The sequence below is a fragment of the Mustela putorius genome, unplaced genomic scaffold (genome assembly GCF_011764305.1).
Source record: "Mustela putorius furo isolate JIRA1106 unplaced genomic scaffold, ASM1176430v1.1 tig00537227_pilon_pilon_pilon, whole genome shotgun sequence".
NCBI classification, from domain to species: Eukaryota; Metazoa; Chordata; class Mammalia; order Carnivora; family Mustelidae; genus Mustela; species Mustela putorius.
The window spans coordinates 27,709,430-27,853,608 of record NW_025422368.1 but is presented as its reverse complement, the minus strand read 5'-3'; the positions used below and the strand labels follow the sequence as shown (position 1 = coordinate 27,853,608).

At 42.7% G+C, this 144,179-nt stretch overlaps 1 protein-coding gene and 1 pseudogene across 2 annotated transcripts; both read right to left on the bottom strand.

Moving 5' to 3' along the window:
• Positions 1–54,889: 54,889 nt before the first annotated feature.
• On the bottom strand, positions 54,890–77,810 carry LOC101687902 (cationic amino acid transporter 3-like). 2 transcript variants are annotated; one of them, XM_045073154.1, is made up of 2 exons: positions 76,547–77,810; positions 54,890–57,183 (listed from the first exon to the last, which is right to left on the bottom strand). In XM_045073154.1, the coding sequence occupies exon 2, from the start codon at positions 57,025–57,027 to the stop codon at positions 55,150–55,152; it is 1,878 nt and encodes a 625-aa protein (XP_044929089.1). In that variant the 5' UTR covers positions 57,028–57,183; positions 76,547–77,810; the 3' UTR covers positions 54,890–55,149. The 2 variants fall into 2 exon arrangements, with proteins under 2 accessions (XP_044929089.1, XP_044929090.1); XM_045073155.1 differs by lacking the exon at positions 76,547–77,810 and adding an exon at positions 57,317–57,355.
• A 25,486-nt stretch (positions 77,811–103,296) lies between these two features.
• Positions 103,297–126,260, bottom strand: LOC106006122 (annotated as a pseudogene).
• Positions 126,261–144,179: the final 17,919 nt, after the last annotated feature.

Genomic DNA, 144,179 nt, shown 5'->3' with positions numbered 1-144,179 from the left:
AACTCTCCAATAATGGAACTGTGTGCAAATAAGTCCACATCTTATATACCTTTTGAAATAGAAAGATCGGATTCCCTTAAAGGAAAGCATGAGCCTGATGGAGAAAATGGACAAGTTTAGGACACTGAAACACTACACTGAATGCCAGATCAGTGGTTCTCAGGTCCCAGATCTGATACAAAGTACAAGAGAGATACCCTAATGAAAGATGAAATGACCAATCCCATACTGCCTCCCAAAGAAGAGAGAGGTGAAGGGGTATTATTATTGATTTTGAATGACTGAAATTCCTGGAAACCATTCTGAAAGACTTGGGCTGCATTCCCCTCCTGGTCTTGACCACCAGGCCCCAGTAGCTCACCCTACCACTCCCTGTTAAGCAGTGACACTCAAGGACTAGACCATAGCCTGTGGGAAATTTCAAAGGGCACTCCTTTTTTGTTGTTGTCGTTTGTTTTATTGTGTTATGTTAGTCACTTTAAAATACGTCATTAGTTTTTGATGCAGTGTTCCAAGGTTCATTGTTTATGTACAACACCCAGTACTCCCTGCAATACATGCCCTCCTTAATACCCGGCACCAGGCTCACCCATCCCCCTCCCAAAACCCTCCACAGTCCATGGTCTTTCACGATTCACCTCTCCCTCCAGTTTCTCCCAATTCACTTTTTCTTTCCTTCTTCTAATGTCCTCCATGTTATTCCTTATGCTCCACAAGTAAGTGAAACCATATGATAATTGACTTTCTCTGCTTGACTTACTCCACTCAGCATAATCTCCTTCAGTCCCATCCATGTTGATACAAAAGTTGGATATTCATCCTTTCTGATGGTTGAGTAATATTATATTGTATATATGGTCCACATCTTCTTTATCCAGTCTTCTGTTGAAGGGCATCTTGGCTCTTTCCACAGTTTGGCTATTGTGGACATTGATGCTGTGAACATTGGGATACACATTGGGATACACTGCTTCTGGGGGTAAATATTTTTGGAAAGATGAGAAGAGATACACATGAGTTCTTTGCCAAGGCTGTAATCTGAAGACTTTAACTCTAGAAATCATCTCTAAGAGAACACCAAGAAATATATGTCTCCACCAGTAGTGCAAAATTCAGACTCCTAAAAATGTGGGAAAGACTCAGAGTAATCTTTTCCATGACTCTGGGGGAAAAACTTCTCATTACATCATTTTCTTTTGCAACCTATCACCTCTTCTTCCCAGTTCACCCCCAGCTACTTTGCCCTCTAGTTCCTTTATAATCCCCCCATGCCCTAAAAAGCACACACACCTGCAATATATATTATAAATATAAATTATAAAATGTAAATTATAAATTACTCATCACCCCTCCTCCAGCATTGCTAGTCTCACTTAACGTACATGTCAGCAATCTGGGGATCCTGTTAAAAATGCAGATTCTGACTCAATAGGCCTGGGATAGAGTCTGAGATTCTGAATTTTTAACAAGCTCTGGAGTGAGGCTAATGCCCCAGAACCCAGATCATGCTGTGTGTGTCAAGGACTTAAAACAGAATATATGAACCCAGAATGGATTTTACCTCCTTCCCTGAGGTGGCTTAACCACCAGTCTGAGAGGGAATCGAAACACAGGATAAGAGTAACCAGGCAGAATACTACAGAGATTGGAAAGGGGAGCTGTATAATAGAGCCTGGGACATCCTAGGACATCAGGGAAGTTGCTTAAAACTGGAGAATTATGAACAGAATATGAAGGTATGGACTAGCAGGAAGACTCAGGGCCAACACGTGCAAAAGTTCAGGTAGGAAAGAAGGACATTCACACAAGGGCTTTAGCCCAGATTTGCCTCTCAGAGCAAAATTCTGGGCCAAGAAATGATAGGAACTCATTGGATGCCAGTGGAGAAGGGTCTTGAAATTCAGTCTGAGCTGCTGGGATTTCACAGAAGAAATAAAACCTGTGTGGTCAGAATGGTACTTTAATAAACTAAGTAAAATTATAGTAAAGGTATGCCAGGGCTGGGGGCAACAGGGGAATGGGCAATTATGGTTTAATAGGGACAGAGTTTCAATTTAGGAAGATGAAAAAGTTCTGGAGATGGAGGGTGGTGACAGCTGCAAAACAATGTGAATGTACTTAGTGCCGCTGAACTGCACACCTGAAAATGGTTAAAATGCTCAATTTTATGTATGTATATTATACCACAATAAAAAGTCATAGTGGAGGCAGAGACCATAAGAAGTTGGTGCCACTATTTAAATATGACTAAGATCTAAGCCCACTCGAGGCTGAGGAGCTGCCAAAATATGGACCTCCTGACGTCAAAATAAAATTTGGAACCACCTTTCAGCCCCACCCCTCCTCCCATTTCACTATTACCATAAGACTGGTCACTTGTGTTCTTAAGGGCTTAAAAGAAAAACAACAGATGGGTTTCTGTTGTGCCTTTGAGCTCAGCCACTCAGCTTGGTTGAGTAGGAGCTGCTCTACGGGTTCCATGCATGGATCCCCTTGCTCTGCAGCCAGTAGATAAAGAACCAGGCTAACGATGTAAGATAGGTCCAGGCTCAGAGTCCTGGGAGACACCCAGCTGTTTTCTAATTCCACAAAGGAATGGGGAGGGGGAAAGAGATGAACTGAACTGATAGAAAATGAAAACAAACTATGAAAAGAACCCACACATCATTAAAATTGGAAATGTTCCCAAGAAGAAAATAGTAGTGGTTACCAGAAGAGGCCAGAGAAGCAAAGAAACTGTTCTGCCTAAAGTCAGAGGCATAAAAGACACAGATCACAAGGAGTTGGGGGCAGTAGGGGGGTAGGAGTTCGGAAGTGCAGTTTTGGCTAGAGAAGGGACTACACAACAGAACTGCAGTGCAATGTGCAAATGTTTCTACCAGGCACAGGCTGTGAAGTAGGCTTGCCTATAAATAAATGAAGAGCCTCAAGCTAGATAACTGGGAAATTCCCGACAGGATTATGCAGTGGGCGAAGGGTGTGTGTGTGGGGGGGGTGTTGTTGAGAAGGGAGATTGGAAAACCAAAAACATTTCTTTGGGTCAGTCTAGATGCAGATAGAAGAGAAAGGAAAAGTTGCAGAAGTCAGGGAGCTGCCTGAAACTGACATTACTGGTGTAACATGTTACACCAGAGTGATACACCATTGCAACCTCTCCATAAGAATAAGCCCACTCAGCAAGTGCTTCAAGGAGTGAGAAGAGGCTGGTTTCCCATACTTGGGTCCAGGGAAGTTCTTGGCCCCTGATCAGCTTCTGCCCCTGCTCTCTGCCTCCACCCTCTGTAGATAATGGTGAATCCAGCAAGCTGGATTTTAAATCAGTAATAGGAGTAGAGCTTGATGATATTTACTGATTCAGGGAAGCCTAAACAGACTCTTAATTTCTTTTTGGAAATCCAACATCTGGGATCAAGTGTCATAGCACTCATGTATTCCTCGGGCTCCTCACCAGCCATCATAGCAATCCCCTGGTGTCCAATGTAATGCAAGGAACTGCGTTTGACTGGGGAGGATTTCTCTTATTATTTATGTCCTCAAACTTAAGTGGTTAAGGGCTTCTTTCTGAAGTCGGCCCTCAATGCCTATTACTACATTAAAGAACGTTTGTTTTCTTCAAGGAAATTTTTTTAAAGAGACATGGATCCACATGAAGGTAAATTAAAATGGACCTAAATGTGAGAAAAGAATCCATCAAAATCAAGCATCAGATCATCAAATCAAAAATCATCAAATCACATCAAATCATCAAAACACAGCAGCAAGCTCTTTGACCTCAGCCACAACAACTTCTTGCAAGACATGTCTCTAAAGGCAAGGGAATCAAAAGCAAAAATGAACTTTTGGGGGAGGAGGAGTCAAGATGGCAGAGAAGTAGCAGGCTGAGACTACATCAGGTAGCAGGAGATCAGCTAGATAGCTTATCAAACCATTGCAAACACTTATAGATCCAACGAAGATCCACTTATAGATCGAAGAGAAGAAGGACAGCAATTCTAGAAACAGAAAATTGACCACTTTCTGAAAGGTAGGACCGGTGAAGATATGAATCCAGAGTGATGGGAAGATAGACCATGGGGGGAGGGGCCGGCTCCCAGCAAGCGGTGAAAAAACGGAGCACAAAATCAAGACTTTTAAAAGTCTGCTCCACTGAGGGACATCGCTCCAGAGGCTAAACTGGAGTGAAGCCCACGTGGGATCAGCGTGGCCCCAGGTCCTGCAGGGTCACAGAAGGATCAGGGGTGTCTGAGTATTGCAGAGCTCACAGGTATTAGAGTGGGGAAGCCAGCTACAGAGACAGAGCTGAGGAGTGAGCTCTCAGCTCAGGGTTACCTTGAACCAGTCGCAGGCTCCGTGAGCTTGGAGCGCAGCCAGAGGCCAGGGACATGGGAGTGATTGAACGCTTTTCTCTGAGGGCACACTGAGGAGTGGGTCCCCAAGCTCTTGGCTCCTTTGGGCTGGAGATTGGGAGGCCGCCATTTTCACTCCCGTCCTCCGGAACTCTATGGAAAGTGTTCAGGGAACAAAAGCTCCCAAAAGCGAAGCTGAGCGGATTACTTAGCTGGGCCCCTGGTAAGGGCGGTGCAACTCCGTTTCTGGCAAAGACACTTGAGAATCACTACAACAGGCCCCTCCCACAGAAGATCAACTAAATCCAGCCAAGACCAAGTTCACTTACCAAGGAGAACAGCAGAATCCCAGAGGAAGAGAAAGCAAAGCATGGAACTCATGGCTTTCTCCCCATGATTCTTTAGTCTTGCAGCTTAAATTTTTCTTAATTTAATTTTTTTTCTTCTGCTAATTTTTTTTAACTTTTACCCTTTCCTTTTTAAACCTTTTTTAACTAGTTTATCTTAACAATACCTTTCATAAAAAGTAATAACCTTTTTGGAACCTTTGTTATTATAGTCATATTTTATCCTTCATTGTATCTAACTTTATTTTTTGTATACATACAGGGATTTTTCTTCTAAAAAATTTGGGGTACAACTTCTTCTAATAGATCAAAATATACCCTAAATCTAACTCCAGGCTTGTTCTAGTCTCCAGCCTGAGCAAATTCTCTCCACTTTCTTTCTCTCTCTCTTTTTTTTTTAAAGATTTTATTTATCTATTTGACAGAAAGAGATCACAAGTAGGCAGAGACAGGCAGAGAGAGAGGAAGGGAAGCAGGCTCCCTGCTGAGCAGAGAGCCCGATGCAGGGATCCATCCCAGGACTCTGGGATCATGACCCGTGCTGAAGGCAGAGGCTTTAACCCACTGAGCCACCCAGGTGCCCCTCCACTTTCTTTTTCTTTATTCTTTATTCTCCCAACCAACTTACTTTACCAACTCAATTTTTAGAAATTAAATTTTCTTTTCATCTTTATAGACATATTCTATCCCTTCACTGTGTTTACCCTTGTATATGTTTTTCATTCTTTAAAATTTTGGGGGGTAGTTTCTTCTAAGAGACCAAAATACTCCCAAAATTAAGTGGGTGACGTGTTTCTAGTCACCAGTCTAATACATATATACATATGTATATGTATATATAAAATATATACATATATTATTATATACATATATATTTTTGTATATGTATATGTATATATATATTTATATATATGTATATGTATATATATGTATAGGTATATGTATATATATGTATATGTATATATATTTTTTCTTTTTTATATTTTTTCTTTATTTGGTTGTTTTTTGTTATTTATTTATTTATTTATTTCTGAACTTCTTTTTATCCCCTTTCTCCCCCCCATAATTTGGGGTCTCTTCTGATTTGGTTAAAACGCATTTTCCTGGGGTCTTTGCCACCCTTTAAGTATTTTATTTGCTCCTTCATATATTCTTATCTGGACAAAATGACAAGGAGGAAAAACTCACCCAAAAATAAGAACAAGAGGCAGTACCAAAGGCTAGGGCCCTAATCAATACAGACATTGGTAATATGTCAGATCTAGAGTTCAGAATGACGATTCTCAAGGTTCTAGCCGGGTTTGAAAAAGGCATGGAAGATATTAGAGAAACTCTCTCTGGAGTTATAAAAGCCCTTTCTGGAGAAATAAAAGAACTAAAATCTAACTAAGTTGAAATGTAAAAAAAGCTATTAATGAGGTGCAATAAAAAATGGAGGCTCTTACTGCTAGGATAAATGAGGGAGAAGAAAGAATTAGTGATATAGAAGACCAAATGACAGAGAATAAAGCAGCTGAGCAAAAGAGAGACAAACAGCTACTAGACCACGAGGGGAGAATTTGAGAGATAAGTGACACCATAAGACAAAACAACATTAGAATAATTGGGATTCCAGAAGAAGAAGAGAGAGGGGAGCAGAAGGTATGTTGGAGATAATTATTGCAGAGAATTTCCCTAATATGGCAATGGGAACAAAAGTCAAAGTCCAGGAGGTGCAGAGAACCCCCCTCAAAATCAACAAGAATAGGTCCACACCCCATCACCTAATAGTAAAATTTACAAGTCTTAGTGACAAAGAGAAAATCCTGAAAGTGAAAGGGTCCATGACAAAAGGACGAGACCGATACAAAGCGAAAGTTAAGCAGGGCTTTATTTCGCGCCAAGCATCAAAAACCAGAACCTAACGTTTGGGGTCACCTTTTACAAAGGAAAGTGATGGCCTTCTATTCTCATAGGCCAGTTTTTATAGAGCAAAAGCCACATAGTTGAGCCTGGCCAATGAGAATGTAGCGCACAGAAAATGCCACACAGTAATGCTAGGTTACGTGCGGGCAGCCAATTAGATTACACTTTACCCCATGATATTCACTTAACTCAGCCTATGACCTTGGCTAGAATCGGCGCCTTTGTCTGGTGTCCAAAAGGCGGGGGCGCACACTCCCTGGCAGGTAATACATGCACTTTTACTTGATTGGACAACTCCACCTGGCTGAACACGTCCTTGACGGGTAGGTAGGTAATATGTGCGCTTTCCCTTGATTGGACGTTTCCATCTGGCCGGACACGTCCCTGTATCTGGACTCCTTTATCTGTGGTCAGCCTGACATGTCCTGGTATCTGTGCTCCCTTATTGGGGCTATTTGGCCGTAATTCACCAGCCAGCTGTATTTCATTGGTTCTGTTTCTAAGCACTTTCTCCCTGGAGGAAGGGGCAGGTTTAATCTAAGTTCACTACCTATATATCAGGGATGGCTATTATATGGGGATGAAGCCAGTACTGACCAAGTAGGCCCTTACAAAAGTAGCCCGGGAAAAGAAGTCTGTAACATACAATGGTAAAAATATTAGATTGGCAGCAGATTTATCCACAGAGACCTGGAAGGCCAGGAAGAACTGGCATGATATATTCAGAGCTCTAAACGAGAAAAACATGCGGCCAAGAACAATATCCAGCTAGGCTATCATTGAAAATAGAAGGAGAGATAAAAAGCTTCCAGGACAAACAAAAAATGAAAGAATTTGCAAAAACCAAACCAGCTTTACAGGAAATGTTGAAAGGGTCCTCTAAGCAAAGAGAGAGCCTAAAAGTAGTAGATCAGAAAGGAACAGAGACCATATACAGTAACAGTCACCTTACAGGCAATACAATGGCACTAAATTCATATCTTTCAGTAGTTACCCTGAATGTTAATGGGCTAAATGCCCCAATCAAAAGACACAGGGTATCAGAATGGATAAAAAACCAAAACCCATCTATATGTTGCCTCCAAGAAACTCATTTTAGACCCAAGACACCTCCAGATTTAAAGTGAGGGATGGAAAATAATTCACCATGCTAACGGGCATCAGAAGAAAGCTGGGGTGGCAATCCTTATATCAGATCAATTAGATTTTAAGCCAAAGACTATAAGAGATGAGGAAGGACACTATATCATACTCAAAGGGTCTGTCCAATAAGAAGATCTAATAATTTTAAAAATCTATGCTCCTAATGTGGGAGCAGCCAACTATATAAACTAATTAATAACAAAATCAAAGAAACACATCAACAATAATACAATATTATTAGGGGACTTTAATACTCCCCTCACTGAAATGGACAGATCATCCAAGCAAAAGATCAACAAGGAAATAAAGGCCTTAAATGACACACTGGACCAGATGGACATCACAGATATATTCAGAACACTTCATCCCAAAGCAACAGAATACACATTCTTCTCTAGAGCACATGGAACATTCTCCAGAATAGATTACATCCTGGGTCCTAAATCAGGTCTCAACTGGTATCAAAAGATTGGGATCATCCCCTGCATATTTTCAGACCACAATGCTCTGAAGCTAGAACTCAATCACAAGAGGAAATTTGGAAAGAAGCCAAATACATGGAGACTAAACAGCATCCTTCTAACGAATGAATGGGTCAACCAGGAAATTAAAGAAGAATTGAAAAAATTCATGGAAACAAAAGATAATGAAAACACAATGGTTCAAAATCTGTGGGACACAGCAAAGGCAATCCTAAGAGGAAAATATATAGTGGTACAAGCCTTTCTCAAGAAACAAGAAAGGTCTCAAATACACAACCTAACCCTACACCTAAAGGAGCTGGAGAAAGAACAACAAAGAAAGCCTAAACCCAGCAGGAGAAGAGAAATCATAAAGATCAGAGCAGAAATCAATGAAATAGAAACCAAAAAACAAACAAACAAACAAACAACAACAACAATAGAACAAATCAACGAAACTAGGAGCTGGTTCTTTGAACGAATTAGTAAGATTGACAAACCCCTGGCCAGACTTATCAAAAAGAAAAGAGAAAGGACCCAAATAAATAAAATCATGAATGAAAGTGGAGAGATCACAACCAACACCAAAGAAATACAACAATTATAAGAACATACTATGAGCAACTCTATGCAAACAAATTTGACAATCTGGAAGAAATGGATGCATTCCTAGAAGCATATAAACTACCACAACTGAACCAGGAAGAAATAAAAAACCTGAACAGACCCATAAACAGTAAAGAGATCAAAACAGTCTTCAAAAATCTCCAAACAATAAAAGCCCAGGGCCAGATGGATTCCCAGGGGGAATTCTACCAAACATTTAAAGAAGAATTAATTCCTATTCTCCTGAATCTGTTCCAAAAAAAATAGAAATGGAAGGAAAACTTCCAAACTCGTTTTATGAAGCCAGCATCACCTTGATCCCAAAAACAGACAAGAATCCCATCAAAAGAGAGAATTACCAATATCCTTGATGAACACAAATGCAAAAATTCTCACCAAAATACTAGCCAATATGATTCAACAGTACATTAAAAGGATTATTCACCACAACCAAGTGGGATTTATTCCAGGGTTGCAAGTTTGGTTCAACATCTGCAAGTCAATCATTGTGATACAATACATTAATAAAAGAAAGAACAAGAACCATATGATACTCCCAATAGATGCTGAAAAAGCATTTGACAAAGTACAGCATCCCTTCCTGATCAAAACTCTTCAAAGTGTAGGGATAGAGGGGACATACCTCAATATTATCAAAGCCATCTATGAAAAACCCACCACAGATATCATTCTCAATGGAGAAAAACTGAAAGCTTTTCTGCTAAGGTCAGGAACACAGCAGGGATGCCCATTATCACCACTGCTATTCAACTTAGTACTAGAAGTCCTAGCCTCAGCAATCAGGCAACAAAAAGAAATTAAAGGCATCCAAAATGGCAAAGAGGAAGTCAAACTATCAGTCTTTGCAGATGATATGATACTATATATGGAAAACCCAAAAGACTCCACTCCAAAACTGCTAAAACTTGTACAGGAATTCAGTAAAGTGTCAGGATATAAAATCAATTGCACAGAAATTAGCTGCATTTCTTTACACCAAGAACAAGACAGAAGAAAGAGAAATTAAGGAATCAATCCCATTTACAATTGCACCCCAAACCATAAGATACCTAGGAATAAACCTAACCAAAGAGGCAAAGAATCTATACTCAGAAAACTATAAAGTACTCATGAAAGAAACTGAGGAAGACACAAAGAAATGGAAAAATATTCCATGCTCCTGGATTGGAGGGACAAATACTGTGAAAATGTCTATGCTACCTAAAGCAATCTACACATTTAATGAAATTCCACCCATTTTTTTTCAAGGAAATACAACAAATTATACTAAAATTTATATGGAACCAGAAAAGACCTTGAATAGCCAAAGGAATATTGAAAAAGAAAGCCAAAGTTGGTGGCATCACAATTCCGAACTTCAAGCTCTATTACAAAGCTGTCATCATCAAGACAGTATGGTACTGGCACAAAAACAGATACATTGATCAATGGAACGGAATAGAGAGCCCAGAAATAGACTCTCAACTCTATGGTCAACTAATCTTTGACAAAGCAGGGAAGAATGTCCAATGGAAAAAAGACAGACTCTTCAATAAATGGTGTTGGGAAAATTGGACAGCCACATGCAAAAAAAAAAAAAAGAAAAGAAATTGGACCAGTACCTTACACCACACAAATAGACTTACACCACACTTCACAGCACTCAAATTGGATGAAGGACCTCAGTGTGAGAAAAGAATCCACCAAAACCCTTGAAGAGAACACAGGCAGCAACCTTTTCAACCTCAGCCGCAGCAACTTCTTCCTAGGAACATCGCCAAAGGCAAGGGAAGCAAGGGCAAAGATGAACTACTGGGATTTCATCAAGATCAAAAGTTTTGCACAGCAAAGGAAACAGTTAACAAAACCAAAAGACAACTGACAGAATGGGAGAAGATATTTGCAGACGACATATCAGATAAAGGGCTAGTGTCCAAAATCTATAAAGAGCTTAGCAAACTCAACACCCAAAGAACAAATAATCCAATCAAGAAATGGGTAGAGGACATGAACAGACATTTCTGCAAAGAGATCCAGATGGCCAACAGACACATGAAAAAATGCTCCACATCACTCGGCATCAGGGAAATATAAATCAAGACCACAGTGAGATACCACCTCACACCAGTCAGAATGGCTAAAATTAACAAGTCAGGAAATGACAGATGCTGGCGAGGATGCGGGGAAAGGGGAACCCTCCTACACTGTTGGTGGGAATGCAAGCTGGTGCAACCACTCTGGAAAACAGCATGAAGGTTCCTCAAAAAGTTGAAAATAGAGCTAACCTATGACCCAGCAATTGCACTACTGGGTATTTACCATAAAGATACAAATGTAGTGATTCGAAGGGGCATGTGAACTCGAATGTTTATAGCAGCAATGTCCACAATAGCCAAACTATGGAAAAAACCTAGATGTCCATCAACAGATGAATGGATAAGGAAGAGGTGGTATATATACACAATGGAATACTATGCAGCCATCAAAAGAAATGAAATCTTGCCATTTGCGACAACGTGGATGAAACTAGAGGGTATTATGCTTAGTGAAATAAGTAAATGAGAGAAAATAACTATCATATGATCTCCCTGATATGAGGAAGTGGAGATGCAACATGAGGGATTTGGGGGTAGGAAAAGAATAAATGAAATAAGATGGGATCAGGAGGGAGATGAACCATAAGTTTGTCTTAATCTCACAGAACAAACTGAGGGTTGCTGGGGAAGGGGGGTTGGGAGAGGAGAGTGGGGTTATGGACATTTGGGAGGGTATGTGCTATGGTGAGTGCTGTGAAGTGTGTAGACCTGGCGATTCACAGACCTGTAACCCTGGGGATAAAAATATATTATATGTTAAAAAAAAAAAAAAGACTTCCTATTCACACACACACACACACACACACACAAAAGAACTTTTGGGACTTCATCAAGATAAAAACTCCTGCACAGCAAAGGAAACAGTCAACAAAGCTAAAAGGCAACCTATGGAATGGATATTTGCAAATGACATATCAGATAAAGGGCTAATATCCCAAATCTATAAAGAACAACTCAAGCTCAATACCTGAAAATAAATAATCCAGTCCAGAAATGGGCAGAAGACATGAACAGATATTTCTCCAAAGAAGACATACAAATGGCCAAGAGACACATAAAAAAATGCTCAACATCACTTGTCATAAGGGAAAATAAAACTATAATGAGCAGCCCCTGGGTGGCTCAATCAGTTGGGCATCTGCCTTGGCTCAGGTCCTGATCTCAGGGTCCTGGAATTGAGCTCCACCCTGGACTCTCTGCTCATTGGGGAGTCTGCTTCTTCCTGTCACTTTCCCTCTGTGCTTACTCCCTCCCACTCCCTCTCTCAAATAAATAAAATCCTTAAAAAAACAAACACACACAATGAGATACCACCTTACCCCACTTAGAATGGCTAAAATTAACAAGATGGGAAACAAAAAATGTTGGCAAGGATGTGGAGAAAGGGAACCCTCTTACACTAATGGTGGGAATGCAAACTGGTACAGCCACTCTGAAAAATGGTATGGAAGTTCCTGAAGAAGTTAAAAATAGATCTATCCTATGATCCAGCAATTGAAGTACTGGGTATTTAACCCAAAGATACAGATGTAGTGAAATGAAGTGCCACCTGCTCTCCAGTGTTCATACCAGCAAAGTCCACAGTGGGCAAACTGTGGAAGGAGCCAAAATGTCCTTTACCAGATGAATGAATAAAGAAGATATAGTTTATGTATACAATGGAGTATTACTAAGCCACCAGTAAAAATGAATATCTACCATTTACATTGCTATGGATGGAACAGAAGGGTATTGTGCTAAGTGAAATAAATCAAGCAGAGAAAGACAAATATATGGTGTCACTCATATGTAGAATATAAGGAATAGTGCAGAGGACAATAGAAGAAGGGAGGAAAATTTAATGGAAAGAAATCAGAGATGGAAACAAACCATGAAAGACTTTTTAAAAAATTGTATTTATTTATTTTTTTTATTTATATGATAGAGAAAGAGCTCACAAGCAGGCCAGGCAGCAGGTAGAGAGAGGGGGGGAAGCAGGCTACACGCAAGGCAGAAAGACTGATGCAGGACTCCATCTGAGACCCTGAGAAACAGAGGGTTTAGCTCAAAGGGAAGAATCAGTGGATCCTAGAAAAAGAGGGTTTAGTTCAGGGGGAAGAAGTCTGTAATGCAAGTTCTGGGGAAAGAATGTGCTCCCTGGATCCTCACCCTCTACCTTATACCCCTCTTCCCACTGCCCAACCAGGTCACTGGGGAGGTCCCTGGTCAGAATCAGAACAACAGGAGAAACTTCCTAAGAGCCTGAGACTTCCAGGGGGCCATTCCACACTCATAAATTATAACCTTCACCCTCATCCTGATCTTTCTTCTTCTGAGCCATTGGTGATTCATGATCATCCCCAAACTTAAGTCATTATCTCTCAGCTTAAACGTTAGAGCTTCAGCCTCAGGCTGTAATTCCACAATGCCCTCTTTGCTTTAAGCAAAGCGAACTGTTTTATTCTCTGCCTTCAAACCTTCACACTGACTTCTGTCTGCCACATACTCTCTCTTTTATACCTAGGTCTGTCCCTTCCTTTCATTCAAAACTTGCTCAGTGTTCTTTTCCACAAGGAAGGCCTCTCTAAGTAAGTGAAATGTCCAATTTCAAGCTTTTTTTTTTTTTTAACTCTATGTACTATTAGTATGTGACCGCTAAGTCAGATGACCCTCTAAGTCATTTTAGAGATAACCCTCTAAGTCAGGAGCTAAGTTAGGTACTAAGGGTACGATGTCTAAGAAAAACTGAGTATAGGACAGACAGCAGGAGACAGATGTTTTTTCAGCAAATATCCTGTAGCAAAAACAAAGTAAATCAACCAGAGAGGGACACTTACCATATATGATCACTCTGATATAAGGAATTTGAGAAGCAAGACAGAGGATCATAGGGGAAGGGAGGAAAAAAATGACACAAGGCAAACCAGAGAGGGAGAGGAATCCTAATAGACTCTTAAACTCAGGAAACCAACTGAGGGCTGATGGGGGGGGGTGGCGGTGGGAGGGATGGGATGGCCCAGTGATGGACACCAGGGAGGGTCTGTGCTATGGCGAGTGCTGTGAATTGTGTAAGACTGATGATTCAGAGACCTGTACCCCTGAAGCAAATAACACAATATATGTTCATTAAAAAAAAATAAAAACTAATAAAAATAATCCTGTAGCAAATCTCCATGGATGAAGGAGCCAGCTCGGACAGCTGCCTGACCCTGAAGTCCCTAGACAAGTCAGGCAGGTGGAAGGAATTCAGGGAGCACACAGAAGCTGCCACGCCTGGGACATGACCTCATTATGGTGGGGACCTGGACACCCACACTTCAGCTCGGAACTGAGTATAAAGGGGGTATGATGGGAGCAAATTTGCCACTTCCTGATGGCACAGTAAAGAAGAATGAGGCACAATAAAGTTACTGCAGGAGAAAGGGAGGGGAGGGGGAGTGGGGTGAGGGGGTGGTGAGGGGGAGAGGAGGTCGACCACTGAAAGGACTGACACCTCAAACAACTCCTCAGTCCCTTATTTATTAGATACAAGACAACAATCACTGAAGGAGTTGCAGGAGCTCATAGATAAGCAAGAAGAAAAACAAGATTTGCCTGATCATGCAGTATTGGTTCTGTGGTGGAGTAACACATTTGAAGGGATCATTTAATTAAATACAGGGGATCTCCCCGAGAGGGGGAGTTAACAGAAAAAGGAGTAGGCGGGTTCCACCCTGAGCAGTCTGGGCAGTTCCCAGCTGCTAGGCTTCCAGGACTGTATCATCCTCTCTCCCAGAGGCCTGTTGCTAGGGCATGTGTGAGCATGTTTGGTGACTAGTATAATCAAGCAGTACATTATTCTGAGGGACGGTTCCACAAAAGTCATAGTCTTCTGGGACAGAAAGCAAGTTTGAATCCTTGATATGCCAGGAATATCTTACTTTTTGTACTTTGGGTAAGTCACTCAAGTTCTCTGACAGTACCAGGGAAAGTGAACAAAATTGAACATCCGGGAGTTTTACAATATCCAGGTCTTATGCATGTGAATCGAACCAAGGCAGCAACAGCTTCTTCAATGGCCTTTCCCGCCCACCCACTGCCCTCAACCCCTTCTCCTGTGATCCAGTGCCGAGTGCCTGACATCATCCCGACTGTGTTGAGGCTCCTTGAAGAACTGAAGAGACTGAGAAATAGGTTCCTACTGCTGTGAGAGCAATTTCAGGAAGGATCATTGGACTATAGCTACCCAAACTTGGTTGTTGGTTTCAGAAGAGAGGCCCAACTGGCCGTACTCAGGTCAGAATGGCACTGCCTGAAGGACTCCCTGAAGCCCCAGACCGCTCCACTGGCAAGAACAGTCTCTGGTTTCTGCTGAATCTTTCCATCCACAGACTTGGTAAATGTAACTAGAGATACCAGAGGCGATAACTCAGTCATGGAACTAGAGTCTCTACCCCCAGCAAAGATTCCCCGACCTCACCAATCTTCCTGGTCTACCCCGGAGCTTGATTCTTTTGAGGATGTGAGAAAGTAGTAGTTTTCCCTTATGGCTTCTCCCGACCTGCTGCAGAAATCAGAACAGAAATGAAGATTTTTGGCCATCAGCATGGAAACTGGCTGTCTCTCCAGCTCTTCCTCACACTCTCCCCATCACTTCCTTAGCTCCCACCATTAAGCCACATCAGCTCATAGCATTTCTTTATGATCAATACACCAATTCATTAGGAAAGAACAGAGGAATTGCTCTTTAGCGGGGGAGGGGGGAGTCTTTCTAACCACTCACCTCAGCTGAGGTAACCTTCCCTTATCATCACCCCGCTTCTCCTCCTAACCCCTACCATCCAACCTCACCATCCCTCCAACCCCTTCTCCCCAGTTCCACACAGTACTGCCCATCCAGAACTCCTGTTCTACTGGTCCCCAGTTACAGATCCTTCCGTTTCATAAGCCCCCAGTGAAGACTTGCTCACCCTATGATGGACAGTCTCTGAGGCCAGATACCTTCACCCCTATCTAGACCCATTCTTCATACCACTCCTATGCGTAGTACCTGTTTTCATGTCCCAGAGTCCCCATTCTTGATGTCCTCCAATTCAGATCCTCATCACTTATCCTGCCCCCAAGTTCTCAAACACTGCCTCATAAAAAGGATTTTTGCAAAATGTCAGGATTTCCTATCGCTCATTCTCCTCTTCCCTCTCAGTCTTAGTTCAATCACCAAGCTGGATACTTGAACACCAGGGCCCCTCAAGTGAAGAAAGGGAGAAGATAAACCCTCAGTGCTCCCTTTTTCTAACCTTGGGGCTGCCCTGGTCCAGCCCTGATCCCCAGTGAGGTCTGTGAGTCTCAATTAGCCTTTCCAGATTGCCCTGAGATTCTTCAGAGAGGCACCAGAGACTATTCTGAGCTGTTAGGAATTTTGCCGTCATCTTTTATGGCTTCAGTTGTTCTGCAGTTCCTCCCGCTCAGACTTCTTTTCTGAGTCTCTTCAGTAATAAAGCCACTTCAGAGGGACAAGCTGAAACCAAACTACATACAACACAAACTACACAACGCTGGTCACCCCACACTTTCAGGTCCATTCCCATGCCATTATCCTGCTTCAGTCTTGTAGCATTTCTCATCAGACTTCCACACTAGCATCCTAACTGGTCTCTCTGCCACTGCTCTCTTTTCCAAGCTTACTTCCCACTGCCTCAAGAAAAATCTCATTTCAACCTCTTTGCATGTCAGTTCATCCCCTCCACTACAGCCCACAGTTCTAGTCATATCTCTTAAAATAGCCGCACATGAATGCTCCATGCCAGATAAACAGGTCATTCACTCACTCACTTATTCAACAAATATGGACCTAACATCTGGCTACTGTATTTTTGGCATGTTGAGAAAGCAAATGTGAGTAAACACCACCTTTGACCTTAAGAAGCTCAGAGAAATCTCCGTTTAGTATCCCCAGAATATAGTTTTTGCTTTCCCACTCCCTTAACTTTGTCCCATGGCATTCATGTGGAATGCTCTGTCTAGTCCTAACCTTTTCCTTAAAATTCTACCACTCCCATGAAGCTTTCCCTATCACAATTCTCCCTCCTTTCTCAGAATTGTAGTAGGCTTTAATTATCTGTATCTGGGCACATTCTTTCTGCCTTGAGGCATAGTTTGCCAATGCTATACTTAAATGCACTCTATATTATATATTACATGTAATATATACCACTCAATTCTACCTGTATCATATACATGATATATATTCAAATCTCCTACTCAACTTATACAGCTCGATTATATATATTATATATGATATATATTTATTCTCCCCAAATGACTTCAAGCACTGGAGGGTAGGGGCTCTGCCTTTTTATGTCACCCCAAGGTATTTAGCACGGTGCCTTATACACATGATTGTGTGTATATTTAGAGACACGACACCATAACAGCCAACTGAAGAATCAAATTTCCAGAATTAAAATGCACTGTGGTGTCCTAGAAAAAGCAAAGTTTCTGAAGTTACAAGTGGTGGGAAACAAACTGAGAGTTTAAGAGGGAAGGGAGGTGGTGTGGGGAATGGAGCAGCCAGGTGGTGGCTATTGAGGAAGGCACAAGTTGTGGGGAGCACGGGGCGTTATATGAAACTAATGAATTATTTTTTTTTTAAAGATTTTATTTATTTATTTGTCAGAGAGAGAGCGAGTGAGAGCAAGCACAGGCAGACAGAGTGGCAGGCAGAGTCAGAGGGAGAAGCAGGCTCTCTGCGGAACAAGGAGCCCGATGTGGGACTCGATCCCATGACGCTGGGATCATGACCTGAGCTGAAGGCAGCTGCTTAACCAACTGAGCCACCCAGGCGTCCCGAAACTAATGAATTATTGAACACTACATCAAAACTAATGACATACTACTATATGGTGGCTAACTGAACATAGTAAAAAAAAAAAAAAGATAAATAAAAAAGAAGTGACTTTGTTTCCCAGCTCTGCCAGTCATCAGCGGAGACCTTAACTTCTGAACCAGCTATGCAGGGTTTTATGAGTATTTAACTTCATGAGAAAATATAGGGAAAGAGCAGATCAGTGCCTAGCAACTATAAAGAAATACTCAGTAAATATTTGTTTCTTCATTTATTTCAGTATGGCTCTGGCAAGATGGCAGGTTGTGTGGAATAACCTCCTTGGGTCTTCCAGCTTTAGCCTGTGCAGGTCCTAGGAGCACAACTGAGAAAGAAGTACTAAGCCACTCAATCACTGATGGCTTTCTCTCCATAATTGATGTGATTTATAACTGCACTTGTTATATCCCAACCCTCATTCTCTAGGAAGCTTCTCACTCGACTTTTACCCAGGATTCCCCAAGCTACAAAATTAGTCCCAGGACTCCAGATCTGCAGAACTGATTTTCTCCATCCTCCCATTTCCTGGGCCTGACATTATCAATCCAACTCTTCTGAAAATGCATAAGCCTTCTAGGGCATAGGGTGTCAGCTTCCCGTCAAGGAGCCCATTCTCCCCGTGAAGCTCAACCATCACCTTTGCCAACATCTCACAGATATTGTGAGAAATCGTAGGACAGTGACCTGAGCAGTGATGTGGCCAAAGCCCAGTACCTCTCTGTATAGCTGGAAAGTCAAGGGTCATCCACCCAAAAGGAGGGGAATTGACTAAAAGTTTATTTCAGTTTTTTTTAGATTCAGGTAAGAATTAAAGCAAAGCAAAATAAACAAACCAACAAACAAAAAAGACAAAAAACTCCAAAGGGAAAACCCAGGAATCCCGGACTAGCAGAAGCAGAACCAGAGGCCTCCTTCTTATCAGCCACCTTAATCAGCCACAGCTGATTTCACAGGTGCCAGGAAATCTCCTCCAATGGGGAGACAGGAAAGGGAGGGATGAGTCAGCAGAGGTTAGAAAAAGAGGGTTTAGTTCAGGGGGAAGAAGTCTGTGATGCAAGCTCTGGGGAAAGAATGTGCTCCCTGGATCCTCACCCTCTACCTTATACCACCTCTTCCCACAGCCCAGCCAGGTCACTGGGGAGGTCCCTGATCAGAATCAGAACAACAGGAGAAACTTCCTAAGAGCCTGAAGCTTCCAGGGGCCCATTCCACACTCATCAAGGATCACCTTCACCCTCATCCTGATCCTTATTCTTCTGAAGGGCCATTGGTGGTTCATGATCATCCCCAAACTTAAGTCATTATCTCTCAGCTTAAACATTAGAGCTTCAGCCTCAGGCTGTAATTCCACAATGCCCTCTTTGCTTTAAGCAAATCAAGCTGTTTTATTCTCTGCCTTCAAGCCCTCACACTGACTTCTGTCTGCCACATACTTTCCTCTTTTATACCCTTCCTTTCTTTCAAAACATGCTCAGTGTTCTTTTCCACAAGGAAGGCCTCTCTAAGTAAGTGAAATGTCCAATTTCAAGCTTTTTTTTTTTATTTTTAACACTCTGTACTATTAGTATGTGACCACTAAGTCATATGACCCTCTAAGTCATTTTAGAGATAACCCTCTAAGTCAGGAGCTAAGTTAGGTACTAAGGGTATGATATCTAAGAAGAACTTAGTACAGGACAGACAAGCAGAAGACAGATGTTTTTCAGCAAATATCCTGTAGCAAAACCAAAGTAAATCAACCAGAGAAGGACACTTACCATATATGATCTCTCTGATATGAGGAATTTGAAAAGCAAGAGAGAGGATCATAGGGGAAGGGAGGGAAAAAATGACACAAGCCAAAACCAGAGAGGGAGAGGAATCCTAAGAGACTCAGGAAACCAGCTGAGGGTTGATGGAGAGGGAGGTGGTGGGAGGGATAGGGTGGCCCGGTGATGGACACCAGGGAGGGTCTGTGCTATGGCGAGTGCTATGAATTGTGTAAGACTGATGATTCACAGACCTGTACCCCTGAAGCAAATACCACAATATATGTTCCTTTAAAAAACTAATAAAAATAATCCTGTAGCAAATCTCCATGGATGAAGGAGTCAGCTTGGACAGCTGCTCGACCCTGAAGTCCCTAGACAAGTCAGGCAGGTGGAAGGAATCCAGGGAGCACACAGAAGGTGCTACGCCTGAGACATGATCTCGTTTTGCTGGGGACCTGGGCACCCACTTCAGCTCAGAACTGAGTATAAAGGGGGTATGATGGGAACAAATGTGCCACTTCCTGATGGCACTGGGGAGAAGAATGAGGCACCAACAAGTCAGCTGCAGGAGAAAGGGAGGGAAGGGGGAGTGGGGTAGGGTGGGCAGTTCAGGGGATGGGGGGTCAACCACTGAAAAGACTGACGCCTGGAACAACTCCTCAGTCCCCTATTTATTATATACAAGATAACAATCACTGAAGGAGTGGCAGGAGCTTATAGATAGGCAAGAAGAAAAACAAGATTTGCCTGATCAAGCAGTATTGGTTCCGTGGTGGAGTAAACACATTTAAAGGGTTCAGCTAATTAACTACAGGGGATCTCCAGGAGAAGGGGAGTTAACAGAAAAGAGAAGTAGGTGGGTTCCACCCTGAGCAGTCTGGGCAATTCCCAGCTGCTAGGCTTCCAGGACTATATCATCCTCTCCCCCAGAGGCCTGTTGCTAGGGCATGTTTAAGCATGTTTGGTGGCCAGTATAGTCAAGCAGTACAATATTCTGAGGGATGGTTCCACAAAAGTCATGGTCTTCTGGGACAGGAATGTCACGGCCGGCGTGACAAGAGGGAACAGGGTTGAAGGATAGAAGAATGAAGAAAGGGTATGTGGGGAACAGGAGGGACACAGGTGAACGTGTCAAGCAAGTGCCAAAGTTTATTTTGCAGAGTTCTGATTTATACCACACAGTAAGAGAATCGCCTTCTGTACATCTAGTTTCTATTTTGACCTGACAGTAGCTGGCCATGCAGAGATATCAGACAGCCTTGACCTTCGTGGTTTGGACACTTAGGCATAACTCAATATTCTCAAAACACAGGAGACTTATTAACTTAGTCTTGAGACTGCAGCTGCAATGGCAACAAGCCAAACCTTACACTGTTCTCATAACAATCACCAGGGAAACACGGTGGCACTCTAGCTCACCACCTGTGAAGGTCCTCGGTTGAAGAGGTTCCCAAGAACTGTTGCTCTATTGGGTTAACCCCTTTGAGGCACGAGGCTCCCAACATTTCCCCCTTTTTGTTTTATATGTAGAAAATATATTTGTGCCTGTGTCAAAGCAGCCGACCTCTTACACCTATTACACATATAACACCGTATGATTGCAATTAGTACAATTAAAATGATCAATACACCGAATAGCCAAAAGGAATGTTGCAAAATGTTCCCAGGGTTAAACCCCCTGAGGGTTTTCAGGAATTGTTTAGCAATATTAGAAGGGTCTATATTGTTCAAGTGTGATTGTCCGATGGTGTTAATCTGTGATTGTAGCTCATCCAGGTCCAGGCTCAAATTGGTATGATGCCAGATGCCACACAAATGTCTCTGAACATTTTCCCAGGAGTGGTTATCCACAGGTAGGGTCGTAACACATATGTGTTGATATCCTCCATGACATATTAATGACATTTGAGTTCGGAGCAAAGATAATTGATTTCTCAAATATTTTACTGCTTCTTCAAGGCCATCTATTCTACTCAATATCTTTCTATTGATGGTGTCCTGAGTGGATAAAGCACAAGATATATTTCGAGACAGAGTATTAACATGTTCTGCAGTGTGAAGGCTCTGAGATAATGCCAAAGAAGAGATAGTGGCTGTGGCTATTAGGGAAACTAAAGCTGCAATACCTGTTATAAGTAATCCAACCAATCGATGTGTTTGCGTTAACTGTTTTTCTAATTCCAAGGCGAACTGATATCCATAGTTAGCATACCAAGGTCCTGTAACTTCTACAGGCAATAACATATATGGAGGTTGCATAGTTACAAACACTATCATGGGACCTGTGCCTGATGAAGGCAGGGAGACAGGTAGACAATTTGTTAACACACAATGATCACAATGGATATTATACAATAGATGTTCTTGTTGAAAAGAGGTGAGAATTATTGATCCCAATCCCACTACCAGTAAAAACGGTCTAGGAATACAGGTCCACAAAGTCAGACTGAAGTCTTTTGTGGCAGCATGACCATTTCTGGCTATTTGCACTCCTATTGGTCCCAGGGCAGCAACCAGTTTCCAGAGTTCTGCATGAAACATCTGTAAGGGGGGAGGCGTCTTTTTCTCCTCCGCTGATTTCTCTGACTCAGGGTCAGTGTTGCAATTTGTTGTCGCAGGGGTGAGGGGTCCGCACCATCTCTCTGGCCTCCAGCGTGGGGTGTCCTCATCCTGTGGAAAAACACAAACAAAACCGCGTCCTCTGCGGAGGACAGGGTTAGGACCCTTCCAAGTGCCCGTCAGGGAGTCTTTCCACCTAGCATAAGGAAGAGGAGAAAAGTCTGGATGCCAAAAGCGTTCAGCTGCTTTGCGACCTATATCATTGACATTCAAAATTTTTAAACATAAAGAGTTAAAACTAAATGCGTATGAGGAGAGTATTTCACTGTTCCCTGTAGTATCTCCCCCCTCTTTTAATTTTTTTGAGATATGATTTAAGGGTACCATTAGCTTTTTTGACAATGGCTTGTCCTTGTGAATTATAGGGGATGTTTATTGAATGTTTTGATTTGTTTGTAAATAAATATTTTTATATTTTGTAAGTTATAGACATCTTAAGAAAAAAATATTTTTAGTCTGGAAGAGCAAACATTAGAGAACCAATAATGTTTAAAATAAGACAAAATATTAAAAGATATAACATTATACTTTTTTAGTTCATTTAGTTCCATGTTACTAAAACTGGTGAATGCAGTTTTAGTTTGTTCTGGAAATTTTTATCCATTTCAGTTTTAGGATTTTCAAGTATATCAAATATTTGTGTTTGTCTTGAAAGTCTCCCATATGAATTTTCTCTAAGACAGAATTTATCTTAAAAGAGAATTAAAACAATTACAAATGACAAAACTCAGAATAGATATGGTTAAATTACCAGGTAATGACCTTATCAAAATATTAAAACTTTAAGAAATGTATAGACTCTTAGAGTAGTTACAGCACTTACCCAAATGTAACCCAAGGTTTATTATTGGTTTAGTAGTACTTACTGAGTATTTTAGTATATCAAGGAAAAGACTTATGAGTCAAAGAGATCTTATTTATAACTTAAAGCTTGTTGGCAATTGTTAAAACCTTAGAAATTTTAAAGTACATGCCTAAATATAATTAGGGATGTTAAACATCTGATAAAACAAAACATAGAAACTGGGTTTTCTGGGCAGGCAAAGAGAAAACCAGAGCAGATCAGTTAACCTAAGAAAACTTTGTCCTTTTAAACAGAGAGAAAACCAGCTTTTCATATCAGTATCTTTTCTTAATTATTATTATTATTATTATTAAGCATGTAGTCTTAAGATAGTGGGTTTATTGGGTTTCCCTCCCATCATGAATGATGTCGCAGACAAAGGGAGGGGGATCTTTCAGATGCTGTCCTGCTCGCGTCCCTCGCGGGAACTTAGGAGCGTCTTTGCTAAGGTCTGTTGGTATAAACCCCGGACCAGGCTACTCTGTGGAATAGATGACCGTTATGCCATATGATGCCCTATGAGACTCAGGGTGCAGCCCTCTCAGACTCCATAGCCGAAGCAGTGGAGGCACACAGACAAATTCACATAGTCAGGCACTCTTTAGATTCAGACAGGTTGTACACCCCCACTCTGGGTATCCCTGGCTAATGGGAGGTGATCAGGCTTACAGTTAGTAGAATTTTGTACTCTTAGAAACACCTTAATCTCTAGTGAAGACTAAGTATTAACCAATTGTCAACTGTTACAACAGAATGCTTCAGATGGCAAATTTATCAATCAGTTAAGTATAAAACATGTTTACCAACAGATTTAAATATTCTTTTTTTTTTTTGCTGTAATTAGTTAGAAGCATAAACGTATATTCGATACTCAATGCTTTAGCACTTTATCCTATCTAGAAAAGACCTAGATGTCCAACAAATTTAATTCCATTTGTCATCCAAGCAAAACTTTTAAGTTTTAGGTTACCAAAGACTTTGAAAGCTACTTTAATAATCACCCATTAAAACTTTGAGACAGACAATTAATCATCAATTTAGTCATCTCTTTGCTAACAGATTTTAACAGATTTTAACAAATAACATGAGCTTATTTGACCTGTAGTAAAAATTCTGAAGTTTTACATTTACTACTGTTAACTCAAAGGACATGTTTATCTTAATTAACCCAACAAACTTAACTTAGTTCAAATACTGATTTTCATTCCATCTGGGCCCATTCTACTTTGAATGTTTACCTGAGACATGGGTGGGAAGATCTGGAGTGGGGGGGCATTAGGTCCAGGGGGTGCTCTTTTTGTTTCCTGACAGTGAAGAATTAACACGGGAAATGAGTGAGGGAGAAGCCCCCACGTCTATTAGGAGGAACAGAGAGAGATAAAGTCAGAGTCCCCTTCGCTAGGGATGGCCCAGCAACCTGGGTATACTAGAAGAAGGCTTATTTACGTAATTATCTGCAAGGCCCTTTTAGAGACCTTGGACCCTTTTTGCTATGCCTGATATAAAGCGCGCTGTAACGGTGTTACTCCCGATACAGAAAAGGACCGTGCGCTTTGTTGCGCAGCCATTACAGGAAAAGCAGCATGTTTAGGTCTTACTTTCACTTTATGACTTGGCGCCTGCCATCCAGTATCCGGGATTTCACAGGCTGATTCTATCTTAGACTCACCCCCTAAGGAGGGAGTAGTATTAACCCCAACATGAGTACACTGTGGCATTGAAGAATTATTTGGTACCAGCTGTTTACATGGTATATCTAAAAAGGAGTGCAATGGAGCTGGAGAAGAGGAAGCATGATAGACATTACCATCATCAAAATAAACATCAGCCTTTTTAATTTCATCACCCCCTGAAGTTATCAATACCGAGGGCGGTAAAGGAACCGCACAGGGAAGACTCTCAGATATATGACTTTTACTGAATAATTTCTTCAAAGAGGAGAGAGACAGCACCAACACCATCATGCAATCTTTGCCCTGAGAAGGCCTTAAACTGCACCTTAGAAAATCGTCACCTTCTTCTCCCACTGAATGAGATTGTAAAGACAATAATTTAATAGAATGCTCAGAGTCCAAAACGTCTCGAATCTGGGAAGAGATGTTCATTGTATCTTCTGGAACTACTGCAGCGCCGTGAGCAAAAATCTGATTCTTAATTTCTTGACCCACATGGCGCCAGTGATTAAGATTTACACTCCCTTCCTTGGGATACCAGGGGCATAAATCACTAACAACTTTAAAGAATCCCTGAAGAGTCTTGCGAGAGACTCTTGACCCTCTCTCCTTTAGAAGAGCTTACAGGGCCTGCAAAAAATAACCCTCTTGGGTTGACTGAACTGTCCCCATATTTTACTCCTGTCGTTCCAGACCACCTGGATTCTCCTACCTGATACAGAGTCCTTAATTGAGATGCCACTTGTCTTCAGGTCCCTGTTCAGGTGCAAACTGTCCCGGCCAGCGCGACAAGAGGGAACAGGGTTGAAGGATAGGAGAATGAAGAAAGGGTATGTGGGGAACAGGAGGGACACAGGCAAACATGTCAAGCAAGTGCCAAAGTTTATTTTGCAGAGCTCTGATTTATACCACACAGTAAGAGAATCGCCTTCTGTACATCTAGTTTCTATTTTGACCTGACAGTAGCTGGCCATGCAGAGATATCAGACAGCCTTGACCTTCGTGGTTTGGACACTTAGGCCATAACTCAATATTCTCAAAACACAGGAGACTTATTAACTTAGTCTTGAGACTGCAGCTGCAATGGCAACAAGCCAAACCTTACACTGTTCTCATAACAATCACCAGGGAAACACGGTGGCACTCTAGCTCACCACCTGTGAAGGTCCTCGGTTGAAGAGGTTCCCAAGAACTGTTGCTCTATTGGGTTAATCCCTTCTAGGCACGAGGCTCCCCACACAGAAAGCAAGTTTGAATCCTTCATATGCCAGGAATATCTTACTTTTTGTACTTTGGGTAAGTCACTCAAGTTCTCTGACCGTCCCAGGGAAAGTGAACAAAATTGAACATCCAGGAGTTTTACAATATCCAGGTCTTATGCATGTGAATCGAACCATGGCAGCAACAGCTTCTTCAATGGCCTTTCTCGCCCACCCACTGCCCTCAACCTCTTCTCCCGTGAGCCAATGCCCAGTGCCTGACATCATCCCGACTGTGTTGAGGCTCCTTGAAGAGCTGAAGAGACTGAGAAATAGGTTCCTACTGCTGTGAGAGCAATTTCAGGAAGGATCATTGGACTATAGCTACCCAAACTTGGTTGTTGGTTTCAGAAGAGAGGCCCAACTGGCCGTACTCAGGTCAGAATGGCACTGCCTGAAGGACTCCCTGAAGCCCCAGACCGCTCCACTGGCAAGAACAGTCTCTGGTTTCTGCTGAATCTTTCCATCCACAGACTTGGTAAATGTAACTAGAGATACCAGAGGCGATAACTCAGTCATGGAACTAGAGTCTCTACCCCCAGCAAAGATTCCCCAATTTCACCAGCCTTCCTGGACTACCCCGGAGCTTGATTCTTTTGAGGATGTGAGAAAGTAGTAGTTCTCCCTTATGGCTTCTCCCGACTTGCTGCAGAAATCAGAACAGAAATGAAGAATTTTGGCCATCAGCATGGAGACTGGCTGTCTCTCCAGCTCTTCCTCACACTCTCCCCATCACTTCCTTAGCTCCCACCATTAAGCCACAACAACTCATAGCATTTCTTTATGACCAATACACCAATTCATTTGGAAAGAACAGAGGAATTGCTTCTTTGGGCCGGGGGGCGGTGAGTCTTTCTAACCACTCACCTCAGCTGAGGTAACCTTCCCTTATCATCACCCCGCTTCTCCTCCTAACCCCTACCATCCAACCTCACCATCCCTCCAACCCCTTCTCCCCAGTTCCACACAGTACTGCCCATCCAGAACTCCTGTTCTACTGGTCCCCAGTTACAGATCCTTCCGTTTCATAAGCCCCCAGTGAAGACTTGCTCACCCTATGATGGACAGTCTCTGGGGCCAGATACCTTCACCCCTATCTAGACCCATTCTTCATACCACTCCTATGCGTAGTACCTGTTTTCATGTCCCAGAGTCCCCATTCTTGATGTCCTCCAATTCAGATTCCTCATCACTAATCCTACCCCCAGGTTCTCAAACACTGCCTCATGAAAAGGATTCTTACAAAATCTCAGGATTTCCTATCGTCCATTCTTCTCTTCCCTCTCAGTCTTAATTCAGTCTCCAAACTGGATGCTTGAACACCAGGGCCCCTCAAGTGAAGAAAGGGAGAAGATAAACCCTCAGTGCTCCCTTTTTCTAACCTTGGGGCTGCCCTGGTCCAGCCCTGATCCCCAGTGAGGTCTGTGAGTCTCAATTAGCCTTTCCAGATTGCCCTGAGATTCTTCAGAGAGCCACCAAAGACTATTCTGAGCTGTTAGGAATTTTGATGGCATCTTTTATGGCTTCATTTGTTCTGCAGTTCCTCCCGCTCAGACTTCTTTTCTGAGTCTCTTCAGTAATAAAGCCACTTCAGAAGGACAAGCTGAAACCAAACTACACACAACACAAATTACACAATGCTGGTCACCCCACACTTTCAGGTCCATTCCCATGCCATTATCCTGCTTCAGTCTTGTAGCATTTCTCATCTAGCCTTCCACACTGGCATCCTAACTGGTCTCTCTGCCACTGCTCTCTTTTCCAAGCTTACTTCCCACTGCCTCAAGAAAAATCTCATTTCAACCTCTTTGCATGTCAGTTCATCCCCTCCACTATAGCCCACAGTTCTAGTCATATCTCTTAGAAGAGCCACCCATGAATGCTCCATGCCAGATAAACAGGTCATTCACTCACTCACTTATTCAACAAATATGGACCTAACATCTGGCTACTGTATTTTTGGCATGTTGAGAAAGCAAATGTGAGTAAACACCACCTTTGACCTTAAGAAGCTCAGAGAAATCTCCGTTTAGTATCCCCAGAATATAGTTTTTGCTTTCCCACTCCCTTAACTTTGTGCCATGTCATTCATGTGGAATGCTCCTGTCTAGTCTTAACCTTTTCCTTAAAATTCTATCACTTCAGTGAAGCTTTCTTTATCCCAATTCTCCCTCCTTTCTCAGAATTTTAGTAGGCTTTAATTATCTGAATCTGGGCATTGTCTTACTGACTTGAGGCATAGTTTGCCAATGCTATACTTCAATGCACTCTGTATTATATATTGCATGTAATATATAATATTTATACCACTCAATTCTACCTGTATCATATACATGATATATATTCATATCTCCTACTCAATTTATACAGCTCAATTATACATTTATATATGATATATATTAAATCTCCCCCAATGACTTCAAGCACTGAAGGGTAGGGGCTCTGCATTTTTATGTCACCCCAAGGCATTTAGCACGGAGCCTTATACACATGATTGTGCGTATAATTAGAGGCATGACACACTACCAGCCAACTGAAGAATCGGATTTCCAGAATGAGAATGCACTGTGGTGTCCTAGAAAAAGCAATGTTTCTGAAGTTACAAGTGGTGGGAAACAAACTGAGAGTTTAAGAGGGAACGGGGGTGGTGTGGGGAATGGAGTAGCCAAGTGGTGGCTATTGAGGAGGGCACGCATTGTGGTAAGCACGGGGCGTTATATGAAACTAATGAATCATTGAAGACTACATCAAAAACTAGTGATATGCTACTATATGGTGGCTAACTGAACATAATTTAAAAATAAATAAGATAAATAACAAAGAAGTGACTTTGTTTCCCAGCTCCACCAGTTATCAGCAGAGACCTTAACTTCTGAACCAGCTATGCAGGGTTTTATGAGTATTTAGCTTCATGAGAAAACATAGGGAAAGAGTAGATCAGTGCCTAGCACCTGTAAGGAAATACTCAGTAAATATTTGTTTCTTCATTTATTTCAGTATGGCTCTGGCAAGATGGCAGGTTGTGTGGAATAACCTCCTTGGGTCTTCCAGCTTTAGCCTGTGCAGGTCCTAGGAGCACAACTGAGAAAGAAGCACTAAGCCACTCAATCACTGCTGGCTTTCTCTCCATAATTGATGTGATTTATAACTGCACTTGTTATATCCCAACTGCCATTCTCTAGGAAGCTTCTCACTCGACTTTTACCCAGGATTTCCCAAGCTACAAAATTAGTCCCAGGACTCCAGATCTGCAGAACTGATTTTCTCCATCCTCCCATTTCCTGGGCCTCACATTACCAATCCATCTCTTCTGAAAATGCGGAAGCCTTCTAGGGTATTAGGGCATAGGGTGTCAGCTTCCCGTCAAGGAGCCCATTCTCCCCGTGAACCTCAACTATCACCTTTGCCAACATCTCACAGATATTGTGAGAAATATTAGGACAGTGACCTGATCAGTGATGTGGCCCAAGCCCAGTACCTCTCTGTGTAGCTGGAAAGTCAAGGGTCATCCACCCAAAAGGAGGGGAATTGACTAAAAGTTTATTTCAGTTTTTCTCTAGATTCAGGTAAGAATTAGAGCAAAGCAAAACAAAACAACAACAAAAAATACAGACAAAAAGCCCCGAAAGGAAAACCCAGAAATCCCGGACCAGTAGAGGCACCACCACCACCTTAATCAGCCACAGCAGAATTCACAGGGGCCAGGAGAACTCCTCCAATGGGGAAACAGGAAAGGGAGGGATGAGTCAGCAGAGGCTAGAAAAAGAGGGTTTCATTCAGGGGGAAGAAGTCTGTGATGCAAGCTCTGGGGAAAGAATGTGCTCCCTGGATCCTCACCCTCTACCTTATACCACCTCTTCCCACAGCCCAGCCAGGTCACTGGGGAGGTCCCTGGTCAGAATCAGAACTACAGGAGAAACTTCCTAAGAGCCTGGGGCTTCCAGAGGGCCATTCCACACTCATCAACAATAACCTTCACCCTCATCCTGATCTGTCTTCATCTGAAGGGCCATTGGTGGTTCATGATCATCCCCAAACTTAAGTCATTATCTCTCAGCTTAAACATTAGAGCTTCAGCCTCAGGCTGTAATTCCACAATGCCCTCTTTGCTTTAAGCAAAGCAAACTGTTTTATTCTCTGCCTTCAAACCCTCACACTGACTTCTGTCTGCCACATACTTTCCTCTTTTACACCTAGATCTGTCCCTTCCTTTCTTTCAAAACCTGCTCAGTGTTCTTTTCCACAAGGAAGGCCTCTCTAAGTAAGTGAAATGTCTAATTTCACGCCCTTTTTTTTTTACACAATATACTATTAGTATCTTGTGTTCACTTTGCAATTTCATTAGTTGCGTCTGTCATACTCTAGTTTTGTAGCCTGATATGCCTCTCCCTCCTCAATAATTTTTGACAGTTTTATGCTCAGAATGGACCATAAAATGAGTTCAAGCTACAGATTTACTATGAAACCTAGTAAGCAACCTGGGAAGGGAGGAGCAGTTTATTGTTGGAAGATCATGATGATGAAAATGTGTGATACAGAAAATTAATAGTAACATGACATAAGAACACAGTCATTTTCACAAATGCTCAGAGTAACATGGCCCTCTAAAATGTATTTTACAAAATAAAATAAAATGTATTTTACTCCATCCCTCACTTCTAAGAAGGAAGGTAATTCTTGTTATATCCCTACTATGTGTCAGTAGTAGGTGTTTACACATATATTATTTTATTTATGCAAGCCATATCTCCAACCAAGGCCTTTCAGAAAGATTGTTTATACTTTTTCCTTTAGTATCCTGCAGAGAGGGTAACATCACACATTTCACAAGGGTCTTCCCTATTTTCATGCTTAAAATTTTTCTTTTGACTAAGGAAAATACTTTATGGTACAATTAAACTCACTTCCATTAAAAGATTCTCTTTTATAATCCCCACCTTATCCCTCTCCATCCCTTATCCCAGCATCCCCACATCACCCTGTGTATTTCTTGTTTTCTTATTTTCTGGGTTCCTTGCTCCCTTTTTCCACCCCAAAGGCAAACAAGTCTCCCTAAGCCAGTAAAAGGTAAATGGAAAGAAGAAGAGGAGGATGCTGGACTACGATGGAAGGCTTGAGTCCAGAGATATTAAGCATGGGAAGAGAGAGCCACCCACCCTCCATCAGGATGTCTTCACCTACAATATTTATTATCCATTGATTTTTCTTATCCAACTTCTTTAGAGCTACTATAGATCTTCAGGTTGTGGCTGTTTCTCCAAATATTGTCATTCATTCTAAGCCCTCTATCCCCTTACAGAGACTATGGTGGTTGGGGGCATTGACTGGGGGTGCCAAGGGAAAAGATAGCCAGAAAAGATGAACAAGGGTTCCTAAGTAACTATTGTCAAGGAGCCAATGCTAAGGAGCATTCCAAGGCACCTGCTTATTCTAGCCTACCCCACTTCCACATCCTCCCCTCACTTAAGTCCTCTCAAGTCTATAAAGCATCTTGATTTTATCATCTTCACCAGCTGCAGAGCTATTTCCTCAGATCTTCAGGTGGAGGGCTACAGATTCCAGTGACTGAGAGTCTCCCACTCCAGACCTGGGCTAGTCATCAGAACACCCATCTGTCCCTGGGGTGGCACAATTAAAATAAATTACTAAAATGTTGTAATTTAATTAGCAAAGAGTTTCTGTCTACATAGGCATGTTATTTGTAATAGTTTGAATTAAGACGGTGGACATGAGAGCCAGAGCTTGTCCTGCTCCCTAAAAAGATTTGAGCCCCTTTAGAGACACTCCATTATTTGATCTGAAATTTTTGAAGTCCATGAACAGAAGATATATCCTGTTCCTATGTCTGTATCATTTCCAAACTAAAGTGACATTTTGATTATTTAAAAATTGATGATCTACTGATTAGAATTATCCATGAATGCATTCTCAGTTGATGCAGATATCGGAAAGTACAGCATTATATTTTAAAATAAATTTACCTTATTAATTCCATTCAATGAAAATAAATATAGAAGTTCGCATTCCTTCAGGGGTAGCCCAGGGAGTATATATAGCCAAAAACCTGAAGGGAGTGGGCAAGGAGAGTATCACTGAACAAAGCCAGTATAGAATTCAAACTCTGCCACAAATACTCTAGAAGGCAGATAATAATCCTTCCACCAGTAACCCCAGTTAACCCTGGAGTCACCATCTCTGAGGCCAGTTTAGAGGATGTTGGGCATTACGCTGGGTTCTCACAAGTATCCCCATTTCTAAATTGACTAAGGATATTCTCTTCACTAGACCCACACTTCCTATCAGATGCCAGATATTGTTCTCAGGACAGACAAGAGAGTACTTGTATTTGGTAAAAGGGTCTCATCCATCCTCCTGTCATTATGGACGAGGACATATTCCACAGTCTCCAGAATCTACCAGTTTTCTGATTCCAAGAGTCAATAAGTACTTTTCAACTTTCCTGATGCTGTTTTTAGACCAATTAGCAACTTCAGTGTTGCTAAAAGAAGTACTTTTATCTAAAGATCTCCAAAAGATAGTTATACAATATTTTGCAGTGTGGGGAAAAGGCCCAGCTTCAGAGTCAGATAGACAATTTCTTGAGCAAAGAAGTTCACCTGTCTAAGCTTCTATTTCTCATCTGTAAAATGAAAATATCACCTATTCCACATAATTCTTGTAGAATTAGAGAAGGTAGAATATTTTTTCAATAATTGTATATAGTATTTGATATTTGCATATATTGTGCAATGATGTGTGCAGGGTCTTAACATAAGTTCTCAATAAATAGCTATTGCCATTATTATTATAATCATCATCACTATTATGATGATTCTGGCCTACCCATAATTAAGCAAATGGAAAAGTCAAAACAGGGGACCACTCACCAAAACCCCCTGTATACATGGCCACCCAACCTCCAAACATGAGATAATTATCAAGGAAGTGACGCCAGAGGCTGAAGCCATACCAAAGGAACAACATAGACTAAGAAGGTAACCTCTACTGAAGCTGGGATAAAGGTAAAGTTAAGGCCATAGCCTTGGCCTATAATATCTTCCTAAGGGTCTCTAATTATAACCCCACCAAAGTATGAATTAAGAAATTGAGCAGAATGGGGAAAGGAATATTCTGTACGACCAAAGAGTTCCCTTTACCTTGACCCCTTAAACTAACCAATTTTATTTAAGTCTCTGTCATTTGCATCTCAGCACCATCTATTAGGGAAGATGGGTCAGGAGGCACTGAGGTCACTTTATTGGTGCCTTTAAAGTTCTTCCTGATGTCTGACCACCATGCCTCTGGCTGTGCCCAAAGTCAACTCTCACGCAGATGCTCCCCTTAAAACTCCTCTTTCCATCCCTTCAAAGTTGGAATCATAAATGAAGAAGGTTGAGAGGAAAAAGAAAAGTGAAATGATGCAGAAAGAAAGTAGTAAGAACTCACCAGGCAGTGTGTGGAGTGGAGTCACAAGAAGGGGAGGGAGGGAAGAAGAAGCTGTGGAGGGAGAATCGAAGACTGAAGAAGCATGATTAGAGAGATTAAAATGTATAGAACATTATCCCTGACTCCACTAGGTGGTTATAGAAACAGCCCTGATGAAGAGGGAAAAGAGGAAGATGGGAGAATAGGGAGGGAGGCAGACAGCTTTTCTGTAGGAAAACAACAGCAGACCAAGTCAATAGATATGCTGCTTAGTGTTGCATAGCCTATTTCTGAAAGAGACTTGGGACCAAAAGGCATTCGCCTGAAAGAGATGGGTCACAGGAGTATCTGCTCTAGGAAGACTTGATAAGATAAACTCACATTGTGTGGAATGGAAAATCAGGGAAGATATTAGCAGTCTATTTTCTATTTTTAATCACTTAGTTTGTGGTTGACAAGGGATGAAGTAGGGAAGGAAAGCAATCAACGGAGATAGTGATTCTGACTGAAGCCTCCCATTTCTTATCCTCTCATCCAGTGAGTCCAGAGAGATAATTTGACCCTCTTCCTTCCTCATTCTCCCATCCTCTCATCCTCCACCTTTGAAGAAAGATCCTTGGGAAAATCTGCCCATATTCACCCACATTCATGTCAGCTTTGACACCATCATGTGCCTTGGCCTGTCCTGAACTACATGCTCTATCCTGTCTGCCTCAGAAGGGAACCAGTAATGCTGCTGCCCATTGAGGGAGAGATTCCAGAAAGGCCCTTCAGCTAGGAAATGATGTATTAGTACGGTTTATAGATTATGAACTCTGCCCAAGTTATAAATTGGCGCTCCCTCATTTCAAAAGTCAGCTTCACCATTCCTCTGCCTCTATGTATATTCTGGTATCACTCTTCCTTTTCCTCTTCCAGACAGGGTTCATTATTTTCCACCTCACTTCTCTGCAGCCATAGCATGAAGTTCCTTGCCACTGAAATCTATTTCAGCTCATCTCAGGTACTGGCTCCTAGTGCAGATGTTAGATGATATATCTTCTGCTTTCAGGCACAGCAAGTGGCACAACATAGAGAAGAGCTTAGCTGCTTGACAAAGCCTAAAGCTAACAGAAAGAAAGAAATAAGATCAGAGAAGAAATACATGATAGAGAAACTAAAAAATCAAGAGAAGATATCAATGATACTAGGAGCTGGCTCTTGGAAAAAATTAACAAAACTGTTAAACTTCTAGCCAGACATTTCAAAAAGAAAACAGAAAGAACCCAAATAAATAAAATCATAAATGAGAGAGGAGAAATATCCAATGTCATAGGAAATTTAAAAAAAAATTGCAAGAGAATATTGTGAAAAACTATATGCCAACAAACTTGATAACTTGATAAATTCCTAGAAACATAGAAATTACCAAAACTAAAATGGGAAAAAAAATAGAAAACATGAACAGATTGATAACCAGCAAAGAACTTGAATTAGTAATCAAAATACTGCCAACAAACTTAAGTCCAAGACCAGTTGGCTTCACAGGCAATTTCTACCAAATGTTTAAAGAAGAGTTGATAGCTATCTTCTCAAACTATTCAAAAAAATAGAAAAAGAAGCAAAAACTTCTAAATTTATTTCATAAAGCCAGAATTACCCAAATACCCAAAACAAGACAACACACAAAAAAAGAGGACTATAGGCCAATATCTCTGATGAACAGAGATAAATGGCAAAATCCTCAGCAAAATACTAGCAAACTGAATACAATGCATTTAAAGAATCATTTATCATGAACAAGTGGGACTTGCTTTGGGGTTGTAAGTGTGGTACAAAATCCACAAATCAATCAACATGATATATCACATTAATGCAAGAAAGAATAACCATATAATTATTTCAATAGATGCAGAAAACCCATTTGACAAAGTGTAACATTCATTCATGATAAAAATCCTCAACAAAATTAGGTCTAGATAGAGCCTAACTCAACATAATAAAGGCCAGAGATGAAAAACCTGCAGCTATTATCATCCTCAATGGTGAAAAACTGAAAGCTTTTCCTCTATAATCAGGAATAAGACATGGATGTTCACTCTCACCCCTTTCATTCAACATGGTACTTAGCAATATAGACATAGCAATCAGAAAACAAAAAGAAATAAAATGCATCCAAATCAGCAAGGACAAAGTAAAACTTTCACTATTTGTAGAAGATATGATAATCTATACAACCCCAAAGCATCAAAAAACTGCTAGAACTGACAAATTAATTCAGTGAAGTTGCAATATATAAAAATCAATATAAAGAAATCTTTGGTGCATAAACAATGAATCTTGGAACACTGAAAAATATAAAATTAAGATGTTAAAAAATAATGAAGCAGTAGAAAGATAAATTAAGGAATCAATCTCATCTACAACTGCACCAATAACCAATAAGATAACTCATGATAAGACTAACCAAAGAGGTAAAAGACCTATACTTTGAAGAATACCCAACTTTTGTAGCAACATGGACGGGACTGGAAGAGATTATGCTGAGTGAAATAAGTCAAGCAGAGAGAGTCAATTATCATATGGTTTCACTTATTTGTGGAGCATAACAAATATCATGGAGGACAAGGGGTGTTAGAGAGGAGAAGGGAGCTGGGGTAAATTGGAAGGGGAGGTGAATCATGAGAGACTATGGACTCTGAAAAGCAATCTGAGGGGTTTGAAGTGGCAGGGGTGTGGGAGGTTGGGGTACCAGGTGGTGGGTATTATAGAGGGCACGGATTGCATGGAGCACTGGGTGTGGTGAAAAAATAATGAATACTGTTTTTCTGAAAATAAATAAATTGAAAAAATTTTTTAAAAAACCATAAAATACATTTTTTAAAAAAAGGAAAATACACAAAATATTGATGAAAGAATTGAAAATTACACAAAGAAATGGAAAGATAGTACATGCTCATGAATTGGAAGAATAAATATTGTTAAAATGTCTATACCACCCAAAGCAATCTACACATTTAATGTAATCCATATCAAAATACCAACAGCATTTTTATTTTTTTAAATTTAATTTTATTTTTTTCAGTGTTCCAAGATTCATTGTTTATGCACCACACCCAGTGCTCCATGCAATATGTGCCCTCCTTAGTACCCACCACCAAGCTCAACTAACCCCCCTCCCCTCCAAAACCCTCAGTTTGTTTCTCAGAGTGCACAGTCTCATGGTTCACCTCCCCCTCTGACTTCCCTCAATTCACTTTTCCTTTCCTTCTCCTAATGTCTTACATGTCATTCCCTATGCTCCACAAATGAAACCATATGATAATTGATTATCTGCTTGGCTTATTTCACTCAGCATAATCATTTTTCACAGAGCTATAACAAAGGATGCTAAAATCTGTATAGAACCAAAAAAGACCCCAAATAGCCAAAGTAGCCTTGAAAAAGGAAAGAAAACATGGAGGCAACACATTCCGGACTTCAAGTTATATTACAAAGCTGTGGTAATCAAAACAGTTTGGTACTAGTACAAAACAGACACATAGATCAATAGAATGGAATAGAGAAACCAGAGTGAATACACAATGATATGATCAGTTTGACAAAGCAGGGAAGAATATCTGATTGGAAACAAGACTGTCTTTTCAGCAAATGGTGTTATGAAAACTGGACAGCAACAGACACAAAAAAATGAAATTGGACCACTTTCTTACACCATGTACAAAAATAAATTCAGAATGGTTTAAAGATTTAAATGTGAGACCTGAAAGCATAAAAATCTTAAAAGGGAACACACATAGTATCTTCTTTGACATGGACTATAGCAACTTCTTTCTAGATATGTCTCCTGAGGTAAGGGAAACAAAAGCAAAAATAAACTATTGGAGCTACACCAAAATAAAAAGCTTCTGCAGAGCAAAGGAAAGAGCCAATAAAACTAAAAGGCAGTCAAGACAATATGAGAAGATATTTGTAAATGACATATCCAATAAAAGGTTAATATCTAAAATATATGAAGTTATAAAACTCAACACCCCCAAAGTGGATAATCCCATTAAAACATGGGCAGAAGACATGATTGAATATTTTCCAAAGAAGACATATGGATGTCCAACAGACATATGAAAATATGCTCAACATCACTTATCATCAGGGAAATGCAAATCAAAACCACAATGAAAAATTATCTCATATCTTTTTGGAATGGCTAAAATCAACAACACAAGAAACAACAGGTGTTGTCATGGATGTGGAGAAAGGGGAACCCTAATGCACTGTTGGTGAAAATGGAAAGTGATGCAACCACGATGGAAAAGAGTATGGAGGTTCCTCCAAAATTAAAAAGAGAACTACCTTACAGTCCAGTAATTGAACTACTAGTTATTTACCCAAACAATAAAAAACAACCCAATTCAAAAGAATACATGAACCCCTATGTTTATAGCAGCCTTATCCACAATAGCAAAATTACAGAAACAGCCTAAGTGTCCCATCAATTGATGAACAGATAGAGAAGATGTGGTGTATAGATTTGTACAATGGAATATTACTCAGCAATGTAAAAGGATGAAATCTTGCCATTTGCAACAACATGAATGCAGTTACAGAGTATTATGTTAAGCAAAATAAGTCATTCAAAGAAAGACAATACCATATGATTTCACTCATATGAGAACTTAAGAAACAAATGAGCAAAAAGAAAAATAAAGAAAGGGAGGCAAACAAAAAAATAGACCCAACTCTATGAACTGATGGTTACCAGAAGGGAGGTGGCTGGGGGATAGGTTAAATAGGTGATGGGGATTAAGGAATGTACTTGTTAGGAAGAGCACTAGGTGATATATGGAAGTGTTTAATCATTATATTGTACATATGAAAATAATGTTAAACTGTGTTGACTAATTGGAATTTAAATAAATATCTAAAGAAAGAGAGAGATCTTGTTTTTTTTTTTTTTTTTTTTTTTTACTTCAAGGGATATGTAGATGTCACTACTCCAAAGTATCTGTCCATCTCTGAGGAAGATGTGTGTCTTGTGTGTGCCCTGAGCACAAAAAAGATCTCTCAAAACTTATTGGGCCTGACCCAATAAGTATACAATCTAGAACCCACTTAGACTAATGTGGAAAGTGAAAGGGAGTCTCTGTGACAACAATTTACATCTCTTTGTGTATTTCTGTCTCCATCTCTTCCCTAGCTTCTCACATCCTGGGGCATTATTTCAGAGGACTCAATCTTGATCTGTCTAGATCAAAGCTCTTAACCTGTGTTTTCCTTGCCAACTCCTAGGCTGGAGAAGAAAGAAAGGGTCCATCCTATGGCAAGGGGAAGGCCCAGACTTTCCTGCTTCCCAAGGGTAGGACAGTTACAAAGTTGGACCAAAAAGGAACCAATCTTAAGGTTGCATTGACAAACTGTTGGGAAGACTACCTGTTGGGAAGAATACTATTCTCATTTTGGATTTATTATTATTGCTCTTCAGGTTAGAAATTGAATTAACTTATAATCATACTCAGGTAAATATATGACAAAGATATCTAAGATACCAAAAGGTATCTAAAGAAAATTCCATTATTCTTTAATATAATTTTTTATTTTTTATAAACATATATTTTTATCCCCAGGGGTACAGGTCTGTGAATCACCAGGTTTACACACTTCACAGCACTCACCAAACACATACCCTCCCCAATGTCCATAATACCACCCCCTTCTCCCAAGACACTGTTTCCTTTTTTGGGGGTGTTTATCACACATTATAATTATTTGAACATTTTTTTCTTTTTTTTTTTTAAAGATTTTATTTATTTATTTGACAGAGAGAGAGATTGCATGTAGGCAGAGAAGCAGGCCTGGGGTGGGGGTTAGGGAGCAGGCTCCCCGTGAGCTTGGTGCGGGTCTTGATCCCAGGACCCTGAGATCATTACCTGAGCTGAAGGCAGCGGCTTAACTCACTGAGCCACCAAGATGCTCTTTAAAAGCAGGCTCACTGCTGAGTAGGAAGGCTAATGAGGGACTTGATCTCAGGTCCCTGGGATCATGACCTGAGCTGAAGACAGTTGTTTAACCAACTGAGCCACCCAGGAGCCCTGTTTTCTTTCTTACTGTCTATTTCTTACTAGGAAAAACTCTATATTTGAATGAGAGGGAGATTGGATGAAGAATAAATATACTATATGGGAATAAATATACTTTTGGTGTGAAAATTTCCTATTAATATGATATATGCCTGAAAGTATCATGTGGAGACCTATATTTTTGTGGGTTTTTTTAAAATAATTTTTTCATTAACATATAATGTATTATTAGCCCCAGGGGTAAAGTTCTGTGAGTCATCAGGTTTACACACTTCACAGCACTCACCATAGCACATACCCTCCCCAATGTCCATAACCCAACCACCCTCTCCCTACCCCGCTAACCCCATCAACCCTCAGCTTGTTTTGTGAGATTAAGAGTCTCTTATGGTTTGTCTCCCTCCTGATCCCATCTTGTTTCATTTATTCTTTTCCTACCCCCCCTCAAGCCCCACAAATTGCCTCACAACTTCCTCACATCAGGGAGATCATATGATAATTGTCTTTCCCTGATTGACTTATTTCACTAAGCATAATACCCCCTATTTCCATCCATGTCATCACAAATGGCAAGATTTCATTTCTTTTGATGGTTGCATAGTATTTCATTGTATACATATACACCACATCTTTATCTGTTGATGGACATATAGTTTCTTTCCATAGTTTGGTTATTGTGGACATTGCTGCTATAAACATTCGGGTGAATGTGCCCCTTTGGATCACTACATTTGTATCTTTAGGGTAAATATCCAGTAATGCAATGGCTGGGTCGTAGGGTAACTCTATTTTCAACATTTTGAGGAACCTCCAGGCTGTTTTCCAGAGTGGTTGCACCAGCTTGCATTCCCACCAAAGGTGTAGGAGGGTTCCTCTTTCTCCACATCCTTGCCAGCATCTGTCATTCCCTGACGTGTTAATTTTAGCCATTCTGACTGGTGTGAAATGGTATCTTGTTGTGGTCTTGATTTGTATTTCCCTGATGCCGAGTGATGTGGAGCACTTTTTCATGTGTCTGTTGGCCATCTGGATGTCTTCTTTGCAGAACTGTCTGTTCATGCCCCCTGCCCATTTCTTGATTGGATTATTTGTTCTTTGGGTTCTGAGTTTGATAAGTTCTTTATAGATTTTTTGGATACTAGCCCTTTATCTGATATGCCATTTGCAAATATTTTCTCCCATTCTGTCAGTTGTCTTTTGGTTTTGTTGACAGTTTCCTTTGCTGTGCAAAACTTTTGATCTTGATGAAGTCTCAGGAGTTCATTTTTTGCCCTTGCTTCCCTTGCCTTTGGCGATGTTCCTAGGAAGATATTGCTGCAGCTGAGGTTGAAGAGGTTGCTGCCTGTGTTCTCCTCAAGGATTTTGATGGATTCATTTCTCACATTGAGGTCCCTACTCTATTTTGAGTCTCTTTTCATATATGGTGTAAGGAAATGGTCCAATTTCGTATTTCTGCATGTGGCTGTCCAATTTTCCCAACACCATTTGTTGAAGAGACTGTCTTTTTTCCATTGGACATTCTTTCCTGCTTTGTCAAAGATTAGCTGATCACAGAGTTGACGGTCTATTTCTGTGCGTTCTATTCTGTTCCATTGATCTATGTGTCTGTTTTTGTGCCAGTACCATACTGTCTTGATGATGACAATTTGTAATAGAGCTTGAAGTCTGGAATTGTGATGCCACCAACTTTGGATTTCTTTTTCAATATTTCTCTGGCTATTTGAGGTCTTTTCTGGTTCCATATACATTTTAGGATTATTTGTTCCATTTCTTTGAAAAAAAAAAAGGAAGGGATTTTGATAGGGATTGCATTAAGTGTGTAGACTGCTTCAGGTAGCATAGACATTTTCACAATATTCATTCTTCCAATCCATGAGCACGGAACATTTTTCCATTTCTTTGTGTCTTCCTCAGTTTCTTTAATGAGTACTGTATAGTTTTCTGGGTATAGATTCTTTGCCTATTTGGTTAGGTTTCCTAAGTGTCTTACAGTTTTGGGTGCAATTGTAAATGGCATTGACTCCTTAATTTCTCTTTCTGCTGTCCTGTTGTTGGTGTGAAGAAATGTAACTGATTTATGTGCATTGATTTTATATCCTAAAACTTTACTTAATCCCTGTACAAGTTTTAGCAGTTTTGGAGTGGAGTCTTTTGGGTTTTCCATATATAGTATCATATCATTTGCAAAGAGTGATAGTTTGACTTCTTTTTTGCTGATTTGGATGACTTTAATTTTTTTGTTGTTGTCTGATTGCTGAGGCTAGGTCTTCTAGTACTATGTTGAATAGCAGTGGTGATAATGGACATCCCTGCCATGTTCCTAACCTTAGTGGAAAAGCTTTCAGTTTTTCTCCATTGATAATGATATCTGTGGTGGGTTTTTCATAGATGGCTTTGATAATATTGAGGTACATGTCCTCTATCCCTACACTTTGAAGAGCTTTGATCAGGAAGGGATGCTGTACTTTGTCAAATGCTTTTTCAGCATCTATGGAGAGTATCATCTGGTTCTTGTTCTTTCTTTTATTAATGTATTGTATCACATTGATTGATTTGTGGATGTTGAACCAAACTTGCAACCCTGAAATAAATCCCACTTGGTCGTGGAGAATAATCCTTTTAATGTACCTTTGGATCCTATTGGCTAGTATTTTGGTGAGCATTTTTGCATCTGTGTTCATCAAGGATATTCACCTGTAATTCTCTTTTTTGATGGGATCTTTGTCTGGTTTGGGGATCAAGGTAATGCTGACCTTATAAAATAAGTTTGGAAGTCCCCCTTCCATTTCTTTTCTTTTCTTTTCTTTTCTTTTTTTTTTTTTCTTGGAACAGTTTTAGAATAGGAATTGATTTTTCTTTAAATGTCTAGTAGAATTCCTGTGGGAAGCTGTCTGGCCCTGGGCTCTTGTTTGTTGAGAGAGTTTTGATGACTGCTTCAATCTCCTTACTGGTTATGTGTCTGTTCAGGTTTTCTATTTTTTCCTGGTTCAGTTGTGGTAGTTTATATGTCTCTAGGAATGCATCCATTTCTTCCAGATGGTAAAATTTGATGGTGTATAGTTGCTCATAATATGTTTGTTCTAATAATTGTATTTCTTTGGTGTTGGTTGTGATCTCTCCTCTTTCATTCATGATTTTATTAATTTGGGTCCTTTCTCTTTTCTTTTTGATAAGTCTGGCCAGGGGTTTATCAATCTTATTAATTCTTTCAAAGAACCAGCTCCTAGTTTTGTTGATTTGTTCTATTGTTTTCTTGGTTTTTATTTCATTGATTTCTACTCTGATCATCATTTTAATCCCTCCTTCTATTATCAGTGATAGCTTAGCTGGATATAGTATTCTTGGCTGCATGTTTTTCTTGTTTATGTTCTGAATATATCATGCCAGTTCTTTCTGGCCTGCCAGGTCTCTGTGGATAAGTCTGCTGCCAATCTAATATTTTTACCATTGTATGTTACAGACTTCTTGTCCCAGGCTGCTTTCAGGACTTTCTCTTTGTCGTTAAGACTTGTAAATTTTACTATTAGAGGATGGGGTATGGACCTATTCTTATTGATTTTCAGGAGGGTTCTCTGCACCTCCTGGATTTTGATGCTTGTTCCCTTTGCCATATTAGGGAAATTCTCTACAATAATTCTCTCCAATATACCTTCTGCTCCCCTTTCTTTTTTCTTCTTCTGGAATCCCAATTATTCTAACGTTGTTTCATCTTATGGTATCACTTATCTCTTGAATTGTCCCTTCATGGTCCAGTAGTTGTTTGTCTCTCTTTTGGTCAGCTTCGTTATTCTCTGTCATTTGGTCTTCTTTTTTTTTTTTTTTAAAGATTTTTTTTTTTTAATTTATTTGACAGACAGATCACAAGTAGACAGAGAGGCAGGCAGAGAGAGAGAGGAGGAGAAGGCAGGCTCCCTGCTGAGCAGAGAGCCCGATGTGAGGCTCGATCCCAGGACCCTGGGATCATGACCTGAGCCGAAGGCAGAGGCTTTAACCACTGAGCCACCCAGGCGCCCTGTCATTTGTTCTTCTATATTACTAATTTTTTCTTCTAACTCATTTATCTTAGCAGTAAGCATCTTCATTTTTCATTGCACCTCATTAATAGCTTTTTTTTTTTTTAATTTCAGCTTGGTTAGATTTTAGTTCTTTCATTTCTCCAGAAAGGGCTTTTATTTCTCTAGACAGGGTTTCTCTATCTTCCATGCCTTTTTCAAGCCCAGCTAGCACCTTGAGAATCATCATTCTGAATTCTAGATCTGACATATTACCAATGACCATATTTATTAGGTCCCTAGCCTTTGATACTACCTACCTCTTGTTCTTTTTTTTTTTTTTTTTTTTTTTGTGGTGAGCTTTTCCACCTTGTCATTTTATCCAGATAAGAATATATGATGGAGAGAATAAAATACTAAAAGGGTGGCAAATACCCCAGGAAAATGTGCTTTATCCAAACCAGAAGAGATCAAAAATCATGGGGTGAATAATGGGGGTAAAAAGAAGCTCAGCATCATGTTACCTGATTTCAAGCTTTACTACAAAGCTGTGATCACTAAGACAGCATGGTACTGGCATAAAAACAGACACATAGGCCAGTGGAACAGAGTAGAGATCCCAGATATGGACCCTCAACTCTATGGTTAATTAATATTTGACAAAACAGGCAAAAATATACAGTGAAAAAAAGACAGTCTCTTCAATAAATGGTGCTGGGAAAACTGGGCAGCTATATGTATAAGAATGAAACTGGACCATTCTCTTACACTGTACACAAAGATAAACTCAAAATGGATAAAAGACCTCAATGTGAGACAGGAATCCATCAGAATCCTAGAGGAGAACATAGGAAGTAACCTCTTTGATATCAGCCACAGCAATTTCTTTCAAGATATGTCTCCAAAGGCAAAGGAAACAAAAGCAAAAATGAACTTTTGGGACTTCATCAAAATCAAAAGCTTCTGCACAGCAAAGGAAACAGTCAACAAAACAAAGAGGCAACCCACGGAATGGGAGAAGATATTTACAAATGACAGTACAGACAAAAGGTTGATATCCAGGATCTATAAAGAACTCCTCAAACTAAACACACACAAAACAAACAATCATATCAAAAAATGGGCAGAAGATATGAACAGACACTTCTCCAATGAAGACATACAAATGGCTATCAGACACATGAAAAAATGTTCATCATCACTAGCCATCAGGGAGATTCAAATTAAAACCATATTGAGATATCACCTTACACCAGTTAGAATGGCCAAAATTAGCAAGACAGGAAACAACATGTGTTGGAGGGGATGTGGAGAAAGGGGAACCCTCTTCCACTGTTGGTGGGAATGCAAGTTGGTGCAGCCTTTTTGGAGATCAGTGTGGAGATTCCTCAAGAAATTAAAAATAGAACTTCCCTATGACCCTGCAATTGCACTACTGGGTATTTACCCCAAGATACAGATGTTGTGAAAAGAAGGGCCATCTGTACCCCAATGTTTATAGCAGCAATGGCCACGGTCACCAAACTGTGGAAAGAACCAAGATGCCCTTCAGTGGACAAATGGATAAGGAAGATGTGGTCCATATACACTATGGAGTATTATGCCTCCATCAGAAAGGACGAATACCCAAGTTTTATAGCAACATGGATGGGACTGGAAGAGATTATGCTGAGTGAAATAAGTCAAGCAGAGAGAGTCAATCATCATATGGTTCACTTATTTGTGGAGCATAACAAATAGCATGGATGACATGGGGAGATAGAGAGGAGAAGGGAGTTGGGGGAAATTGGAAGGGAAGGTGAACCATGCAAGACTAAGGACTCTGAAAAACAATCTGAGGGTTTTTGAAGGGGCAGGGGTGGGAGGTCAGGGTACCAGGTGGTGGGTATTATAGAGGGCAGGGATTGCATGGAGCACTGGGTGTGGTACAAAAACAATGAATACTGTTATGCTGAAAATAAATTTTAAAAAATTAAAAAAAAGAAGTTCAGAAAAAAGAAAGAAAAATATAAAAAAGAAAATATATATATTAGACTGGTGAATAGAACAGAGTCACCCACTTAATTTTGGGAGTATTTTGGTCTCTTAGAAGAAACCACCCGCCAATTTTTTAAAGAATAAAAGAAAAAATATATATTTATACACACAAAATAAGGGTAAACACTATGAAGGGATGGAATGTGATGATAAAGATGAAAATTTAAAAAAAAATCTAAAAAAGGAGTTGATAAGTTTGTTGGGAGAATAAAGAAAAAGAAAGTGAAGGGAATTTGCTCAGGCTGGAGGTTATAATAAAGCCTGGTGCTAGATTTAAGGTGTATTTTGATCTACTAGAAGAAGTTGTATGCCAAATGTTTTTAGAAGAAAAAACCCTATTGTATACAAAAAATAAAGTTAGATACAATGAAGGACAAAATATGACTATAATAACAAAGGTTCAAAAAGATTTTTTTTTAATGAAAGGTATTGTTAAGATAAACTAGTTTAAAAACTTTGAAAGAGGAAAGAGTAAAAGATAAAAAAATTTTAGCATAAGACGGGCACCTGGTTGACTCAGTGTGTTAAAGCCTCTGCCTTCGGCCCAGGTCATGATCTCAGGGTCCTGGGATCGAGTCCCTCATAAGACTCTCTGCTCAGCAGGGAGCCTGCTTTTTCCTCTCTCTCTCTCTCTACTTGCCTCTCTGGCTACTTGTGAGCTCTGTCTGTCAAATAAATAAAATCTTTAAAAAATGTAGCATAAGAAAAAAATAAAATAAAAAAATCAATTAACTTTACAAGACTAAAGAGTCATGGGGAGAAAGCCATGAATTCCATGTTCTGCTTTCTCCTTCTCTGGAATTCTGCTGTTCTCTTTGGTAAGTGAACTTGATCTTGGCTGGATTTGTTGATGATCTTCTCAGGGAGGGGCCTGTTCTACTGACTCTCAAGTGTCTTTGCCTGAGGTGGAATTGCATCACCTTCACCAAGGGCCGGGCTAAGTAATCTGTTTGGGTTCACTTTCAGGAGTTTTGTTCCCTGAGGGCTTTCCGTAGAGTTCTGGAGCATAGGATAAAAATGGTGGCCTCCTAATCTGTGGCCTGGAGGAGCTCAGGGCCCCACTTTTCAGTGCACCCTTGGAGAAAAGTGCTCAATCACTCCCATCTCCCTGGCCTCTGGCTGCACTCTGAGCTCACCCGGCCTGTAACCAAGCATCTCTGTCTCTGGCACACAGACCCACCTGGAGTCTCCAAACCCAGCAGATCCCTGTGTTCTTCTGGGGGGAGGGGTCTCCCTGGATCTTGTGGGGTCCCTGCTCAAAGAGCAGTGGCCTGACTGTGCCACAGATCACAGTTCAAGGTAACCCTGAGTTGAGAGCTCACTCCTCAGCTCTGTCTCTGTAGCCAGTTTCCCTGCTCTAATACCTGCAAGCTCTGTGACACTCAGACACCCCCGATCCTTCTGTGACCCTGTGGGGCCTGAGAGCATGCTGTCCCCACATGGGTTTCACCCTGGCTTAGCCTCTGGAGCAATGTCACTCAGTGGAACAGACTTTTAGATGTTCTGATTTTGTGCTCTATTGCTCCACCACTTGCAGGGAGCTGGCCCCTCCCCCTGCAGTCTATCTTCCCGTCGCTTTGGATTCACTTCTCCCCAGGTTCTACCGTTCAGAAAGTGGTAGATTTCCTGTTTCTAGAAATGCTTCTCGTCTTCTCTTCAATCTCCTGTTGGATTTGTAGGTGTTCTGAATGGTTTGATAAACTATCTAGCTGATCTCCTGCTACCTGATGTAGTCTCAGCCTGCTACTCCTCTGCCATCTTGACTCCTCTCCTTTGGAGACCTATGTTAACAATAATATCATTAATCAATGTTCATAATACCCTTTCTCTACATGTATACCCATGCATCCTTCCCAAAAACTATGCCACTCATGAAAGTTATTTAGCAATCTTTTAACTCTGTGTTAACCATTGTGGAAAAAATATAAAAATATATAGGACACAGTCTCCCCACTCTGGAAGCTTACAGTTGAGAAAGGGAAGACATAGGGTAACTATAATTGTAGACAGCATGTGGAAACACAGTGAAGGTAAGACTGACACAAAAAAGTAGAGGAGACCAAAAAAAAAAATAAATTGCTTCTGATACAGATTATCCAGGAAGGTGTGGGCTGGAGGTAACATTTAAATTGTACTGTGATGGTTGTGTACCATTTCATTGTCAGATATTGAGAGGATGGAATTCCAAGGAATACTGGAATGGATTTCTTAACTTTGGGCATCACTTGATACTGAACTTCTGTTCATAATGAGAGAGATAAATGCAAGGACCAGTGAAATTCAAGGCAAAACTACAGAATCTGGAGGCTTTGAATACAGAAGATAGGAGCCAGGACCTGGGTCCCAGCTCAAGGTCCATTTATCCACATTTCTCTTGCACCTGATCTTAGTGACATGGTATGAAGTTCAAATGGGACAGGATACCCAGTATGTCTCCATCTGTATGTCTCCCACCTTCTCTCTTCCCCCACTGGGTTCTTGATGAGCAACGAAAGGCTTTCTTAATCTCATTACTGAGAATAGCACAAAGCACAGAAAAGCATATACTACACTAATTAAGTTAGGTGATTTGTATACCTGGGGAAAGAGAGAAAGAGCTTCTCCTTCCATCTCCGTAGTCCATTTTCCTAGATCTTCTGGCACTGTATGTCAATAAATACGTGTATTTTCTCCTTCTCTGGACAGACATGCTGTGAAATGTCAGATGGAAGGTTTGTCATAAAAATCTCTCATAAAAAGTTCTTCTGAGCACTGTCATTGGAAGGTAGAGGAGGGGGTTCCTATGCTGTGTCTGCCTGCAAACCTTGTGCAGGTCATTCTGCCTCCCACTTCCAGAAGTTTCACTTCAGATTTTTTAAAGATGTAAACAAAGTAAGGAGTAAAACAAACATTCAACTCTTCTTACCAATCTTGCTATTTTCAAAGCTCATTGCTTTCTTATGAAATTGTTTTCACGAATAACTAGTACTTCAAAATCTCAACTCTAGATTCCTTAATTAGTATAATTTTTAATTCTTTTCTTTCTGGTATGGCTTAAGTACAGAGTCCTACCTGGAAGCAAAGAAGATAATAAAATAGTTTCTCTTAGTACCTTTCATGAGAGGGTTCTAGAGAGCGGAGGTGGTTATGTGGGTGATGTACATAGAGGGGTGTCTGTGTATTAGGCTAGAAAGAAAGATAAAGAGGGCATTCATTACCTTTGGATGCTGTTTGTCTTTCTCTGCAAAATGGTCTGATTGTGTCAGATGTATATGGGCTACAAGTAGCCCAGGATCTTAAGCCATAAACCCCTCAGAAAAAAAAATTCACTGATGGTCCCTTGAGAGGTAATGAAAATAAATATCATAGTTTGGTACAAACACACTAAACAGGGTGTATATACACACACACACACACACAGACACACACACACACCCCATTATCACAAAGTCTAGCATATATGCTCATGTTTATAGACCTACCAAAATAAACATACCCAACTACTTGGTGCATATTTCCATTCAAATTCTAACACATATGTCCACATAGTAGGGACACACACAACTTTGACATACACACATGATTTGTCCCCTTTCCAAGCTCCTCACTGCAGGTTGGGGCATAGTGAAGGTGAAGGAGAGAATGTTTGAGTGTGAGCTATATATATGTCATTAAATATGTCTCTGACCACATGCCACAAACAAATAGAAATTGTGTTTTCATTTTTCACTATTTGTAATTATCCACTGCCTTCAGTTACCTTTATGCCATCACGTTTCAGTGATCATCTATTCCTTATTGAGTGGCTACTCCATGAAGTGTATAGCCTTTGCTCAATCTTAGTACAGATCCTAGCTTCATCACTTACTTTTTACAAATGACATAATCTCTCTGAGCCTTAGTTTCAACTTTTGTAATATGAACATAATAATACTCACCTTAAAGAAATTTTGTATTAAATAGGTGATCATGTAAAGTGTTTGGTACAAAATATAGGGCATAGTACTAAACAGATAGCTATAATTATCATCACTTTAGGGACTTTGAAGATAAAAGACATAATACGTAAAAAATGATGTTCTTTCCCTTAGGAGGTTTTTAAATCTCATCAAAGAGACAAGCTAAATATACTGTGAGAGGGAGGCCATGGAAACATAAAATACTTATTTGAGCCCTGACATGCAAATTATTCTCCTAAATCCAAGACCTGATTTAAAATTTGTAGCAGATTTCAATGCTCTATGAGGATTGGTGTTTTTTTTTCTGTTACTCATCATTCTTATGTCTCACCACCTTACATACTCCCACATATTCACCCCAACCTTTCATTTCAGGAGTTGATTGGAGAATTCTTGGGATGAAAAAGATTTTTTGGAGAATTCATTTTTATATACTTCCCTGTTTCTGTAGGAGCCCATCTGTGATGTTCCAAACCCAAGTGAGATAGTCATGCACATGGCCAGAGGGCCTGCACTCTCCCTTCTCCCCTGTCACCCTCTGATCTCAGAAAATTCCCCCTTATGTTCAATCTCTATCTGTTTTCCTTCAATATTGTCTCTCTTTATCAGTCATTCTGACTGGAAATGAGGTACACAAACCCTCAAAAGCTTAAGAAAATTCTCAAAATCTCAAAACTCTTACCTGATAATATTATTTCATTTCCTACCACTCCAGATCTGTGGAATTATAGGGCTCTTATGTTTTGTTAGTAACCCACTAAAAATTATCAAAAGATCCCTTTAAAAGCATCAATTTGGTCCCTACCAGGGTATAACCCCTCATACAGTCATCTGATACCTCCTTAAAGCTTTTGAAAGATGAAAGTATCCTAATTTCAAGGACAAATAGTTAAGAACTCCAATTTCAATCCCCCCATTCTCCATAGTCTCAATTACTATCATCACATTATCATTCATTTAACAAAGGGACAGTACAACCCTGAGGTGGGGCATGACTAACATGACCTCCCCAATTCCTTTCAGGCCATGATATGAAATAAGGGTAACAGAATTGGCATCAGCCTTGACACATGCAAAGCTTGCCCCAGGAGAGACCTCTGACGACCAGGCAGATGCCAAGAGGGGCACAGTAGGTATTTCCCCAAAGTGGGCAGAGTGCTGAACCCTGACATAATGACTGTCGTGGGAGGCCTAGAGACAGGAGAGTAGCCAGAGCCCACACTTCTCCTCTTCCCCAATTCAACTTCCCCCGCGTAGGCCTCTCCTCTTGTGCTCCAAATTCCTAAGTTTTCAGACCCTCCATAGTGCTCATCTGAGGCCAGACACCTATCATGCATCACCTGCATTTCTTAAACTGTAAAGAAAATACAAATCACTTGGAAGCCTGTTAAAAATGCAGCTTCTTTATCAGTAGGTCTAAGTTGGAGCATGAGTTTCTGTATTTCTAACAAGCTCCCAAGGTGATACCCACATTGCTGGTTTATGGACCATATTTTTTTTTAAGATTTTTATTTACTTATTGAGAGAGAGAAAGATCATGGTGGGAGGGGTAGAGGGAAATGCAGACTCCCCACTGACCAGGGAGCCTGGGACTTGATCCCAGGACGCTGGGATCATGACCTGAGCCAAAGGCAGACTCTTAACCAACTGAGCCACCCCAGTGACCTTGGACCATACTTTGAAGAGCAGGATCTAGATGACTGCAGCAGCTGCTAAAGTGTCTCCCAGAAACAACCCTTCTGTCTACATCCTCCTCCCTGTCTATCCTCCAGATGGCAATGAGAATCATATCTCATCCCTTTCTGATTCAGGAGTCTCACTCCATAGCACAATACGCAATACAAACCTGGCTTGTAAATTCTCTTCAAGTGTGGAAACACATCCCTCACAAGTCTCATCTTTCATGACTCTTAAAGATCCATGTAACCCAGAATGACTGTCCTATTTCTTTCCCAACTCACCTATTTCCCTCTTATTTCCCAAGTTGCTCCATAGGCATCCTCCTCCAGGAAGTATCTCTTAACCAATACCTCTTTCCCATTTTATACTCTCACCTTCCCTTTCAAAGTAATGATGCCTTAGTGTAACATCTATTTATTAATTCCTCCTATGTTGGTCCATTTTCCTCCCTACTTGGGGTATAAATTATCTCTCCCTAAACAATCTTAGATGCTATTGTAAGATTTTTGCTCCAATCTCTCAAAAAGTATGTAAGGGAGTCAGTAGTATATGGGTAACCCTGCCTCTAGCAGGCTTCCCTGGAGTCACCCACTCCCCATTGGAAATATGGGAAATTCCAAAAGTAACAAAGCATGAGTTTCTGTATGAGTTCTGCTTCTATCCTTTTCCTCCTAGGGGCCTGCCTTGAAGAGGTCTACATAAACTCAATAGAAAAACACTGGCCCTCCTATACCAAAGCATAAAAATCAAGAATGATACCTGTTGAAGTACCTGGGTGGGCCAGTTTGTTAAGCACCTGACTCTTGGTTTTGGGTTCAGTTCACAGTTTCAGGGTCATGAGATCTAGCCCAGAGTGGGCTCCTTGCCTAAGTCTGCTTAGCCTTCTCCCTCCCTCTCCTTCCCCCTTGGTCCCTTCCCCCAACTCCTGAGTGCAGGACTGCATGCTCACTTGTTCTCTCTCAAATAAATACATAAGTATTTATAAAAAATAAATTTTAAATTTATATATATTTATATATTATTTATATAAATATATATCATATATAAACATATATAAATATATGTATTTATAATAAATAAATATAAATAAAATCTAAAAAAAAGAGAGAGAGAGAGAAAGGAAAGACAGGACAGAAGGAAGGGAAAAGGCAGAGAAAGAGAAAGAAGGGGAAAGCCAGTCTCACCTTCAGGGATTCCGTGGAGTCAGAGCAGGTTGGGCCTTCTATCAATTTCACTACTACAGGCCTGTCCCTACCTCCCATGGGATGAGATGGAGCTGAACAGGGGAGGTCATTTCAGGCATTCTCTTGTCCCAAGGCTGTATTTTCCCTGTTACTTTTTGAATGAACAACACTGTTCTTTGTTTCTCTCCCTTCATCTTCATAAATGGAGAGCCTTCAGCTGGAGTTTGGTTTTCAATGTGGGATCCCTGGACTCTTGGGAGCATCACCAGGCATCGCCTAGGAACTTATTAGAAGGACAAGTTCTAGGCCCCATCCAGATGTACTGAATTCCAAAAGCTGGGGATGGGACCCAGCAATCTGTGTTCTCATAAGCACTCCAAGTGAGGTGGCACCCACTAATGTTGGAACACCACTGAAGAGAGTACTAATCCTGGCCTCTTTCTACCCAACCCTTAGTGTGACTTTGATTAGTGAACTGAAGAGACAGATATGCTCAACTCAGCCTCTTTGTTTTTTGTTGCATTCCCTTTTTTATCCAGAACCATTATGCTGATAGGACACATACATTCTGATTTAATAAAAGGAGATTCTCTGCTGTGGTAGGGAGACAGAGGGTGCTCAGTACTACTTGTGATGAGGACTGTATCTTGTTTAGTGATGCAAGATTAGCAAGCCAATTAGGCTGCAGATCTACAGCTGATGGTTTAACCATCTGTTTCTATGTCATGATTATCAATAGGTTCCAAACATAGGAGGGGGGGATGGGTGTTATATATTGGATCCCTACGGGTCCAGCTTAGGTTGTAGTGAAAAGTGGGCAAGATGCAGGTTCAGATGGTGTGTAGTAATAGAGAGACCTAGTTGAGAGAGTAACAGGACAGAAGAACCAGAGGAATTCCTAGAATTTTTCAAGTAAATGGAACTTCAGAAATAAGTTGTGGCCTCCTGCATTATGGATAAATAAGCAAAGCATGGAAGGAACTGAGAGGCTTGCCCAAGGTCATATTGCTAGTTAGTGGTGGAAACCAGAAGCCAGGACACTTGGTTCTCAGCTGTACACTCTGTGAGCAGGTGGATGGGCCACAGCAGACAATAGTAGAGATAATTTAAAGTCCAAGAATGAAGATAGGGCCAAGTAGAAGAAACAAACCTGGGGATTTTCAGCATGGGTACTGAGTTCAAAGCCAAAGTGCTTTGTGCTCAGAGGAAAGCTCTGGCTCCAGTCCACGTGTGCATGCTCTGTTGTCCCCTCACACAGCTGAGGCTCAAGCTACACATCCCACTCAGTGTGCTCTAAACACTGTTTTGTTTTCTCGTGCTTTTTGTAGTGACTTTCTTTATGCCTACAGTCTCTCCCTCTGTGTGTGCCCATGTGTGGCAAATCCTATCCATTCGTGGGGAGAGCTGACTAATTCCATCGTTATTCCTTTATAAAGTCTTCTGATTTCACCAACCAATCCTCATCTCTGTGCTGGTCACAAGTGGTCATCCTCCACTCTAAATTCACAAGACACTTTATTTGTATGTTACTAATGATAACACTTTCTATTTCCTGTTACTCTATGCCTTAACCTTTGTATTAGAATATAAGCTCCTCAAGGGCAGAGGTCATATTTCATCTTACTTTTTTTTTTGTCTTTTCTGGCTTCTTTCTCTCTTTCTTTCTTTCTCTCTTTCTTTCTTTCTTTCTTTCTTTTTTGAAGTGTAGTTGACATACAGTGTTGTCATATTACTCTCAGGTGTACAATATGATGATTCAGCAATTCCACACATTTCTCAGAGCTCATCAAGTTAAGTGTACTCTTATATTCTTCATTCCCTTTATCTATTTCACCTATCCCCTTACTCCAACTACTCTGGTAACTCCAGTTTGTTCCTTGTGTTTAAGAGTATGTTTGGGGTTTTTTTTTTCTCTCTTTGTAGTTTGTTAGTTTTATTTCCTATATAAGAGTGAAATCATATATTTGTCTTTCTCAGTCTGGCTTATTTCACTTAATGTATGACCTCTATGTCTATTGTATTGTTATAAATGGTAACATTCCATTCTCTTTTATAGCTAGGTAGTATTCCATTGTGTATGTGTGTGTGTACATACATACTACCACATCTTTTTTATCTATTCATCTGTCAACAGACGCTCGGGTTCCTTCCATATCCAATTGCAAATAATGCTGCAATAAATATAAGGGTGCATATGTCTTTTTGAATCCATGTAAGCACTTCTTCACAGCAAAGGAAATCATCAACAAAATAAAAAGGCAACCTATTGAATGGGAGAAGATGCTGGCGAATAACATATCCAATAAGGGGTTAATATCCAAAAGAAATAAAGAACTTACACACACAAGAAAAACAAATCCAATTTTAAAATGGGCAGAAGACCTAAATCTTTTTCTAAAGAAGACAAACAGGTGGACAACAGACATATGAAAAAATACTCAGCATCACTAAACTTCAGGGAAATGTAAATTAAAACTACATGAAATATCACGTTATACCTGTCAGAATATCTTCATCTAAAAATACAAAAAGGGTTAGAGAGGATGTGGAGAAAGAGGAACCCATGTGTACTCTTCTTGGGACTGTAAATCAGTGCAACCACTGTGAAAACGGTATTGAGATTCCTCAAAATATTAAAAATAGAATTACCATATGATCCAGTATTCTCACTACTTGATATTTATCCAAAGAAAACAAAAACACTTTTTCTACTTTATTTTAATAATAATTCTTTTTAAAGCCAGCAAGCAGCTACAGACACAACTGAAAGGAGACAGAAAAAAAGGGGGGGGGAGGAAGATTAAAGACACATCCTTCATACACAATGAATACAGAGCTCTATTAGCATTCTCCCACCAACATGTCATGGGAGGCGTAGCTTTACACGTGCTCAGGAGTGCTCTCTGTTATTGTGCAGAGGACCAGACAGCATTCCGGGTAATGATGTCAAATCAAACATGTATTGGCATTGCTGAGTTCAGAGTCTAGAGTTTGGGCCCTTACTTCAGTGGGGCTTTGCAACCAGCTGTGCTGGATTCCATAGGTGAAGTAGATAACAAACCCAATCAACATCCAGACACCAAGTGTGGCCCAGGTGGCAGCTGACATCTGCATCATAAGGAGAACATTCACAAAGATGCTCAGAAGTGGAAGGAGAGGCACACAAGGGACCTTAAAGGGCAGGGGAGTGCAGCTCTGTGGCTGTCTCCAGATGACCCCAGTGATCCCAGTGATGAGCACCAGGAGCAGCACAACCACTGTGATCGGCACTGGGTCTCCAGAAAGCAGACTTGACCAGTGGACCAGCACCAAGCAGAGGAGAGTCAGCAGCAGAACAAGCAGTGAGGAGCAAACATAGACAACCCAGCCAGAGAGTGGAGTGGGGGTGGGGCCGCCTGGAAAAAAGAGTCCTTGTAGAGTCAGCTTCTCTGCTGCAGGTGCAGTCTCCTCCTGCCCCTGTGTTTGATTTCCCCCAGTCTCCTGCATCTGCACTTCATTTTCCCCCTTTTTCCTCTCAGGCTGATACCTGACAATGAGAACACAAAAAGCCATCACAGAGTGAACTAGCAGGGTCACAATTGACACGAGGTGCAGAAGATCATCAAGTCTGAAGAAGAATGCTGTTATTGCTGCAATAATGCCCAAGATCACAATGATGAGCATATAGGTGGCAATATGGATTTTGGCATGGACAGGGAACAGGAGGCCATCCTTTGCCATCACATATATCAACTGAGCTTTGGAGGACATATAACCCAAGGGTCTGAGAGAAAGACTACAGAGGAATACCAAAGCTAGAGCGTAGTAGGCAGGGGCCCAGCCAATATGGAGAAAAGCCTCAGGCAAGGTGCTCCCAGGTCGAATCTGGTAGTAAGGAACCATAAGTGTAAGGGATGCAGAGACACCAAAATACACCAAAACACAGATGAGCAGTGACATCACAATGCCCCTGGGGAGGGAACGCTGGTGATTCTGGGCTTTTTCAACTCTGGTGACAATGTTATTGAAACCTATAAATGCATAGAAACAGGTAGCTGATCCATGGAGAATCCCAGGAAAGCCAAAAGGCACAAATCCTCCAGAGCCCAGAGGGCCCAAGCTAGAGGTGCCATTGAGTTCATCCTTTCTGTAGTCTTCTTCTGTGAGCTTCCAGTTGTGCAGGTCCCCCTTAATGAAGCCAGAGATGATGACAAAACTGAGAATCAAAAGTCTCACCAATGTGACCACTTTGGTTAACAGTATCGAATCCCTAAACCTCAAAGTCAGGCATAGAGTGAGCAAAATCACAGGGACCCCAATAAAGAAGCCTAGATTCTTTACAAGGACCTGGGGAATATGCAATAAGATGTCTTCACTAATGGCCTGAGAGATCTGGTACCCAAACATATCAAAACCTAAAATCCAGGCCAAGAATATACTGGCTGTATCAGCAGAATAGGAGAAGATGAGGTTCCAGCCAGTGATGAAGGCCCAGATTTCACCTACAGTGACATAGGCGTAGAGATATGCAGAGCCAGAAAGGGGAATCTGGACACTAAGCTCTGCATAGCACAGTCCAGCCAACAATGAAGTTAGGCCGGCCACCAAAAAGCAGATCACAATGGATGGTCCTGTTTGATTACCGGCCACCTCACCAACCAGGATATACACACCTACACCCATTGTGAGGCCCACACCCAGGGCCACTAAATCCAGAGTGCTCAGGCTTCTGTCAGTGGCAGTCTTAGTCACTTCTTTCTCTAGCATTCGTCTGTGTACCAGCTTTTGACCGAATTTGTGAAGTGGCTGACACAGCCTTCTAGCTGGAATTGAAGAGGATTCCATATCAGAGATTAGAAGCAAGTTCAGGTTGCTGAGTTTCTCAGATCAGGTTCGGTGAGGCTGAATTAAGTGGAGTTGGGTTGGGGCTGCGGAGTTCCATCGCTCAGGCTTCCGGCTGCTGCTTCGTATTTTTCTTATATGTGCTGTCGCTCTATACGCCTAAGTAAACAATAAGTATTTACTGAACAATGGCATTCACCAGTGCTCAGAAGTAATATGTCACCTGTTGCAGCCCAAGTATCACAGAAACTAAGACCAAAAGACATCAAAGAAAAATTAACTGGCAGGGTACCTGGGTGGCTCAGTCATTAACTGTCTGCCTTCAGCTCAGGTCATGATCCTGGGTCCTGGGATAGAGCCCCACATTGGGCTCCCTGCTCAGCAAGGTACCTGCTTCTCCCTCTCCCACTCTCCCTGCTTGTTTTTCCTCTCTTGCTGTCTGTCAAATAAAAAAATAAAATCTTTAAAAAAAAAAAAAAAGAAAAATGAAAACCAACTGGCTTTTCCCCAGGAAGTGTCAAATACATTCTCCTGTTGTGCACATCACAGGACATAATCCTATTTGAGTTCATCTAAGTCAGGTAGGTTCATGTACTAATTAAGCTATAAGATACAACAGGGCATGAATATACTGTGCAGTTATTCATATACAGGATACGCATGGTACTTGAGCATGAATTATGACACATTAATTCACAGACTAGTGGACCTTGTTACAATAACAGAATCATTTTTTAAATATCATCTAAGTTTAGAATACAAATATTGCTCCACTGGTCTTAAAACCCTTACCCTAGGTCCCCTGGGTGGCTCAGTTGGTTAATCATTTGCCTTCGGCTCCAGTAGTGATCCCGGGGTCTTAGGATTGAGTCCTGCTTTGGGCTCCCTGCTTGGTGGGGAGTCTGTTTCCCCCTCTGCCTCTGCCTCTCTCTCTCTCTCTCTGTCTCTCATGAATTAATGAATAAATGAATGAATAAAATCTTTAAAGAAAGAAAACAAACCCTTACCCCAACATCAGATAGCCAAGAGTCAGGTGGCACTTTGCCACCCCTTTCTCCTCATTCTACATCATCATTTAGCTGTATTGATGGCCAAGAATGTACAGTCTTCCCCTTCCCTTCATCCACTTGGCCCACATAGGCACTGTGAACAGAGATGAAGAGGAAGAAAGGTGCAGGGCCTTCATAACCACCTGCAAGAAGGAGAAGACCAGGCTATCTGGGAAGGAAATACTGGAGAAATGGTGGCAACAGCCAACCCAGGGTCCAGGACTGAGATGGGAGGAAAGCCAGGAAGGTAGTTTTGTGAATACCAAAATTCAGTACCTCTCACCCAAATAATCCAGGCAAAATTCACTATAATTTTCATGTCCTCAGCCATGAGAGTGTGATCCAAAGGGGGAAAAATAAGTCATCTAGCTCAGAAGCTCATGATCAAAACAATTCCTTTGTTTCCTCCTCTCTGGGTTCCAGGAGAGAAGGTGAATTCACTTCTTTAGACTGTCTCCTCACTAGCCACACTGTGCTCTATACACACCCTGTAATGTCCGCTGCCAGGGTCCTGGAGAATCTGCCCTGTTCTGTGACCTTGTATTAAAACACTCACTTGTAACTCCCTATTAATTTTTCAGATGGAGTTATTTTTAACTCATTCAAAACGTGTCTCAGCATGCCAAATATATTTTCTTAATGAAGGAACTGGCATGAGGGTCCTTCTTCCCCCTCCTCTCCTGCTACAATCAAATGGTTTCCTCCTCAGGGGAGAAAGGGTCAGAACTAATAATTCACAGCCAAGCCCCACAAAGGAGTAGTGAAGAACAGAGAAAAGAAAGACATGCATCCCACACTGTCCTCCCTACTCATGCTTTGGTTTGAGAGAATTTTAAGAAATATTGTCAGAGGTTTTTAAAGATAGAAAGATCAAGTCAAAATTGAGAAGTCATCTCTATAGTGATCACAAGGAACCCTTGAGTTATGGGTCAGATCTTCTGTCTACTAATCCATCTCTCCAGACTCCTTATTTGCCACTTAACAGCTCCAATGTTATGATTTACCAACAATAATGTGTGAGAGATAAGGAGAGCCAATTCTTCACTCATGGAACCTGTCTATACTAATAAATGTTATTAAAGTGTCCCCCACCAACCCCCAGGCTTCAAACTCTTCAATGGTTCCCCACTGCCTTTCCTTCATAGTCTCTCCTTCCTTCATAATATGACTTGAGCTAATTTCTCTAGCCTCATCCCCTCTGCAGTTCCTGCTCCAGCTGCAAATTTGTACACTCACCCTGTTCCCTTGCCTTTTGGTCCCTTCACGTAGCCAAACCCCACTTCTCTGTCAGTTTCCAACTTAGAAGTTACTTTCCTGGAAATCTCCCCTAACCCTTATGTTGCCCTTCCAATGTGCTCTCATAGCACCTGGCTCCCACCATGTGCCATTGATACTAAGGTATCTAAATTCCAAGCCAGCTGCTTGTCTCCTCCATCAGACTGATGAAGATACTCATAAGTATTTGTTAACCAAATGACTACACTTAGAAGGGAAACCCAAAAAAGCACACAATCTAGAATTCATATCTACTTGAGTTTGAAATACATATTTCATAGCCAAGCAGCTTTTATAATACTGGCTCAGGTAAAGATACGGATGGTATCACCTTCCTTGAAGAAGGCAATCAAAACAAAAAATTTGAGTGGAAAACCTTGACTACACATCATTCATGGCAGCTATAAGCCACACATAAGTGATAAAGAATTGCTTCCTTTTGAGGACGCTTGTTTTAAAAATAGGAGAATGTCTTGGGTTATAGGCAACTAATAACTTACACCAAGTTAGAGAAACTTCATGTTCAGGCCCTATAATCCAGGCAGGATGTCCTTAGGCAGAGGTTCTCACTTTGGGGGGCAGAGGGAGGCATAATGAAGACACCTGGGGACATTTTCAAACTTCAGATCCTCTCCCTAGGAGATTCTTGTCCACTAACCCTGCACTACCCATGACTGCTCTAAACCACACAAGTGACAAGAAACTGTCCTCAAGTTCAAGGGGAAGAGATTTTAGAAGTTTCCTTTACAGGAAGGCAGCATAGTTGACTCGTTAGGAGTAATGCTGTTCAGGTAGACTGTTCAGGTTCAAATTGCACCTCAACATACCATCTGGTGACTCTGGACTAATTAGCTCTCCTCTTGGGGCTTTAGTTTCCACAGTAGTTGAATAGTCAAGTAAATATCAACTAGGATAGTTGTGAGGAGTAAGTGAAATGATGCCTGCAAAGTTCTTATTTCAGTGTGTAGCAAACAATATGGACTTAATATAACTTACCTAATATTTAATATTGAAATCTGATCCAAAGTCCCCCAAAGTTGATAATACTTAGTTTTTATAAATGTTTAGCTTCAAAATCATCCACTAAACAGTCAATCCTGTTAGCCCTCATGAGACAATGAAATGATTAATTAATTAAATAATTAATCATATATTCCATATAATTTTCCCTGAAATTCAAAGGACTGTAACTGGATACCTTCAAGCATGCTGGTCCTAAACATGTGGGGGTCCTAGGCTCACCGAGTTAGACCAGGAATTAAAAAATGCAAGGCTCAAATACAATGATGATGATGATGATGATGATGATGGTAATAGTCTCTTTGCCTGCAGATGCTGGAACAGGTAGTGCTGGGTACTATAGATGTAAGAATAATGAACACTATGGCATAATTCTGCATGTGAGGTCCTGGCCCTTCCTCATGACTACATGAACTCGGGAGTTTGCTCACTCTCTCTAAGCTTCGGTCTCCTCATCCTCAAGGGACCTCACCTGACCTCCTTCATTGGAGTGTCACTTGGGCACCATCCTGAAGCACTAACCCAGTGGAATTAAGAATGCACACACCCTCCCACCCTGCAATCCCTCTCTGATGTGCACACTCTAAAAAGACTCTCTCCTGAGTCCATAAGGAGCCCATGTGAGCACATTCATCACACAGGATTGTTTGTGGTGGCTGGAAATGGGAGCTGTGCCAGCAACTATTTCTAGAGGAATATATAAGTAAAATGTGCCATGTGTGCACAATGAAATGCTACACAGCATAAGAGATAATAAAGCAGATTAACAGACGGCAATTTGGATAGATCTCAGAAACTATGTTAGGTAGCAAAAATAAAGATGGAATGCCTTTTCTTTTTTTTTTTCTTAGATTTTATTTATTTATTTATTTATTTGAGAGAAAGCATGAGTGTTGGGAGGGACCAAGGGAGAGAGAGGAGTAGATTTCCCACTGAGCAAAGAGCCAAGTGGACACTCGGGGCTCCATCTGAGGTCCCTGGGATCATGACCTGAGCTGAAGGCAGGTGCTTGACATACTGAGCCACCCAGGCAACCCTAGCACAATGCCTTTTGTGTATATTTAAAAGACAACCAAAAAAATTGTATATTTGTCACAGATACATATATATCTGTTAAAATGTCAGGATATACCTCTGTTCATTTTCTTCCACTGGTTTCCCTTTTCATTCAGAGTACAGCTGAAGTGTGTATTTACAATGACCTACGAAGTCCTACAGTATTTGTCACTGACCCTGATACCACTTAACTTTTGTTTCTCTCTCTTCCTACTCATTTCTCTCTAGGCACTGTCTTCCTAACCATTCTGGCCTCACATACCAGGTAAGACCCTACCTCAGGGCCTTTGCACTGGCTGTCCTCTATAAATGGATCACTTCTGGCTCAGGTAGGCACATGGTTGCTCTCTTAACTGAATTTGGTAAATTAGCAGGACTATTCAGGCCTTCCTGAATCATCACACACACACAACTACAATCTGTTCCTAACCACAGAAAACATACCTGATCCCCAGACCTTCTTTTTTTTTCCCCCTAGTACTTATCACTATTTAAGATACTGTATGTTTTACTTATTTCTTCATGATTTGTCTCACTGAAAAAGATTGTAGGTTCCAAGAGACAGGGAGCTTTTTTTTTTCCCCCACTCTTTTGCTCCTGGCTGTATTTCCCATACCTACAATTGTGCCTGACACATAGTCATCACAGTATTTGTTGAATGGGTGAGAATATCTAACTACACATAGAGAGCATGGACTGGAAGAGCATTTGTTAAATACATTAAAGCAAGTGTCTCCAGTGAGAAGAGGGAATGAGAATAGAGATAAGGATGAAGGGGAAAATAAAATGCACTAAAAAGGGGCCTGACCAGAAGTGATGGTGCAAACATGCCATGACTGATGGAGGGACTGACTCCACTCTGTGCACTGCAGGCCCAGCATGGGAATTTTGGGAGATAATGTGAGAGGACCTGGTACAGAGCCTGTAAATGGTAGACATTCAGTAGATTTAATGGGAAGGGGAACCGGAATCCTGTGTTGGTCAGGATATGGAGAATACAAAGAAGGAATACCAGCCAGTAAGAGAATTCACAACAAGAGAAGATGGGGCACCCCCACTACTAGTTCCCTCTGAGCCCATTTCCCTTTTCCCAATTCCTCTTTCGCCATCAGGCCTTTTGACTGTCTTTGGAGAATCCTGTAGTTGGCACAAAGGATGCTTTTGCCGTGTTTCTCTCTCTGGGGAACCATCCCCAGCCATCTCCCTCCCAACAAAGATACAACAGTGGTTCCTAACATTTGTTGAATCACAGACACCTCTGAGGTTGGTCATCTCAGGGAAAAAAAAAAGTCATACACTCTTCTGAAATCCATCCATGGACCCTGAGCAGGGATCTCAGAGGAGGATCATCTGAATGTCAGAGTTGGGTGGAGGGGGGCGGGTAATGATTGATAATTGTTGTTTTTCTCAGCTGTGTTGTGCAGGGTGGTCTTTGTGTTCTTCCCATCTTTACTGAAGATGAGGGAAAGTGGACCTACAGACCAAGTATGAAATACTAGAGAAACGGCCCAAAGAACAAAACATCTGGGAATTAAATAATATTTTATGACTTCAACAGAAGCAGGCAGAACAAATTAAAAAGCAGACGTACAGAAAAGAAAGCAAAGCCATGATTGTGAATCCTGAGAGAGCCTACCACAAATCCAACTTATAATAACACAGGAAAACATTGTCCTTCAATGTGATATTCAGATATGCCCAATCTCTTTGCAATAATCAGTGATAATTTCAATAGATTCTATTCAGTCCAGACTCTCTGACCTAGTGGTCATAGCCCCATCCCAATTCTCTCCCTGCCCTCAGGCTCACCTCCTTCCTGACTCAGCTCCTCACATCCTAACTTACCCTTCTTGTGAAGCCTTTGGCCTGGGTAATTTACCTGCTCTTCTAGGAATGCCCCCTTCACACCTTTCTGTCTAATCTTAACCATCCAGCTCTTCTCAACCATATTCTACAACATTTTCCCCTACTTCTAGGAAGGTTTTCCTAAGTCATCCTGACTGACCACCAATTACAACATGTAACTGATCCTCAGTTGAGAAATTTTCCCTTTCTGACTGCTGGTGTCCTGGGTGTGTCACTTAAATTCAGGATCTATATACCTCCTCCTTCTGAATTCCATACTCTCATCCCCAACCTTCACTACCGTGGACAAGGATCATTCATAAAATTAGAAAGCAATCCAAAGAAGCATTTAGAACAGAGAAAATGAATATTCAGGTGTATCGACTGACCATATATCTTGAGATTCCTAGAAGAGGTATTATTTTGTTTTCTCCTGTTTTTTTTTTTTGTGGTGTTTGTTTGTTTGTTTGTTTTTTGTTTGTTTTGTTTGTTTCTTAAGAAGCAGAGAAAAGACCAAACAGAGGTGAAATAGGAGACTAAAACATGTACACCATGTATTTCAGGAGCATTTCCTGGGGAAGTTTCCTAATGGGGCCCTGGGTCTATGAATCTCAGTTTCATTAGTAAATGATCTCTCCCAAAGGAAGTGCTTATTCAGGGGCTGTGCTTAAAAAAATGCAGAGTGTGCTGAGTGAAATAAGTCAAGCAGAGAGAGTCAATTATCATATGGTTTCGCTTATTTGTGGAGCATAAGGAATAACATCGAGGACACGGGGAGATGGAGAGGAGAAGTGAGTTGGGGGAAATCAGAGGGGGAGACAAACCATGAGAGATTGTGGACTCTGAGAAATAAATTGAGGGTTTTGGAGGGGAGGGAGTTGGGAGGCTGGGTGAGCCTGGTTGTGGATATTATGGAGGGCACGTATTGCATGGAGCACTGAGTGTAGTGGACAAACAATGAATTCTGGAACACTGAAAAGAAATTTAAAAAAATAATTTTTTTTTTTTTAAATACAGAAGGGTTCAAGGAACATGAAGCCAGCTTGTATGAATTCTATAATGGCTGCTGCTCCCCCTCCCTCCTTTCTTCACTCTGTGTTTCTCTGTGTCTAAGCTCCTCCCAAACTCCAAAAAAAAAGTCCATTCCATGTTGCCCAGAAGAACACCTGTCAGGTCCAACAATCCATCCATAAAATTGGATGCTATCTTTCTTTCCCAGCCAGCCTCACCCACTCTCCGTTGTCCTGGAGGTCATTGTGTTCACTCCTCCATCTCTAGGAAGGCTACTATCCTTTTCAAAACATTTCTCCAAGGCACTAAGTTCCATGGCTACCCTGGTAGGGAGTTAACACTCCTACCATCAGGAAGTTGGCCTTGTAGCTCCTCCTGAATAGTTTCAAAGGTAGTTTGGACACCAGTTGTTTTGCTAGAAGCTTTAGAAAGACTTGAGAAAAAGGCTAATGAGGCTATTAAATAATTATTTTCAAGTTCCCAAAGTTAAAGAGAAGTGGAAATTAAATGAAACATCTCCAGAGATTATAGAAATCCCTTTGTATCCAAGCACTGCTCTTTCCTGATTCCCAAAATATACCAATGATCTCATTTTCCTTAAAATTTCAGACCATGAGGGTAGGAGAAGAATAAATGAAACAAGATGGGATTTGGAGGGAGACAAAGCATAGGTGACTCTTAATCTCACAAAACAAACTGAGGGTTGCTGGGGGGATGGGGGTTGGGAGAAGGGGGGTGGGGTTATGGACATTGGGGAGGGTATGTGCTTTGGTGAGTGCTGTGAAGTGTGTAAACCTGGCGATTCACAGACCTGTACCCCTGGGGATAAAAATATATGTTTATAAAAAATTTTAAAAAAACTTTCATTCAAACAATGAAGCTCCAGAAGCAATCAAATCAGTGGCTTCCAAACAAGTATAGGGTCTTTTGGATAGCTGAGCTTCCCCAGAGTTTCTTTTTTTTTTTTTTTTTTTTTTTTTTCAGATTTTATTTGCTTATTTGACAGAGAGAGATCACAAGTAGTCAGAGAGGCAGGCAGAGAGAGAGAGGGAAGCAGAGAGCGAACAGAGAGCCCGATGCGGGACTTGATCCCAGGACCCCGAGATCATGACCCGAGCCGAAGGCAGCGGCTCAACCCACTGAGCCACCCAGGCACCCTTCCCCAGAGTTTCTGAAGCCCTAATTCAAGCATCCTCGAACCTCTGGTAGGGGGTAATCAGAAATATGAGAGTACAGGCTTTGAGTTCAGGGTGAGAGCTTCAAATTATAGTAAGTATGGTGCATGCATATGCCAACACTTCTTTAGTGGAAACAGGTCAGAATACATATGAAAAGGTAAAGAGAACAAAAGCCACCATAGGGCCACTGGGTGACTCAGTCATTAAGCATCTTCCTTCTGGTCAGATCATGATCCCAAGGTCCTGTAATCAAGCCCCACATTGGGCTCCCTGCTCAGCGGGAAGCCTGCTTCTCCCTCTTCGACTCCCCCTGCTTGTGTTTCCTCTTTCACTGTCTCTCTGTCAAATAAACAAATAAATAAATAAACTCTTGAAAAAAAAAAATAACTGCTGAAGAAAAAAAAAAAAAAAACTGGGGCTGTGTATCTCATATCCAAGGGTAGAAAAAATTATCCAACAAAATCAAATGAAAAATGGAATTTTCACATTTTCTCTTTCTGTTTGCATCTTCTCTAGAAGTCTGTGTCCAATCAGGGTCATTTATTTATTCATTCAACAAATATATTGGCCCTATTTATTCAGTACTATAGATAAAGCAGCAGAAAAAAACCACAAAAATCCCTCCACTCAAGTTACTTACATTCCTGCAGTAGGAAAGCAAATAAAAAACAAAAAAGTAATAGAAATATATATTGTGCTAGATTTGCAGCTAGTGCTGTAGAAAAAATGAAAGTAAGAAAAGGTTAGGATGTCCTCAGAGTGGGTTTTATGATTTTAAAATGTGTTGTTCAAGACAGCCTCATGCTCACACTCTTGTGCAGCCCTCATGACCATCCATCTCCAGAACTTGTTCATCTTCCTCAGCTGAAGCTTTGTACTCATTAAACAGTAACTCCCCATTCTTTCCTCCCCACAACCCCTGACATCCACCATTCTACTTCATCTTTATCAATCTGACTACTCTAGGTGCCTTATAAGTGAAATCCTACAACATGTCCTTTTGTGACTGGCTTATTTCACTTAGCATAATGTTTTCAAGGTTCATCCATATTGTAGCAGATGTCAGAATGTCCTTCCTGTCTAAGGATGAATAATATTACATTCTCTGTATGTCCTCCATCTTGTTTATCCATTTATCCACTGATAGGCATGTGGGTTGTTTCACAGATTAGCTATTGTGCAAAATGCTGTTATGAATATGGGTGTACAAATATCTTATGGAGTCCTTGCTTTCAAATACTTGGAATATATATCCAGAAGTAGGATTGCTAGATCACATGAAAGAAGTATATTTAATTTTTTGAGAAATTACCATACTGTTTTCCACAGTGGCTGTACCATTTTACATTCCCACCAGCAATGCACAAGTATCCCAATTTCTCCGCATCCTCATCAACGCTCATGTTCCTTCATTTGGGGTTTTGTTTTGTTTTGTTTTTGATAGGGTGTAAAGTGGTATTTGGCTAGTTTTGTGGAATAACCATGAGGCCTGTGGGGCCAGGACACAGTGAATGAGGGGGAAGCAGTAGGGGATGAGGACAGAGAGAAAGCAGGAAGCCAGATCCTTCACTTAGGGTCTGAGAGTCACTGGGAGGACTTCGGCCATTACGTTTGGTGTGATGGAAATCCTAAAAAAAAGTGATAGGTTCACATGTTTTCTATCAATTTTCATGTTCTCAGAGCTAGATATTGGGCTCTCAAACTAAGGAAAGGACTCCTCCCAAGTTTGAAAATAGGGCGTGGAGACAGGTTTTACAGATCCCTCAATAGATAGTGCTTCTGACAACACATTGAGGGCTGAACAAGCTTCCATCTGTCTCCCTCTCCACATGCCAAAGAAGAGATGCCATACAGCCACCCATGGGGGAGTGACATGATGGGCTGTTTCCACTGAAACTGTTTGGTTTATGGATAAACTCTGGGCAGACTTCACAGGTTGCCTCAAGTCATAGTCCCCAACTCATTTCCCATCTCTGTGGGCTCTTTGCACAAGTCCTGGGTTACTTTTAACCCTTCAAACATGTATAATAAAAATGGGGGTAAGATCTAGAAGAAGGCTGCTCTTCCTCCTCTCCTCAAAAAATGAATAGACCTAAAAAAAAAAAATGAATAGATCTAAGGGGCAGGGAAAGTCTTAGGTCATCCATCCATGTGTTCATTCAATAAATACTATGCACCTTCCAAATGCCAGTGCTAGTGCTTGATGCTACAGGCACAATGGGGAGGAAAAAGGCCTGTTCCCTGCCTCCATGGTACTCATTGTTAACATATTCTCATAAAATTCCTGCCAAAAATGTGTGAGCTGAAATCTAGTGATAAAAACAATCACTTTACAAAACAACTTTCTACATAAAGTTGACTTTCTATAAAACAACTGACCTACGCTGTTCAAAACTGTCAATGTCAAGAATGGCAGGTTGAGGACCCCTGGGTGACTCAGTTGGTTAAGTGACTGCCTTCAGCTCCGATCATGATCCTGGAGTCCTGGGACTGAGTCCCATATCAGGCTCCCAGATCCATGGGGAGTCTGCTTCTCCCTCTGACCTCCCCTCTCATACTCTCTCACTTTCTCTCTCAAATAAATAAATAAAATTTAAAAAAAAAAGAATGGCAGGTTGAGGATCTGTTGCAGATTAAAGGAGAATAAAGAGGACAATGAGATACAATGCAGAGCCCTGGACTGTACCTGAATCAGGGAGAGATATTTCAGGATTTAAAAAAATTGGAAAATTAACAAACTTTGAATATGGACCATATTTCATAACTATATGTTCACACATAACAAATATTGGAGAGACCAAACAAATATGGCAAAATATTAACAACTGATCAATCCTGGGGGGGAATAAATGGGTATTAATTGTGCTACCCTTAAAACATTCAGAGTTTTGATATTTTTCAAACTAAAAATGGAGTAGGAAAATAAGAATGTCCCTTTTGTAAAGGTTATGGATTCTCCTTCCCTGAATTCTCTTTATAAACAAGTTTGCCATCACTTTTGGTTAGAACAAAATCCCACCCAACATAATCTCACCCCAAATCAGGGACTTTAGATCAGAGTGGGTGGGAAAATAGAACTTCTTTGTTTTTTATTTACAACCAAAATTGTCAGCAAAATTCCCTGAAAACCACAACACTGGCTCATGTTATTATGGTCATAAAAACTTCATACTCTTACTGTCATTTTGTGGAACTAACACAAACTAATAAACCAATAGGCCTGAACTCTAAGAGGCATTGGAGAACATGAGCAGAGGCTGGAAGCAGAGAAAAATGTTATCTGGCAAATAGGGAGTACAAATATATGTGCAAGACTTAGAGCTATGGACAGAGGGGTTAAAGAGAAAGAATTTAATAAGTTACAAGTAATGCACAGATGTGATTTCATTGAACCCCCATAACAACCCAGTGAAATAGTATTATTTTTCCACTTTATAGACTGAGAGGTTAGACAACTGTCCCAAGTTCATACAGCTAGTATAAAGAAAAGATGGACTTTCGGCCTGGTTCTTTCTTACTTCAAAGACCATGTTCTTTCTCCTGTGGCACTCTACCTCCATGAAAAGTCAAGACTCTAGGGCATGACTATTAAAGGAGTATTTGAGCCAGTTCTTATCTTTCTTTCCTGATAGCCCTCTGCTGATGTTTTTCTTTACTTCCAAAATACATACTGATGTGCCAGAGCTGTAAGTCCTGGGACCATTAAATATGAAAGTTCTATCTAAACAGTGTCCTACTAAAATCCAAAACCTAATCTAGGGCCAAAATATCTCTGGACTATCTTTTAATTTTTTAATTTAAATTCAATTATCCGACATGTAGTACATCATTAGTTTATCAGTTGTGTATAACAGCCAGTGCTCATTACATCATGTACCCTCCTTAATGTCCACCACCCAATTACCCCATCCCCTCATCCACCTCCCCTCTAGCAATCCTCAGTTATTTCCTATAGGTAAGTGTCATGGTTTTTCTGCCTTTCTGTTACTTCCCATTCAGTTTCCCCCCCTTTCCTTATGATCCTCTGCACTGTTTCTTATATTCCACATATGAGTGAACCCATATGACAACTGTCTTTCTCTTATTGACTTATTTTTCTCAGCACAATACTCTTCAGTTCCATCCACATCTATGTAAATGGCAAGTATTCATCTTTTCCGACAGCTGAATAACATATTGCATCTGTCAATGGACATCTGTACTTTTTTCATAGTTTGGCTATTGTGGACATTTCTGCTATAAACATTGAGGTATAGCTGGCCCTTCAGATCACTATATTTGCATCTTTGCAGTAAATACCTAGTAGTGCAATTTCTGGGTCATAGGGTAGCTCTATTTTTAACTTCTTGAGATATCTCCACACTGTTTACCAGAGTGGCTATACCAGCTTACATTCCCACCAACTGTGCAAGAGGCTTCTGCTTTCTCCACATCTTTGCCAACGTTAGTTGTTTCTTGTCTTGCTAATTTTAGCCATTCTGACAGGTTGTGAGGTGGTATCTCATTGTGGTTTTGACTATCCTTTTAGATGCCGAGAGAGATTCCAAAGGATTCCTGTACCTATGCCACTAGTTCCCACATATGGTTTTACAGCTAATTGTAATTCTTCCCTGCAACTTTAGCTTGTCTCCTTTTGCTTGGCTTTTAGTAGAAATAGAGGATAATCAATCTCTAGAGGCCAAATATAAGTCATTCTCCCAAACTTCCTTTCATTATCCTATTGTTTCTACATTCTATTTAAAATATGTTCTAGTCACTGCCTCAGATTTAAGAAGAAAAAGAACCATGTTCAGTGCAGTTAGAATGTGCTAGAGGGAAAAAAAAATTGAAACCTTGATTCACTGCACAAAGGAAGGTGGGGTTGGAGCAGACATTTTCTAAAATGTGAGTCCAATAGTGGGAAGATAGTTTCAATTTCCCTGAAAATCTAAATACCTCCTGGTTTGGTCTTCCCAAACCTCAGCAACCCATGGCTTCCAGATGGTACTGGCACACATCATTAGTGAACATCTGTCACAAAAGACAGCCCAGCTGGAACAAAAGAGGATAGGAAGGCAGATGGTGCCAGTTGAATGAGGGTAGTTTAACAAAACATCTTTTTATGTTTTTTTTTTTAAAGATTTTTTATTTATTTATTTGACAGAGAGAGATTACATGTAGGCAGAGAGACAGGCAGAGAGAGAGAGGAGGAAACAGACTCCCTGCTGAGCAGAGAGCCCGATGTGGGACTCGATCCCAGGACTCTGGGATCATGACCTGAGCCGAAGGCAGCGGCTTAACCCACTGAGCCACCCAGGCTCAAAACATCTTTTTAAGCTTCCTATTTTACTTGGCCATTTGCGCCCCACACATGGCTGCCAATCAGGAGCATATGGAAATGTTTCCGAGAAAATAGCAATCTCCTCTCTGTGCCTAACCCAGAAGAACCTATATCAGAAAAATTCCAGCTTACCAGTCACTCCAAAATGTGATACCACATCCCACAGCTATAACATCAGAGTAAAGCTGGTAAATAGGTTTCAGCTATGTCAGATTGATCATTCTGGCTTGACTATTGTTGACAACCAGAGTTTACCTAGTAGAATATATAAGATAGGTACTAGTGTTCTGCATTTTGACCCATATCTGTGATCAACTCTAAGCTTACAGCACCTAGGGCATTGTTAGTATTTCTTAATCAAAGATGGAAAAAAGCACAAAGAACAATGGGTATCAGGAATCAGTAAGACATCTTTGTCTATTTTTTAATCTCCTCATTATTTTTTTAAAGTTATTAATGAACATGTACTTGAGATAAGAAATAATTGGTATTCTGAACACACTATTAGCATAGGAAGATCAACAGAGAAGATAAAAGATTGCCTCTATATTTTGGTTTCAAAAAGAAGAAAATCACAAATATGTCCAGAAATGAGAGGACTGACAAAGCTGCTTTTATGAATCCTAATTTTAATCAGGGAAATTGCATAATAATTTGGAATAAGTCTAAGAAATTCTGATTGAACTCATTGGTTTCAGATATTTGGGGGTCACCAACCTAGCCCTCAATTCAATTCAAATGAAGTCATATAGACATTTTGCACCTTGTTCACACTAGACATCTATAATTCCTATAGTTTGCAAGCTCCGGATATCCAGGTCCAGCCTCCTACCATGCTCCTTGGTCCACCCCTCTGGTCCATAAATTTGGTAACTCTAAACAATGAGATCCTCTCAGTTCTCACTCAGATTTACCCAGCAGTCATTACAGAGTGCTGCCCTTGAAGCAGGACAAAGCCCTAAATCAAATTCTTTTTGATCGCTACATTGCACCACATAACTGAAATGTGAGTGCTGTCTCCTTCTGGAAAATGACACTTTCCTCAGGTCCTAAAAAGACATACAAATGCAGACATGGACACACACACACACACACACACATGTACTCACAACCAGACCTGTTCTCTTTAAACCCAACTTCTTTTTTTTAAGTAATTTTAAAAAGATTTTATTTATTCATTTGACAGAGTGAGAGAACAAGCACAAATGGGGAGGGGCAGAGGGAGAAGGAGAAGCAGGCTCCCCACTGAGCAGGGAGCCTGATGTGGAATTTGATCCCAGCACCTAGGAGGTGTTTAAACTGAGCCAAAGGCAGATGTTTAACTGACTGAATGACCCAGGGGCCTCTAAATCCAAACTTCTAAGATTGTATTTCTAAATCTTCTCACTATTCTTCTACCACTAACTCCTACCACTAACTTTTCTGTGGCTCCTGCTCAAACAGGACAAATCTTTCCCCACACATGCACATCTTGCTGGTATCAACATCAGCTCTCACACAGACTGTCCCTCCCTACCTAGAACATGCTCTCTTTCTAAACCCTGTGTGATATGACTCTCCTTCTGGAAGTGTTGGTCATGCCTACAGATAAATATCTGATCTCTCCAGTATGCTCTCCTTGTCCCCCACTCTCCCCTTATTAAGGTCCACTGGTAAACTCACTGTCCTAGAACTCAGCACTGGGAAAACACCCAGTTAGGGAAAAGGGCAGAAGTAGTAGGTGATGAGCTGGCGCCCAGGAGCAGAGCTTCTGTCTGATGACACTCTCAGCTTGCCTTTCCTTTCCCAGCAGAAGCCCGAGGTAAAAAGAGTTAACTGGCCACAGCCAAGGAAGTACCCCAGGATGTACAGCCCAGTTTGGTGAAGCCAGAGTCTGACACAGGAACTGAGGTCAAGTCTCTTTCCCCACAATGAAGGGAAGGTACAAAGGAAGTAACTCAAGTCAGCCAATTATGGTTTGCTCCAGTGTCATCTCCTTGATGTGAAACAGCTGAAGAGACAACACAGAATTTTATTACTTTCCCTGCTTTACTTTATTTGGAAAATAAGTCACCTAATGCTCTGACATCAGGCAACATGACACAACACTCAAACTGCAATAACTACATGTAAGGATAGCTTGCAGAAGGGAGGAGCGTACGATAGTCGATTGATTGAAGGGTGTGTGGAATAGGATTTCACTTGTTTCAGCATGATAGGGGACTGAGTGTCCATGAAGTGCCCTTATATTGTAAGCTCTCAGAGAAAAGAATTTTCTCTATTGTTATCATTTTTTAGATACTGTCTGTAAATAACTATACAGATGGGTCTGGTGTAGTTTAGGTTGGGTCTAAAGTGAGAAACTGGATTGTACCTCAAGTTGAAACCACAAAGCATTTCTAAATGAGAAAGAATAAATCCAATCTAGACTAAATCCAATCCAAATTCCAAGTAAGAAAATTCCAACACGGCTCTGATTCTTTGCGCAAAAGAACTCAATCAAATACAACATTTTTCTCCCCCTAAATTATCAACACCACCACCATTACACCCAAATCATCACTCACTCAGTTATGCACAGTGCAAATAGAAAATTCTCCCTCCTGGGAAGGAGTGGAATGTATAATTAAGGGAATTTCTTGAACACCCCTGAAGCTGCCAAACTAAATAAAAGATACATAAACTATGAACCAAGAAGGGTATTCCTCAATCAGAAATGAACAGTCAAGGCAAGGGCATGTCAAAATCCCAGATGACTTCCTAGTTGATGGAAGGTAGGAGTAGGAAGGACCTCATATTCCAGTGCTGGTAAGACTAGCGAGTATCTTCTCTGTACTCTGCTCTGGTCAGTCTGATAAGGCTGCATGGAAGGTGAGGAATTATACCATCTTGGCATTGTGTATAACTGTTTCCCAGGAAAACATCAATTCAAGCTACATCTTCAGTTTGAGCCATGATCCAATAAATAGAGCCTCTTTAGGACTTCCTTCTATGGCCCCCACCAAAAACACAAAACAAGATCCACCACACCTTGAACCAGTAAATCCATTTTACCCAAATAGATCGAACCAGTTGAATATTAAAAATTTTAAAATATTTTAAAACTATTTTAAAATATTTAAAAAATAAAAATATTAAATATATAGATATTACCAAAGGTCTAGATACTAAACCACAATAATAATAATTATTATTATATTTAATATTATGTAATACTATTATAGTATTATATTATTAGATAATAATTATATTATATAGTATATATAGTATTATATAATATATATTAAATAATATAATAATAAACATAGTAATAATTATATTTATATATAATTATTTATTTATGTCATTTATATATAATAATTTGTTTATATATTATTATATAATAATTTATTTATATATTATATATAATATTATATATAAACTATAATATAATAATTATTATATTTATTATTTTCAGTTTTGGTCACTGCAGGAAAGGAAAAGAGAGAGATACGATTGCAGTAGTAGTAAATGTACAATTTCTCCCCTGAGGAAAGAGAAGTATAGGTCAGATAGCTTCCCTGAAACATCGGAAAGAAAGCTGAAGTAATCAAATTCAGCCCCTACTAAAGAAAACAAATATCCAGGGCACCTGGGTAGCTCAGTAGGTTAACCATCTGCCTTAGGCTCAGGTCATGATCCCAGGGTCCTGTGTTTGATTCTCCACATTAGGATCCCTGATCTGTGGGGAATCTGTTTTTCCCTCTCATTCTGCGCCTCCACCTGCTTCAATGCTCTCTCTCAAATAAGTAAATAAATAAATAAATAAAATCTTTTAAAAAAGAAAATAAATATCCAAATTTATCTTCCAGTAGTCTTCTGAGAACTTCACCAAATGAATCACTTACCAGGCATCCTCCAACCTATGATATTACTTTATACTGCATTCTGTTTGCATATTATTCAGGTGCGAGGATGGCTCAGTGGGTTAAAGTCTCTGCCTTTGGCCCTGGTCATGACCCCAGGGTCTCAGGATCGAGTCCCACATCGGGCTCTCTGCTCATCAGAGAGCTGCTGAGCTGAGAGCTGCTCCCCTCCACCACCTGCCTTCCTCTCTGCATACTCGTGATTTCTGTCTGTCAAATAAATAAATAAATAAAATCTTTCAAAAATAAAATAAAATTAGATAAGAAAATCAGGGAGATATCTTCAGCAGCTGTAAAAATAGATACTCAGTTCCTTGAGCCTGGAGGAAGAAGCCCCTCAAATTCTCTCTGGTGATGGGGGACCCCCTTATCACACTGTACTATTCTGCAAAGTCTACACCAATGTCCTCCTTAAGAAGACATGACACAGAGACTTTCAGACTTTCCAGTGAGAAATGAGGCAAAACATGGAGGAGGCAGCAAACCAGATGGAAGAATCTTCACTGATTCAAAGAACTTGTCTAGACCAAACAGAATTGATTAGGGCCAAACTGAAAGCGACCAGGGATGATATTCACAATGTTAGGGCAGAGCTGAAAGCTACCAGGGATGAGGTTCACAATGCTCTCAATGAGTTCCAATCTAATCTAAATTCTCTAAAAGCTAGGGTAACTGAGACAGAAGATAGAATTAGTGATCTTGAGGACAAACAAATAGAAAGGATTAGGAGGAAGCCTGAAACAAACACCTTAGAAGCCACAAAAACAGAATCAGGGAAATAAGTGATGCCATGAAACGTTCCAATGTCAGAGTTATTGGAATCTCTGAAGGGGAGGAGAAAGAAAGAAGTCTAGAATATATAGTGGAACAAGTTCTTCATGAAAATTTTCCCAGTCTCGCGAATGGAACCAGTGTTCATGTACTAGAGGCAGAACAGTCTCCACCCAAGATTACAGATTCCAGAAAAATATCAAAGCACCTGATAGTCAAATTGAGGAGTCATAATTGTAGATATAATCTCTTGAAAGCCACTAAAACAAAGAGGCTCCTTACTTACAGAGGAAAGCCAATCAGAATAACGTCAGACCTGTCCACAGAGACCTGGCAAGCCAGAAAGGGCTGGCAATATATATTCAGGGCACTAAATGAGAAGAACATGCAGCCAAGAATACTTTATCCAGCAAGACTGACATTCAAAATGGATGGAGAGATAAAGAGTTTCCAAGACTGGCAAGGCTTAAAAGACTATGCAACCACCAAGCCCACACTGCAGGAAATATTAAGGGGGGTACTATAAAAGAGGAAAAATCCTAAGAACAGCATTGAACAGAAATATAGAGACAATCTACAGAAAGAAAGACTTCAAAGGTAACAGGATGTCAATAAAAACGTATCTATCAATAATCACTCTCAATATGAATGGCCTAAATGCGCCCATCAAAGAACTTGTCTGTACTATGTGCTGGGTGGGCCCTGTGGGAGAAACAAAAATGAAGAAAGCGAGCTCTGTAACAGGTCAGAATGGAAAGACTAGGAAGGAGGGCAGGGCAAAGACGTGGGAAGAGTGCTGAAGGAGAAGTGCCAAGGAACAATCCCCCTTAACTCAGATTTTCCTCAGCAGAGGTGAGAACATTTCTGGTCTAGAGGAGAAAAGAGTGTAGGCCTCCAAATCATTCTGACCACAGCAACGTCCCTGTCTTTCCCAAACTCACAAAACTTCTGGTGTGTGCCCCCAATCCAAAGACTATCTCTGGCACCATGAAATATCCTCTGCTGAAATTCCACAGGGCTTGACCAGCCAGAGGCATTCCAAGCCCAAAGTTCTTCCTCTAGGGCTCTGTCTCTGTTTTCTTGACAACTCTAAAAACAGGAGAAATCACTTACCTATGGGCCTTTTCTGCCTTAGAGGAGAACGATCTGAGAAGAAAGTGCAAGTCAAACCCAGGGAGGGAGAAGGAGCTTGGCCAAGCAGAGTCAGGACTTGGAGTGGAGCTCAGCCTGTGGCCCCTGGGAGGCAGGGCCCTCAGGAGGTGGGGCCATGGGCAGGAAGGGCCCTGGTAAGGTGGGGCTTGCTGGGAGGCACTGCCATTGGGGAGGTGTGGCTTCTGGGAGGTCTAGGCTCTGGGAAGTTCTTTAAACAAAGAAAGAAGCACCCATTAGCCCCTCTCTCAGGTTTCTCTACCATCACCATCTGTCCCTGTCCCCTCACTCATGTTTCCCACCAGTCCTCAAATAAAACTAAAAGGGAACTGGCTTAAGCTTCCCCATGAGGGATTCCTGAGACAGTCACTCAGCATCCCTAGCACACTCTAACTGACTATGCATTGAGCCCTGTGCTGTCTGAAGTAAAGAAAAAGATAGAGACCCTGCCTAGAGAACTTGCAGCTCTAGACATTCAAAACATCCAAGACCCTGAAACAGTGACCGAAGGAAGGCACCTCCTCCTTCCAGGAACATTTGTCTTCAAACACAGGCAAGATTTCACAGAGATGGAGAAGACCTACTTAGAGAACCAGGGCTGAATGCATAAGTGATGGGGCCAAGAAGCCATGAGTCTCAAGGGAAAGGGGGCACTACTGCTTCTACTTGATACTGCTGACATGCCTCTAAACCCTAAATTACAAGCTCTAAAGACAGGGCAGGATGTGGAGGCAGGGGAGAGAAAGATTGCAGCAGGACTCTAAAGGGACAGAATCTATACTAACTATACAAACGTGGAACATTGAAATTGGAGCAGAAAGAATTGTTCCTGATTTCAGAAGAACCTCCTAGAAATCACACTGACCCTGCCCCAACACATCTGCAGGAGGCATGGGCCAAGAGCACCTCCTGTGTTCCAGGTGCCATGCTGGGTAGGAGAGGAGTGGCCCAACCAAGACTACAGAGCCAGAATTCCTAGAGGCAAAGGGGGCAGGCAGGACTCGAAGTATGGCTTTCATGACAGAACAGTAGGGAAGGGGCATCTGGGTGTTTAATGTGTCTGTTCCAACAGTCCTGGGCTGTCTTCCCTTCCCTCAAGCTAAAATTTTCCCAAATGTGGCTCTGCTTGCCAGAAAGAAGGGTGAGTGCTGGGGGAGAGCTTCCCTGTCCTTGCATCTGATCCCAAGTGCAATCCCTTCCCCTTTCTTGAGTTTTTTGTTTGCTTGTTTGTTTAAGTAAACTCTATGCCCTTCATGGGGCTTGAACTCAGGACTGTGAGAACAGGAGTAATCTCTTCTCTCTCCCTGTGCTTTCACTGCCTGCTGGGTAGAGGGTGGAAGTTGAAGGAAATACCAGAGCCCCCAGATAATCACCAGGTAAGGAAAGTAACTGAACCAGGGTTGGGGGGGCGTGCATAGGATGTATAGCTGGGACAATAAGTCTCTCTTGGAGGAGGGGTACAGATGGGGGTACCTGTCGGTTCTGGCCCATCCTGTTTATTTTTCATGAAGTATCTGAACCTTGAGGGGTGGGAGGAGAGAAGAGGGGGGAGGAGGGAAGAGAGGGGAGACAGGGTTGTGATCCAGAGACAGGGCAAGAGGCTGAAAGACAGAGATAAGAAACAAGGAGACGAGATGAAAGGGAAGGCAAGAGAAGGAACCCAGGCGGGGGAGGTAGAGAAAGGAGATAGATGGACGAGAATGTGCTTATAGACACTAAAAATCACACAATGTGAAACTCAAAATGATGTAATGCAAAAAGAGGACCACTTAGTGGTCTTTTTAGCTGGATCTGGAAGTGGCCTCCACATCACCACAGGTTCGGCTGTGGTGTTCCACACACTCTCCTTCTCCTGACTCTGCTTGGCCAAGTTCCTTACCTGTCCCTGGATTTGGCTTGTACTTTCTTCTCAGGTCCATAGCCACTGGCTATAGAAGCACTAGAGCTTTGATCAGAGGGTATTTCATGGCACCAAAGATGGACATTGGCCTGGCAGTTACAGACCAGAAGCCTTGGAGTTTGGGAAGGACATAGAGGTTTGCTGGGGTGAGAAGGACTTAGAGGCCTAAATTCTGTTCTCCTCCCGACCAGAAAGATTCTCAGCTCTGATGAGGAAAATATGAGTCATGAGAGGTTATTTCTTGCTGCTTCTCCTCCAGAGTCCTTCCTACCTCTTTGCCCTGCCCTCATTTCTGGCCTTTTCTTTTTGACCTGGTGCAGAGCTTTCTTCTTCCTCTTTGTCTTTGCCACAGGCCCGGCACACAGTATGCTTACACATGTTCCTGGAATGAATGAAGATTCTTGCATCTGGCTCTGCTGTCTCCTTCAGGTTTTCTCTCGTTTCTCACTGGAGATTCTGAAAGTCTCTGGTTGTATCTTTCTAGGGAGGACATTGATATGGACTTTGCAGAATAGCAGGTTCAGTTTGATAAGGGGGTCCCCATTCACCAGAAAGGATTTGAGGGTCTTCTTCCTCCAGGCTCAATAGCTAGATAACTCTTTTTATAGCTGCTAAAGGTATCTTCCTGTCTTTCTTATCCAATTTTTTAAAAACTGTGATGGGATAAGCTCTATGCCCTAATTTTTTTTTAATTTTTATTCATCTATTTGACAGACGGAGATCACAAGTAGGCAGAGGCAGCCAGAAAGAGAGGGGGGAAGCAGGCTCCCTGCTGAGCAGAGAACCCAATGTGGGGCTCCATCCCAGCACCCTGAGATCATGACCTAAGCTGAAGGCAGAGGCTTAGCCCACTGAACCACCCAGGGGCACCCGGTAATGAGACTCTTTAATCTCACAAAACAAACTGAGGGTTGCTGGGGGTGGGAAGTAAGAAGAGGGGGTTTGGGTTATGGACATTGGGGACAGTATGTGCTATGGTGAGTGCTGTGAAGTGTGTAAGCCTGATGATTCACAGACCTGTACCCTTGGTGCTATAACACATTATATTTTAATAAAAAATTGAAAAAATAAAACTGTGGTGGGGATGGATGATAGGTGGTCAGGGTATAGGAGGTTAGATTACCAAGTTCCCCTGGGGTATGGCTGCCTAGTGGTATTTAAAACATTGTATGAAGTCTTCTCTGAGTTCCCAAATATATTACAAATGATCCAGTGCTAAACAAACCTTTCAACTTGAAGGCTCTGTTCTTTCTCTTGGAATCTATCAAATGGATGTACATGGCAGGCATATGTATTTATTGATAAAGGCTTGGAGAAGAAGTCTGAAGTGGTACTCACTTCCTGGGTCTCCAAGAGGAAGTTAAACTCACTCTTACCAGAAAACACACTTGCAAGTCTTTAATTTCAAAGGCCCTTAGAGCCTTAAAGTGTTCTCTGTCCAAGAGCCCCAAAATTACCGCATACGCTGTTGGCAGTATAAAGCAAGATCAGAGAGAAGGAAATGTCAGATTGAGAGGCTGGGGTACAAAAGGCTAGGAGACAGGAGGCTCGTGTGCACAGCAGGTCTGGAGAGAAGCTGAGAAGACATCAAAGATGAGGATGAGGATTAATGCATTCAGGTTTATAAATCTTTACAACTGTACAGAATTCTGTTGCATAAATCTCATTTTGTTCTCAATAACAAGCTACAGAAGCAGGCACTGGTATTGCTATTTTACAGGTAATGAAACTAAGGCAGAGAGGATATGTAACCTGCCTCAAGTCACAGAGCAGGTGAGGGAACAGAGCAGAAAATCACGTGACTGCACTGTGGTACCTCCTCCTGTAGGTTCTGACCTGGGAAAAGGCAAACTTGGAGCCTTGTTGTATAGGGATAACTGCTTCACCTGAGAGCAAAAGACCTGCTTCCTGGGGCCAGGATAAAGGTCTCAAAGCCTTCAGTCTTCCCATGACACTCCCCGTGCCCATCTGCAACTCCCAATTATCCTGTCTCCTGACCTCCAGGGGTCTCTTCCCCAACCTTCCCAGGTGCTAGCTGCTGTGTCCCCCCAGTCATGGCTCAATAACCTGTGTGGTCCAGGCTAGCCATCCTCACAGTCTAGGCCAGAAAGTCATCCTTGCTCCCAGGGTTCTGTCCACCCAGCCCGGGTTACTGTGGAAGTAGTACCCTGGCACCTTTTACATTGTGGCCCTGCATCCAGCAGACCCTGCCTCCTGTATCCCTCTGCTTCCCTCTCACACATTCCCCAACACACACACACACACACACACACACACACACACACACCCCTACACATTCCCTCCTCATCTGTCTCCTGCATTCATACTCCTTCCCCAGCAAGGTCATGCACCTTCTGAGAGCTCTGAATTCTCCTATCCTTTCCTCTCCATGTTCCTGATCCTTGCTAACTGACTATCATTCTCCTTGTTTGCTAGGGAACCTTTCAGACTTCTGTGTCTTCCTCCATATTCACTCCTGTGGTCATTGTCAGTCTCCCATCATCTGGCTCATGGGGTCCGGTCCAGCTGCCCTTGACGCACTCAGCTCACACACATTGGCTGAGGGAGAGCCCAGAGCACTGTGTCTGTCTGTCCTGCAGTTAGCCTCCTCTTCTCCACTGTCAGGGAGCTTCCCTGGCCAGGGCCCCTGGTCCTCCGTCTGGGCCTCCCGCGGGTGCCCAGCACACACAGAGAGGGTGGAGTGTGGGGCTCACTGCTTCTGCTCCCAGGGAGAAAGGAGGGAACTGAGAAAGGAGCCCAAGCGGGGACAGCACCTGAGCCTGCACGGCCCTGGGAGCTCAGTGTCAGGGCAGCAGGGGCTGGAGGGAATCCATGTCTAGGAGGCACTGCTTTCCTGTAGACACCTCAGGGCACCTGTGTGTGTGTGTGTGTGTGTGTGTGTGTGTGTGTCCACGCACACCTGCCACACAGGAAGGGGAGGGGAGGCTGTGAGTCTGAGGCTCCAGGAGTGAAGGTCCTGTCTGGGAGGGAGAGTCCTGGGGGGAGATGGGGTCTAGGCCCCCCGCTGCTCCCAGCACACACAGGGACCCATGACCACATGGACAGAGGCCAGTCAGTGCGGCCACCGCAGGATGGATGCAGGTTGGACTTTGGGCAATGCCTCCTTCCGCTCTGGGTGTGAGTTGGCTCATTCACATGGTTCCCTGGGTCCTGCGGTTCAATACAGTCCCGATCCTCCCTCCTTGTCCATGCTCATGGGCACTTGCCAGGTTCAGAGATTAGAACCTCATAGAAACATATGGAATTATTAGTATTCAGCTTGTTTGGGCTCATACAGTCTATTACTATGCTTCTTCTCTCTTTTAAACACTTATTTTGCTTCCCGGCTAAGGGCCAGGGGAGCTGAGTGAGGAAGGGCAGACACGAAGAGCTCACAGTTACTGGCGCACACTGGGTGCCGAGGCTGTGGCCTTCCCACCACAGCACTGATGCCCACTGCAGCCCCGTGAAGGATTTCCCGCAGCCCTGACAGGCATTCCCCACCTGGTACAGGTGAGTGAGTCCAGGTGAGGAGGCTACACAGGGAGGAACAAGGCTGGGATTCAAGTCAGCTCAGACCTCCTGCTTCCCCACTGTCCCACCACCACCACCACCAGGGAAGTCCTGCCAGAGCCAGGGAACCAGAAGGCCATGCCTACAGCTTCAGGATGGGGAGGGAGGGGAGGTAACAGGCCACACTGGATCTCTGGGGCAGGAACAGAAGAGCCCCTTGGCAGGGGTGAGTGCAAAGCCCGGGGAGCACACCTGTAACCCAGCTGGAGAAGGGCCAGTGCAAGAGAGAACCTGGACAGAAACACACGGAGGGCAGGGAGGAGGCTGAGAGGGGGCAGCAGACAAGGGCAGAGCCTGGGAGAGTAGAAGGAGGATCTGCAGGGGGAGGCCAAGGCGGGTGTGGGCAGAGCAGAAGGGCAATGATGTGGAGGCACCAGGCCTGCTGCAGAGGGTCGGGTGCCAGGGAGGGAGAGACAGCAGGGGCATGGGGAGGAAAGATAAAGGCCAGGGGAAAGGATGGAAACAGGAGGGAGGGAGGGAGCCTGTGGAGGAGATGTGGGCCTGAGGCCAATAGAGGAGCCCAGGGTCAGAGGCAGGGTGCACCGAGAGGGGGAGATGGAGTCTGGCCCAAAGGTGGTAGGGTGGCAGGCCTGCGAAGGAGTGAAGGTAGGGCGTGCACACATACAAACACAACAGACAAGCTCACGTGCACACGTGCACACGCACACACACACACACACACACAAACATGCACACACTACCCAAGTAAAAGGAGCAATTCTCCTAAGTCCCAGTCAGCCTCCCCAGCCCCATCACCACACACCCTGGCAGGCAACTGGAGGCCATGGAAGGCAGAACCACCTGGATGAGAGGAGGGAAGGGGAGAGGGAGGTCATGAGCCAGGGAGTGTGTGTCTTTCTGTGCCTGTTAGGGCCTGTGAGGTCACCTGCTCCTAGGAGCAGCCTGTGCCTGCAGGACTCCACAGTCCACTGGCCCTCAGGCTCCTCATGTGGGCTTCCCCCTGAAGGCATCTGCACACGGTTCACACTGATTCTGGTCTCTGTGGGCAGAGCAGTTTGTCATGTTGCTGTTTGCCTCCTTGTCAGGACCTCAGCGGGGGCACAGGGAGCCAAAGCAGGGTTTCCGCAGGGGGTGCATGGGCAGATCTCACCCCTCAACATGGGCAAATGCACACACACACACACACACACACACACGCTGCCTTCCACCCATGCAACCAAACAAAATACACAAAAGCATCCAAAACACCACTTATGAGACACACAAGTACACAGGGGCTCTGACAGACCAACATGCCATCACCCACGCAGATGGACACATAACAGCCTGGGGCACAAAGTACCCTGGGTGCACAGCTTACCGGCCCCAACACACACACACACACACACACACAGGACCTGCTCACTTGGGCCTGCAAGTCCCCAGAGGACAGTGCACCCACACATCACCGCCTGGAACATCTCAGGGCTCCCTCTAGTGGTATGGGTTCCAATAGCAGCAGCAGCTTCAGATCCCCTCAGAGAGCATCTGCCTCCCTCCTCTCCCCTTCATGCTGGTGCCCCAGTCCAGCTGCTGATTCCCGAGCAGCTCAGCTGTCTCCTGCCTGGTGTCGGGTTGGCCCGTCCTGCTTCAGAAACAGCACAGAGAGCTTCTCCTCCTCTTCTCCTCCATCCCTGCCCTGCTGGGTTTCTCCTTCTACACCCCCTCCTGACTCCCCTCCTCCAGGCAGCCTTCCCTGATGAACTCACTGGCTCTGATTCTGAAATCACCCTGGTCCTATGCACCTGTGGGTGTGTGCTGGGTAAGTGTCACCAGGTTACTCTGCATAGGAGTGGGCAGGGAGGGGACTGTCAGCTCCCCAAGGGCAGGACCCCTTGAACCAGTATTTTAGGCAAATGCCAGGCCTCGCCCACCAGCACCAGGCTGGGGATGTTCCTGGGAACTCTGCTACCTGGTTGTAACAAACACACAGAAAAATGACACCAGGGCTGCCACAGCCACCAGGAAGGTCCACTGGCTACAAGGTCACAGGCTACAAGTGTCACCTTCACAGTGACTTTCGGAGCCATGTGGGAGGAGAAACGTCCTCCACTGGTTTCTGACTCCCACCTTGCTATGGCTCAGAGCAGGGCTATAGAGCGAGGGAGTGTGGGCGTCCCTTTAGCACCAGAGGACTCTGGTCTTGTGACTAGAGCTCTGAACTGCTGGGTTCCTCACATGTGCGCGCACACACACACACACACACACATGAGCTTCTCCTCCCAGGAAAGTTCCAGGTCCTGAGAGGCCAGCAGAACCCTTGACTCAAAGACCCTGCACCCCACCTCTGCCACTTCTACCTGCCCCTGCTCCCTGCCTCTCCTGCTGCCCCCACCTCCTCCTTTCCCTTCTCTGTCTCTGTCTCCCTCCCTCTCTGTGCACACTTCTCTGGCTCTCTCCTCACCCTGGTGCTGTGTCCGTGAATCTGTCTCTGGCTGTGAATCCACGGCTTTCTCACCCCTGAGTGCCTGTCTCTCTCTGCTACCGTTAACCTTGTCTATCTCTGCATCTGTCTTGGATCTTTTGCTTTGCTCTCTGGAGGCTCCTCCCTTTCCTCTGTCCTGTCTCTGTTTCTGTCTCCTGGTCTCTCCATTACACTGCCCACAGTCTGTCTCTCTTGACTCTGTTTATGGGTGTTTTGACTCTCCAGGGACTTGGACTGGCTCTGTCTTATTTTTCTCATCCGTTGGTCATGGCATGAATTTACTGGGTCTTTCTCTCCTTGTCCCTTTGTCCATTCCTTCCCTTCTCTCTCTCACCCACACACAACCCCATGCAAGAGGCAAGGGTGTGAGACAGAGACAGGGGGAGAGACTGAGAAACACAGAGATAAGAGAAGCGGGGAAGAGAGCTGGGAGGGAGAGCAGAGAGAGAGACAAAGATTGTGGGGACAACACAGGACGAGATGTGGGGCAGACCCTGACGGCTCACAGGGTGAGACTCAGACAGATGTGATGGGAAGAGAGGCCCTCAGACTCTGGGGGAGGGATGCGGGGAGAGGGACAGCCAGAAGGGAGAGCTGAGGGCAGACCCAGTCCGGGACATCTCAGACCACAGAATATCTAGTCAGACAGACAGACAAACAGGCCCAGACAGACAGATGTGCTGATGGGGTGAAGGTGAAGGTGGCCACGCTGGAAGGAAGCAGACAGGGCTGCAGGGAGGAGGGAAGGAGCAGACAGAGAGAGAGAAGGAGGCAGAGGTGCAGCAGGAGGGGGGAAGCCAGGCAGGGAGGGGGCCGCATAGTTGCTCCTGGAGCCTCTTCCCTCTCACCAGGCTCCTGCTGAATCTGGGTCCCCTCTCAGGATCTGCTGCTGCTGCTGGAAGGGCCCAGAAAGCTGAGGGTGTGGCTGCCTCCCAGTGCCCAATGGAGGTCCCAGAGACCTGCATGGGTATGGACCCCTGCCTCCCCTCCCCTGACAGTGCTGCCAGGCTTAGAGGCTTGAGCTCAGCCCTCATTTCTCAGGGTTCATGCAGGCTGGCACAACTAGTGCAGGGGAGTGGGGGCCAAGGAAAAAGAGAAACTGAGGCAGGCAAAGGAGGCTGGCAAGCTCTGGAGAAGTTGCTGGGACAGTCTGGTTAGGGATCCCATGGAGGAGAGGGAGGAGAGGTAGAGGTCTGGGACTGGGTCTGCATGGAGAGCTGAAGAAGGACCACATACAGTATGATCAAAACAACTTACTAGTGACTGTCCATTAATTTGGGGTCAACAGTGTAGACAACAGTGTAGACCACCTTCTGAGCAGTCGTCATTCGTAACTACAAGCAGCTCTTCACTCAAGGTACCCCACAAATGCACATATGAAGCCCACAAAAGGATAAGCTGAGGCAGAGAATAGTGACCTTGAGATTAGTGTACGTGCTTAAATCTAGGTTTTAAGGGACCAGTGATGGAGAAATTAGCCAAGACTTAGGATGTGAAGCTGGACCCTGCCTCTTCCCCCAGGCTTTCTTGGTATTCTGCAAAGACCAGCTCCCCCAGCTCCTCTCAGGGCAGGAGAGACCCTAAGAACAGTAACCCAAGCAATCTAAAGGGGATTGTTCTCCCACCCCCTTCCCTGCAGCAATATTTGAAGGTCCCAGAGGCCAGATGTCTGGTGACACCTAGAGCCCAAGGAGTCTCTGTAGCAGCAGGAGGAAGGCTGGAGAGGGAACCTTCCCGAGAAGTCCGGCAGAGATGACCTGTAAGCAAATCCTACCAGATTCATCCCACTCCCGTGGGCACATGGCAGTGTAATAAAGTTCAGAATGTCCAGGGCTTCCATGTAATTAAATCCAGGAGCTGGTAATTACATTTCTTCTCCAAGTTCTACCAGTTACTCTCCTTGTTGCCCATGGACACACATCTTTTATGAAACACATGGCACCAGACTCGGGACTTCAGATACCGCCTCCACTAGAGAAATGGATTTAAGCCTACAGCCATACCACCCTGAACGCGTCTGATCTCTTCTGATCTTGGAAACTAAGCAGGGTCGGGCCTGGTTAGTACTTAAATGGGAGAAATGGATTTGATTTTAGCAATAAAATTTCGAGTACACTTTAGAAAGGATTTACTTAGAACTATGTTTGGTAAATGTTAGAACCAGAGAAATACACAGCCACGCACTCTTATCACACCCGAACAGAAAAGGAAAGCCTTCACTTGACTGCTATTTCTTTGCCTGTGGGATGGGCGTCCAGATGACTTTTCCCACACCAGGAAATACTCATACAGTATCTATAACGTGGAGAAATAAATTCCCCTCTGACCCTGAGCTCTAGAGTGGAGCTAACTGTTGCCCTCCCCCCATCATGACAAACATTCTGAGGAAGCATGACACAGCCCGGAGGGAAGACCCCACATGCAAGTGTCCAGTTTGCTGTCCTGTCCCCCAAGGCCTCCCTCTCCTGGAGATCCTGCTGTATCTCCACCTCTTTGTGTCCCTCACGGTCCATCTTTGGGATCCACCTGTGAATCCAGCCCAGGAGAAGGAAAGCATCCTAAGGGAAGAGAAGACAGGGCCCTGTTCTACAGGAGGTGAGAAAAGAGAACACAAGAAACATGAAGATAAAAAAAATAAAGGCATGCAAGTTAAGAGTTTTTAGCCAGATCCTCCAGTGCTGACTGTGGAAAGGAAGATGGGAGCAGAGATGGAGAACATCAAGCAAGATCAGAGGGAAGGAGATACAGATTGAGAGGCTGGAGTGCAAAGTTTGGAAGACAAGAGACTGGTGTGCTCAGCAGGTCTGGAGAGAAGAAGCTGGGAAGACAACTGAGAGGATTAGGATGGTTAAAAATGCCCTACGCACTCCAATTTGTACATCTTTACAACTGTGCACAGTTCATTGGCATGAATCTCATTTTCTTCTCAATAACAGGCTACAGAAGCAGGTATTAATGCTGCTATTTTACAGATAATGAAACTAAGGCACAGAGAAGCTAATTAACGCCCCTCAAGTCACAGAGCAGGTGAGAGGTAGAGCAGAGAACCACATGGCTGCATTGTGAGCCCTCTCCTGCAGACTCTGCCCTGGGAAACAGCCAGGCTCAGGGCCCAGGTGGGGAAGGGAGAAGGGACTCCCCAGAGGACCAAAGACCTGCCTCTTGGGGCCCTTCTGAGCTTGTCCTACCCAGGAGAGCTCTGCCATGTTTAGGCCTCAGCTGAGCAGGGGGGAAGGAATATCTAACCCTCTGAAGATGAGGGCTGAACCACATCATTTATGGAAGATCTCTGAGCTTTAAACACAGAATTCCATCCATGGAAGGGGTGGGAGAAGAGAGGAATCTGGAGGGAGGTCTCAGAGCCTTTAGTCTTCTCACGACCCCTTCCCAGGCGTGCCCCTCACCCCTGTCTCCCTCTCCCTCTTCCTGTCTCCTGAGCCCCAGGGCCTTCTCCCCACCTGTCCAGGCCCTGCTTGCTGACTCCCCTGGCCATGGCTCCCTAGCCTTGTGCGGTCCAGGCTTATCACCCTCACAGCCTAGCAGGAGACATCAAGGCCAGCATGTCAGCCCTGCTCCCAGTGTTCTGGCCACCAGCCCAGGCTCACCGTGGAGCTACATCCCTGGCACATTTTACACTGTGGCCCTGCATCCAGCAGACCCTGCCTCTCCCATCCCCTTGCCTCCCTCACATGCCCAACACACACACACACACACAGGTGTGCGCGCACTCCCTCCTCATCTGTCTCCTGGGTTCACATTCCCTCCCTCAAGGTCATCTACTTAGTAAGAGCTCTGAATTCTCAGATTCTCTCCTCTCTCTTGCTCTCATTCTCCTTGTCTCCTAGGAAACCTTCTAGACATCTGTGTCTTCCTCCACATTCGCTCCTGTGGTCATGGTCAGTCTCCCATCATCTGACTCATGGGGTCCGGTCCAGCTGCCCTTGATGCACTCAGCTCACACACATTTGCTGAGGGAGAGCCCAGAGCACTGTGTCTGTCTGTCCTGCTGTCAGCCTCCTCTTCTCCACTGTCAGGGAGCTCCCTGAGGCCAGGGCCCCTGGTCCTCCCTCTGGGCCTTCCCCGGGTGCCCAGCACACACAGACAGGGTGGAGTGTGGGGCTCACTGCTTCTGCTCCCAGGGAGAAAGGAGGAAACGGAGAAAGGAGCCCAAGCAGGAACAGCACCTGAGCCTGCACGGCCCTGGGAGCTCAGTGTCAGGGCAGCAGGGGCTGGAGGGAATCCATGTTTAGGGGGCACTGCTTTCCTTTAGAAACCCCAGGGCACCTCTGTGTGTGTGTGTGTGTGTGTGTGTGTGTGTGTACCTGACACACAGGGAGGGGAGAGGAGGCTGTGGGTCTGAGGCTCCAGGAGTGCAGGTCCTGTCTGTAAGTAAGAGCACTGGATTATTTATTTATTTATTTATTTATTTATTTTGACTGAGTGACCGAGCAAGAGAGGAAGAGAGAGAGACTGACAACCAGAAAGAGACAGAATGAGAGAGAGAGAGACAGAGACAGAGTGTACAAGTGGTCTGGAGGGACAGAGGGACAGAGAGAATCTCAACAGGACTCCATGCTAAGCACAGAGCCAGATGTTGGGCTGGTTCTCAAGACCTTGAGACCATGACCTGAGCCATAATTAAGAGTCAAATCTTAACTACTTAATGGACTGAGCCACACAGGTGCCTCCACTCTGTTCTTTTCTGTAAATACTGCTTCCCACCTGGGTCCTCACCACCTTCTCCAGCCTCAGAGAACACTGGGCCTGCCCTAAAGGACACCCATGTGCCCCTGGAGAGGAGGCTCAGAGCGGCCCTGCAGGCTGGGAGGGGATCCCCACAGAGGAAGCCAGCATGAGCCAGCCTCCTGCAGGGGACTCTGTCAGCTCCACTGGGAAGAAGGTGGCAGGCAGGGGTCAGGCTCACTGTACTGAACCCAGGACAGAGGGACAAGTCACCCTGAGAAGCATGCGTGACCACCTCCCCACCTCAGCCCAGGGTTGTGTCAGCTCAGCCCAGCTCCCTGGGGAGACAGGAGACCTGCTTGCCTCCCCCCTGCCCCTGATATGCTTCCCCACAGCCCTGCCCCTCCCTGCACCACTTCTGCAGTGAGAGGTGCCCTCCCTCCCTCCCCTGTCTTTCCTGCACCCCTGCCCCCAGCAGTGTCCTTTTCCATCTCTGTCTCTCTCTGTCCTCTGTCCCTTTCTCTTCTCCCTTCCTCACTCTCAGTTTTCCCTCTCTGATCTCAGTCTGGGCTCTGCCATTTCTTTCTCAGCTCGGTCTGCCTCTAACCTGCATCTGGTTTCTGCCTCCCAACCCCGCAACTGCTCAGAGCAGGGCTGCAAAGGGAGAGGGTGTGGGGGTCCCTTCAGCACCAGAGGACCCTGGCTTTGTGACTAAATCTCTGAACTGCTGGGTTCCTCACATGTGCGTGCGTGCGCACAACGTGCACACATATACACATGCCTCTCCTCCCACCAGAGTCCCAGGTCCTGAGAGGCCAGCAGAACCCTTGACTCAGAGAGCCTGTACCCACCTCTGCCGCCTCTACCTGCCCCTGCTCCCTGCCTCCCCAGCTGCCCCCACCTCTTCCTTTCCCTTCTCTGTCCCTGTCTCCCTCCCTCTCTGGCTGTGGCTCTGCGTCCATGAATCTGTCTCTGGCTGTGTGAATCCTTGGCTTTCCCACCCCCTGAGCCTGGGCCATTCCATGTCTCTGAGACTATGTCTGTCTCGAACTATCTCTGGCCTCTGGGTGTCTCTGTGTCTGTCTTGGATCTTTTGCTCTGCTCACTGGAGGCTCCTCTCTTTCCCCTCCTGTCTCTGGTTCTCTCTGTCTTTCTGTTCCACGGAGGACTCTGTCTCTGCTGAGTGTCTATATTGGTCTCTTGTACTCTTCAGGGTGCTCGGAACAGCTCTATCTTCCTGATCCCACTCGGTAGGACTTGGCCAGAATTTACTGGGCCTTTCGGTCCTTGTCCGTGTGTCCATCTCTCCTCTTCTCCTAGTGTCATGCCAGGGTTCTGTGAGTGGGCTGACATATAAAATCATCAAACACACTTGTGCCTACATTCACACAACTCTAGCCCTTTCTTCTAAGGACCCAGAGCCCAGTCCTCTAGATCCTCGATATCTAGAATGTTTGGGGGAAAGCAGGGAAACCCACAGGAAAGCTATTGCCAGTTTCCTGGCCCACGCTGGAGCTCCTCTACTCTATCCCCCCCTCCTGCCATCAGGGTGTCTAGGACTGTGACCCACACCCTGGGAGTGCCACATGCAGAGATAACTCAGTCCTTCACACAACCAACACTTCAGAGCACCTACCTGCCACCCCCCCAACTCACCCACACCCCAGGCCTGCAGCTGAAGCAGATACACAGAAGAGTAAGATCTTCTGCCATTGGTGGAGGGAAAAGATCAAGAGCTCAGGGGTCAAGGATCTGAGTTCAAATCCTACCTTTGCCACTTCATATGCTGTGTTACCTTTGGCACTTGACATAAGCTCTCTGAGCCTCAGTTTCATCACCTGCAGGCTGGGGTGAATAAAATTTACCTAGTGTTTTGTGAGGATGAAAAGACATGTAAAACTTTATTCTGCAGTGTGTCCACCGTGGAAAGTGACCCCATTCTATTGTCCAGTCACTATGAGGAGTGCCTCCCCAACACACTTCCAGTCCTGCTGTCCCTGACACAGAACCCCAGACTCTTTCAGCTTCAGACCCTCAGATGCACACATCTCAGGAAAATTGATACCCAACGTGGCCAGCTCCATAGGACTCCCCTACCCAACCTTGGTCCTCACTCCTCTACCATGCTTCTTGTACATTTGCAGGTTGGGTTTTACATAATAACTCTTAATGTGGCTGACCATGGCCCAGAGGTTCACAATGGAGCGCTGAGCCCTCACATCAGGACAGGAAGTGCTAATCATCCCCCAGGTAGCTGTCCCAGGGAAAGTTGTCCCTCTAGTCTTTAACTGTTAGCCAGCATCCTGAGACCCCATGATAGATTAACTAACCTTTCCTTGTATCTCTCTATGAACCATGAATGCATTCCTACAAAAGAACAGAGCCCTTCTGCACATCGTGAAACAGAATCCAGACAATGGTGTACAACACCCATCCCCTTGCCTCACGTCAAGGAAACAGACCTTCTTGCACAATCTCAGATCACTGAGATAACATCTAGAGCTGAAACCATGAGGTCTGCACATGATCAAGAAATTTTAGGGACCACTGTACTCCCTTTATTGATCTCTGCCCTAAACTCCTTTAAAAGTCCTCTGCCAGACAGTAACCTGGGAATGACTTTGGATAAGAATCTGCCTTCCCTCTAGGTACTGGGCTCCTGAATAAAACTTGTATTCCTTTCCAATCAACTCTTCTCTTGGGGGTTTGACTTTTGGGCAATTGGCAGTCAAACGTGGGTTTGGGTAAGAAATTTTGGTGAGCCAGCCTAAAGCCAACACCCCTGTGGCATCCAGTTTCCTGAGAATCTCAAGGTGGAGCAGCTGGTCCAGAACAGGCCAGGGCTTCCTCCTCTGTCTCCTCGGCTAGTAACTTGGACCACCTCAGGAGGTAAACTGCTCCGAGCTAGCTGATCTCAGGGAGGGAATCTGAGGGATCTGTTCCTGCAGCTGCCCAGACTATTTTTGTCTCAGGCAAACTCCCTGCTGATCCCAGACCCATGCTAGCTGCCAATTTTGCCCTTTGGTGTGAGTGGAAAGGAAAGGCACATTTGGGGAAGTTAAAGAGATGCTGGACAAGATATGTCCCTTAGAGTACACATTGAAGCAAGCTTCTCATTTGTGAAGCACTATGTATTTTTGTTTCCTTGTCCATGCTTTTCCCATGAGAAAGGCATGGCTTTCTGGTGAAACTAAAAAGGAGTTGAATAAGGGTCAATTTATTTGGAATTTGGACCAGATCTCTTTAAGTGTGGGAGAGGTGGGTTCCATTGTGTTGTATTAATTTTCATGTAGTAGTAAGTATTATCTTTATCCTGCAAAGTAGCCCACTGGGCCATACTTTGAATAAGTGGAAGAAATATAACCAGGAACCTATGACTAAGAAAAATATAATTTGTCTTGTGATACCACCTTGCTATGTATGTTAAGCTCGGAGGAAACATGACCATGAAGTGGCTCTCTTGGATCTCTTCCTAGCCATTGGATTGTCTCCAAATAGGGAGTTTTGGTTTGGCTTTGCCAGCTTGTCTAGAGAGCTCTCTGGTTCAGTCAGTAGAACTCTGACTTTGGGGGGAGGAACCAGAAACTAAAATGCCATTTATTTGGTTTGATCATCTGTCAAGCCCCCAAATTTTTTGGGAAAAGGAATGCCAACAGAAGTTCTCTGGGCTTCATATAGTCATACTTTTGTTTCTTCTGTGTTCTTTCTGAACTCTTGCTCAAGAATATGGGGACACTCCTTCTGTTCCCAAAGAAAGCCCAACAGGACACATTTTAAATAAATGTTGCAGACGACTGAAAAGCAATCAGGAAAAAACACTGTTTTGCAAGAGGAAGAGACAGGAGACCAAAAGAATATAGGAATGTTAGTCTGACCTTTGGTTCTGCCTCTGGCCTTTCTGGAGGCACCCTTGTAAGATGTGTATGGAAAGGATAAGAAATGAGAACATATTTCCCTTGGGGTATGGAAAATAATTTGTCCTAAAATGAGATTGGTTATTTAGAGAGAGAAGATGAAGAAAAATTCTGAATGAAAAAGAAAGTTGTAAAAGATTTGCAAATGGAAAGTTTGGAAATGAATTTTATGTGTGGTCAGGACTGACTCAGATTGAAATGAGTCGGTTTAAATAGTACACAGATATAAGATCAAAATCCTGTTATTCTCTCTGTTAAAAGACAAAGTTTCTTTGTTGTTGGCCTTCTCTTGTTGTTGGCCTTCTCTTGATAAGAAATTGTGGACAAAGTTTTGTTTCTTTTTTTTTCCTTTGCCCAGAAAACCAGAGAGTCTATGTTTTGTCTTTATGACGTTTTTGATCACTTAAGAGAACTAAAGCTTCTCAGTATTAAAGGAACTAAGTTTTGCTAATGATTATATACCCTTTGAAGAACTTCTTACCACCAGCTTGGTTAAATAGATCCTTAAATATGAAGTTTTCTAATTACCTGTAATCCTACGTAGGTGTGTGCTTTAGAACCCTCTGAGGTTTTGAACAAACTTTCCAAGATTCAAATTCTCAATGAAATCTTTTTGACTAATTAGACTTGATATTTGGTACGTTAAACCTTAGGTTGTACTGTATGGGTACATGCTATAACTGTTCGAGAAAATACATGGAATTCCTGTAGTTTTAGTATGTCCTGGTATAGGGTCATCACTTGACATTCTAATTATTGAAATTTGTGTGTCACAGAAATAACCAGATTTTCTTGTTGACTTTGGTATAGTGAACTTCCGTGAGATCTTGAACCTTTTTCATTTTTTCCCCATTTTTTTTCCATTTTAATTTTTGAGACTTTCATTATTTATAGTTAATGTTCTGATGCTTTTGCAAAATGCCTTTCACCTTCAAGGAGATTCATGGAAAAGACTTGACAAATAAAGGGTTTGATATCTTTGAGATCATTAAACTGGGTAAGAATTTCCAGAACTAATGGAAAAGCTGCTTCTAAACACACATGAATTATTAAGAGGGGGCTTAATAAATTGAAGAAGATGATTATAGTTTTTATGGCTCCTCTTTGAAGTACTGCTGATTATCCTGTTGGCTCTTCCAGATTTAAAGAAACTTTCTCTTAAGAAATCTGTGACTGAGCAGACATTACTCCAAAGAAAACACACAAATGGCCAATAGACACATGAAAAAAAAAATGTGTACTAGTACTCAGCATCAGGGAAATACAAATAAAAACCACAATGAGATACCACCTTACAGCAGTTAGAATGGCTAACATTAATAAGTCAGCATACACAGATGTTGGTGAGGATGTGGTGGTGGTGGTGCTGGTGGCAATGCAAACTGATGCAGCCCCTCTGGAAAACATTGTGGAGGTTCCTCAAAAAGTTAAAAAGAGAGCTACCCTACAACCCAGGTATTACAGTACTAGGTATTCACCCAGAGGATACAACATAGTGATCCAAAGGGGCTCTGGGACCCCAATGTTTACAGCAGCAGTGTCCACAACACTCAAACTGTGGAAGGAGCCCAGATGTCCATCAACAGATCAACGGATGAAGAAGATGTGTGCATATATATGTGCGTAATGCAAAATTACTCAGCCATCAAAAAAGAATGAAACCTTACCATGTACATCAACATGGATTGAACTAGGGGATATTGTGCTGAGCAAAATTATCATATGGTTTCACTCATATGTAGAACATAAGGAAAGTGCAGAGGACAATAGGGGAAGGGAGGGAAAACTGAATGAGAGGATATGAGAGAGGGAGAAAACCACATGAGACTCTTGACTCTCGAAACAAACTGAGGGCTATGGAAAGGAAGGTGGGTGGGGGGATGGGTAAGTGGGTGATGGGCATTATGGAGGACCATGATGGTGTTATATTCAACTAATATATAATACATAATAATAATTCAACTAATATATAACTGGGTGTTATATTCAACTAATGAATCATTGAACATTATATCAAAAGCTAATGATGTCCTATATGTTGGCTATTGAACTTAAATTTTTTTAAAAAAGGAAAAATGAAAGAAAAACATATATATACTAAAATAAAATTGAATACAATGAAAGGAAGGCAAAAATGAAATATATATATATATATACATATATGTATATAGTAAATGTAAAAATGAAAATTAAGAAAGACTTTTAAAAAAGAGTTGATAAAGTAAGAAACTAGCTGAAAGGTCTTTCTGTGACTCTGGGATCCTAAAAAGGAAATTTTAAACTGAAATATTAAAGAATCATGAGAAAAAACCTTGAATTCTATGATCTCTTTTCCCCTAGCATTAGATTTTACACTTTTGTGATCTGTAAACTTAGTCTTAGGTGGAAGTTCCTATTGATCTTCTGGGAGAGAAGCCTGTTGGTGTTGATTCTCAGGTATCTTTGCACTGGTGGGAGTAGGGTATCGGGTCAGTGAAAGGGGCTCTGGATAGTTCTATGTGGCTTTTGTTCCCCAGAGGTTTTCCATGCCCCTTTAGAGGATGAAAATGAAAATGGTGGCCTCCTAGTCTCAAGCCCTGGAGCCAAAAATCTTAGGGCCCCACTCCTCAGTGCACCCTTGAGAAAAGCTGTGGATCACTCTTGCCTCCCTGGTCTCCCAACCTGGGACGGAGTGTTTCTCTGGGACATGACCCTGTTTCAATTCTCCAAACCCTGCAGACACCTGTGGTGTGCTCCTATGCTGCTCCTCCCAAGGGGAGGGCAGGGGGGTCTCACAGGTTCTGCCGCTTGCCGCACCCCTTCTTGGAAAGCCATCACCGGACCATGACCATGCCCTGGTGCCCAGTATATGGCATCACAGAGCTGAAAGCCCACTCCTGGGCTCACTGATTACAGCTGGCTTCACAGCCTGGATGCCTGGGAACTCTGCCACACTCAGGCACCCCCGGTCTTTCTGTGACTCTGGGATCCTAAAACCATACTGTCCCACCTGGGATTCTACCACCTCAGTGCCTTTCAGACAAGGATGTCCCTCACTGGAGCAGACTTCTAGAAGTTCTGATTTTGTGCTCCACTGCTTATTCACTTGGCTGTAGTCATCTTACAGATGCTCCCTTCCCCGCCACGGTCTATCTTCCCATATATCCCCTCAGATCCACTTCTCTGCACGTCTTACCATGAAAAAATGGTGGATTTTCTCTTTGTAGAGCTGTAGCTATACTTTTCTTAGATCGCCGGCCAAATTCATGGGTGTTCATGATGATTTGACAGCTATCGGCTGAATTCAAGAAGAATTCATTTCAAGAAGAAATGAGGGTCCTTTTCACTTCCCCCATCTTCCCTCAAAAAACCTAATAAAAAGATTTCTTAATCTTATTACTGAGAAAAGCACAAAGCACAGAACAACATATGCCACACAAGCTGGGTAATTGCTTATCTGAAGGAACGAAGAAAACCCTCCTTCTTCCATCTCTATAGTTAATAGACCTTCTAACATTAGATGTCAATAAACATCTGTATTTCCTCCTTCTCTGGACAAGAGATGTTGTTAAATGTCAAATGAAAGTGAAGTTTGTCATAAAAAAATCCCTCACAAAAATGTCTCCCAAACATTGGTGTTGGAGGTGGAGGAGGGGCTTCCTGGGCTGTGTCTGCCTTCAAACCATGTGCAAATTGTCTTGCCTCCTGCTTCCAGGAGCTTTGCTTCAGGTGTTCTAAATAAGGAAACAGAGACATTCAACTCCTCTTACCAACCTTGCTTCTGACAGAGCCCAGTACTTTCTATGAAATTAGTTTCACAAATGACCAGTTTCTCACAAGGTCTACTCTAGATTCCTTCATTAGTATAATTTTTAATTCTCCACTTTCTGGGATGGCTCAAACAGAGAGTCCCACGTGGCAACAAAGAAATAAATAAAATGGCTTCTTTAGCACCTTCCATTAGTGGGTTCTAGGAGAGGCGGGGTGCTTACACAGATGGTGTATATACAAGGGTGGCTGTGCTTTAGGCTAGAATATAAAAGAAAGAAGAGGATTGCCCATGGCTACTGTTTCTCTTTCTCTGCAATCCTCTTCTGACTGTAGCACATGTGTGGGTTCCACAGCAGTCCAGCATCTTAGCCACAAACTTCCTAGAAAGAAAACTCTTTGAGGTTCCTTTGAGAGGTAATGAAAAATAAATATCACGGTTTGGTTCAAACACACCTAACCACACCTAACCAGGTCAGGTGTGGAGGACAGCTAGTTCCTTATAGCTGGTTGAACTCCTTCTGGATTTGTGTACACACACACATGGTACACACTATACACAAAAAGTCTAAGAAATATACTTGTTTTATTGACCTACTGAGATAAACATACCTCACTCCTTAGTGTATATTTCCATTCAAATTTAGACACACATGTCTATATATTTGGCACACACACATGATTTGCAGGGAGGTGTGTCATGAATATATATACCAGCCTCTCCCCCTTTCCACGCTCCTGACTGCCGGGTGGGGTACAGTGAAGGTGAAAAGCGAGTGTCTGAGTATGAGCTGCATGTGTCATTAAGTGTGTCTCTGACTACACACCACAAAACACATAGTTTTTGTTTTTCCGTTACTCACTATTTGGAATTATCCACTACCCTTCAGTTACATCTACGCCATCGAGCTTCAGTGATCATCTATTCCTCAATGAGCCAATAATCCACATAGAGTGTAGCTCAGGGCTTAGCAGCCTGAGCTTTGCTCAATCTTGGTACAAATCCTAGCTTCACTACTCCCTTGGCACAAATAGCTTAACCTTTCTGAGCTTAGTTTCAATGAGCATAAAACGAGCATAAAAACACTCACCTTGTGCAACTTTGTATTACATAGGTGATTATATAATATTTTTGGAACAAAGTACAGGGTGTAGCATGCAGCAAATGGTAGCTATTACTATCATCATCATTTTGTGGACATTGGACATAGAAAGAAGTAATACATAAAGGCAATGTTTTGTTTGCTTAGGAGGTTTTTCAATCTCATCAATGAGACAAAATAAATATATGGAGAGTGGAAGGACATGGAAACTTAGAATTCTCATTTGAGTCCTTTAACATGCAACTTCTTTTCCTAAATCAAAGCCCTGTTTTAAAAATTTTGCCAGATTTCAATTCTCTAATAAGACTTTTCCTTCTTCTGTCACTATTATCTCCACGTCTAACCACCTCACATATCACACATCTACCCCAGCCTTTCAATTTAGGAGTTGACATAGAATTCTTGGAATAAAAAGATTTTGAGAGTTCATTTTGTGCATTTCCCCATTTCTGGGCAGGAGTCCATCTGAAGCTTTCCACACACAGCCAGAGAGCCTGCACCCTCCCCTCTCCCCCAGTCACCCTCTAATCTCAGAAAATTCTTCCTCATGTTCAATTTCAAGCCTGAAACAGCGTACCAATTACTTGGGAGCCTGTTAAAAAGGCATATTCTGTTTCAGTAGGTCTGGGTTGGGACCCAAGGATCTGCATTTCTACAGGCTCCCCGGTGACATCTATGCTGCTGGTCCATGGGTCATACTTTGAAGAGCAAAGATCTCCATGACTGTAGCAGGTGCTACAACTGTCTCCCAGGAAGAGTCTCTCTGTCCACATCCTTCTGTCCATCTGCCTTCCAGATAGCTGTGAGAGTCATATCTCATCCCTTCCTGATTCAGGAATCTCATTTATGGCACAATGCACATTATAAACCTGGTTCATAAATTCCCCTCAAATGGGAAAAAATACATTCCTCACAAGAGTCTCCTTCTTTCATGATCCTAAAGGTCCATAGAGCCCAACACTACTGACCCTTCTCTTTTCCAACTCACATGTCTCTCTTTTATTTCCCAAACTGCTCCATAGGCATCCGCCTCCAAGAAGTCTGTCTTGACCAATACCTCTCTCAGTTTCTACTCATATCTTCCCTTCCAGACTAATGATTCCTCAGTCCCTGTTCAATTACTAATTCCTCCTATTTCAGTGTTTCCCCCCCTCTGGGGTGTGACTTCTCTCTCCCTAAATAATCTTAGATGCTATCACAATGTTTTTGCATTGGGCCCTTTAAAAAGCACCTAAAGGATTGGGGAAGTATATGGATAATTTGGTTTCTAGCAGGCTTACTTGGAGTCACCTAGTTCTTGTTGGGAACATGAGAAATTCTGCAGGTAAGAAAGGAGCTTCTTACTCTCCATCCCAGGGTGGGCCCCATACATAAATGCAACAGGAAAACACTGGTCCTTCTATTCCAGTCATAGACTGCAGCAAGAAAGATGCCTGTTTTGCCCACCCTGGAACCAGTCTCATCTTCTGGGATTTCCTGGAGCCAGACAGAGCTGGTTGGGCCCCCTTCTGTCCCCTCCCATAAGCCCTGGGAATAGATGGACCTGGACCAAGGGTGATCGTGTCAGGCATTCTCCTAACCCAGGGCTGTTCTATCCCTGTTGCTCTTTGATGGAACAAACCTGTTCTTCACTGTTCAGGATTGGGAGAAGCTATCCCTTGCCCTGAGCAAGATTCCACCCTGATGGAACAGGCAGAACAGTCACCAGAACTCAGCCACGCAAAGGCAAAATTAGCAGTGCCAGGATACAGTTTTGGGTACAGACATAGATGTAGCTCTAGATATAGTTCTGGATGGAGAGAAATGCTTTTTGTCAAGGAAGTTTCTCAGAAGGTAGTTTTAAAGAACTGGCACAGTGCTATCCTGAAAGGAAGGAGAATGTTCTGTACCAAAGAAATGTGTAAGCCTCAATTCAATTGAACATGACTTTATTAAATGCTCATTATGTGCCTGGCCCGCAGCTGGATGCTCTGCCAATGTGAGCAAGACATACTCCTAACCTATTATCTACAATCAGGGAACAAAATAAAGAAAATAAAGACTCAAAGATAACTGGTATTTTACTTTTTTTTTTTTAAAGATTTTTTTTTTTTATTTATTCATTTGACAGAGAGAAATCACAAGTAGATGGAGAGGCAGGCAGAGAGAGAGAGAGAGGGAAGCAGGCTCCCTGCTGAGCAGAGAGCCCGATGCGGGACTCGATCCCAGGACCCTGAGATCATGACCTGAGCCAAAGGCAGCAGCTTAACCCACTGAGCCACCCAGGCGCCCCGGTATTTTACTTTTTATTTCAGCTTTATTGCAGTATAACATATAAATTGCAAGACATACACAATATACATTGTGGTGATTTGATATAAATATCCATCGTGAAATTTTTCAGTATGATTTCCTCACTGTAAAAAGGATTAATGATGGTACTTTAATCTAAATGTTTTATTAAAAAATAAATATGTGAAGGTGTGTGTACAAAAAGCAACTGTGGGGACGCCTGGGTGGTTCAGTGGGTTAAGCTGCTGCCTTCGGCTCAGGTCATGATCTCAGGGTCCTGGGATCGAGTCCCGCATCGGGCTCTCTGCTCAGCAGGGAGCCTGCTTCCTCCTCTCTCTCTCTGCCTGCCTCTCTGCCTACTTGTAATCTCTCTCTGTCAAATAAATAAATAAAATCTTAAAAAAAAAAAAAGCAACTGTGTTTCCCTCCCTTCATCTTTATAGGTAGAGGGCCTTCAGCTGGAGCTTTGGTTTACAAAGTGGTCCCTGGAGCAGCAGTATCAGCATCACCTGGGAACTTGTTAGATGTACAAGTTCTGAGCCCCACCCAGACCTCCTGAATTCCAAACACTTGGGTCAGGACCCAACAATATGTGTTTTCAGATATCCTCCAGGAGAGGTGACATCCACTGAAGTTTAAGCACCACTGAGCACTATTCCTGGCCTTCCACCAGTTCTCTCTCTCTCTGTGTCTTTCATTAGTCAGTCAGAGAGACAGTACTGACCATATCCAGCTCGGCTTCTTCCGTTGGTTTCCTTCTTTCATCCAGGACCAACCTGCCAGAGGACACATGCTTTCCAACTTGTTCATACCTAAGAAAATCTAATAAAAGCAGGCTCTCCCTTGTAGTGGGAGGCAGGGTATGCTTAGCCCTACTTGTGATGATGCCCAAGACTGTCTTATTTAGTGATGCAGCATTAGCAATCCAATTAGGCTATAGCTGATGATTTAATCATCAATTGACAATCAATAAGTTCCAAACATTGGAGGGGAAAACAGGGTGTTATTTATTGTGCCTCTACAGCTCCAGCAATAGGTTGTAGTGAAAGTGGGCAGGATGCAGATTCAGATCACATGCAGTAGAGAGACGTAGTTGAGAGACTCACGGAAGAACCAAGGGAAATCTTAGAACTTTGTAAGTAAACACAACTTTAGAAATGATCATTTGTTGGGGCACCTGGGTGGCTCAGTGGGTTAAGCCGCTGCCTTCAGCTCAGGTCATGATCTCAGGGTCCTGGGATCAAGTCCCGCATCGGGCTCTCTGCTCAGTGGGGAGCCTGCTTCCTCCTCTCTCTCTGCCTGCCTCTCCATCTACTTGTGATTTCTCTCTGTCAAATAAATAAATAAAATCTTAAAAAAAAAGAAATGATCATTTGTTACCGCTCCTGTTAATAAATAAGTTAATAAATAAATAAATTTAAAATTTGAATTTAAAATAAAGTTAATAAATAAATAAATAATAAGATGAATAGTAGAGCATGGAAGAAACTGAATGGCTTGCTCAGGTCACATTGCTAGTTAGTGGGGGAAAACAAGACCAGAAACCAGGACACTTGGCTCTTAGCTGTGCACTTTCTGAGCAGGTGGACCAAAGCAGAAAAAGGTACAGAAACTTTAAAGTCCAAGAATGCAGATATGGCCAAATAGAAGAACCAGCCCCAGGGGTTTTCGGCAGGGGCAGTGGGTTCAAAGCAAAGTGCTTTGTGCTCAGAGGAAAGCTCTGGCTCCAGTCCACGTATGCATGCTCTGCTGTCCCCTTACACTGCCGAGGCTCAAACTACACAGCCAGCTCAGTGTGCTCTGAACATTGTTTTGTTTTCTTGTGATTTTTGTAATGATTTTCTTTCTGCCTACAGTCTTTCCCTCTTGCCCATCTGTGGCAAAACCCAATCCATCCATGGGGAGAGCCAACTAACTCCAATGCCATACCTTTATAAAGTCTCCTGATTTCACCAATCTTCATCTCTGTCCCAGCTGCAAATGATCATTCTCTACTCTGAATTCCCAAGACACTTTATTTTTACATTACTATTGATAACTTTCTACTTGGTGTTACAGCTATGCTTTGCCCCTTGTATTAGAATACAAGCTCCTTAAGGGCAGGGGCCATATTTCCTTTTTTTTCTCTCTCTCTCTCTAGTTGCCTTTATCTTCTTATTGAAGTACAATTAACACATAGTGTTGTTATATTACTCTCAGGTGAAGTATATAATGATGTAACAATTCCACACATCTCAGGGCTCATCAAGGTATGTACTCTTAATTTCCTTTATCTATTTCACCCATCCCCCAAACATTTCCCTTTGGCAACCACCAGGCTGTTATTTGTATTTAAGTGTCTGTTTTCTTTTTTGTCTCTTTGTTTGTCTTATTACTTAAGTTCTACATATCAGTGAAATCATATCATGTTTGTCTTTCTCTGACTGACTTATTTCACTTATCATTACACCCTTTAGGTCCACCCATGTTGTTATAAATGGCAAGATCATTTTTTTCAATGGCTGAGTAATATTCCACTCTGTGTGTGTGTGTGTGTGTGAGTGATATATCTTTAATCCATTTCTCTGTTGACAGGCACTTGTGTTGCTTCCATATCCTGGTTATTGTATATAATGCTATAATAAATATAAGGGTGCATATATGTTTTTGAGTTAGTGTAAATAAGAATCTTTTGCACAGCAATCATCAATAAAACAAAAATCAACCTACTCAATGAGAGAAAATATTTGCAAATAATATATCCAATAAGGGGTTAATATCCAAAATATATAAAATGAGCTTATATAACTCAACACCAAAAATATTCATTTAAAAATGAGCAAAGACCAACAGACACATGAAAAGATGCTCAGCATCACTACTCATCAGGGAAATGCAAATTAAAACTACAAAGATGTATCACTTTACACTTGTCAGAGGGCTAAAATTTTAAAAAAGACAAGAAATAACAAGTGTTGATGAGGTATGGAGGAAAAAGCAACCTCATGTGCTGTTGTGTAGCAAAGTAAATTGGTACAGCCACTGTGGAAAATAGTGTGCATGTTCCTAAGAAATTAAAAATAGAATTACCATATGATCAAGCAATTCCTCTACGGGGTATTTACCTAAAAAAAAACAAACACATTGTTTCTAGTTTCTTTTAATAGTAATTCTTTTTGAAGACACAACTGAAAAGTAGACAAGTTAAAAAAAAAAAAGGAGAAAGAGCAAAGATACATCATTCACTCCACAATAAAATGTTCCCTTACCAACACCCCATGGAGGCCTAGTTTCCACATGCTCAGGAGTACTCCAAATTATTGTGTGGGGAGAATAGGCTGCATTCAGGTATAATTATGTCAAACCAAATGTGTACTGGTTTTGGCCCTAACTTAAGAGGAGTTGGTCATTCTAAAGTCCTGTAGGATATGTTGGATCCCATAGCCAAAGTAGATAGCAAATCAATCAGCTTCCAGACACCAAAACAGCCCAGGTGTGAGCTGTCATCTGCATCATAAGGCAAATATTCACATGGTGCTCAGGAGTGGGAGGAGAAGAAGAGCAGGGACCTTCAAGGGAAAGGCAGTGCAACTCTGTGGCTATTTCCAGATGACCCCAGTGATCCCAGTGAAGAGCACGAGAAACAGCACAACCACTGTGATCCACAGAGTCTGCAAAAAGCAGACGTGGCCACTGTGCCAGCACCAGGCAAAGAAGAGTCCGCAGCAAAGCAAGCAGTGAGGAGCAAACATAGACGACGCAGCCGGAGAGTAGAGTAGGGCTGGGGCCGCCTGGAAAACCTAGTCTCCTGAGAGCCGGCTACTCTGCTGCAGGTACAGTTTCTCCCTGCACCTGCACTTCATTCCCCCCATTCTTCGTCTCAGGCTGATACCTGAGGATGAGAACAAAAAGAGCCACCTGGGACTAAACTAACAGGGACCCAATCGACCGGAAGTTCACAAGATCGGTGAGTCCAAAGAAGAACGCCATGATTGGTGCAATAATGCCCAAGATCACAGAGGCCACAATGGAACCATAAGTGCCAGTTTGGATCCTGGCAAGGACAGGGAACAGGAGACATCCTTTGCCATCACATGTATCAACTGACCTATGGGGAGCATAAAGTCCAAAAGGCTGGCAGAAAGACTAAAGACAAATCCAAAAGCTACAATATAATAGGCAGGGGCCCAACCAATGTGGAGAAATGCCTCAGACAAGGTGCTCCCAGGTTGAAGCTGGTAGTAAGGAACCGTGAGTGTCAGTGCTACAGAGACACCAAAATACATCAAAACACAGATGAACAGTAAAATCACAATGCCCATGGGATGGAATGCTTGGGATTCTGGGCTTCCTCAACTTTGGTAAGAATATTGTGGGGGGCGCCTGGGTGGCTCAGTGTGTTAAAGCCTCTGCCTTCAGCTCAGGTCATGATCCCAGGGTCCTGGGATCGAGCCCCGCATCGGGCTCTCTGCTCAGCAGGGAGCCTGCTTAGCACCCCCCCCACACACACCTCGACTGCTTCTCTGCCTACTTGTAATCTCTGTCTGTCAAATAAATAAAAATAAAATCTTTTTAAAAAAAGAATATTGTGGGAACCAATAAGTGCATAGAAACAGGTAGCTGCACCCTGGAAAGTCCCCTCAAAGCCAAAGGCAACAATCCTCCTGAGCCCAAAGGGTCCAAGCCAGAGTTGTCCTTGAGTCCAGTGTGTATGAACTCCTCTTCTGTGAGCTTGCAGTTGTGCAGGTCCCTCTTAGTGAAGCCAAAGATGATGACAAAACTGAGAACCAAAATTTCACCAATGTAACCACTTTGGTAACCACGAAAAGCTGACCATTGCACACAGTCTGCAACTCCATGAGCAACAACACCAGCTCTCTGTTGGGAGCCTCGTGCCTAGAAGGGGTTAACCCAATAGAGCAACAGTTCTTGGGAACCTCTTCAACCGAGGACCTTCACCGGTGGCGAGCTAGAGTGCCACCGTGTTTCCCTGGTGATTGCATGAGAACATTGTAAGGTTTGGCTTGTTGCCATTGCAGCTGCAGTCTCAAGACTAAGTTAATAAGTCTCCTGTGTTTTGAGAGTATTGAGTTATGGCCTCAGTGTCCAAACCACAAAGGTCAAGGCTGTCTGATATCTCTGCATGGCCAGCTACTGTCAGGCCAAAATAGAAACTAGATGTACAGAAGGCGATTCTCTAACTGTGTGGTATAAATCAGAACTCTGCAAAATAAACTTTGGCACTTGCTTGACACGTTCGCCTGTGTCCCTCCTGTTCCCCACACTCCCTTTCTTCGTTCTCCTATCCTTCAACCCTGCTCCCTCTTGTCGCACCGGCTGCGACAGCTCTCCCCTAAGGAAACCTAGATAATCTGCAAGGACTTCAGGAACGTGCACTAAGATGCTCTCATGCAGGGTCTGAGAGATCCGGTTCCCAAGCAGACTGGTGAAAGCCAAGGTCCAGGCTTGGGTCATTTTGACTGTATCAGCATCAAGGGAGAGGATGAGGTTCCAGCCAGTGATGAAAGTCCAGATTTCACCCAGTGTGACATAGGCGTAGAGATATGCCGAGCCAGGATGGGGAATCCGGGCACTAAACTCTGCATAGTATGCATATACCAAATAAAATATGTTGCACTACAACACAGAAGATGGGTCGGCCACCAAAAAACAGATCACAATGGATGTTCCTGCTTGATTGCCGGCCACCTCACCAGCCAGGATATACATACCCACACCCACTGTGAGGGCCACACCCAGGGCCACTAAAGCCAGAGTGCTCAGGCTTCTGTTGGGGGCAGTCTCAGGTACCAGCTGCTCCAGTGTATGTCCGTATACCATCTTTTGAACAAATCTATGAAGTGCCTGGCACAGCATTCTAGCTGGAATTGAAGAGAATTCCAGGATCAGAGGAGCTGTAACAAGCCCAGGTTGCCCAGAGGCTCAGATTGTGTTCAGTGAGGCTAAATTAAGCCAAGCTGGGTTAGGGCCACTGATTTCCCTTGCTCAGGCTTCAAATCTACTGCAACATATTTTATCTGATATATGCTATCTCTCCATAAGGCCTAAATAAATAAGAAATGTTTAGTGAAAAATGGTGTTTAACCCACCGACCAAAATTCAGATGTCTCACGTCACCTGTGGCATCACAAATATCACAGAAATTGACATCAAGCGACACCCTAGAAAAATCAACCCTGCTTTCCTCCCAGAAAAAGGGCTAAGTACCTCCCAACATTCTCCCTTTTTTGCATACCATATGACATAATCCTATTTGAGTTCCTCTAAGTCATGTATTAATGTAGCTGTAAAACCCAACAGGACGTGAATGTATTGTGTTACAGTTCTCATGTGGGATGTTTGCTTGGTGCTGGAGTGTGATTTATGACACATAAATTCATGGACCAGAAGGCCACTTTGCAGTAGTACAATCATTTTTTAAATATTACCTGAGTTTAAAATACAAATATTGATCCCTAGTCTTACAACCCTTAGCCCTAAATTCACCTAAGGTCAGATGGCAGTTTAGCCCACTTTCTCTTCATTTTGCATGATCTATTCAGTTGTACTGTTGGCAAGGGATGTACTGTCTACTCCTTCCCTTTACTCACTGGGCCAAAAGGGGTGCTATGAACAAAGAAGAGGGAGAAAGGGGCAGAGTCCACACCTGCAAAAAGGAGAGGACAAGACTGTCTAGGAAGGAAAGATTGGAGAAATGGGGGCAGCAGCCAACTCAGGATCCAGGGCTGAGAAGGGAGAGGAGAAAGGAAAGGTTTATAAATTCTCACATTTAATAAACTTCGCCCAAAGTATCCAGACAAAAATTAACAACAGTTTTTATATCCATAGCTATGAGAGTGTGATGGGTAGGAAGAAAAGAAATAAGTCACCTAACACAGTGGCTGATAACCTAAACAGTTCCTCCTGTCTCCTCCCTCTCTGGGTCCCAGGAGAGAAGGTTAACACACTTCTGCAGACAGTCTCCTCACTGGCCACACTGTGCTCCATACACACCCTGAGCCATCTGGGATGTCAGCTGATAGGGGCCCTGGAGACCCTGTTTGGCACTGTGAACTTGTATTAAAACCCTCACTTTTAACTCCTTAATAATTTTTCACAAGGAGTTATTTTTAACTCACTCAAACCATAGTCTGAATGTGTTTTCTTAATGAAGGAACACCACATGTGGTTCCCTCTCCCACCTCCTCCCCTCCTGCTATTCAAACAGCCCCCTCCTCAACAGGAGCAAGGATTTGGATGAACATTTCACAGCAATGCCCTGGAATGAGTAGTGGAGATCAGAGAACAAAGTCATGAAGCCCCCACTCTCCTCCCTACTCATGCTTTGGTTTTGAGAGAATTTGAAGAAATGTTGTCAGAAGTTTTTAAACACGGAAAGATTAAGTCAAAATTGAGACATCTTCTCTATAGATGTTCAAAGGGAACCCCTGGGTTATGGGCCAGACCTTCTATCTACAAATCCATCTTAATTCCTTATTTGCCACAAACCAGTCCCAGTGTAATGATTTACCAACAGCCACATGAGACAGATAAGGGGGTGTGTGTCAAATTTTAACTCAAGGAATCTTTTTATCCTGCATTGACTATGAGCCAAGAAGGGTATTCCTCAATCAGAAATGAACAGTCAAGGCAAGTGCATGTCAAATTCCCAGATGTCTTCCTAGTGGATGGAAGAGAAGAGTAGTTAGGGCCACATTTTCCAGTATTTGCAAGGCTAGTGAGTCAGCCTGCGAAGATTTCATGGAAAGGGTATAATTATCCTATTTTGACACTGTGTATAACTCTTTCCCAGGAAAACCTTAGTTCAAGCGATAGCTTCAGCCTGGGCTATGAGCCAATGAATAGAGCCTCTTTTAGGCCTTCCTTCCCTGCCACCACCAAGAACACAAACTCCACCACACCTTGAACTAATAAATACATTTTTCCCAGGGAGAAAGATCGAGGTAAATATATGCTACAGATATTGATACAGATGTAGATATGAATATGAAATATTAATAATAATTACTATCAATAATTCGCAGTCTTGGTCTGTGCAGAAAAGGCCAGTAGAGATAAACCACTACAGTAGTAAAATGTGTGTGACTTCTCTCCTGGGGAAAGAGAAGGGAATCTCAGTTTCCCTGAAAAGTTGGAAAGAAAGCTGAAATAACTAAATTCAACTCATACTAAGGAAAATAAATACCCCAACTTCTCTCTCAGGAGTCTTCTGAGTACATCAACAAATGGATCACTTACCAGGCATACTACACTTGTGATCTTACTTTCTACTGTTTGCATGTTACTTGGAAGAAGCCTTGGTCTCTCTTTCTAAAGTAAAACCTCCTCAAGGTAGAACCTGCTTCAAAGTTTCTCAATGAGGATAGAAACCCTAAATCTGAAAGTCAATATTACTAGGCGCAACCAAGACTTGAACTTGAAGGCATGGCAGCCCCCATCCCCCTGCCAAACTGCTCATTAGGCCAAGAGGAAGCATAGACACCTCCAACTCACCTATCTACCCTACCAGCTCCAGCACTACACTTCTCCAATTCCATCCCAGTCTGGCAGAGGCTGAATTCCAAGTCATCCTGATGCAGACTAATGCAAACCAGACCAAATGTATCTAGACCAAATCCGACCAGGCAAATGGAGACCAAAATCCACATAGATGGAAACCAAAACTATTTTGTTTCCTTCCCACAGTATCTATGGAGCCCCAGCAACTACACTATTAAAATGATGCACACACGACACTAGTAAAATGATGCCATTATTTTGGTAAGCAAGAAGACAGCCAGAGCTTCTCTAGAGGCTGTATAAACTGCATATTACCCAGTATCATTCTGGGATGGTTGTGAACAGGTTCCTCTTCTTAGTTCCTTGGGATAACTTCAGAGAACACAGAGATAAGTGCAACCTTCCTCATTCATGATTTAACACATTGACAGGTTTAGTTTCAGTCAGATTCTAGTTTTGAAAATTCTTAACATTTCTATTACACCCAAACAAGAAAATCAACCTGACAAATCAGAAATACCTGAGCTTCTGATTCTAGAGGTCTTCGGAAACTAGATGGGCTACCAGGAAGAATCAGAGTGAGAATTTATAAACAGGAATCAGAAAGAGAGCTGGGAAAGCCAGGAAGAGTGCAGTTAAAGGATTAGAATTGATGTGACAATTTGATATCAACAGTGAAAATTAATTTCTTTTCTACTTCCTTGTACAATTCTCTTTTATTCAACTCTGAATCCCATCCACACAGAATACCTAAGAACAGTCCTCAGGAGATGGGCACCTGGGTGGCTCAGTTGATAAAGCATCTAACTCTTGGTTTTGGCTCAGGTCATGTTCTCAGGGTCATGAGATGGAGCACTGTGTCAAGGCCTACCCTGGGCATAGAGACTGCTTAAGATCTTCTCTCTTTCTCTCTCCTGTTGCCTCTCTCCTTTCCCCCAGTTCCCTGTGCACTCTCTCTCTCTCCTAAAAAAAAAAATAAAAAATAAAAAAGTCCTCAGGAGAAAGCAGTAGAAGAAAATCCATCTGCCTGTCCATCTTATTTTCCAAACTAAAACCATGATATATGTCGGTCTTTGTCTAAAATGAGCACTGATCCATACCCACTTTTTCCAAGAATCTTTATGAAACAGCTTTGTTTTATTCCTCTAAATCCTTCCTCTCCTTGTAAGCATAGAATCTAGAAATCCATCTAGTGGTCCCATCCATCACTATACTATGTCTCCATTTTAGACTAGTAGCTCTGAGTGGTCAGGGCCCACGGCTCCTTCTTTCATGCACCTTCTCTGAATACACACCCTCAGTAATATACTGCACTCAAGGTGGCTTAATCTTCAAACAGAGGCAAGACTTCTCAGAAATGCAGAAGGTGGGGCCTACTCAGAGACCCAGTGCTGAATGCACAGGTGAGGCGCCCAAGAATCCGTGGGTCTCAAGGTAAAGCGGCACCACCACTGTCTCCACTTGATGCTGCTGACATGCCTCTAAACCCTCAACTGTGTGCCTTAAAGCCTGAGGTGGAGATGAAAGGAATAGAGAGATGGTAATGGCAGGTCCCTAAAGGGTCAGAGTCTGTACTAGCTATAGGAAGAGACACTGAACTTGGAGCAGAATTGCTCCTGACCACAGGAAGAACCTCCAGCTGAGGAGAAACCATAAATCACACTGACCCTGCCCTAACACATCTGCAGGAGGCCTGGACCAAGGGCACTAACTGAGCACCTCCTGTGTTCCAGGTACTGTGCGGGGTAGGCTCTGTGCCAAGACTACAGAGCCAGAATTCCCAGAGGCAAAAGGGGCAGGCAGGACTGGAAGGACAACTTTCATGACAGAACAGAAGGGGAGGGGCACCTGGGTGTTTGATCTGTGTCTGTTCCAACAGTCCTGGGCTGTCTCCCCGCCTCAGCTGGGATTTCCCCAGATGCGCACCTGCTTGAGGGCAAGAAGGGCAGATACAGGGGAGGGTCGGTCTATCCATGCAACTGGTCCCCAGAGCAATCTCTTCCCCTTTCTCCCTGTGCTACTCACTGCCTGCTGTATAGAGGGTGTGAGGCTGGGGAAAATGCCAGGTTCTCCAGACAATCAATAGGTAAGGAAGACAACTGGCCCAGGACTGGGGGAATGCAGAGGATACAGATTTGGGGCCAGAAGTCTCCCCTGGGGGAGGGGGACAGAATGGGGGAAACTGGCAGGTGGAGCTCACCCAGGTGATGTCACAGGAAGTGTCTGCACTTTGAGGAGGGAAGGAGGGAAGAGGAGAAGAGGCAGGGGTGTGAGGCAGAGATAGGAAAAGGGGCTGAGAGAAAAAAAGATAAAAGAAGCAGGGAAGAGAGCTGGGAGGGAGAGCAGAGAGGGAGCAGGGGTGGGGGAGGCAGCACAGGACACAGACAGGAGGAGATGCGGGGGAGACGCTGACAGGTTCACAGGGTGAGACTCAGACAGATGTGATGGGAAGAGAGACCCTCAGACTCTGGGGGAGGGATGCGGGGAGAGGGACAGCCAGAAGGGAGAGCTGAGGGCAGACCCAGTCCTGGGACATCTCAGACCACAGAATATCTGCAGTCAGACAGACAGACAAACAGGCCCAGACAGACAGATGTGCTGATGGGGTGAAGGTGAAGGTGGCCAAGCTGGAAGGAAGCAGACAGGGCTGCAGGGAGGAGGGAAGGAGCAGACAGAGAGAGAGAAGGAGGCGGAGGTGCAGCAGGAGCGGGGAGCCATGCAGGGGGAGGGCTGCATTGTTACTCCAGGTGCCTCTTCCCTCTCACCAGGCTCCTGCTGAGTCTGGTTCCCTCTCTGGAGCTGCTGCTGCTGCTGGAAGGGCCCAGAAAGCTGAGAAGTGGGGCCGCCTCCCAGTGCCCACCTGGGGTCCCTGACGCCCTGCATGGGTATGGACCTCACCTCTCCTCCCCCAACAGTGCTGCCATGCAAAGAGTCCTGAGCTCAGCCCTCATTTCTCAGGGTTTATGCAGCCTGACATTCCCAGGGGAGTGGGGGCTAAGGAAAAAGAGAAACTGAGGCAGGCAGGCAAGGGAGGCTGACAAGCTCTGGAGAAGGTGCTGGGACAGTCTGGTTAGTGATCCCATGGAGGAGAGGGAGGAGAGTGGAAGTCTGGGACTGGGTCTGCATGGAGAGCTGAAGGACCACACACAGTATGATCAAAACAACATACTAGTGACTGCCCATTAATTTGGTAGTCATCCATGACTACAAGCAGCTCCTCACTCAAGGGCCCCCACAAATGCACATATGAAGCCCACAAGAGGATAAATTGAGGCAAAGAATAGTGATCAGTATACATGCTTAAGTCTAGGTTTTAAGGGACCAGTGATAGAGAAATCAGCCAAGTGTGAAGACCTAAGGCTTAGCATGTGAAGCTGGATCCTGCCTTTTCCCCCAGGCTTTCTTGATATTCTGCAAAGACCAGCTCCCCCAGCTCCTCTCAGGGTAGGGGAGACCCTAAGAACACTAACTCAAGCAATCTAAAAGGTATTGTTCGCCCACCTCTTCCCTGAAGCAATATTTGAAGGTCCCAGAGGCCAGATGTCTGGTGACACCTAGAGCCCAAGGAGTGGCTGTAGCAGCAGGAGGGAAGGGGAGAGGGAACCTTCCAGAGAAGTTCTGAAGAGAAGAACTGGGACAAAACCACCCAGGTTCATGCCATTCCCACGGGTATAGAGAAGTATAATAAAGTTCAGAATTTCCAGGGCTTTCGTGTAATTAAATCCAGGAGTTGATAACTGCATTTCTTCTTCAAGTTCTACAAGTTACTCTCCTTGTCCCCTGTGGACACACATCTTTTATGAAACACTAGACACTATATGTCAGGACTTCAGATGCCACCATTAGAAGGATGGGCTTAATTATAGCAAAAACAATTTAGGATACATTTTGGAAAGGATATCCTTTGAGCTATGGCTGGTCAATACTAGAACAAGGAGCACACAGACACAAAGACACACACACACACACACACACACACACACACACACACACCCCTATACATTCCCTCCTCATCTGCCTGCAGGGTTCACACTCCCTCCCTCAAAGTCATGCACTTTCTGAGAGATCTAACTTCTCTGATCCCCTTCTCTCCATGTTCCTGCTCATTGCTAAATGAGTATCAATATTCTTGTTCCTCAAAAACCTTCCAGAATTCTGTATCTTTCTCCGTCTTTCCTCCTATAGTCATTATCAGTCTCTCATCATTCAAGTCATGGCATCTGGTCCAGTTGCCCTTGAGCAACTCAGCTCACACACATTTGCTGAGGGAGTGCCCAGAGCACTGTGTCTCTCTGTTCTGCAGTCAGCTTCCTCTTCCCAGCTGTTAGGGAGCTCCCCTGGCCAGGGCCCTTTCCCATCTGGGTCCTCACCTTTTTCACCAGCCTCAGAGAAACCTTGATAATTTTCTAAAATTAGATCTACCCTAAAGGACAAAAATATGCCTCTGGTGAGTATGCCCAGAGCTGCACTGTATGTAACAGAGATCCTGAAACAGGGGACTCCAGAGCGGGAGATAAGGAGTCCTGCCAGCATCTGTCTCATAGGCCATCTCCCTCCAGCATCCCTGTCTCCCTCCCCTGGCTCCAGCCAATCTGTCTCCTCTGAGGCTAATGAGCTGAGCTCAGGTGCAAATTCACAGAAGCCTAGACCCATAATCCCGGTCTGCTCTAGACCCATTCTCTCCAGGATATCATACCCCTGCCGCTTTCTTTGAAAACTCCCCAACCCTGGGAGCTGAGATCGTAGATGGAGACCAAGAGGAAGAGAAATTGCTCTTATCTTATTGCTCAGTATCTTTACCTCAGCCGTTTGTCTACACTGCACATCCCCAAAAGCAGAACTAAAACCTCAGACAATGGTAAAGGGGATGAAATCTCAGGAAGATTTTCCCAGCCTTAAAGGGGTCCTGAGTGCCTCCAGAAAGCAGGGCATTTGGAGGGAAAATGAAGTTGGAGGACCACAGAATGCTTCTTGTGGTACACGCAATTTCCACCAGGGGGCGAGGATCGGAGGGGAAGCTACTCAGCAGAGGCTTGCTAAGCGCTCTGCGGCCACAAGATGGCAGCAGAGAACGGCGCTCCCTGCAGAGCAAGGCCTGGGCCCTGGGCGCTGGTACTGGGCTCCCCTGGAGGGAGGGAGGGACCCGTTGCCAGGGGAGCATCGAAAGACTGAAGAACCATGAGGAGATGGAGTAAAATGTATAGAACAATATCCCCAACTCTACCAAGGTCAAAATCTTCCTGAGAAGGGGAACCATCAGGCTTGAACTACTGACTAAAATATGTCCCAGGAGGAAGCAGTGTTGGGAAAGGGTGAACGCGTGTAAAAGCTCCAGGTACCAGTGTCAGATTCTTCTTACCCACTCCCAAGCCTTTTCTAATGTGACCCCTGATGTGCAAGAGACAGAAACTAATACTACCAACTTGTTCCGAAGGAGGCGGGCGGGAAAGTGGTCAAAGGAAGACCTTGGTATGAACTGCTTAGCTGAGGCTGCTGGGATACTGGCGGACTGCTTGCCCCTCAGAGCCTGGGCTGTCTTCAGCCTTGGAGCAGGGATCCAGGGATGACTGGAGTCAGAGGGTGGGGGCCTCTAAAGTCACTCAGGGGATATCTCCCTCCTCCCTGCAGCCCAAAAACCCTGACCCAAAGAGAACAGAGCCCAGAACTCACTGAGACTGAGGTGGGAGGTGAGAGGAAGTCTCTGTGACAGTGATTTGCCTCTCTCATTGTGTACTTCTGTCTCCATCTCCTCACATCCTGGGCCATTATTTCAGACACCACTATCTTCTTCTGTCTCCAAAGTCTGTAGCAGATCAAAGCTCTTAACTCTGCTTTGCTCGCAAATCCTCAGCTGGAGAAGAGGGGGCAGGGTCCGTCCTGAGAAAAGGGGAGAGCCCTGACTTACCCTCTTCTCAAGGTAACAGGGAGGATGAAAGTAGGACCAAAGAAGAAACCAATCTATTGGTTGGGTAAAAGTTTCCTAATAATATGATCTATACCTGAAAGTATCATGACCTGACCTATACTAACAATAATATCCTTAATCAACATTCATAATGCACTTACTTTCTACATCTCTGCACATGGACTCTCTCCCTGCAACTGTATACTTTGCATGAAATGTATTTAACAATTCTTGGGTTCTGTGTTGGGCCCAGTGGAGAGAATGTAAAAATATACAGGGCGCAGTCTCCCCACTCCAAAAGCTAAGAGTTAAGTAAGGGACAAGGAAGATACAGGGTAACTACAACAGAAGACAGTGTATGGAGAGATAACTATGGTAGATTGACACAGAGGAGTAAAGATGGTTGAAGGAAATAAGTTGCTTCTGATGTGAGTTATCTAGGAAGGTGTATGCAAGAAGTAAATTTAAACCTGGGACTGTGATGATTGTGTAGGATTTCAGTAGTCAGAGATTGGGAGTATGGAATTACAAGGAAAAGACATAGTTACTGTGAAAGATTTCTTGACTTAGGGCATTATTTGATGCTGACCTTGTGATCATCATAAGAGTGAAATACAAGGACCAGTGAAATTCAAGGTATTACTGCAGAAGCCAGAAGCTTTCTATAGGGCAATAAGGGTCAGGACCTGAGTCCCAGGGTCCACTTTTTCACTCCTTCTCTTGCAGCTGATCTTATTAAAGGTCTGTACTGTTCAAATGGAGCAGGGTACCCATTATGCCTCCATCTATAGGTCTCTCATCTCTTCTCTCCCTCCCCTAAGTTCCTTATTGACAATGAGAGGATTTCTTAATCTCATTACTAAGAAAAGCACAAAGAATATACCACACCACTTAAGTTGGATAATTTGCGTACCTGAAGGAAAAAGAGAAAGCCCTCCTCCTTCCATCTCTATAGTCAATTTTCCTTGATCTTTAGACACTATATGTCAATAAATACCTGTATTTCCTCCTTCACTGGACAAGAGATGCCATTAAAGGTCAGATGCAAAGTTTGTCATAAAAATCCCTTATAAAACAGTCTCCCAAGTTCTGGCATTAGAAGGTAGAAGAAGGGGTTCCTGGGCTGTGTCTGCCTTCAAACCACGTGCAGGTTGTCCTGAGTCCTGTTTCCGGAGCTTTGCTTCAGGTGCTCTAAATAAGGAAACAGAGACATTCAACTCCTCTTACATCCTTTCTTCTGTCAAAGCTTCTTGTTTTCTATGATGTTCATTTCACAAGGCCCCTATTTCTCACAATCTCAACTCTACATTCCTGAGTTAATATAATTTTTAATTCTCCATTTTCTGGGATGGCTCAAATAGAAAATCCCCTTTGGAAGCAAATATATAAGTAAAATAGCTTCTTTTAGTACCTTCCATGAAGGAGTTCTAGGATAGGGGAGGTGGTTACATGGGTGGTATACATACAAGGATGGCTGTGTATTAGGCTAGAAAGAAAAGTCATGAGGCAATTTCCTCTGGTTGCTGTGCTCTTTCTCTGTTACCTCTCCTGCCTATAACAGATTTACAGGGGCTCCAAAGCATCCCAACATCTTAGCCATGAATTTCCCAGAAAGAAAACTCATGGATGTTCCCTTGAAAGTAGATGAAAAGTTAATATCAAGATTTGGTACAAACACACAAATCAGGGCCAAGGAAGGAAGGTAGCTAGTTCAGTACAGCTTGTTGAACTCCTTCAGGATTTGTGTATGCACACACAAACAGAGGCACACACACACACACACACACACACACACACACACACAGAGGCACACACATCATACCTAACAACCACAGTCATATTTATAGAGGAAATATATCCCATTCCTTGGTGCTTATTTCCACTCAAATTCAATACATATGTCCATATACCTAGCACACACATATCTTTCAATGAAATGCTTTAATCAATATAATATGCCCAGCCTTTCCCCTTTCCAAGCTCCTAATGGCAGGGTGGAGCAAAGTGAAGTTGAGAGAATGTCTGAGTACAAGCTTGTGTGTGTCACTAACTGACTCTGATCATAGGGCACAAAGAAATAGAAATTATTTATTCATTATTCGCTATCTGTAATTAACCATTATCTTTCTATTACCTCTATGCCATCATGTTTCAATGATCACCTATCCCTCACTGAGTGGCTGCTCTGTACAGAGTACAGCTTAAGGAGAAGTTACCAGCATGAACTTTGCTCAAAGCTGGTACAAGTCTTAGCTTCAGTACTCAGTTTGCACAAATTACTTCATTGCATTTTTCACCTCTCTGAGCCTTAGTTACAGCTTTTTAAAAAAATTAACATATAATGTGTTATTTGCCCCCAGGGGTATAGGTCTGTGAATTATCAGGGTTACACATTTCACAGCACTCACCATAGCACATACCCTCCCCAATGTCTATAAGCCAGCCACCCTATCCCTACTCCCCTCATCCCCCAGAAACCTTCAGTTTGTTTTGTGAGATTAAGAGTCTCTTATGGTTTGTCTTCCTCCCAACCTATCTTGTTTCATTTTTTCCCTCCTTAGTCAACTTTTGTAAAGTGAATATAACAATATTCAACCCCTACAACTTTTGTATTAAATAGATGATCCTATAAAGTGCTTGGAACAAAGCATAGGGCAGAGTATTCAGTAAATAGTAACTATTATTTTCATCATCACTCTGTAGGCATTGGAGATATAAAGAAATAATACATTAAAGGGATTTTTCTATTCCCTTGGAGGTTTTCAGTCTCATCAATGAGATAATATATATACATGGAGACAGGAAGAACACGAAAACCTAAAACTTTTATTTGAGCTCTAACATGCAGCTTATTCTCCGAAACCTGAGACTTGATTACAATTTTTTATTTATTTTTTATTTTTTTTAAACATACAATGAATTATTAGCCTCAGGAATATAGGTCTGTGAATTGCCAGGTTTACACACTTCACAGCACTCACCATATCACATACCCTCCCCAATGTCCATAACCCCATCACCCTCCCCCTGGACACCCTCAGTTTGTTTTGTGACATTAAGAGACTCTTATGAAAAAAAAAGAGTCTCTTATGGTTTTCTCCCTCCCGATCCCATCTTGTTTCATTTATTCTTTTCCTACCCCCTTAACCCCCCATGTTGCATCTCCACTTCCTCATATGAGGGAGATCATATGATAGTTGCCTTTCTCCAATTGACTTATTCCGCTAAGCATAATACCCTCTAGTTACATCCACATTATTACAAATGGCAAGATTTCATTTCTTTTGATGGCTGCATAGTATTCCATTGTGTATATATACCACATCTTCTTGATCCATTCATCTGTTGATGGACATCTAGGTTCTTTCCATAGTTTGGCTATTGTGGATATTGCTGCTATAAACAGTCAGGTGTACGTGCCCCTTCAGATCAATACCTTTGTATCTTTAAGTTAAATACCCAGTAGTGCAATTGCTGGGTCATAGGGTAGCTCTATTTTCAACTTTTTGAGGAAGCTCCATGCTGTTTTCCAGAGTGGTTGCACCAGCTTGCATTCCCACCAACAGTGTAGGAGGGTTCCCCTTTCTCTGCATCCTTGCCAGCATCTGTCATTTCCTGACTTGTTAATTTTAGCCATTCTGACTGGTGTGAGGTGAAATCTCACTGTGGTCTTGATTTGTATTTCCCTGATGCCAAGTGATGTGGAGCACTTTTTCATGTGTCTGTTGGCCATCTGGATGTCTTCTTTGCAGAAATGTCTGCTCATGTCTTCTGCCCATTTCTTGATTGGATTATTTGTACTTTGGGTGTTGAGTTTGCAAAGGTCTTTATAGATTTTGGATACTAGACCTTTATCTGATATGTCATTTGCAAATATCTTCTCCCATTCGGTCAGTTGTCTTTTGGTTTTGTTAACTGTTTCCTTTGCTGTGCAAAACCTTTTGATCTTGATGAAGTCCCAATAGTTCATCTTTAACCCTTCCTTCCCTAGCCTTTAGCAATATTCCTAGGAAGAAGTTACTGTGGCTGAGGTTGAAGAGGTTGCTGTCTGTGTTCTCCTCAAGGATTTTGATAGATTCCTTTCTCACATTGAGGTTCTTCATTCATTTTGAGTCTATTTTTGTGTGTGGTGTAAGGAAATGGTCCAATTTCCTTTTTCTGCATGTGGCTGTCCAATTATCCCAAAACCATTTGTTGAAGAGGCTTTTTTCCATTGGGCATTCTTTCCTGCTTTCTTGAAGATTAGTTGACCATAGAGTTGAGGGTCTATCTCTGGGCTCTCTATTCTATTCCATTGATTTATATGTCTGTTTTTGTGCCAGTACCATACTGTCTTGATGATGACAGCTTTGTAATAGTGCTCAATGAGAATACCACCAACTTTGGCTTTCTTTTTCAATATTCCTTTGGCTATTCTAGGTCTTTTCTGGTTCCATATAAATTTTAGGATTATTTGTTCCATTTCTTTGAAAAAAATGGAAGGGATTTTGATAGGGATTGCATTAAATGTGTAAATTGCTTTAGGTAGCATAGACATTTTCACAATATTTGTTCTTCCAATTCATGAGCATGGAATATTTTTCCATTTCTTTGTGTCATCCCTAATTTCTTTCATGAGAACTTTATAGTTTTCTGAGTATAGATTCTGTGCCTCTTTGGTTAGGTTTATGCCTAAGTATCTTATGGTTTGGGGTGCAATTATAAATGGGATTGAGTCCTTAATTTCTCTTTCTTCTGTCCTGTTGTTGGTGTAAAGAAATACAACTGATTTCTGTGCATTGATTTTATATCCTGACACTTTAATGAATTCCTGTACAAGTTGTAGCAGTTTTGGAGTGGAGTCTTTTGGGTTTCCCACATATAGTATCATGTCATATGCAAAGAGTGATAGTTTGACTTCTTTGCCAGTTTGGATGCCTTTAATTTCTTTTTGTTGTCTGATTGCTGAGGATAGAACTTCTAGTACTATGTTGAATAGCAGTGGTGATAATGGACATCCCTGCCATGTTCCTGACCTTAAGGGGAAAGCTCGCAGTTTTTCTCCATTGAGAATGATATTTGCGGTGGGTTTTTCATAGATGGCTTTGATGATATTGAGGTATGTGCCTTCTATCCCTACACTTTGAAGAGTTTTGATCAGGAAGGGATGCTGTACATTGTCAAATGCTTTATCAGCATCTACTGAGAGTATCATATGGTTCTTGCTCTTTCTTTTATTAATGTATTGTATCACATTGACTGATTTATGGGTGTTGAACCAAACTTGCAAGTGGGAATAAATTCCACTTGGTCATGGTGAATAATCCTTTTAAGTGTACTGTTGGATCTTATTGGCTAGTGTTTTGGTGAGAATTTTTGCATCTGTGTTCATCAAGAATTTTGGTCTATAATTCTCTTTTTGATGGGATCCTTGTCTGGTTTGGGATCAAGGTGATGCTGGTGTCATAAAATGAGTTTGGAAGTTTTCCTTCCATTTCTAATATTTGGAACAGTTTCTGGAGAATAGGAATTAATTCTTCTTTAAATGTTTGGTAGGTGGGGTGCCTGGATGGCTCAGTGGGTTAAAGCCTCTTATTTCGGCTCAGGTCATGATCTCAGAGTCCTGGGATCGAGCCCCACATCAGGCGCTCTGCTCCGCAGGGAGCCTGCTTCCTGCCTCTCCACCTACTTGTGATCTTTGTCAAATAAATAAATAAAATCTTTCAAAAAAAAAAAAGTGTTTGGTAGAATTCCCCTGGGAAGCCGTCTGGCCCTGGGCTTTTGTTTGTTTGGAGATTTTTGATGATTGTTTCAATCTCCTTACTGGTTATGGGTCTGTTCAGGTTTCCTATTTCTTCCTGGTTCAGTTTTGGTAGTTTATAGGTCTCTAGGAATGCATCCTTTTCTTCCAGATTGTCAAATTTGTTGGCGTAGAGTTGCTCATAGTATATTCTTATAATTGTTTGTAATTTTTTGGTGTTGGTTGTGATCTCTTCTCTTTCATTCATGAATTTATTTACTTGGGTCCTTTCTCTTTTCTTTTTGATAAGTCTGAACAGGGATTATCAATCTTATTAATTCTTTCAAAGAACCAGCACCTAGTTTCATTGATTTGTTCTATTGTTTTTTGGTTTCTATTTCATTGATTTCTGCTCTGATCTTTATTATTTCTCTCCTCCTGCTGGGTTTAGGCTTTCTTTGTTGTTCTTTCTCCAGCTCCTTTAGGTGTAGGGTTATGTTGTGTACCTGAGACCTTTCTTGTTTCTTGAGAAAGGCTTAGATCTCTATATATTTTCCTCTCAGGACTGCCTTTGCTCTGTCTTACAGATTTTGAACCACTGTGTTTTCATTATCATTTGTTTACATGAATTTTTTCAATTCTTCTTTAATTTCCTGGTTGGCCCATTCATTCTTTAAAAGGATGCTGTTCAGTCTCCATGTATTTGTGTTCTTTCCAAATTTCCCCTTATGACTAAGTTCTAGCTTCAGAGCATTGTGGTCTGAAAATATGCAGGGAATGATCCCAATCATTTGATATCAGTTGAGACCTGACTTGTGACCCAGGATGTGATCTATTCTGGAGAACGTTCCATGTGCACTAGAGAAGAATGTGTGTTCTGTTGCTTTGGGATGGAATGTTCTAAATATATATGTGATGTCCATCTGGTCCAGTGTTTCATTTAAGGACTTTATTTCCTTGTTGATCTTTTGCTTGGATGATCTGTCCATTTCAGTGAGGGGAGTGTTAAGGTCCCCTACTATTATTGTATTATTGTCAATGTGTTTCTTTGAATTTGTTATTAACTGGTTTATATAGTTGGATGCTCGCACATTAGGGGCATAGATATTTAAAATTGTTAGATCTTCTTGTTGGACAGACCCTTTGAGTATGATATAGTGTCCTTCCTCATCTCCTATTACAGTCTTTGGCTTAAAATCTAATTGATCTAAGAATTGCCACCCCAGCTTTCTTCTGATGTCCATTAGCATGGTACATTGTTTTAGACCCTGTCACTTTAAATCTGGAGGTGTCTTCACGTCTAAAATGAGTTTCTTGTAGGCAGCATATTGATGGGTTTTGTTTTTTATCTATTCTGATACCCTGTGTCCTCTGATTTGGCATGAATTTAGTGTCATTGCATTGCCTGTAAGGTGGCTGTTACTGTATATTGTCTCTGTTACTTTCTGGTCTACTACTTTTAGGGTCTCTCTTTGCTTAGAGGACCCCTTTCAATATTTCCTGTAGAGCTGGTTTGGTGTTTGCAAATTCTTCAGTTTTTGTTTGTTCTGGAAGCTTTTTATCTCTCACATCCAAGTGAGACAGCCATATCCCCCATCACCTTGCTAATCTCAGAATATTTTTCCTTATGTTCAACTCAGCCTGTTTTCCTTCAATATTGGCCTGTCTTCATCACTCATTCTGATTCGGGATGAGGTACATCAACCCACAAAAGTGTAAGAAAACTCCCAAATTCCCACCTGGTAACATTGTTCCATTGCCTATCAGCTCATCTCTGGAATTACAAGTCTCAAATAGTTTGTTATTAACCGATTGAAAATCAACAAAGGATCTCTAAAAAAAGCATAAATTTGGGGCCCTATCAGGGTATAACCACACATGCAGTCTTCTGGCATCTTCATATAGTTTTGAAAAGATGAAAGATTCCTAATTTCCAGGACAGATACTTAAGAACGCCTATTTCAATCTCCCCAACCTCCAGAGCCTCCTGGATTAGTGTCATCACATTATCACTCATTTGATAAAGGGACAGTAAGACCATAAGTCAGGACATGACTAAGATGACCTCCCCCATTCCTTTAAGGCCATGATATGAAGAAGAGGTATGAGAATTGGCAGTAGTCCCTACAGATACAATTCTTGTGCCAGGGGACCCCTGAAGACCAAGTAGTTTCCTGGGAGGGCACAAAAGGCATTGTCCCAAAGTGAGCAGAGTGTCAAAGCCTGCCATAGTTATCCATGTGGGAGGCCTGGAGGCAAGAGGAAGCCAATGCCCATACTTCTCCCTCTTCCCCCAAACTCAACTCCCCCAGCCTAGGCTCATCTTCTTGTATTCCCAGTTCCAAAGTTTGCAGACATTCCATAGTGCACCTCCGAGACCAGACACCTATCACTGATCACCTCAGGCCAATGCTTCTCAAACCTGAAAGAACATACAAATTACTTGGAAACCTGCTAAAATGCAGATTCTGATTCTATAGGTCTGATTTGGGGTCTAAGACTTTGCATTTCTACAAGCTCCCAAGTGACACCCATGCTACTAGAGCAAGGATCTAGATGATATAGTGGGTGCTACAACTGTCTCACAGGAAGAGTCTATCTGTCCACATCCTTCTGCTATCTATCCTCCAGATGGCAATGAGAATTAGCTCATTCCTTCCTGATTCAGGAATCTCGCTCCATGACACAATACACAACAATATAAACCTGGCTCATATTCCCTTGAAATGTGGAAAAAGAGTCTCATTCTTTCATGACTCTTAAAGGTCCATGTGCCTAGAATGACAGTCCTATTTCTCTTCCAGCTCACCTTTCTCTTTTTTATTTCCCAAATTTATCCATAAGTGTCTTCCTCCAGGAAGTGTCCCTAGACTAATACCTCTTTCTCCGTTTCTACTCATACTTTTTCTTCCAAAGGAATGATGCCTTAACTCCTATCGAGTTATTAATTCCTCCTATGTCAGTCCATTTCCCTCCACATTTGGGGTATGCATTCCTTTTTACCAAAATATCTTAGATGCTCTCATAAGGTTTTTGCACCAGTCCTACAAAGAAACATCCAAAGGAGTGTGTAAATATATGAGAGGTTCTGCCTCCACCAGGCTTCCCCGGAGTCACCTACCCATGTGGGGAAAATAAGAAATGCCGTGAGTAAAAAAGTAGCTTCCTAGCCTTCTATCCCAGGGCAGGCCCCATATATAAATGCAACAGAAAAACACTGGCCTTTCTGTTCCAGCCATTGACTGCATCAAAAAAGATGCTTGTTATGCCCACACTGGAGCCAGTCTCATGTTCAGGAAATCCCTGGAGCCAGAGAGAGCACGTTGGGCCTTTCATCAATTTCACTACTTCTGGCCCCTTCCCATATTCCATGGAAAGACATGGAGCAGGACCAACAGAGGTCATGTCGGGAATTTTCCTGTTCCAGGTCTGCATTTTTCCTGTTGCTCTTTGAATGAACAACACTGTTCTTAATATTGTGTCAAGAGGAAGGAAAGAACTTACTCCTTGCTTGGAGTAAGACTCCATTCTGATGGAAGAGACAGGATAGTCACTAGAATTCAGGCATAGCCACACAAAGGCAGCTTTGTGTAATTGTAATAGCTTAGTACATGTCTAGAGGCACTTCTAGATTTAGTTCTGAATGGAGAGAAATGCTGTTTGTCAAGGTAGTCTTCCAGATGATAGTCTTTTTTTTTTTTTAAGATTTTATTCATTTATTTGACAGACAGAGGTCACAAGTAGGCAGAGAGGCAGGCAGAAAGAGAAGAGGAAGCAGGTTCCCTGCTGAGCAGAGAGCCCAATGCGGGGCTCAGGATTCTGGGCTTCTTCCACTCTTGTAATAATAATGCTAAAACAAATAAATGCATAGAAACAGATAGCTACTCCACAGCGAATCCCCCTGAACCCAAAAGGCACAAATCCTCCAGAGCCTAGAGGCCCAAGTTAGAGGTGTCATTTAATCCAGCCTTTACATAGTCCTCTTCTGTGAGCTATCATTTGTACAGGTCTCCCTTAATGAAGCCTGAGATGATGCCAAAACTGAGAGCCAAAAGTTTCACTAATGTGACCACGTTGGAAACCGGGGAAAATCTACCTATTCCTCAGAGTCAGCAATTCCATCATCAACAACATAAGGCCCAAACAATGAAGCCTGGAATTTATTCCAGGTGCTGGGAAACATTTGGTGAGATGCTCTCATGCAGGGTCTGAGAGATCTGGTTCCCAAGCAGATTGTCAAAAGCTAAGGTCCAAGCCTGAGCCACAGTGGCTGTATGAGCAACAAAGAAGTTAATGAGGTTCCAACCAGTGATGAAAGCCCAGATTTCATCCATAGTGATACAGGTGTAGAGATATGAAGAGCCAGCATAGGGAAACTGGACACCAAATTCTGCAAAGCACAGCCCAGCCAACCTAGAAGACAAGCTGGATCCCAACAAGCAGACCACAATGGATGGCCCTGCTACATCTCTAGCCACCTCCCCAGCCAGGACAAACACACCTACTCCCACTGTGCAGCCAACACCCAGGGCCACTAAATCCAGAGTGGTCCGTCTTCTGGCAGGCACCATCTCATTCACATCTTCCTCCAGCATTCGTCTGCGTACCAGCTTTGGACCAATTCTGTGAAGTGCCTGACATGGCATTCTAGCTGGAATGAAAAGGACTCTAGGGTCAGAGAGCTGTAGAAAGCCCAGGAGTGGAGAGTCTAAGATCAGGTTCGATGAGGCTGAGTTAAGCTGAGTTGAGTTGGGGCTGTTGAGTTCTGTTGCTCAGGCTTCAGAGCTGCTGCTTCATATTTTTTTTCTGTTATGTGTTATCCCTCCATAATGCCTTAGTAAACAATAAATATTTACTGGAAAATGGTATTCAATTAACAAACTAAGGCTCACAAGTCCCATGTCACTTGTTGCAGCACAAATATCATAGAAACTTATACAAATATCATAGAAACATAGAGGACATCATAGAAAAATCAATACTGCTTTCCCTCCAGGAAAAAGGACAATGGTTCCCCACATTCTGCTTTTTAGCACACCGTGAGACATATTCCAACTTGGGTTCATCTAACTCATGTAGTTTCATGTGATAATTAAGCCATAAGACAACAGGTCATGAATTATTGTAGAGTAATTCTCACATAAGATGTGCGAGCAGTGTTTTGAGTGTGAGTCATGACAGGTTAATTCACGGACTGGTTAGCCTCATCACAAATCTTGAAAATATCATCTCAGATTAAAATATAACTTTGGCCCCCCAGTCATAAACCTTTAGCTCCAACATCAGCTAGCCAAGGTCAGCTGGCACTTTGGTCCCTTTCTCTTCATTCCACATCATCCATTTAGCTGTGCTGAGAGCCAAGCATGGACAGTCCACCCCTTCCCTTTACCACCTAGGCCCACAAGAGTGCAGTGAACAGAGAGGAAGAAGGGGAAAGAGGCAGGACCTGCATAACCACCTGCAAGAAGGAAAGGACCAGGCTGTCTGAGAAGGAAACACTGGAGAAATGGGGGCAGCAGCCAATCTAGGGTCCATGACTGAGAAGGGAGAAGAGTGAGGAATTTAGTTTGGTGAATTCTTACATTTAATACACCTCACCCAAAGCAACTAGGAAAGATTCACTATAGTTTTTATGTCCACGGTTATGAATGTGTGATGGGTAGAGAAAAAAGAAATCAGTCCCCTAGCTCAGTGGCTCATAACCTAAATATTTCCTTCTCTCTCCTGCCTCTCTGTGTTCCAGGAGAGGTGAGGCCAATTCTGCAGGAAGTCTCCTCACCAGCCACACAGTGATCCAAACCCACCCTGTGTGATCTGTGATGTCAGCTGCCAGGGACTTGGAGGTTATGCCCCACTCTGTGAGCTTGTATTAAAACACACATTTCTGGGAGGAGTCAAGATGGCAGAGAAGTAGCAGGCTGAGACTACTTCAGCTAGCCGGAGATCAGCTAAATAGCCTATCTAAAGATTGCAAACACCTGCAAATCCATCGGCAGATCAAAGAGAGGAAGAACAGTAATTCTGGAAACAGAAAAACAACCACTTTCTGAAAGGTAGGACCCGCGGAGAAGTGAATCCAAAACGACGGGAAGATAGACCCCGGGGGGAAGGGCCGGCTCCCGGCAAGTGGAGGAGCAACCGCGCACAAAATCAGGACTTTTAAAAGTCTGTTCCGCTGAGGGACATCGCTCCAGAGGCTACCCGGGGCGAAGCCCACACGGGGTCAGCGTGGCCTCAGGTCCCGCAGGGTCACAGAAGGATCGGGGGTATCTGAGTGTAGCAGAGCTTGCAGGTACTGGAACGGGAAACCTAGCTACAGAGACAAAGCCGACAGTAAGCTCACAGCTCGGTGTTACCTTGAACCGGCCACAGGCTGGTGAGCTCGGAGCGTGGCCGGAGGTCAGGCAGACGGGAGTGACTGGGCGCTGTTCTCTGAGGGCGCACTGAGGAGTGGGGCCCTGGCTCCTCCAGGCCGGAGACCAGGAGGCTGCCATTTGTGTTCCCGTCCTCCGGAACTCTACAGAAAGCGCTCAGGGAACAAAAGCTCCTGAAAGCAAACCCGAGTGGATTACTCACCCCGGCCCCTGCTAAGGGCGGTGCAATTCCGCCTGGGGCAAAGACACTTGAGAATCACTACAACAGGCCCCTCCCCCAGAAGATCAACAAGAAATCCAGCCAAGGCCAAGTTTACCTACCAAGGAGTGCGGTCTCAATACCAAGGAGAGCAGCAGAATTCCAGAGGAGGAGAAAGCCAAGCACGGAACTCATGGCTTTTTCCCTGTGATTTTTTTTTAGTCTTGCAGTTAATTTAATATTTTTCTTTTTCATTTTTTGTTTTTTTTTCTCGCCTTCTGGTAAAATATTTTTTTTAACTTTTACCTTTTTCTTTTTTAACGTTTTTTAACAAGTTTATCTAATATATATATATTTTCTTTTTTATATTTTTCTAATGTGTTTTCTTTTTTTTTAATTCTTTTCTTTTCTTTTTTTTTTCTTTTTTTTTCTTTCTTCCTTTTTGAACCACTTTTTATCCCCTTTCTCCCCGCTCACGATTTGGGATCTCTTCTAATTTGGTTAAAGCATATTTTCCTGGGGTTGTTGCCACCCTTTTAGTATTTTACTTGCTCCTTCATATACTCTTATCTGGACAAAATGACAAGACGGAAAAATTCAACACAAAAAAAAGAACAAGAGGCAGTACCGAAGGCTAGGGACCTAATCAATACAGACATTGGTAATATGTCAGATATAGAGTTCAGAATGACAATTCTCAAGGTTCTAGCCGGGCTCAAAAAAGGCATGGAAGATATTAGAGAAACCCTCTTAAGAGATATAAAAGCCTTTTCTGGATAAATAAAAAAACTAAAATCTAACCAAGTTGAAATAAAAAAAGCTATTAATGAGGTGCAATCAAAAATGGAGGCTCTCACTGCTAGGATAAATGAGGCAGAAGAAAGAATTAGCGATATAGAAGACCAAATGACAGAGAATAAAGAAGCTGAGCAAAAGAGGGACAAACAGCTACTGGACCATGAGGGGAGAATTCAAGAGATAAGTGACACCATAAGACGAAACAACATGAGAATAATTGGGATTCCAGAAGAAGAAGAAAGAGAGAGGGGAGCAGAAGGTATACTGGAGAGAATTATTGGGGAGAATTTCCCCAATATGGCAAAGGGAACGAGCATCAAAATTCAGGAGGTTCAGAGAACGCCCCTCAAAATCAATAAGAATAGGCCCACACCCCGTCACCTAATAGTAAAACTTACAAGTCTCAGTGACAAAAAGAAAATCCTGAAAGCAGCCCGGGAAAAGAAGTCTGTAACATACAATGGTAAAAATATTAGATTGGCAGCTGACTTATCCACAGAGACCTGGCAGGCCAGAAAGAGCTGGCATGATATTTTCAGAGCACTAAACGAGAAAAACATGCAGCCAAGAATACTATATCCAGCTAGGCTATCATTGAAAATAGAAGGAGAGATTAAAAGCTTCCAGGACGAACAAAAACTGAAAGAATTTGCAAACACCAAACCAGCTCTACAGGAAATCTTGAACGGGGTCCTCTAAGCAAAGAGAGAGCCTACAAGTGGTAGATCAGAAAGGAACAGAGACCATATACAGTAACAGTCACCTTACAGGCAATACAATGGCACTCAATTCATATCTCTCAATAGTTACCCTGAATGTTAATGGGCTAAATGCCCCTGTCAAAAGACACAGGGTATCAGAATGGATAAAAAAACAAAACCCATCTATATGTTGCCTCCAAGAAACTCATTTTAAGCCCAAAGACAACTCCAGATTTAAAGTGAGGGGGTGGAAAAGAATTTACCATGCTAATGGAAATCAGAAGAAAGCAGGATTGGCAATCCTTATATCAGATCAATTAGATTTTAAGCCAAGGACTATAATAAGAGATGAGGAAGGACACTATATCATACTCAAAGGGTCTGTCCAACAAGAAGATTTAACAATTTTAAATATCTATGCCCCCAACGTTGGAGCAGCCAACTATATAAACCAATTAATAACAAAATCAAAGAAACACATCAACAATAATACAATAATAGTAGGGGACTTTAACACTCCCCTCACTGAAATGGACAGATCATCAAAGCAAAAGATCAGCAAGGAAATAGAGGCCTTAAACGACACACTGGACCAGATGGACATCACAGATATATTCAGAATTTTTCATCCCAAAGCAACAGAATACACATTCTTCCCTAGTGCACATGGAACATTCTCTCCAGAATAGATCGCATCCTCAGTCCTAAATCAGGACTCAACCGGTATCAAAAGATTGGGATCATTCCCTGCATATTTTCAGACCACAATGCTCTAAAGCTAGAACTCAACCACAAAAAGAAGTTTGAAAAGAACCCAAATACATGGAGACTAAACAGCATCCTTCTAAAGAATGAATGGGTCAACCGGGAAATTAAAGAAGAATTGAAAAAAATCATGGAAACAAATGATAATGAAAATACAACGGTTCAAAATCTGTGGGACACAACAAAGGCAGTCCTGAGAGGAAAATATATAGCGGTACAAGCCTTTCTCAAGAAACAAGAAAGGTCTCAGGTACACAAACTAACCCTACACCTAATGGAGCTGGAGAAAGAACAAGAAAGAAACCCTAAGCCCAGCAGGAGAAGAGAAATCATAAAGATCAGAGCAGAAATCAATGAAATTGAAACTAAAAAAACAATAGAACAAATCAACGAAACTAGGAGCTGGTTCTTTGAAAGAATTAATAAAATTGATAAATCCCTGGCCCGGAGAAAGAGAAAGGACCCAAATAAATAAAATCATGAATGAAAGAGGAGAGATCACAACTAACACCAAAGAAATACAAACTATTATAAGAACATACTATGAGCAACTCTATGCCAATAAATTTGACAATCTGAAAGAAATGGATGCATTCCTAGAAACATATAAACTACCACAACTGAACCAGGAAGAAATAGAAAGCCTGAACAGACCCATAACCAGTAAGGAGATTGAAACAGTCATTAAAAATCTCCAAACAAACAAAAGCCCAGGGCCAGACGGCTTCCCGGGGGAATTCTACCAAACATTTAAAGAAGAACTAATTCCTATTCTCCTGAAACTGTTCCAAAAAATAGAAATGGAAGGAAAACTTCCAAACTCATTTTATGAGGCCAGCATCACCTTGATCCCCAAACCAGACAAGGATCCCATCAAAAAAGAGAGCTATAGACCAATATCCTTGATGAACACAGATGAGAAAATTCTCGCCAAAATACTAGCCAATAGGATTCAACAGTACGTTAAAAGGATTATTCACTACGACCAAGTGGGATTTATTCCAGGGCTGCAAGGTTGGTTCAACATCTGCAAATCAGTCAATGTAATACAACACATCAATAAAAGAAAGAACAAGAACCATATGATACTCTCAATAGATGCTGAAAAAGCATTTGACAAAGTACAGCATCCCTTCCTGATCAAAACTCTACAAAGTGTAGGGATAGAGGGCACATACCTCAATATCATCAATGCCATCTATGAAAAACCCACTGCAAATATCATTCTCAATGGAGAAAAACTGAAAGCTTTTCCGCTAAGGTCAGGAACACGGCAGGGATGTCCATTATCACCACTGCTATTCAACATAGTACTAGAGGTCCTAGCCTCCGCAATCAGACAACAAAAGGAAATTAAAGGCATCCGAATTGGCAAAGAAGAAGTCAAATTATCACTCTTCGCAGATGATATGATACTATATGTGGAAAACCCAAAAGACTCCACTCCAAAACTGCTAGAACTTATACAGGAATTCAGTGAAGTGTCAGGATATAAAATCAATGCACAGAAATCACTTGCATTTCTCTACACCAACAGCAAGACAGAAGAAAGAGAAATTAAGGATTCAATCCCATTTACAATTGCACCCAAAACCATAAGATACCTAGGAATAAACCTAACCAAAGAGGCCCAGAATCTATACTCAGAAAACTATAAAGTACTCATGAAAGAAATTGAGGAAGACACAAAGAAATGAAAAAATGTTCCAAGCTCCTGGATTGGAAGAATAAATATTGTGAAAATGTCTATGCTACCTAAAGCAATCTACACATTTAATGCAATTCCTATCAAAGTACCATCCATCTTTTTCAAAGAAATGGAACAAATAATTCTAAAATTTATATGGAACCAGAAAAGACCTCGAATAGCCAAAGGGATATTGAAAAAGAAAGCCAACGTTGGTGGCATCACAATTCCGGACTTCAAGCTCTATTACAAAGCTGTCATCATCAAGACAGCATGATACTGGCACAAAAACAGACACATAGATCAATGGAACAGAATAGAGAGCCCAGAAATAGACCCTCAACTCTATGGTCAACTAATCTTTGACAAAGCAGGAAATAATGTCCAATGGAAAAAAGACAGCCTCTTCAATAAATGGTGCTGGGAAAATTGGACATCCACATGCAGAAAAATGAAATTGGACCATTTCCTTACACCACACACAAAAATAGACTCAAAATGGATGAAGGACCTCAATGTGCAAAAGGAATCCATCAAAATCCTTGAGGAGAACACAGGCAGCAACCTCTTCGACCTCAGCCGCAGCAACATCTTCCTAGGAACAACGCCAAAGGCAAGGGAAGCAAGGGCAAAAATGAACTATTGGGATTTCATCAAGATCAAAAGCTTTTGCACAGCAAAGGAAACAGTTAACAAAATCAAAAGACAACTGACAGAATGGGAGAAGATATTTGCAAACGACATATCAGATAAAGGACTAGTGTCCAGAATCTATAAAGAACTTAGCAAACTCAACACCCAAAGAACAAATAATCCAATCAAGAAATGGGCAGAAGACATGAACAGACATTTCTGCAAAGAAGACATCCAGATGGCCAACAGACACATGAAAAAGTGTTCCATATCACTCGGCATCACGGAAATACAAATCAAAACCACAATGAGATATCACCCTACACCAGTCAGAATGGCTAAAATCAACAAGTCAGGAAATGACAGATGCTGGCGAGGATGCCGAGAAAGGGGAGCCCTCCTACACTGTTGGTGAGAATGCAAGCTGGTGCAGCCACTCTGGAAAACAGCATGGAGGTTCCTCAAAATGTTGAAAATAGAACTGCCCTATGACCCAGCAGTTGCACTACTGGGTATTTACCCTAAAGATACAAACATAGTGATCCAAAGGGGCACGTGCACCCGAATGTTTATAGTAGCAATGTCCACAATAGCCAAACTATGGAAAGAACCTAGATGTCCATCAACAGATGAATGGATCAAGAAGATGTGGTATATATACACAATGGAATACTATGCAGCCATCCAAAGAAATGAAATCTTGCCATTTGCGATGACGTGGATGGAACTAGAGCGTATCATGCTTAGCGAAATAAGTCAAGTGGAGAAAGACAACTATCATATGATCTCCCTGATATGAGGAAGTGGTGATGCAACATGGGGGCTTAAGTGGGTAGAAGAAGAATCAATGAAACAAGATGGAATTGGGAGGGAGACAAACCGTAAGTGACTCTTAATCTTACAAAACAAACTGAGGGTTGCTGGGGGGAGGGGGGTTGGGAGAAGGGGGTGGGATTATGGACATTGGGGAGGGTATGTGCTTTGGTGAGTGCTGTGAAGTGTGTAAACCTGGTGATTCACAGACCTGTACCCCTGGGGATAAAAATATATGTTTATAAAGAATTAAAAATTAAAAAAAGAACACATTTCTAACTTCCTATTAATTTTTCACAAGGAATTATTGTTAACTCCCTTGAAACATTGCCTGACTATGTCAAATATATATTCTTATGAATTAACCCTGGATATGGTTCTTCTTTCCCTCTCCTCCCCTGCTGCTATTCAAATGACTACTTCCCAGGAGGAGATCAAGTCTTTGGATGAACAATTCACAGCAATGCCCAGAAAAGAACTTCAGAATACAGAGAAAACAAAGGGTGGCAGTCCCCACTGTCCTCCCTGCTCAGGCTTTGGTTTTGAGAGAATTTAAGGGGATGTTGGCAGAAGTTTTCTTTTCTTTCTTTTTTTTTTTAAGATTTTATTTATTTATTTGACAGAGAAATCACAAGTAGGCAGAGAGGCAGGCAGAGAGAGAGGGGGAAGCAGGCTCCCTGCAGAGCAGGGAGCCAGATGCAGGGCTCAGTGCCAGGACCCTGGGATCATGACCTGAGCTGAAGGCAGAGACTTAACCCACTGAGCCACCCAGGCGCCCCTGCAGAAGTTTTTAAAGATAGAAAGATCAAGTCAAAATTGAAAAGTCTTACACAGAATACACTGAGGGCTGCTGCAGGGAAGCAGATTGGTATGGGCTAAAAGGGTAATGGGTACTAACAAGGACACTTGTGGTGAGAACTGGTGTTATATATAAGTAATGAATCACTAAATTCTACTCCTGAAATCAATAATCAATATTACTATATATGTTAACTAAGTAGAATTTAAATTTCAAATGTTAAATTTAAAAAAAAATAAGAAAATAATTGTACAATCTTCTCTATACATTGTTGAAAGGAAACTGACTTATGGGCCAGACCTTCTGACTGCAAATCCATCTAGATTCCTTATTTGCCACTCACTAGTTCCAGTGTTATGATTTCCCAACTCACTTAGGATAGAAAAGGAGATTCAATTCTTAGTTCATGGAAGCTTACACTGTAAATGTGATTGAGTCATCTTCTACCCACCCCCTGATTCCAAACCCTTCAGTGGTTCCCCACTCTCCTTCCTTCATCATCTGACATAGGCTTGCTCCTCGAGTATCATCCCCTGGTGTTAAACACATGGGGTCCTAAGCTTAGGGAATTAAACCAAACATCAAAAAATGCAATAATAATAGTAATAGTAGTAGTAGTAACAATAATAATAATAATAATAATAATAATAATAATCTGTTCACCTGTGGATGGCTCATCTTATTCCTGGGAGAGGCAGTTCTGGTGTCTATAGAGGTAAGAGCAATGACCATTACATCAGAAATTCTGCATGTGAGCCCTGGCCCTTTCTCGTAACTACAGTAACTCAGGGAATCTGCTCGCTCGCTCGAAGCCTCTGTCTCCTCATCCACAGGGGATCTCACCTGACCTTCGCTGGATCAGCATGAGAATTCAATGAGGAAACACAAACCATCACACACTGCTGGTGGAATGTCATGGGGGCACCATCCTGCAGCACAATCCCAGTGGAATTAAGAACTCACACTCCCTCTCAACCCACAATTTCTCTCCCTCCCCCTCCAAGGGGCACACCCTTGGGAAACTCTCTCCTGAGTCCCCAAGGGGCCCATGTGACAAACAGTCACAGGACTGTTTGCGGTGGCAGGAAGTGGGAGCCGTGCCAGCCTCTGTTTCTAGAATAATACATAAGTAAAATGTGCCGTGTGTGCACAATAAAATGTACACAGCAGTCAGAGTTGATAAAGTACCTTTACAGAAAACAACTTGGGTAGATCTCAGAGACCAAGTTAGGTAGCCAAAGTGAAAGCAGTGTGATGTGTCTAGCACAATGCCATCTATGTACATTTTAAAAAGAGCCAAAAAATGCTGTGTATTTGTCAAGGATACATGTACACCTGTTTAAAATGTCATGTTATTCTTGTGCTCAAAACCTTCCATTGGTCTCTCTTTTAATTTAGAATAGAAACCAAAGTCTGTATTTTCAGTGATCTACAAAGTCCTACAGGATTTGTCACTGACTCAGTGACTGTTCAGCCTTCTGTTTCTCTCGTCCCACTCATTTCTCTGTAGTCACTGGCCTCCTAACCATTCGGCCTACTAATATATCAGACAAAGCCCTACCTCAGGGCCTTTGTATTTGCTGTCCCCTATAACTGCACCACTTCTGTCCCAAATATCCACATGGCAGCTCCCTTCCCTGCATTTGGTGAAATAACATGTCTGTAGCACAGCCTTCCTGAATCACCCCACATACAGCTGCAATCTGCTCCTAACCACAGACAAGAGACCTCTTCTCTCTAGCCTTCCTTTTTCCCAGCACTTGTCACTATTTAAGGCACAATATGTTTTACTTATTTATTTGCTCATGATTTGTCTCACTCCATAAGCATGCAAGATCCATGAAAGAAGGATTTTTTTTTCTATTTTGCTCCTGTCTGTAGTCCCCCATCTACACCTGTGCCTGACAGAGATGGCACTGTGTTTGTTGAAAGGAAGACAATATCTAACTACACATAGAGAACATGAACCAGAAAAATGTTTGTTAAATACACTAAAATAAGTCTCTCCAGTGAGGAGGGTGAATGACAATAGAAATAAGCATGAAGGGGATAATAAAATGCATTGAAAAGGGACCTGACAGGATGCTGTGGTGTGAACATGCCACGACTGAGGGAGGGACTGACTCCACTCTGCACTGCAGGCTCAACACAGTAATTGCAGGAGATAATATTGTTAGAAGACCTGGTACAGAGCCCGATAAATGGCAGACATTCAGTAGATTTAAAATGAGGGGGAACCAGAATCCTATAGATGCCAGGATATGGACAATACAAAGAAGGAATACCTGCTAAAAAGAGAATTCAGAACAAGGGAAGTTGGGCCACCCTTCCGACAAGGTCCCTTTTCCCAATTCCTCTTTCTCATCCAGCTCCTTCAACTATCTTTGGAGGCTCCTGTAGTTGGCACTAAGGATGTTTGTACCATGTTTCTCTCTTTGGAGAACTGTCCCCAGCTATCACCTCTCAACAAAGACACAACAGTGGTTGTTCATATCTGTTGAATCACGGACCCTTCTGAGGTTGGTCACCTCAAAAAAATGTTTCACACTCTTCTGAAGTCCATCCATGAAACCAGAGCCAGAATCCCAGAGGAGAACCATCTGAATGTCAGGGTCAGAGAAGGGTAATTCTTGATAATTTCTGTTTCCCTCAACTGGATTGTGCAGGATGGTCCTTGTATTCTTCCCAGTTTCACTGAAGATGAGGGAACATGGGCCTATAGACAAAATAACAAGATACCGCAGAAGCAACCTAAAGAACAGAACATCTGGGAATTAAATAATCACATTTTATGACACAAACAAATGCAGGCAGAACAAACAAATGAACACGCAAACTTTCAGAAGAAAAAGCAAACCCATGATTGGGAATCTCGAGAGTCTACCACAAATCCAGCCTATAACAACATAGAAAATCATGGTCCTTAAACATTGTGTTCAGAAATACCCTATCTCCATGGAATAATATGCAAGTATTTCGACAGTTTCTATTCAGGGTAGGCTCTCTGTCCCAGCTGTCAGAGCCCTGCTGTAATTTTTCCCTTACCCTCAGGCCTATCACTTCCTCCCTAACTCAGCTCCTCACATCCTGACGTACCCTTCCTGGAATGAGCCTATGGGTTGGGTGAGTCACCTGCCCTGCCAGAGACACCTTCCTCACTCCTTCTGTCCAGTCTTGACCATTTAGCTCCTCTCAGCCCTATTCTACAACCTTCTCTCCATATCTAAAAAGACTTTCTTAAGCCATCCTTACTGTGGGACTCGATCCCAGGACCCTGAGATCATGACCTGAGCCGAAGGCAGCAGCTTAACCCACTGAGCCACCCAGGCGCCCCTTCCTGTCAGCATTTATAGGCCCTCCTGATGGTCAGCTGAGACTGATTTTCAGCTGGTGGTGTCCTGATGTGTCACTTAAATTCCATTACAGTCCAAAAGCATCCACAGGGCAGGGTCAGGATCTATGTACTTCCTCCTCCTTCTGAATTCCACACCCCCACTTTCAACCCTCACTCCCCAGTATAAGGATCTGCTCATAATTATACCAAGCAACCATAAGTGGCATTTAGGACAGAGAGAATGCATGTATAGAGATGTATTGATTGACTACTATATCTTAAGATCCCCAGAGACTTTTTAATTTTTCTTTTAATTCTAGAAAGAGTGAAAGGGCCAAACAGAGGTATAAACAGGAGACTGGAACATGTCTCATCATCTGTTTCAAGAACATTTCCTGAGGACATTTCCTAATGAGGGCCCTGGGTCTGTGAATCTTAATTCAATTAGGAAGCAGTCTCTCCCAAGGGAGGTCCTTGGCACAGGGGAGGTGCTTACAGAAATGCAGGGAGGGGGCAGGGAACATGAAGCAGCTTATATAAATTCCATAATGCTCCCAGCTCCCCCTCCCTTTCCTCTCCTCCCTAAAAAGCCTCAAAGATAATTTGGATATCAGTTTGATAAAGACTTGAGAGAACAGTTAATGAGGGTGTTCAATAATTATTTTCAAGTTCACAAAGCTTCAGAAAAGTAGACTTTAAATGTAAAATCTTCTGAGATTATACTAGCCCTCTATATCTAAGCACAGCTCCTTTCTGATCCCAAAGTGTATAAATACTTTCATCCTTCTTAAAGTTTTCAGATAATAAAAATGCACCCTTATTTCCCTCACTCCACCTTTACATCGTTCAGGCCTTCGCTGGAGCTTTGTTTTTCAGTGTGTGGTCCCTGGACCAGCAATGTCAGCATCACGTGGGAACTTGTTAGAAGTGTAAGTTCTGGGCCCCATCCTGACCTGCTGAATCCCAGATGCTGGGGTGGGGCTCAGCAACCTGTGTTTTCACAAGCCCTCCAAGTGAGGTGGCACCTGCTGTAGTTTGAGCACCACTGAGCAGTGTACAATTCCTGGCCTCTCAGCACCACCACCCCTCTCACTGGGACTTGACTGTGAGTTGAGGAGATAGCAGTGAGCATGCTCTGCTTAGTGCCTTCCAGTTTTTGTCGGCTTCCTTTTTTTATCCAGAACCAACCCGCGCACAGGACACACACATTCCAACCTGCTGATACACCAGAAAATCTAATAAGAGCAGGCTCTCTCCTATGATAGAAGGGAAAGGTTGCTCAGCATGACTGGTGATGACGAATATGTCTGCCTGACTAATGCAAGACTGACTATCAAGTCAATTAGGCTGCAGATCTATAGCTGATGATTTAATCGTCTGTTTCTATGTCATGATTATCAGTAGGTTCCAAACACAGGAGGGGGGAGATGGGATGTTATTTATTGGACCCCTACAGCTCCAACTATGGATTGTAATGAAAAGTGGACAGGATGCAGGTTCAGATGGTGTGCAGTATGGAGACCTAGTTGAGAGAATAATAGGGCAGAAGAACCAGAGGCAATCCTAGATTTTTTCAAGGAAATGGAACTTGAAAAATGATCAGCTGTGACCTCTCCCATTACAGACAAATAAGCAGAGCATGGAAGGAACTGAAATGGTTTGCTCAAGGTCACATTGCTAGTTAGCGGTGGAATCGGGATGAGAATCCAGGATACATGGCTCTCAGCTGTGTACTTTCTGAGCAGGTGGACCAAAGCAGACAACAGCAGAGAAACTTTAAAGTCCAAGAATGTAGACATGGCTAAGTAAAAGAAGCAGCCCCAGGGTTTTTCAGCACGGGTGGTGGGTTTAAAGCAACGTGCTTTTTGCTCAGAGGAAAGCTCTGGCTCCAGTCCACGTGTGCCTGCTCTGTTGTCCCGTCACACCGCCGAGGCTCAAGCTACACAGCCTGCTCAGTGTGCTCTGAACATGGCTTCATTTTCCCGTGCTTTTCCTGGTGTTGTCCTCTCTGCCTTCAAATCTTTCCCTCCTGCCCATGTGTGGAAAATTCCATCTGGGCTTGGAGAGTGCTGGTTTAAATGCCATTCTTCTACAAAGTCTTCTCTGATTTCATCAGTCAACTTTTACCACTGTGCCAGCCACAAAAGATATCCTCAAATCCAAATTCCCAAGACACATTATTTGCTTATTACTTATGGCATTACTTTACTTAAGCCAACATTGTTTAAAAAAATACTACAGAAAATTCCAAAAGCTACAACATAGTAGGCCCAACCAATACAGAGAAATGCCTCAGGCAAGGTGATCCTAGATCAAAGCTGGTAGTAAGAAATCATAAGTATAAGTACTGCAGAGACACCAAAAGACACCAAAAAGCAGGTGAGCAGTGAAATCACAATCCCCATGGGGAGTAACATTCAGGAACCATGACTTCTTCAACTCTGGTAATAATAAGGGTGAAACCAGCAAAAGGATAGATACAGATAGCTGATCCATGAAGAATCCCCTGGAAGCCAAAAGACACAAATCCTCCAGAGCCCAGAGGGCCCAAGTGAGAGGTGCCATTGAGTCCAGCCTATACATAGTCCTCTTCTGTGAGCTTCCAGTTGTGCAGGTCTCCCTTAATGAAGCCTGAGATGATGACAAAACTGAGAATGAAAATGTCCATGAATGTGAACATGATGAGAATCAGGAAAATCTGCCTAGTTTCCAAATCAGCAATTCTATGAGCAAGAACACAAGGGTCACAATAAAGAAGCCTAGAATTTCTGCAAAGACATGGGAAACACGCAATGGGATGCTCTCATGAAGGATCTGAGAGATCCTGTCACCAGAAAGATTGTCAAAAGGTAAGGTCCAAGCTAGAAAAACAATGTTTATCCTAGCAATGTTGGAGAGGATGAGGTTCCAGCCAATGGTGAAAACCCCAAGTTTACCTACAGTGACATAGATGTAGAGATATGCTGAGCCAGAATGGGGAACCTGGGCACTAATCTGCATAGCACAGCACAGGCAACATAGAAGCTAAGCCAGCCACCAAAAAGCAGATCACAGTGCCTGGTCCTGCTATATCTCTAGCCACCTCCCCAGCCAGGATATACACAATCATATCCACTGGGTTGTCCACACCCAGGACCACTAAACCAGAGAGTTCTGGCTTCTGGCAGAGCCAGTCTGAGCCCTGTGTTACTCCACCATATGTCTGTGCACCAGCTTTTGACCAAGCTTTGGATCTTCAAAGTGTCTGACACAGCAGGGTAGCTGGGATTGAAGATGAGTCTAGGATCAAGGAGCTATAGCAAGCTCAGGGAGCTGAGAGTCTCAGATCAAGTTCAGTGAGGTTGAGTTAAGCAGAATTGGGTTGGGGCTGCCAAAATCTGTTGCTCAGGCTTCAAAGCTACTGCTTCATATTTCTTCTGGTATTTACTCTCCCTCCATAATGCCTAAGACATGGTAAACAATAAATTTTTACTAAATCCACTATTCAACCCACCAGCCAAAGCTCAGAAACCCCACATCACCTGCTGCAGCCCAAAGGTCACAGAAACTGACACGAAAGGACATCATAGAGAAACTAGTCCTGCTTCCCCCCCCCCCAAAAAGTGCCAAATACCCAATGTTCTCCTTTGTACACACTACATGATCCAATCCCATTTGGGTTCATCTAACATATTTAGCTTCATATACTAACTAAGCTGCAAGACACAATAGGTATGAATATATTGTGCAATAATTCACACACTGAATGTGTGCTTGGTGCTTGAGTATGAGTTATGATACATTAATTCACAGACTAGCTGTCTCATTGCAATTACCCATTTTTTTTTTACAAATCATTTGAGCTTAAAATACAAATATTGGGGGGCGCCTGGGTGGCTCAGTAGGTTAAAGCCTCTGCCTTTGGCTCGGGTCGTGATCCCAGGGTCCTGGGATCGAGCCCCGCATTGGGTTCTCTACTCAGCAGGGAGTCTGCTTCCTCCTCTCTCTCTCTGCCTGCCTCTCTGCCTGCTCGTGATCTTTGTCTGTCAAATAAATAAATAAAATCTTTAAAAAATATATACAAATATTGGTTCACTGGTCTTAAACTCTTGGGCCCAAAATCAGCCAGTCAAGGTCAGATGGCACTTTGGCCCCCTTTCTCCTCATTCTGGATCATACATTCAGTTGTACTGATGACCATGAATGTATAGTCTACCCCTTAGTAAGAAGGGGAAATTAGAATAGAGATAAGGATGAAAGGGATAATAAAGTGCATTGAAAAGGGGCCTGAGAGGATGTGATGTTGGGAACACGCCATGACTGAGGGAGGGACAGACTCTACTTTGAGCACTTCAGATTCAACACAGGAATTATGGGAGATAGTGTGAGAGGACCTGGTACAGAGCCTGATGAGTGGCAGACATTCAGTAGATTTAACATGAGGGGGAACCAGAATCCTGTAATTGCCCAGGATATGGAGAATACAATACCTGCTAGAAAAAGAATTCAGAACAAGGGAAGATGGGGCATCCCTTCAACTAGGTCCCTCTGAACCCATGACCCTTTTCCCCATTCCTCTTTCTCCTCCAGCTCCTTCAACTATCTTTGGAGGCTCCTGTCGTTGGCACTAAGGATATCCGTATCATGTTTCTCTCTCTTGGGAACCATCGTTAGCCATCTACCTCCCAAAAAAGACACAACAGTGATCCTTCACATTTGTTAACTCACACAAGTTTGGTCACCTTAAAAAAAAAAAAAGTCATGTGCTCTGCTGAAGTCCATACATGGAACCTGAGCAGGAATCCCAGAGGAGGACCATCTGAATGGGAGGAGCAGAGAGGGGTCATGTTTGGTAATTTCTGTTTCCCTCAACTGTGTTGTGCAGGATGGTCTTTACGCGCTTTCCACTTTTACTGAAAGTGAGGCAAAGTGGGCCTACAGACAGAGTATGAAAATAATAGAGAAGCAGGGGTGTCTGGGTGGTTCAGTGGGCTAAGCCTCTGCCTTCAGTTCAGGTCATGATCTCAGGGTCCTGGGATCGAGCCCTACATTGGGCTCTCTGCTCAAGGGAGCCTGCCTCTCCCCTTCTCTCTCTGCCTGCCTCTCTCCCTACTTGTGATCGCTCTGCATCTGTCAGATAAATAAAATCTTGAAAAAAATTCACTACAATAAAAAAAGAATAATAGAGGAGCAGCCCAAAGGATTGAATGGGTGTATAATCGTATTTCACTTGTCAGGAAGAGGGGAAGTATCCTTATAGTGTAAGCTCTCAGAGAAAAGGTATTTCTGGATTTGCTACCATTTTGCCTGCACTGTCTGTAAACAACCACACAGATGTGTTCTGTGTATATTGGGTTGGAGCTAAAGTGAGAAGCTGGATGGTCCCTCAAGTAGAAGCTAAAAAAGTTTCTAAGTGAGAAAGACTGGATTTAGTATATTAGAGATCAGATTTGGGGGCACCTGGGTGGCTCCATCAGCTAAGTATCTGCCTTTGGCTCAGCTTGAGATCCTGGGATCAAGCCCCCGTTGGGGCTCCCTCCTAGGCAGGGAGTCTGTTTCTCCCCCTACTCCTTCCCCTACTCATGCACTGGCATGTGCTCTCTCTCTCTCAAATAAATAAATACTGTCATTAAAGAAATAAGATTTCAACTAAATATAAAAGAATACCAAGGCAAATTCCACATGAGAAAATTCAGGTACCACACTAATCCTTTGTTCAAAAGGCTTGGAAGAAAAAAAAAATTTATTTACCCTAAATTATCAACTCTACCACCATTACCCCCAAATCATCACATGTTACACGCAGTATAAGAGAATAGTGGAAAACAAAGAATTTCCCTCTCTGGGAACTCACAATTAGGGGCATTTCATGAACCCCTCCCTACCTGCCAAAATAAGTAAAAGATATATCAGCTATGACCAAGAAGGGTATTCCTCAATTAAGAAATGAATAGTCATGGTAAGAGTATGTCAAGATCCCAGATGGCTTCCTTGTTGATGGAAGGTAAGAGTAGTAAGGATCAGATTTTCTACTGTTGGCAAAACTAGAGAACAACTTCTGTACACCATGGGTCAACCTGAGAAGGTGGCATGGAAGAGGGGGAATTACCCCATAGTGGCATTGTGAGTAACTATTTCCCAGGAAGACACCTGTTCAAGCTACATCTTCAGGTTGGGCCATGATCCAACAAACAGAGAATCTTTCAGGCCTTCCTTCCATGCCCCCACCAGAAACACAAAGCAAACTCTACCACATCTTGAACCAGTAAATCTAATTGCCCAACCAGACAGATCCAGTAAAATATTTGCTACAGATCTATATACTAAGATACAATACTAATTCATCATCATCATCATCATCATCCTCATCACCATCCTTATCATCTCAGTCTTGGTCTATGCAGGTAAGAAAAAGAAAGAGAAACCATTGAAGTAGTAATAAAATATAAACTTTCCCCTGAGGAATGAGAAGTAAAGACTTCCCTGAAAAGTCAGAAAGAAAGTTGAAGTAACAAAATTCAGCTCAGTCTAAAGGAAATAAATATCCAAACTTATCTCCCAGGAGTTTTCTGAGAACAACCTCACCTAATGGATCACTTTCCAGGTATCCTCCCACCTGTGATCTTACTTTGTATTATGTTCTGTTTGCATGATACTTTGAAGAAGCTTTCATCTCCCTTTCTAAAATAAAAACTCCTTGGGATACAACTTGCTTCATGTTCTTTCAAAGAGACTAGAAACCCTAGTTCTGCAAATAAATATTATTGCATGCAACTAAGACTTGAACTTGGAAACACGGAACCCCTCAAACTATCTGCTTATTAGGCCCAGAGGAAACACAGCTACCTCCTCCAACTCAGCCACCTCCCCTACCACCCCCAGTATTACACCTCTCAAATCCCCTCCCAGTCAGGTAGAGATTGAATTCCAAGTCAGTGAAGCCCATCCTGATGCAGAATAACACAGCAGACCAACTGTATGTTGACCAAACCCATCCACCCAAATGTAGCCCCAAATCTATGCAGACGTAGACCAAAACATATGTGCTTCCTTCCCATAACCTATGGAGTCCATGCTACATGCACGTATAATAGTAGGATCATTGTACCATATTTAGGTAAACAATCAGATATCCAGGGCTTTTCTAGAGGCTGTATACACTCCAAATTATCTAGTATCATTCTGGGATGGTTGTGAGCAGGTACCTTTTCTTAGTCCCTTTGGGATAATGAAGAATGCAATGTTTCTCATTCATGATTTGACACATACAGGTTTAGTTTCAGTTAGAATCCAGAGCTGGAAATTCTTTCCCCCCCCCCCTTTTTTTAAATTTATTTAACAGAAAGATACATAATGAGAGAAGGAACACAAACATGGGTAGTGAGAGAAGAAGAAGTAGGCTTTCCCCTGAGCAGGGAGCCCGATGCCGGGCTTGATCCCAGGACCCTGGGAACATGACCTGAGCTTAAGGCAGAAGCTTAATGCCTGAGTCACGCAGGCACCCCCAGTGTTGGAAATTCTTAACATTTCTGCCATGCCAAAACAAAGTGATCAACTTGACAAATGTTTCTGGAGGTCTTCAGAAAATAGATGGGCTAACAGGAAGAAATAGAATCAGATTTTCTGAAAAAGAATCAAGAAGAGATTAGAAAAAGCCAGGAAGGGTGTGAAATTAAGGGATTGGAAAGTAATATGTTACATTGATGTCAATAGTGAAAATCATTTTCTTCTCTACTTCCAAGAGTCACTACACCCTTTTCTCTACCCTGAACATTG

Excerpts from the sequence above, each read along its gene's own strand:
- LOC101687902 (XM_045073154.1), bottom strand. The coding sequence starts at position 57,027 with ATGGAATCCTCTTCAATTCCAGCTAGAAGGCTGTGTCAGCCACTTCAC.